This window comes from Budorcas taxicolor, chromosome 1 (assembly GCF_023091745.1).
Source record: "Budorcas taxicolor isolate Tak-1 chromosome 1, Takin1.1, whole genome shotgun sequence".
NCBI classification, from domain to species: domain Eukaryota; kingdom Metazoa; phylum Chordata; class Mammalia; order Artiodactyla; family Bovidae; genus Budorcas; species Budorcas taxicolor.
This window is the reverse complement of record NC_068910.1, coordinates 135288842-135432553: the sequence shown is the minus strand read 5'-3', so window position 1 is coordinate 135432553 and position 143712 is coordinate 135288842. Positions and strand designations below refer to the sequence as shown.

Genomic DNA, 143712 nt, shown 5'->3' with positions numbered 1-143712 from the left:
CGAATTATAAACAAATTTCCCTTCAGGAAGTCATGTGGTAATAATAACAATGATTCCTTGCATATATATTGAATGATACAATGCATTTTAAATCAATTACTGCAAGATGATATATTAATAGAAGAAATAGTTAAATCATTATTATTGTGTAGGAACTTATAGTCCATGAAATGTCCTCCAGCCATGATCTCATTTCAGCTTCTCAACAGCCCCGTAAAACTGGCCACGTTAGAAATGAAGTTGAGGCTCCTAGAGGATAATGGACGTGCCGCCCAAAAGCACTTAATTAAGTTCAGGAAAAGTCAGTACTGGAGCCCCTATCTTCCAAATTCAAGTTCACCAGCTTATTAATAAGGCTGAATTTTGTGGCTCCCAAATTCATAAGTTAAAGCTATAGCATTCAATGTGACTTTGGAGATAGGACCTTTAAGAAGCTAACTAAGGCTGAATGAGTGAAAGATGCTCAGTTATGTCTGACTCTCTGTGACCCCATGGACTGTAGCCTTCCAGGTTCCTCTGTCCATGGGGATTCTCCAGGCAAGAATACTGGAGTGGATTGCCATGCCCTCCTCCAGAGGATCTTCCCAAGGGATCAACCCAAGTCTCCAGCACTGCAGGAGAATTCTTTACCAAATGAGCCACCAGGGAAGCCCTAAGCCTTAACTTAGGTTAGACGGGGTCATAAGAGTGGGACCCTAATCCAGTAAGACTGGCATCCTTATAAAAAGAGGATGAGACAACAAGTACATGAAAAGATGCTTAATATTACTAATCATCAGGGAAATGCAAGTACAAACCATAATGAGATATCACCTTATACCTGTTAGAATGGCTATTATCAAAAAGGAAAGAAAGAACAAATGTTAGTGAGGATGTGGAGAAAAAAGAACTCGTGCCCTGTTGATGTGAATGTGAACTGGTGTAACCACTATGGAAAACAGTATGGAAATTCCTCAAAAAACTAAAAAAAAGAACTACCACATGATCCAGCAATACCACTTTGGGGTATCTATCTGAAGCAAACAGTAACACTAATTCAGAAAGGTAGCTGCACCCTCATGTTTGTTGCAGCATTATTTTCAATAGCCAAAACATGGAAACAATTTAAGTGTCTATCAACAGGTGAATGGAGGGCTTTCTTGGTGGCTCAGTGGTAAAGAATATGCTGGTAAATGCAGGAGACACAGGTTTGACCCCTGGTCCTGGAAGATCCCACATGCCCAGGAGCATCTAAGTTCATCGCCACAACTATTGAGCCTGTGCTCTAGAGCCTGGGAGCCCCAACTATTGAGCCCACGTGCTGCCGCTACTGAAGCCCAGGTGCCCTGGAGCCTGTGCTCTGCAATAAGAGAAGGACCACAATAAGAAGCCAGCACACTGCAATTAAAGAGTAGCCCCTGCTCACCGCAACTAGAGAAAAGCCCATGCAGCATCAAAGACCCAGCACAACCAAAAAATAAATAAATAGATGAATGGATAAAGAAGTTATACTACACACACACAATGGAATATTCTTCAGACCAAAAAAAGAAAGAAATACTGCCATTTGTGACAACATGGATGGACCTAAGTGAAATAAGTCACACAAAGACAGATACCATATGATCTCATTTATATATGGAATTTAAAACAATAGCCACTGGAGGAATCAACCTGCCTGACTTCAGGCTCTACTACAAAGCAACAGTCATCAAGACAGTATGGTACTGGCACAAAGACAGAAATATAGATTAATAGAATAAAATAGAAAGCCCAGAGATAAATCCATACACCTATGGACACCTTATCTTCGACAAAGGAGGCAAGAATATACAACGGATTAAAGACAATCGCTTTAACAAGTGGTGCTGGGAAAACTGGTCAACCACTTGTAAAAGAATGAAACTAGAACACTTTCTAACACCATTCACAAAAATAAATTCAAAATGGATTAAAGATCTAAATGTAAGACCAGAAACTATAAAACTCCTAGAGGAGAACATAGGCAAAACACTCTCTGACATAAATCACAGCAGAATCTATGATCCACCTCCCAGAATACTGGAAATAAAAGCAAAAATAAACAAACGGGACCTAATTAAAATTAAAAGCTTCTGCACAACAAAGGAAACTATAAGCAAGGTGAAAAGACAGCCTTCGAAATGGGAGAAAATAATAGCAAATGAGGCAACTGACAAACAACTAATCTCAAAAATATACAAGCAACTTATGCAGCTCAATTCCGGAAAAATAAATGACCCAATCAAAAAATGGGCCAAAGAACTAAATAGACATTTCTCCAAAGAAGACATACAGATGGCTAACAAACAACTGAAAAGATGCTCAACATCACTCATTATCAGAGAAATGCAAATCAAAACCACAGTGAGGTACCATTTCACACCAGTCAGAATGGCTGCGATCCAAAAGTCTACAAGCAATAAATGCTGGAGAGGGTGTGGAGAAAAGGGAACCCTCTTACACTGTTGGTGGGAATGCAAACTAGTACAGCCACTATAGAGAACAGTGTGGCGATTCCTTAAAAAACTGCAAATAGAACTGCCTTATGACCCAGCAATCCCACTGCTGGGCATACACACCGAGGAAACCAGAATTGAAAGAGACATGTGTACCCTAATGTTCATCGCAGCACTGTTTATAATAGCCAGGACGTGGAAGCAACCTAGATGTCCATCAGCAGACAAATGGATAAGAAAGCTGTAGTACATATACACAATGGAGTATTACTCAGCCATTAAAAAGAATACATTTGAATCAGTTCTAATGAGGTGGATGAAACTGGAGCCGATTATACAGAGTGAAGTAAGCCAGAAAGAAAAACACCAATACAGTATACTAACATATATATATGGAATTTAGAAAGATGGTAATAATAACCTTGTATGCGAGACAGCAAAAGAGACACAGATGTAAAGAACAGACTTTTAGACTCTGTGGGAGAGGGCGAGGGTGGGATGATTTGGGAGAATGGCATTGAAACATGTATACTATCATGTAAGAAATGAATCGCCAGTCTAGGTTTGATACAGGATACAGGATGCTTGGGGCTGGTGCACTGGGACGACCCAACAGAGATGATATGGGGAGGGTGGTGGGAGAGGGGTTCAGGGTTGGGAACTCATGTACACCTGCTGGCGACGGAATGAAACACCAACACTGCAGAGTGGTTTAAATCTTTATATTTTAACACTTGCTTCTTACAGCTACTTTATTTTATATCCCTTGCACAACAACCTACAGGGCAAGCTGCCAAGCACTATGATTCAGAGACTATACAGTGCGCAGGCGCAGGGCGAGATAACCTTTACCTTGACTTATTTACTGCAGCTAAGACTGTGTTTTGGGGAACTTCCTTATCAACTTAGAATCCATTTTGTCCCAGGGTCTGTTCCTTTTGAGGAATCAGAGAAACATCCTTGTGTGCAAGAAATGTTCTTTTCCTACGGGAACAAACAGGATTCTTAGCTGAACATCTCGTTTGCAAGAATGTTCAGCCCTGGTTGAGAGTCTCGTTTGCAAGCACTTCTCAACCTTCTTTATACCTTGTTCCCTATATCTCCCCCTTTCTTTTCTTGTAGATGCTGAATAAGTGCTTGAATACGCAAAGCTTCTTCTTTTAATTGTTTCCCTTTTCGCCAGCGCCGGTAGACTATAAAAGCAATAAAACATAAAGCAACAATTAACAAAGTATTCACAAAGGATGTTGTTAACAATGTAGATACATGGCCTAAAGGATTAAGGTTATCTAATCCTTCTTGAAGACTCTTCAGTATATCAGAACCAAGAATATTAGGCAGCGTCTTACTAAAAGTTGACAATATAGTTTGTTCCAATTCCATAATTTTAGCAGTTAAATTTTGGTGTCCCACTAAAGACCTTATCACCTTTTCCCAACCCTCACTCATATTAAAGGGAACAGGGGTTACACATAGGTGAGATGAGTTCCAATCACATTTTAACACACTCTTTGTAGCTAACACAGTCACTTGATCTCCTAACCAGGAAACAGTATGTTGTAAATTCAATACATCAGTAGCCAATTGAGAGTCCAAATCATGCTGTTGTTGCCACAATAAATGAGCATCTTTATGCCATTCCCTGACAAAATCAGCAGTCTGTATGCCTTGATGCAAAGCAAGACCTGCTACAGTTGCTGTTGCTGTTACTGAAGCCACGGCGAGAATTGATGCGATGACAATGCCAAGCATTCTTCGAGATCGATGGAGAAGTTTGTACAGCATTCACAAGATGAGTGACAGCAAAAGAGTCCGACCAAGGTCGAGTAAGATTAACAGGCAACCAAAGTTCAGTCCGTGCTTTCACAATGACCAAAGAATAATTACTGGAATGGACCATCTTGTTTTCAACATTTTCCCACCAGGAACGATTTATACATTGAGTCAAGTTACAATCAGAACATGATATAACTCCCAAAATTTCATTCCAAATCCATTGCCCATACAGTAAAGAATAAGGAAATTTTACACATGCTATAGCAGAGTAAGATTTATTAATATGCAAATGAACTTGAAATGTCCCCTTAGGATCATTAATATTTAAAGTAAAGTTTCCCGTCCATATAGTAAAGTAAAGTTTCACCTGACACTGCCCATAATTTCCATATATCTCCTTGTAATTGAAGGTGCCCATCCATTTGTAATTGAGGTGGAACCAATGCAAAATGTTGCATTTTACAGTTTCATTTCCTTGAGATAATGGTCCGGGGAGAGAAGAATGAGCTCGAATATGAGTAAAAAAGACAGGGTTAGTTCGCCTAATTAATAATTGTTGAACCTGAAAAAATAATTTATCAATATTAGTTTTTAAAGTTACCGGTAGAGTGGCTTCAGGAAGATAAATACATGAAAAGACTGCATATTTAGATTCAGAAACAATATTAATAGGAATATCCAAAAAATCCTGTAATGCCAAACAAATGGCCCAAAGTTCAGCAGGCTGCACAGAAGAAAAGGAATGTGGAACAACTTTAGAAGTAGTATCAGTCCAATAACCAGCAGTATTTTTATTGGCATCTGTAAAAATAGTTTTTCCTTCAACTGGAATATTAGATATAGGAGATTTATAAACCATTGATGTATGTCGAAGAAAATCTATCATTTTAGATTGAGGATATTGATTAGAAAAAGTCCCTGAATAAGATGCAAGAGCTATCTGCCAATTTTCATTAAACTGTAAGCAATTAAAAATTTGGGTGGAAGTAAGTTGAGTAATAATTGTTTGAGGGTCACTTCCAAAACTGAGTAATACGGCCTCGACCTTTCAAAATAAGGAAAGCAATTCTATCCATATAAGTAGTAAGCTTTTTTGTATAGTTATTGGGTAAAAATACCCACTCAATCAACCCTGCAGATTGAGCAATAACTCCAGTAGGAGAATAGGGAGTATGGAACACTATGAAATATATAGGTTGATCCTGTTGTAGATAAGTAAGAAACCCTTCATTTAACCGTTGCTCTACAAAGTGTAATTCCTCTTTTGCTTGAGAAGTAAGAGACCGAGGACTGTTAAGAGCAGTATCACCCTCCAAAGTAGAAAATAAATGACGCAATTGATGTGTAGGAATCCCTAACATGGGACGTGACCAGTTAATATCACCCAAAGGCTTTTGAAAATCATTAAGAGTTTTTAAATTATCTCGTCTAATTTGGACTTTTTGAGGTTTTATTCTTTGTCGTTCCAAAATAGCACCTAAATATGAAATAGGAAATTCAGTTTGAATTTTTTCAGGAGCAATTTGAAGATTAAAATCACTTAAAGCCTTTTTTACATGAATAAAAAATTTATCTCGTTCCTCTTTACTAGGAGCTGCCAATAGAAGATCATCCATATAATGATAGAGAAGACAATTAGAAAATTGTTGTCTCACAGTAATAAGAGCACGATCAACAAACTCCTGACAAAGTGTAGGGCTATTAATCATTCCTTGAGGCAACACTGTCCATTGATAACGTTTTACGGGCTGCCCATGATTATACACTGGAATAGTAAAAGCAAATTTATTTTTATCTTTTATTTGCAAAGGAATATTAAAAAAACAATCCTTCAAATCTAAAACCATCAAAGACCAATCCTGTGGAATCAAAGCAGGAGAAGGGAGACCTAATTGCAAAGCTCCCATAGGTTCTATACATTTGTTAACTTCCCTTAAATCAGTCAACATTCTCCATTTACCAGATTTTTTCTTAATGACAAAAACAGGAGAATTCCAAGGAGACGTAGAAGGTTCAATATGGCCAGATTGAAGCTGTTCTTTTACTAATTGTTCTAAAGCCTCGAGCTTCACTTTTGGAAGCGGCCACTGCTCAACCCATTTAGGGACATCAGTTAACCATTTCAATGGGAGAGCTCGAGGAATTTGAGCAGTGGCTACAAGTTTTCCGACGAGATGGTAAGCGTTGTTCCTAAAGAAAATAAAAGATCTCTTCCCCAGATATTAATAGGTATATTAACAATGTAAAAAGAAATAAATACTTTCTTTCCATTAGACAATTGGCATGACAAAGGTTGAGCCCTTCTCTACACATCTGCTATTGATCTTAAGCCTGTTAAAACAAGAGGAATTTTTTCTTTTTTCCAGTCATTAGGCCATTGCTGGAGAGAAATAACCGAAACATCTGCTCCTGTATCCACTAATCCTTCAAACTGTTTACCTTTAATAATCAGTGACATTAAAGGACGAGAGTCATTAATAAGCATTTCCCAAAATATACTTTTTCCAGTACTTCCAAAACTATTGACTCTCTCTCCCTACCTCAGCCTTGTCGGCAGCTACCAGAAATAGGGATGCGTAAGGTGGTGCAGAAGGGTTAACAGCCTTGGAAGTTTGTTTTTTATTTAATAAAACCTTTTAAAAGGCAGCAGTCATTGCTTCTACAGAATCTGAATCTTCCCCAGAACTCACATCTCTATCTGGCTCAGTGGATGAATCTGTACTATCATCCGGAGGTTTAGGCGGAGGCCGAGGTGAAGCCCTCTCATCAAGATAACATGAGGCGGCCTCACTATTGGCAGCCATTAATTTTAAAGCCTGTGTTATAGCGCTACATAGAGTCCACAGCCTTAAAGGAATCACATTTCCTTTTTGATGCTGCCTTCTTAACTCTTTCTGCACCACTTTCCATTCCTTCAAATTCAGCTGTACTTCTGTTTGATATTGAAACCAATAACAATGCTGCTCTATAAGACAGAATAACTCACTCAAGCGGCGAGTAGACGTTTTAATTCCTATAGAATGCAGGAGCCCCTTAACCAGCTCCATATATTGTGACTTTAAAGACGGGGAATTCCCCATAGTTTTTTCTTTTTCTTTTCTCTTTTTTTCTGTTCTTTTTCTCTTATTTTTCTTATTTTCTCGAAAGTCCCCCTTTCAGCGTTTCGCTCCGGCGTGCTCTCCCTTTCGGATTTTTATTCTTTTTTCTTTTTTTCGAAAGTCCCCCTTTCAGCCTTTTGCTCCGGGGTGTTTACCCTTTCGGATTTTTATTCTTTTCTCTTTTTTTTTCTATTTCCCGAAAGTCCCCCTTTCAGCCTTTTGCCCCGGGGTGCTTACCCTTTCGGTTCCGTCGTGCCCCACGTTGGGCGCCAGATGCTGGCGACGGAATGAAACACCAACACTGCAGAGTGGTTTAAATCTTTATATTTTAACACTTGCTTCTTACAGCTACTTTATTTTATATCCCTTGCACAACAACCTACAGGGCAAGCTGCCAAGCACTATGATTCAGAGACTATACAGTGCGCAGGCGCAGGGTGAGATAACCTTTACCTTGACTTATTTACTGCAGCTAAGACTGTGTTTTGGGGAACTTCCTTATCAACTTAGAATCCGTTTTGTCCCAGGGTCTGTTCCTTTTGAGGAATCAGAGAAACATCCTTGTGTGCAAGAAATGTTCCTTTCCCACGGGAACAAACAGGATTCTTAGCTGAACATCTCGTTTGCAAGAATGTTCAGCCCTGGTTGAGAGTCTCGTTTGCAAGCACTTCTCAACCTTCTTTATACCTTGTTCCCTACAACACCTGTGGCGGATTCATGTCAATGTATGGCAAAACCAATACAGTATTGTAAAGTGAAAAAAAAAAAACCAATAGCCACCAAACCAAGTTTACAGATACAGTGACAGACAATTGGTTGCCAGACATAGGCTGGGGAGTGAGAGAAATGGATGAAGGGAGTCAAAAGGTACAAACTTCTAATTATAAAATAGTTAAGTCATGGGTATGTAATGTATAACATGTGACTACTAATATGTAGTGCATAAAGTTCCTAAGAGAATAATCTTTAAAAAAATTTTTGTAAACAAAACAAACCAAAACAAAAAATTTTTGTAACTAATATATAGTGCCAATGTTAACTAGAATTATTGTGATGATCATTTTGCAATATATACAAATATGAAATTATGTTGTACACTTGAAACAAATAGAATGTCATGTTAATTATACTATAAAAATGACAATGTAGTATATTTCCAGAATAAAAGCATGATTAAGCTTCAGAAAGTTTATTCACCTATAATAATAGATTTAAGGAGGAAAAAATCCTAATGATTTTCTTCATAAAATCTGAAAAGGCATTTGATAAAATTCAACATACATTCTTTACATCCTCTTTCAATTAAAAAAAAATTAGTTATTTGACTGCACTGAATCTTAGCTATAATCCGAGGATCTCTGTTGTGACATGCATATTCTTAATTGCGGCATGCAGGATGCAGTTTACTGACCAGGGATCGAACCCTGGCCCCCTGCATTGGGAACACAGAGTCTTAGCCACTGGACAATCATGGAAGCCCCTCAACATACATTCTTAATAAAACTCAAGGAAATGAGAAGACAGCTCCCTCTTTATCATAATACAACATAACTATCTCAACTTAAAAGTCAGCATCATGCTTAATGGAGGAATACTAGAAGCAATCTCACTAAAGTTCCAAATAGATGATACTCACTATCATCATTATCATTTAATATGGTTCTTGAGGTATTAGCCCAAGCAAGTATTCAAAGGGAAATTAACAAATATAAAATAGGAAAGATGGTGAAGTTCTCATTATATTTTGAGAATATGATTGCACATCTAGAGCACTCAAATTATATTACAAAGAATAAGAACTTCACATATCTAGGTACAAAATAAATATACAGAATGAAAAATCTTCATGTATACAAATAACAAACAGTTAACAGACATGGAGATGGGAAATTCAATCTATATTAAAAACAAAAAGAAAAAAAAAAACCTAGCTACCAACAAAACAAGAATGTGAAACACTTTTATCTTTTAGTTTCTCTTAATTTACTTACTTTTTGGCTGCACCATACCGTGTGGCTGTGAGAACCTCATTTCCTGTCCAGGGAGAAAACCAAGGCCCTTGACAGTGAAAGTGAGAAGTCCCAACCACTGGATCACCAGAGAAGTCCCGAGAAAGTGAAATATTTATTGAAGAAAACTTAAAAATATTACTGGACACAAACTTGCATATAAATGCATATCATGAACTTCAATAAGAAGACTTAACATCATAAAATATGAATGCCCTTTAATCTATAAATTTAACAAGATTAATAAAGTCACCAATGACATTTGGTGGAAAAGGATATGGAATTAGATAAGCTGGTTTTAAAGTTCACATGAAAAATGAACAATCTAGGATAGCCAGGAAACTTCTGAAGGAGAAGGCAATGAGGTGGGACTATACTAGATATTAAAAGCTAATGTAAAACTACAATAATTACAACAGTGTGTACACTAAATGGAGTCCAGAGATAGAAATAAATATTTTTGAGTATTTAGTATATGCTAAAAAAAGATGTGGGAAAAAAAGAAAGTAGATGATAAACCAGATCTGTCTCTCCATGGGAGCACAGAGGAAAAGGCCACGTGAGGACACAGCCAGAAGGTAACCATCTGCAAGACAAGGAGAAAGGTCTCAGTCGAAATCAACCTTGTTGGCACCTTGAGCTTGGATTTCTAGCCTCCAGAAAATAAATTTCCATTGTTTAAGTCACCCAGCCTGTAGTATTTTGTTATGGCAGCCTGAGCTGACTAATCCACCAGTGTTCAGTGCATTTCAGTAAGTGGTATATACTGAGTACCCACTGTGTGCTCTATGTCTGAGGCATGATCCTTGCCTTTGGGCCTGTCCCTGTCCTTGAAGAACTCATGGTCAGGTTAGGGAAACACATCGACTAATACTTTGAATGTCATACGGTAAGGACCATGTTAGAGGTCAACCCAGGAGTAATGAGAGATTGAGGCAATCTGTCAAGAGATGAAGGAAGGCTTCAGTCATGTCTGAACTGATTCTTGAAATGGTTAGCCCATTAAAGAGTGAAGGGAGCGTTTCCTCAGCTGAGGAAAGAGAAGGCTCAAAAGCATGGAGGTGAGACACACGATGGTGAGTGTGGAGACCTGTGATGCCACAGCTCCTTCAACGTGAAACGCAGAAAGCAGAAGACCTCCCTGTCTCCCATTTTGGGACCTTTGGTCAGTATGGCATTGGCCGAGTTTCTTCTCTTAGTTTTTGAAGCTGACAGGATAATGAAGCTTTCTAAAACAGGACCAGGACTGGTGCACTCATAAGCAGAAAATGCATCCTAAGTCTGCTCCTTCCTGACTTTTGCCCTGGAGCAGCAGTGTGGTGAGGCTGGGGGATCTGTAGGTCGACAGTTATGGATTAAAGCAGGACACTGCAAAAAATTTCTGTAAAGGCTCAGCTAATATTTCAGACTTTGAGAGCCATATGGTTTCTATTTGCAACTGCTTCCTTCTGCCAATACAGCACAATGCCAATCTACTGGCTGGGCTGTGGTGAAGGAAACTATAGCATTTACTGCAGAGTCACAATATTCATATTCCCCAATGGTTTTCAGGGCAACATTATGGGTGAGGGTCCCAGGGTAATTGATCAGCTCCTCAAACTTCTTCTGACTGGTTCTTGGTGAGGTAACAGGGCAAAGTTACAGGAATCTCAAACATCAAAACTCTGGCTCTAGGCAGTCTATGGTCTAGTGTTTGTGGTCAGCGGTTTCCATCTAGTAAGATCCTGATTTTTGTAAAAACAATTTAAGAACGTGCATCAGATGGTTATCTATATTCCTCAAGGAAAAAAAAATCCCTGTAACTTTTAATAGCTGACCTATTATTTATTATTACTTTCTCTTTAACTCGGAAAGGCCTAGGAGGCGAAAGATTTTTCCACAGGCAAAAAGTCAGGAATGCATGAGATGTGTCACTGAAACCGCTAACCCTTCCCTGCTCCAGCTCAGTTTCCCTTGCCGCATACTACCTGTGTATCCCTGGGCCTCTACGGGCCTCAGGCTCTGTGTCACTTCCTAAGATTGAGACGCCTCTGTAAGTGTTTTGTAAATCGGCCAAAAAGAGCCGAGTCTTCGCCAAAGTTATGCTCACTTTACCCCTACACACTTCTGGTCCAGCCTCCGATGCGCAGGCGCAAGGGGGAGGGCGGCGAGAGCACGCTAAGAAGGGCGGGTCCCACGGTGCAGAGCGCGGGTCCGCTGCACGCAGGGTCAAAGGCGGCGCTGTCGCCCTGGAGACGGCTTACCAGCTGCCCGCGGCCACCGACTCAGCTTTCTTTGCGGAAAACGCGGGGCCAAGAAGCTGAGGCTATGTCGGTTGCCGCCTCCTTCCCTAAGCGCGCGTCCTTTGCTGCAGCTGACGGCTTGCCTGAGACTGAGAACAACGCTGGGGAGCCGGAGAATACCTATATTCTTCGGCCCATTTTCCAGCAAAGGCGGGTAGAAGACGGGCTGTGGCGGAGGCGACCCTCGAGACTCCTGCCGGCTCCAGGCAGAGCTCGCCTAATAGCTAGGGTGTCTGGAAGGAGCGCGGCGGGTGGGGGGTGGGGTGGGATGGGGCGGGATGCGGCGGGATGCGGCGGGATGCGGCGGGATGCGGCGGGATGCGGCGGGATGGGGCGGGATGGGGCGGGATGGGGCGGGATGGGGCGGGATGGGGCGGGATGGGGCGGGATGGGGCGGGATGGGGCGGGATGGGGCGAAGCGGACTATGGAGGATGGGGCGGGGCTAGAGGCGGAGGGGCGGGCAGGGGAGGAGCCCGGGTGTTGGCGGAGGAACTTGAGAGGGAGGAAGGGACGTGACCGGGAAAGGAAGGACGGGGCGGGAGAGGATGCGGGGCTGTTGCGCTTGGCCTTCCAGCTGCAGGGAACAGCAGAGGACCGGACCACTGATTGCAGGGTTAGAGCGCTCGGAGGTAGTCCCTTAGAGTAGCGCAGTAGGGATAGTTGACTCTCGGAGTTTCAGAAAGTGGACACAGACGAATTGAGATGGTTAGATGGCAGAAAACAAACGGCTTGCTTTGAATGCCATTCAGTTTTGAGGGTTCATTTGTGCATAAGTGTGCCCAGAATGCGCTTACTCCTCTGCACGAGACCTGTATGTGTTCATATTATAGTCTTACTCAAGTAGTATCCAGAGGCTTTTGGCCTGCCACCCTGATACCTTCCCAGAATTAAGGCATAAAGTCTTGTGTAGAGGATGGTCAGGATTGTAGGATCCATCAATAACTTCATTTTCCCAAGATTAAAAAAAAAAATTTAGACTTTCCCAAGCCCCTCCTCTGTTACTTGAAATTACATTCCCAAATCAAGTGCCTGGTGAGTACTAGAAGCCAGGAACGTTAGTTATAATTTGATAAAAAGATTTCATGTAGCAATTTTCTGGTGGATAGCGCGTGTGTGTAGTCACCTCAGTTGTGTCCGAGTCTATGCAACCCTATGGACTGTAGCGTGCCAGGCTCCTCTGTCCATGGGATTCTCCAGGCAAGAATATTTGAGTGGGTTGCCATGCCCTGCCCCAGGGGATCTTCCCAACCCAGGGATCCAACACAAGTCTCTTATGTATCCTGCGTTGGCAGGTGGATTCTTCACCACAAGGGCACCTGGGAAGTCCCTGGTGGCTTAGAAGGGGCATTAAAAAAGTATGCTGTTATCTTGGTTAAACGTTCTGAATACATAGAATGCCCTTCACCTGTGTTTCTGTTGTAATACAGAGCAAGAGTAACAGCAAGTATATATTATGTAGAAATAACACTATAAGATTATTTGTGACTTGCTGAATGCCTTTGACATTTCCTGAGAGTGGAAAGGACTTAAAGAAAAAGCCGGATATAGTATGCTTGTTGATAGGAAAACCACATTTTGAACAGATCAAATCCTGTAAATTTATCCATTATTTAAAATTTGCTGTGAGAACAAGCAGCCAAGAGACCAAAGCAAATACTATTAAGAAGTAGTAAGGGGCTACTAGTACTACCAAATATTAAGCTGCATTATAAGCTCAAAACTTAAAACATTCTGGTAACTTGGCACATGATAAACAAATCAACTGAGAGACTATATAGCCCAGAAAAGGAACCTAGTGTTGTAACATGTAATAAATGCAACTAAAATGCTAATAATATTGTTAGGGTGGCTAAATTAGGGGAGACTTTTTTCTCTGTCTTCATTTATTCAGTAATTCATTTCTTCAGAAAATATTTGTCTGCTGTGTGCTGGATGCTGTTCTAGAAATGGGATATAACAATGAACAAAACAGATAAAAAATTCTGCCCTATGGAGCTTGTGTTGTAGTTGGGTCAGACCACAAACAAGATAATTACATAAGTGAACCATATAGTGTATCAGATAGTAATAAGTACTTGGAAGGGAGCTAGATAAAGTGATATAGTAGGAGGGTGGTTTGAAGTTTTAGAAAGGGTGGCTAGCGAAAGACTTTTGAATAAAGACTTGAAAGAGGTGAAGGAGCTAGATATGCATATAAAGAGAGGAACTGGACCTCTTACAGAGGTTAACATCAAGTGCAGAAGCACTGAAGTTTGCATGTCTGGTGTGGTCCAAGAACATACGGAAGGCTGGTGTGGCCTGAGTGGAGAGAACTAGGGGCAAAGTAGTAGAAAACAAGGTCAGAGAGTTTACTAGGGTAGATCAAATGGGACCTTGCAAGTCACAGAATGTTGCTTTTACTCTGAGTGAGGGGGAAAATATTTGGGTATTTTAAACAGAGGAATGTCATGATCTGGCACATATTTTAATAGCACCAGTCTAGTTACTGGTTGAGAACAGGTTTTGGGGGCAAAGGCAGACACAGAGACTTGTGAGGAGGTCATGGTAATCAGGAAAGAAGCAGTGGTAGCTTGGAGCAGGGTGGTGGTAGTTGACTGGTGAGTGATTGAATTTTAGGTTATTTTGAAGGTAGAATTGGTAAGATTTGGTCATGAATGGGATGAGGGCTCTGAGAAAGACAACCACACTGACTCCAGGGTGTTTGGCTTGAGCAACTGGAAGAATGGAGTTGCCATTGACTGAGATTACCGAGTTTTGGTGAGAAATGATCAGAAGCTCAGTATCGCGTGTACTAAATCTGAGTTGCCTCTGAGTGCCTGGATGGAGCACTGGTGGGAATATGTGGTCGGAAGTTTAGGGGAATGGTCCAGGCTGGAGATACAAGTTTGCAATATGACTTGTTTTCTTAATTTGTTTTTATTACTGTTATAAAAAGGATCAATTGATTGTAATGACAAAAAACTGCAGGAAGTTGAGCTGTGAAGTTCAACTTTAGGATTTTGGAGTTACCAATTAGATGTTTTGAACTGATTCATTTAGGTTCAGACCCTCTGTGGTTAAAGACTGTATCCATGCTGTACTCAAGGAGGAACTGGCCAATGCTGAATACTCTCCAGAAGAAATGCCTCAGCTCACAAAACACTTATCAGAAAATATTAAAGATAAATTAAAAGGTAATAGTGATGGTAATTGGAAAAGACTTGTCCCCTTCAAAATACAATTTTACCAATTTATCTCCTTTACTTTTATTTATTTTTATTTTTATTTTTTATTTTTTCCTTTACTTTTAAACAAGGGACATAGCTTAGCTGTGAATTCTGTTAAACACAAATTTTTCTTCGGTGTTGGTCTTCCCAATTATTTGGTAACTTTCACTCATGCAGGTTTTTGCATATGGTGGAAAGAGCAAAGGTGTGAAATACCTAGTTGTACTGAACGACTATCCAAGATATCCCAGTATACAGAAAGATCAGAAAGTACAGGGGCTCCTTTCCTCCATAACTTCTGATATCTGCTGAGCTATCAAGTCCTCAGCTTCTTATATCCTCCCAGATGGACCTCAGTCCATCTCTCTGGCCAAATACTTAACCACTTGCCCTACTCAAGCTCTCCACTCCTGCCTCACTCTGCACCTGCAGGGCTGATCTCATGCTTTTCCTCCTTGTTCTTTGTCTTTCTATCTCTCTTACTCTCTTTTGTTAATAATGTCATGCCATCTGAAAAGTCCTTTCTGTCTACCCTTTAAAAACTATTTATTTTGGCTGCACCTCATGGCTTGTGGAATCTTAGTTCCCCAGCTGGGGATTGAACACAGGCCATGTCAGTGAAAGCCTGGAATCATAACTAGGCCGCCAGGAAACTCACTACCTACCCTTTGGGGCTGGTGCACTGGGATGATCTGGAGGGATGGTACAGGGAGGGAGGTGGGAGGGGGATTCAGGATGGGGAACACATGTATGCCCGTGGTGGATTCATGTTGATGTGTGGCAGAACCAATACAATATTGTAAAGTAATTAGCCTCCAATTAAAATAAATTAAAAAATTATTTTGGAGAGAAGAATTTGTAATACATTTTCATTGTAGTAAACCTGGAAAATATACATAATGTGTTTTTTATTTTATTTTTTTAATAATGTGTTTTTTAAAGTTATATAGAAGCCTGTTAACCTTGATAGTTTCCATTTAATACTTTGATATATTTTCTTATTTTTAATAACATATCTTAATTTTTAGAAATATAAAAAAATATTGCAATTCTATTCCATCATCCAAATTAACTGTTAGTATATTAGCATTGTTTTCAGATTTTTAATGAAATTCTGTTAAAATTATTGTAAAAAACACATGCTTGCTATTAAAAAGTTAAAGTGTAGAAAGATAATAAAAATTAGAATAATCACTTCAAATGCCTATACCCATGAAGAATTATTAGTATTTCATGAATATCATACCAGACCTCTTTTCTATGTATGTATGCATGCATGCATGCTTAGTTGCTTCAGTCATGTCTGACTCTTTGTGACCCCATGAACTGTAGCCTGCCAGGCATCTCTGTCCATGAGACGCTCCAGGCAAGAATACTGGAGTAGGTTGCCGTTTCCTCCTCCAGGATATCTTCCTGACCCAGCTATCTAACCCTGGTCTCCTGCATTGCAGGCATATTCTTTACCTACTGAGCCACCTGGGAAGCCTCTTTGCTATGGATAAATACTTTAAAAACAATGATATACTATAGACTATTTCCCATAGCATTGTAGCATTTATTCTATATTTAAATAGTCCCTTCACCATGTTATTTCCATTTCTGGGTTCTTTTTTCTGGTTCATTTCTTACCTAATAAGATTTTGTTGTAAGGTTTTTCAGGAAAGGCTCAGGAATGCTTTATTCCCTAGATTCTTTCATGTTTGAGAATGTCTTTAAACCAAAATATATTTTGGATGAATATAATATTGAGTTACTTTTTTGGAGAATCTTATAAATAATTGCTTCACTGTCGTCTTGCATTAAATGTTATCATGGAGAAATCCAAGGCCAGTCTGATGTTCTCTGCAGAAAGAATCCTGTCCTTAACCTTGATGCTCAATAGCTTTTCTAGAGTATAGTTTGATATTGAGCATTTTATATCTGTTAATCTGTGGATTTTATTCTTTCTATATTGGAGAAATTTTCTTGTATCTTTTTTTTTCTTGTACATTTCCAGCTCCATTTGTTAGATTATCTTCTTCAGGACACCAGATATCGATGTGTTGAATCACCTCTGTCTACCACATTTATTATCTTTGCTGTAACCTGTTCCTTTTTCTTTGACATATACTTCTGATTATCTTAAGTCAGTAATTCAATTTTCATTTGTGTCTGTCCCATCTCTTGCCATTTGTAAGTGATTAGTTCTGCACTGATAGATATGGGTATTCATTTTATTTCCTAGGCCTATACTCTCCCTTTTCATCTTTCTGTTGTTTTGTAATCTGATTGAGTTCTTATTTTATTGAATTTGTAAGCTTATATTATGAATCAGCTGTGAGGAATTTCTCTTTGTTCCTTGATTTATGTTATCTCCTGGGTTGAGTTTTTTGGTCTTTTAAACAGTAAGTTTCTTTTCTTGCTAGTTCTTTGGCTTATTTTTGCTGTTTTCTTTATTACCATTCAGCTTCTTTTCATTTTTGCTCTGATGTGGTATTGGTGATTTTTTTTTTTTTTTTTTACTTTTTAGCTTTTTTTTTTTCCCTCCTCCCACTGTATCTAAGACTATATTATTTTTCCGTCAGAACTATATTTTAAGCTCTGGGCATTTAATATTCTAGCCACATTTCTAAAGCATGGGTATGAGAAAAGGAGGAAGAGGAATGGATAGAGAAGGAGGAAGGTCAGCTGAGCTGTGTGCAGTGTTTTTAAAAAATAACTTGGGCTCTGTCTCCTTCTGAGACTTTGTTAAGTATCCTGAATTCAAGTTCATGTCCCTCAATGGAAGGGTACCTGTAAATGTTCAGACTATTTGCCTAATTAACCGTATGATCCTGGAGCTTTTACTTTCATAAAAAAAAGAATTGGCTCTGTCTCAATTTTGCCTATTTAACTTTTCCTTTTAAAAAAATTTTTACTGTTTCCATTTTTCTTTGGTCAGAAAAGAGGGAAGATAAAGATGCCCATTCAGGTTTCTGTCCCCAAAATTTGGTGTTGGAGAGAATTTTCAGGATTTTGCTGTTTTAGCAGTATAGTTTTGGGGGAGGTAGCCAAGTTGTCCTTGGCCATTCCATGTAATCCAGAATCTTTTTGTTTCTTTTCTATCTTATTGAACAGCTTGTAGTTTTCTAAAGACCCCATGCACTATGTCTTTGCATGTGCTGTGCCCCTCCATAGAATGGAGAGACATTGTTCATTTGATGAAATCTCACTCGTCTTTCAGGACCCAGCTCACTTATCGCATCCTCCAAGAAGTCTTGTCATTCGTTCTCCATTGCCCAGTCAAAGGGAGGAGTCTCCCAGCCCTGTTCTCCTAACGTACCTTGTACATGCCACTCTTTGAATTACTACTCAATGGCATTTTCATTTTACTTTCTGTGTTTGCCTTCCCAACTACTATGAGTTCTTTAAGGCAAGAAGGATGTCTTATTTACTTCTGTGTCTCCAGGGCCTAGCTCAATATCCGACTTAGAGCAAGAGAGAAAGGAAGGAAGCAAAGACCTATTGAGAGACCGCTGTGGAAGAGAAATGGGTAGACACAGGAGGAGACTTGTCTCTTCTATCCTCACAACACTTCCAGGAGGAAGGTAGTGATACTCCCATTTAACAGTTGAGGGAGACTTAAACGGAAAAGTTAAATAACTTGTCTAAAGCTACACACTTATTAAGCTTACTGTTAGAATTTGTCCTCAAATCTCTCTGACTCCCAGACTTATAGTCATACTCACTAAGTGTATAGACCAAATGTTTGTGTTCGTTATCAGGCTGCCATATATTTGCTTCTATATAACTTTCTTTTTTGTTTTTCTTTCCAGAGATGGGATTTGACCGATATAAAATGGTGGTGCAAGTAGTGATTGGAGAACAAAGAGGAGAAGGTGTATTGTGAGTAGTTAGTTTTTCCTTTTGTTTTTATTTTTATAAATTTCTTACTGGGTATTCATCTTCTTGACAATTCAGTAAGTTCCTGTCTTTGCAAGGATGTGAGGAAAGGACAGTGTAATAAAATGCATGTGTGAACTGAAGAGATCCTGGTACTGAGCAGTGAGGTTGACAGTCTGGGTAAGTTCCATGGGGTAACTCACTTTTCATAGTATCTGTAGGCTAATAACCCTTTGAGAGTTTATATGCTCCTAAGATAGTATAGGATTATGTATATATGTTGCCTTGGTCTTACCATTCTCTTGAATTAATTTCTTTAAAATTGTCTGAGGAACAATTTTCATAGCTATTGCTATTGGCCTGGGCTTCTGTTTCTTAAAGTACACTCTGTTTTTGTTTTTTTGTTTTTTCCGGTCCCGATGTCAGTTACCTAACTTGTTTCTCTTATGTTTTTTGGATTATTCTCTCCTTCACTGGTTCCTCTTTCCTGGCTACACCCCCAGCTGTGAACTTTCTTCAAGGCTCAGGTTTTATTCCACTGCTCTTCTCTGTGCTTTTTCAATGAGGTCATTCATTTTCATGATATCAAACTGTCATTCCCATACTGACAAGTTCAAAATCTATACTTTTTGTTTTTTCCTGTGCCCAAGTATTAATCTCCTATTTTCCTTTATAAACAGTGCCTAGTTTAGCATTTTATAAGACAGTATGAAAATATTTGCTGGATGAATTAAAAAACCCTGTAGATACTATCACTGAGAATTTTCACTGTAGATTGTTAGATTGGGAAAGGACTACAGATTTTTTCCAGCGTCCAGTCCCCTTATTTTATGATGACACGAGGTTCAGCATGATTTGCCCCAAATTATGTATCTGGCTTGTGTCAGGGTCACTGTACTCTTTACCCTGGTGTCCTCTTCCATTTGGTCAAAAGGCTTCAGATTTCTTCACCACAGAGAAACTAGGAAATACTTCATTATTCTGTCGCCTCAGGTTCAGTGTGTTCAGATAGAGTTCCATATTTCTCTTTCCTTCCTCTTCCTGAATCAGTCAGACATTTCCGTTTCTCTGTCTACGCAGTATTACCCAGGTCCCCCTGCTTAAAGTGTGGCGTCTTCTTCTATGTAGCCCTGACTCTCTCTTTGCACACACTGTAACCTGGAGGCCAGGGTTGCTTAGCTTCCCCTTATCAACACTTCCAGACTCTGATCTTTCTCCTCTGCAATTCATACACAAGACTAGTGTCCCTGAAGTATGCCCTTACTTTTCTTAAACTCTGTAGAGTTTATTTCAAACCTTGTAAAGCAAAAACTCCTCAAACTTGTCCTGACTGACTGTTCAATGTGATCAGGGCAAACTCTAAAGTATGGTATATAAGGCCTCCTTTACCTCCTGTTAAAACTTTCATCATTTAAAATTTCAGGCATATACAACTGCAAACACCAAGGAACTTCCATGTGTCTGTTACTTAGCTTTAAGGTTATCAACCACACACTCATGTTGTTTCATTTATACCTCCACCTACTTTCCCTGCCTCCACCAGATTATTTTGAAGGAAATTCTAGTCATCATATCATTTCATCTGTAAATACAATATTTATCTCTAAAATATAAGGGCCTCTTTTTAACATAATAAAATAGCACATTTAAACATTGAAGGTCCTTAATATTATAAAATGTTCAGTTGGCTTTTTTTCTCTTCTTAAAACACCCCAGGTAAGAGTCCATGCCTGGTGAGGTGCCTTACTGGTGTCAAGGATGTGGGCTCTCCTGTCTTGCACTGATATGTCCTCATCTGTATCGTTGAAGGTAACTCAGTACTACATTTATCCACATTCCTTAAGAGAAAGAGATAGAAGGAAAACATAAATGCCTTTCCATTTTCAATACTTCAAACTTACGATTACACTCTCTTCTGATTTCAGTTGTTTCTGTTGAGAAATCAGCTCTTAGTCTTATTTTTGTTCCTTTGGAGGTGATGTGTCTTTTTTCCTAGCCACTTTAAAATGTTTTTCTCGTTGTCTTTTTAGTATGATATATATGGTTTTCTTTGTATTTATTCTACTTGAGGTTCTTAGGACTTCTTGAATTTGCGGGCTCTTGAATCTTGTCGTATCAGCTTAAGAAAAGTCTTAACCATTTTTTCTTTTTTTTAAACAAGTCTTTTATCTTAGAATAGTTTAGATTTATAGAAAGGTTTCAGAGATAGTACAGAGAATTCTTAAATATTTCACATCCAGTTTCTTCTGTTATTAACATCTTCTATTAGTTTGGTACATTTGCCATAATTAATGAACCAATATTTATGCATTATTATTAACTGAAGTACATACATTATTCCAGTTTCTTTAGTTTTTACCTAATGTTGTTTTTCTGGTCTAGGATCCTATCTAGGGTACCATATTACATGTCTCTTTTTAGTCTTCTCTTGGCTATGACAGTTTCTCAGATACTCTTTGGTTTTGATGACCTTTGACAGTTTTGAGAGGTATGGTAAGTATTTTGTAGAATGTCCTTCAAATGGGATTTGTCTGCTCGTAATAAGCCTGGAATTATAAATTTTGGGGAGGAAGATCACAGAGGTAAAGTGCTGTTCTCATTATATTATTTCAGGGTACATGTTGTTAGCATTACATATTACTATTGATGTTAACTTTGATACCTATCTGAGTAGTATTTGTCAGATTGTCCACTGTAAAGTTACTCTTTCTTTCCTTTTCCATACTGTACTCTTTACAAAGAAATCACTACGTGCCACCCACACTTCAGGCCGAGTGTCTACACAAATTATTTGGAATTTTTCAGCATAGAAGATTTGTTTCCTCTTTCCCATTTATTTGTTTATTCTTTCACTTATTTATTTCAGTTTGGACTATGGAAATTTATAATTTGGATTATAATCCAGTTCTACTTTATTTATTTCATTGCTCAAATTGTTCCAGCTTTGGCCATTGGGAATTCTTTCGGTTGACTCCTGGGTCCATTTTACATACCCTGCCATTGTGGGGTTTTTGAGCACATCCTTATTTACTGGCACTATAAAATGTCTCACCTTATCCATTCCCTGCCCCAGCCCTAGAATCAGCCACTTCTCTAAGGAGCCTTGATTCATTTTATTGGATAATGGCATTAGATACTAAGATCTGGGTGCTATATATGGCTATTATCCTTTAAAATATTGCCTCTGCTTCCTTGCTCGCTGCTGTCCTTTATGGATTCCAGTTACAAATATTTAGCTCTTTTTACAGTAATAGACATATCTCTTATGATGCTATTTTCTGATTTTTTTGTTCTCTGTACTTCAGTTTGGATATTTTTCTATTGACTTGTCCCTCAGTTCACTAATCCTCTTTTCTATTCTGTCTAATCTGATATTAATAAACCCACCAGCTGAATTCCTAACTTGTTATTATACTTTGCAAGTCTAGGATTTCCATTTAAAATCTTTTTTCATAGATTCTAATTGTCTAGTGAAATTATTTTTTAATCTATGTTCTCCATCCTCCTTCTCTCCTCTTTTTACATTTTGGTCTTAGCAGTGCTTACCCTTGTCTCTGAATTGTGTGTTAGCCTATTTTCTTTGACTATTTTTTTTTGTCTTATTAATCTTTCATATGGCTCTGTCTCTTGGCATGCCTACTTTGAGTCCTGGATATTGTGTTAAAAAATTGTAAAACTTGCAGATAATATTATTTTCCTCCAGAAAAGGTTTACCTTTCCTTTGTTATTCAGGTAGAATATGGTCTACTTACCTGAATCCAATCAGATACTGAGCTGAGTTGAGGTTGGCTTGTTGCTGTTTTGATAAGGCATTCTCCATCTTTACCTCACCCTTCTTTCTTGAATGTAGCCCTCCACACCTTTCAACCAAGAACCTGGAGTGTTCATTGGAACCCGATCTACTGACTTTTAGTCCTTTTCTTCTGAGTGTTAAACTCCTCTTCATTCCAAAGGCTTTTTCTGTAACGAATTAGTTTCCTAGAAAAGCAAAAATATGTTCTTTTACGGTTCTGGAGATCCTACATTCAGAATGGGTTTTGTTGAGCTAAAATCCGGTTCTGGAGATCCTACATTCAGAATGGGTTTTGTTGAGCTAAAATCAAGGTGTCGGCAGGCCTGTATTCCTCTTGGAAGCTCTGGGGGAGGGTTCACTCCCTTGCCTATTCCATCTTCTAGAGGCCATCTGCATTCCTCAGGTCAAAACCCTTCCTCCATCTTCAATGCCAATAGCATTGCGTCTCCAAATGTCTCTCTGACCCTGACCCTCCTGCCTCCCTCTTTCTTTTATAAAGACTCATGATTACATGGAACCCACCTGGATAATCTCCCCATCTTAATATCCTTAGTTATATATCTGTAAAACCATTTTTGCCATGTAATATCACATTCACAGGTTCTGGGGCTTAGGACATAGACATATTTGGCCATTATTTTGCCTACCATGTTTAGCTTTTTAGGTTCCTACATGCATAGTTTCAGAATTTAACACATGTCTTGAGGGGAAACCTACCACGTGACAGGCTCAGTTCTACTCTCTCCTTTTTTCACAGGGATCTTGGCCCTTTCACATCTCCAGTTTTATGCCACCCCCAACTCCCCAGCCCTGCAAGACTGCCAGCAGTCCTGCAGATTTTTTTTTTCCCCTCAGTAATTGGTCCTTTTCCTGGAGAAAGCCCAGGCTCTCAGCCTCTAGCTCTGTGCTTAGAGTTGGCAAGTGCCCCAGGGAGAACTTTGCCTCAGAGTTTCAGCTTACTTCATGTGGTTCACCTTTTCTCTGGAATTTTGGCTCTCCTAGTCTTTATTTCCTTCAGCAGCTCTCTGATTCATTTTATTTATTCTTTCTAATTGACTTGGTGGGAACATTTGGCCACCTACAAACTGTTCCATCATATTTCTTCCAAGTCTTTGGACATAATTTTATAAATATATAAAAATGTGTATATATATATATTTAAATGAATATAGCATTCTTTTGTATATAGCCAAGGGTTTTGAAATGACTCAAGTATCCCAAGTTTATCTTGTACATTTTCAGCCACAGTCTTAGAACTGGCCATTTTTCCAAGGAGCTCTGGTTCCTTTTTTTGGGAAATTGTGTAAAGAGACTACCATTCGAAAGTAAGGATTGTGTTTTGTGCATCTGTGTATCATTTACACCTAGCACTTTGCTTATATATAATACTGAACAAATACTGGTTAAATACATTTTTATATTCATGCTTTCACTTGGTTCTACTCAGCTTAAGTACTGCTTCCTTCATGAAATCTTCTTTGGCTTTTTGTCCTCTCTAAATTCTCTAAAATTCTTCAGCACTTCTACAGATTTAATTCAACTATTGTACAACTTGGACTTGGAGGCTTGGCCTAGATAGACAATATAATCCCTTTTAATCCTAAATAACCTATAAATCAGCACCAACAATACATTATCTTATTCTTTTGGTGAGTATTATTTTTTTTCACTAAATTAAGTTGAGAATTGTTTGAGGACAAAGCCAGGTTTTACTGATTCTGGACATATGATACTTGCTAAATAAATACTTGATTGATCTGTTAAGTATATTAATTTTATTTCATCCTGTTACAGTTTGGAAATAGGTGCAACTTTTTCGATATAAGAACGTGTGACATATTAGGCTGGGGGGAGCTATTGTATGTAAAACTCAGGGAAAAAAGGCTTTTAAAATTGAACGAATATAGTACGCTATGTGTATATCTTTCTCTACAGACTTGAAGCTTAACTGCCTAGGTTCAAAGCCAAGCTTTGCCACTATATATTATATACTATATATTATAAATGACTTTAGAAAATTTATTAATTTCTCAGTTTCCCTATTTATTAAATGGGTATATTAATAGTACCTATCTCATAGGATTAAGTAAGTTAATATAAAGCACTTAGACCAATGAGGCACAAAGTAGTGTTCAGTAAATGTTAATGATGAATCATATACATACATTTAATAAAAAATAGAACATTTAAAATTACTTTTTAAAACTTATTATATTGTGAATATCTTTTCATGTTCTTAAAAGTGTTTTTTTGTAAAAAATCTTTAATGGCTGCACAGAATTTCATTACTAAGAAATACCATAATTTCATTTAGTAATCTAAAACTTCTTCATATTTGTTTCCATTTTCAAATAGACTTTTATTTTGACTGACATTTGTTCTTATCCATTAACTGGGGAGAGGAGAATGGCTAATTTTAGAATTTAGAGGTAGCATAGCATCCTGTAGAGATAATACTGGATAGAATTAGTTAGAAGATTGAATTCTAGTTTAGAATTGTCCCTTTCTTCTCTAGGATCCTATACAGTGATCAGTTCAGTCACTCAGTCATGTCTGACTCTGCAACTCCAGCAGCACGCTAGGCCTCCCTGTCCATCACCAATTCCCGGAGTTTACTCAAACTCATGCCCATTGAGTTGGTGATGCCATCCAACCATCTCATCCTCTGTTGTCCCCTTCTCCTCCTGCCTTCAATCTTTGCCAGCAACAAGGTCTTTTCAAATGAGTCAGTTCTTCGCATCAGGGGACCAAAGTATTGGAGTTTCAGCTTCAGCATCAGTCTTTCCAATGAATATTCAGGACTGATTTCCTTTAGGATGGACTGGTCGGATCTTCTTGCAATCCAAGGGACTCTCAAGAGTCTTCTCCAGCACCACACTTCAAAAGCATCACTTCTTCGGTACTCAGCTTTCTTTATAGTCCAACTCTCACATCCATACATGACTGCTGGAAAAACCATAGCTTTGACTAGATGGACCTTTGTTGGCAAAGTAATGCCTCTGCTTTTGAATATGCTGTCTAGGTTGGTCATAACTTTTCTTCCAAGGAGCAAGCGTCTTATAATTTCATGGCTGCAGTCACCATCTGCAGTGATTTTCGAGCCCCCCAAAATAAAGTATGTCACTGTTTCCACTGTTTCCCCATCTATTTGCCATGAAGTGATGGGATCGGATGCCATGATCTTAGTTTTCTGAATGTTGAGCTTTAAGACAACTTTTTCACTCTCCTCTTTCACTTTCATCAAGAGGCTCTTTAGTTCTTCTTCACTTTCTGCCATAAGAGTGGTGTATCCGATCTGCATATCGGAAGTTATTGATATTTCTCCCGGCAATCTTGATTCCAGCTTGTGCTTCCTCCAGCCTAGTGTTTCTCATGATGTACTCTGCATATAAGTTAAATAAGTAGGGTGACAATATACAGCCTTGATGTACTCCTTTTCCTATTTGGAACCAGTGTGTTGTTCCATGTCCAGTTCTAGCTGTTGCTTCCTGACCTCCATACAGGTTTCTCAAGAGGCAGGTCAGGTGGTCTGGTATTCCCATCTCTTGAAGAATTTTCCACAGTTTATTGTGATCCACACAGTCAAAGGCTTTGGCATAGTCAATAAAGCAGAAATGTATGTTTTTCTGGAACTCTCTTGCTTTTTTGATCATCCAGTGGATGCTGGCAATTTGATCTCTGGTTCCTAGAACAGGTTGGACTAAATAATTTGTTTGGTCCTTTCCAGACCTACTTTCTCATATTATTGTTCAGAAATTGAACACATTTTATTAGCCAGAAGTCTAGGTATTATTTCCTCTAAAAGTCTGACCTGAAATAATCTTTAACAGAGCTTTCCACCCTGACTACCAAAGACTTCAAGGTATCTACCTCTTCAGCCATCAAGCAGCCAGTCAGAGTCTGAGGCTGCTAGACCCCTGGGCCTGTTACCTCCAGCTGCGAGCAGCCTCATCTGACTCCAGTCCCTTCTAGTGTACCCAGGATCTTCTGCTATACAAATATGATTTTCTATAGGTCATCTCATTCTGTGAAAAGGTTTGGAAACACTGATATATAAGAATGTATCGTGGAAGACTTTTGCTTATGGCAGATATATGTGGTTCAGATCCTTGTCATATTGTTGATAATTCTCTACTCTTTGACTTTTTAGCATGGCTGCTCGCTGTTTCTGGGATGCTGACACTGACAACTGTACTCATGATGTTTTCATGAATGTAAGTCTGTTGGAAACCTTTTTTGCCTATCTTAAGGACACATGGGCATTCCAGATCAAATCCCTTAATATTTGTTAAGATGTGGCGACACTTTATTTATTTATTTTGGCCTCACAGCATGTGGGATTTTAGTTCCCCAACCAGGGATTAAACCCATGCCTCCTGCATTGGCAGTGTGGAGTCCTAACAACCGAACTGCCAGAGAAGTTCCTGAGGCCACTTAAGTTTTAGACATTTGTCTGACACGACTTCTAGATAAGATGATTTTACTGTCCATTTGTATTATTAAAGCAGAAGCCTAGTGTGCTGATTATAGATAAGGACACTTTTATATCTACTGATGATGTAACTCTTCACAAATTTGAAGTAGAAATAGCATACTACTTATTTGGTGCTAACAGACAGCAGTTTGTTAAGCTGCAAAGAAATTTGGTGGCAGGGATTCCATGAGCAAAGGTGATTTTTCTTTCAATAATAAAATTAATTACTTTATCTTCAAGCTATTTAGTAAAACTAAGCAAAAGTACAGAGGAATTTTTATAAAGAAGTTTCATTTAAACATTGGGCCATTATTGACATGAATGTTTCATATATTTTAAACATATGTTGTTATTTGATGCTTATTTCCAGAAAGGATTCTGTCTTCTATCCAAATGCTCTCAGGTTGTGAGTTAGTAGAGTCAGACTTAAAGTAGAACAGAGTAGAAGAGAAGAACTAGATTGAGTGAATTGGGAGAGAGGCTCCATTTCTAGAGCTGTAACTTTCTAATTGAATGACTGTAGGTAAGTCATTGAGCCTTTCTCTGATTGTATCAGTAATATTAGAAAGCTGTATTAGATATTCCTAAAGACTGGCTGTGGGTGACTAAGAATAATTTGAGGAACTTGTTTAAAATATAGGTGCCAGGGCTGTGCTCAATAAATTCCGATCAAATAAGCCAGGGGTTGGATCAGGGAATCTGAATCTTTAAAAAGTTCTCCACATGATTATCTTACTGTCAGGTATAGAAGCTGCTGGTGCAGATGATCCTAAGGTACCTTTTAGCTCTAAAATTCTATGGTCCTACCAAAATTTTATTTTATGCTCAACTAACCTGAAGATCACAGGATGGACAGTAGGAAAGGATTAGTCGCTCAGTTGTGTCCAGCTCATATCGACTGTAGCCCTCCAGGCTTCTCGTCCATGGAATTCTCCAGGCAAAAATACTGGAGTGGGTATCCATTCCCTTCTACAGGGGCTCTTCCTGACCCAGGGATCGAACCCTGGAACCCAGGTCTCCCGCATTGCAGGTAGATTCTTTACCATCTGAGCTACCAGGGCAGTGGGAAGTACTATGCAAATCTTCAAATATCAGCTCTCTGGGAGAAGGGTCAAACTCAGGTGGTGGTTTTCCCTGCTCTTTGAAAACTGCATATTTCCCTGAGTCCTTATATGACATAGTTCATTCATTCAACAAATAATCCTGAGCTTCTATTATGTGCCTTATATTTTAATGTTTTGATTTTGTTATAATCTGTTATTACATTTAGAAAGTAGAGAATAAAGTAGGGGATAACCCATAACTCAATTCCTTTGTTGCTAGGAATAAAATGGTGAATTAGATAGTCATGATTTCAGCTGGTCAAGAGCTTATAAACCCATGGAGACTAGACAATACTCATATTAACCAATACGCAGTTTAAAATTTTAGGTATTATTACTTAGTAATGGAGAAGGCAATGGCACCCCCACTCCGGTACTCTTGCCTGGAAAATCCCATGGACGGAGGAGCCTGGTGGGCTGCAGTCCATGGGGTTGCTAAGAGTCGGACACGACTGAGCGACTTCACTTTCACTTTTCACTTTCATGCATTGGAGAAGGAAATGGCAATCCACTCCAGTGTTCTTGCCTGGAGAATCCCAGGGACGGGGAAGCCTGGTGGGCTGCCGTCTCTGGGGTCACACAGAGTCGGACACGACTGAAGCGACTTAGCAGCAGCACCAGTAGCAGCAGCATTGCTTAGTAAAGATGATCAGGATCTGGATTTAGAATATAGGATTAATGGGGCAAGTGTCTAAAAGTCATTTTTGAGAGCCTGGTCTAGGTTGCTGACTTAGTCTACTATATCTTTAGTTCAGTTTATTGAATGTTTATTTAGGCCTCATTTTTCAGTGCTTAAAGTATTTTGTTTATTTGGGAGAAAATCCCAGGAAGGGCCAATAGGAGTTGAGGAAATGAGAGAGGGGAGAGAAAAGCATATTATTGAACTGATTACTGTGGATAGCCAGGGCTCAATTCCTGTGAAGAACTCTAGGTGGCACTGGAAAAACAGTGCCAATCAAAGGTGGGGTCTATAAGACCAATGCCAGTCTACAAATTGTTTGGTATATGTGTTCAAAAAGATAAGTATATAAATTATGTATAAGGGTTTAGAAACTCTCATGGAATTTGACAGAGTAATTTTATGTTCATTGAATCAAATTAATAAGAAGTTTAGGTTGTATTTGTCTGTTTCTTTTTTCATTTCATTTTCTTAGTTAATAATTTTTATTTTATTTTATGAAGGTATCGTTCATAAGGGGTTGGAAATTTAAAACAAACAAAAAATGATGCTCCTCACCACAGACAGTACTATTTTATTTTATTTTAGCAATACATATTTTATTGAAGTATGGTTGACTTACAGTGTTTCAGATGCACAGCAAGGTGATTCAGTTATACATATACTCATATATTATTTTTTAAATTATTTGACATTATAGGTTATTACAAGATATTGACTATAGTTCCCTGTGCTATACAGTAAACCTTTGTTGCTTGTTGCATATCTATTTATTTAAATTAAGAATATGGCATTCCATTCATGCTAAGTCAAACAGGTGGAATCAAAATGTCATAATTTTTTAGTTAGGCAAAAATTCGTAAGTTTTCTAAAATATATATATTATACATATTATTTGTATATAAGTATACGAAAGCTTTTCTACTATGCTTGAGAAAGAACATCAAAAGGAAAAAGGAAATGGAGTAATTGGTAAACATAAACTAAATGAAATGGGAGTGCTGAATATGAAATAGAAAAAGTGAAACTAGATAGAAATAAAGATAATCATATAGTCCAATTGTTTTTAAACATGACTGCTCATTAGAAACATGTTTGGAGCTCTGGAGAAGGAAAAAGCAGTACCTGGACATTTGTATTTTTTAAAAATTTCCGAGATATTTCTGATATGCATCTGGATTTTAAAAAGTGATTACAGGATATAGAGTGCTATTATTTTCCTGTTGACCAATCATGATACAGTGGTATTAAGTGAATAATAGTTACATAAACACAATAGTAAAAGGTGTTTATCAGTTTTTACAGTCAGTAGCCAGACAAAAAATAAAAGCCAGCCATAATGGCAACATGATTAACCTAACAATATAAAATAATTACATACAATTTGGGGCGGTCAAGCAAAGTGATGTGGTAAGTAGAAGTACATCATCCATGCACATGTTTTCATCTGCCAAGCAAGTCTGTGTCTTTTGGTTAGTGCATTTAATCCTACTACCATTTTCTTAATTGTTTTAAGTTTCTTTTCTTTTAAGAAATTTATTTTTATTTTTTTAATATAAATTTATTTAGTTTAATTGGAGGTTAATTACTTTACAATACTGTATTGGTTTTGCCATACATCAACATGAATCCGCTGCGGGTGTACACGTGTTCCCCATCCTGAACCCTCCTCCCTCCTCCCTCCCCGTGCCATCCCTCTGGGTCATCCCAGTGCACCAGCCCCAAGCATCCTGTATCCTGCATCGAACCTGGGCTGGCGATTCATTTCTTATATGATATCATATATGTTTCAATTCCATTCTCCCAAATCATCCCACCCTGTCCCTCTCCCACAGAGTCCAACAGACTGGAGCCTATTATACAGAGTGAAGTAAGCCAGAAAGAAAAACACTAATACAGTATAATAACGCATATGTATGGAATTTAGAAAGATGGTAACAATAACCCTGTATGCTACACAGCAAAAGAGACACAGGTGTATAGGTTTATTTTCTGTAGGTCTTTGCCTTCTCTGTGTTTCCTACCTAGAGAAGTTCCTTTAGTGTTTGTTGTAAAGCCAGTTTGGTGGTGCTGAATTCTCTTAACTTTTGCTGGAAAGCTTTTGGTTTCTCCATCAAATCTGAATGAGAGGCTTGCTGGGTAGTCTTCTTGGTTGTAGGTTCTTTCCCTTCATCACTTTAAATATATCATGCCATTCCCTTCTGGCTTGTAGAGTTTTTACTGAGAAATCAGCTGCTAGCCTAATGGGAGTTCCCTTGTATGTTATTTGTCCTTTTTCTTTTGTTGCTTTTTTAATTTTATCTTTAATTTTTGTCAGTTTGATTACTATGTGTCTTGGTGTGTTCCTCCTTGGGCTTATCCTGCCTGGGACTCTGTGGTTTCTGGATCTGGTTGACTATTTCCTTTCCCATGTTATGGAAGTTTCCAGCTATTATCTCTTTGAATGTTTTCTCAGAGCCTTTTTCTCTCTCTTTTCCTTCTGGGACCCCTATAACGTGAATGTTGGTGAGTTTACTGTTGTCCCAGAGGCCTCTTAGACTCTCTTCATTTCTTTTCATTCTTTTTTCTATATTTTGTTCTGTGGCAGTGATTTCCACCATTCTGTCCTCCCAGTCTTTTATTTATTCTTCTGCCTCAGTTATTCTGCTGTTGGTTCCTTCTAGTATATTATTCATCTCTGTTTGTTTGTTCTTTAGTTCTTCTAGGTCTTTGGTAATGATTTCTTGCATTTTCTCCATTGTTTTCTTGAGATTCAGGATCATCTTGACTATCATTATTCTGAATTCTTTTTCTGGAATGTTGCCTATGTCCACTTCATTTAGTTGTTTTTCTGGGTTTTGATCTTGTCCCTTCATCTGGGACAAAACTTTCTGCTTTTTCATCCTGATTAACTTTATGTAATGTGGTTTTTGTTTTCACTGCTGTGTGTCTGTGGTTCTTCCTGCTTCTTCTGTCTGCCCTCTGATGGAGGAGGCAAAGAGGTTTGTGTAAACTTCCTGATGGGAGGGGCTGGCAGTGGGAAAAACTAGGTCTTGCTCTGGTGAGACAGTCTTGCTCGGTAAAGCTTTAATCCAATTGTCTGCTGATGGGTGAGATTGCCCTCCCACCCTAATAGTTGTTTGGCCTGAGGCAACCCAGCCTTAGGGTCTGTGGGCTCTATGGTAGGGTTAATGGTGAACTCCAAGAGGGTTTATGCCAAGGGGGACCTTCCAGGCCTGCTGCTTTCAGTGCCCCCATCCCTGTGGTGAGCTTCTTCCAACCCATGCCTCAACAGGAGACCCTCCAACACTAGCAGTCTCCTATGGGGTCACTGCTCCTTTCCTCTGGGTCTTGGTGCACACAAGATCTTGTTTGTGCCTTCCAAGACTGGTGTCTCTGTTTCCCCCCAGTCCTGTGGAAGTCCTATAATAAGATGCCACTGGCCTTGAGGTCAAATTCCCTGGGATTCCTAGTTCCTTTGTCGGATCTGAAAGCTGGTAAGCCTGACGTGGGGTTCAGAACCTTGACAACAATGGGAGAACTTTTTTGTTATTATTGTTCTCCAGTTTGTGAGTCACCTACCTGGTGAGTATGGGATTTGATTTTATAATGATTGTGCCCTTCCTACCATCTAGCTGAGGTAGAAATTGCTAGGCAGTGAGTGTAGGACTCTGAGATCTTAGTCTTGTTTTCATAAACATCTGGCTTCATTAGCCTAAAGTTATACCCTTTCTCCCAATTCCTAGAATGTGTGCTTGGTGTGATAAATTATCAGTACTCAGATCCAGGGAAGGGAAGTAACTAACTTCTGTTCCATATGCCTGAGGGAAAAACAACTGACGATCATTAATCTTAAGCCCATACATCAAAGTCAGTTCAGTCAGCTCAGTTGCTCAGTCGTGTCTGACTGTTTGCAACTCCATGGACTGCAGCATGCCGGGCCCCCCGTCCATCACCAACTCCCAGAGTTTACTCAGATTCATGTCCGTCGAGTTGGTGATGCCATCCAACCATCTCATCCTCTGTTCCCTTCTCCTCCTGCCTTCAATCTTTACCAGCTTCAAGGTCTTTTCAAATGAGTCAGCTCTTCGCATCAGGTGGTCAAAGTATTGGAGTTTCAGCTTCAGCATCAGTCCTTCCAATGAACACCCAGGACTAATCTCCTTTAGGATGGACTGGTTGGATCTCCTTGCAGTCCAAGGGACTCTCAAGAGTCTTTTCCAACACCACAGTTCAAAAGCATCAATTCTTTGGCGCTCAGCTTTCTATATAGTCCAACTCTCACATCCATACATGACTACTGGAAAAACCATAGCTTTGACTAGATGGACCTTTGTTGGCAAAGTAATGTCTCTGCTTTTGAATATGCTGTCTAGGATGGTCATAGCTTTTCTTCCAAGGAGCAAGCGTCTTTTAATTTCATGGCTGCAGTCACCATCATGGCTGCAGTCACCATCTGCAGTGTTTTGGAGCCACTCAAAATAAAGTCTCTCACTGTTTCCATTGTTTCCCCATCTATTTGCTGTGAAGTGATGGGATCGGATGCCATGATCTTAGTTTTCTGAATGTTGAGTTTTAAGCCAATGTTTTCACTTTTCTCTTTCACTTTCATGAAGAGGCTGTTTAGTTTTTCTTTACTTTCTGCCATAAGGGTGGTGTCATTTGCATATCTGATGTTATTGATATTTCTCCCAGCAGTCTTGATCCCAGCTTGTGCTTCATTCAGCCCAGCATTTCCCATGATGTACCTTGCATAGAAGTTAAATAAGCAGGGTGAAAATATACAGCCTTGACGTACCCCTTTCCCAGTTTAGAACCAGTCTGTTGTTCTAGGTCCAGTTCTAACTGTTGCTTCTTGACCTGCATACAGATTTCTCAGGAGGCAGGTAAGGTGGTCTGGTATTCCCATCTCTTTAATAATTTTCCACAGTTTGTTGTGATACACACAGTCAAAGGCTTTGGTGTAATCAATAAAGCAGAAATAGATATTTTATTTTTCTGGAATTCTCTTGCTTTTCCTATAATCCAACAGATGTTGGCGATTTGATCTCTGGTTCCTCTGCCTTTTCTAAAACCAGCTTGAACATCTGGAAGTTCATGGTTCGTGAACTATTGAAGCCTGGCCTGGATAATTTTGAGCATTACTTTCCTAGAATGCGAGATGAGTACCATTGTGTGGTAGTTTGAACATTCTTTGGCATTGCTCTTTTCTCTGATTGGAATGAAAACTGACCTTTTCCAGTACTGTGGCCACTGCTGAGTTTTCCAAATTTGCTGGCATATTGAGTGCAGCACTTTAACAGCATCATCTTTTAGGATTTGAAATAGCTCAACTGGAATTCCATCACCTCCACTAGCTTTGTTTGTTGTGAAACACAACTGATGATTATTAATCTTAAATCCATACATCTGGTCCAAAATGTGTGATAAATTATCAGTACTCAGATCCAGGGAAAATACTCAGATCCACATAAAATAAAATGGCCAAGGGGCATGAAAAAGGGTGGCAAATTAATCCAAGGATCAAGAGAAGCCATAAAGATGTTAAGTTAAGCATATTGACCTTTAAACTGATTAGTTAAAAATGATGTATTTTAAGGGCAGGAGCTAACCAAAAATGTACAGATTAAGGATATAAATACTGCTGTAAGTCCCACGTTTGGGTGACTCTCTACCCCCTCTCAGTGTCTATGCTGAGAGCTTTGTACTTTCCTGCTCTTTAATAGATCCTGTTTGCTTGCTACCCTGAGTGTTTAAGTGTTCATGCAGTTCAGTCTTCAGCTCCAGAAACTAGAACTCGGATTCCCATTTCATCCCTACAGCTTCTTCTTTGTTTTTGATGTGGGGTACCTTTTTTTCAATGGGTTCCAGTGTCCTTCTGTCTGTGGTTATTCAGCAGTTAGGTGCCAGATAGCATTATTTTAGAACACAATAATCCCATCCAAGAAGCCAGGGAACTGGGCTAACTGAAGAATTTGCTTTTGGTTAATAATCACATACTTGAACAATACTTGAACTCATGTGTTCTTGCATCATTGCCAGGCTAGAGGTGAGATTGATGGGTTAGGAGGTACTGAAGCATTCATAAAACGAAGATCATGGCATCTGGTCCCATCACTTCATGGCAAATAGATGGGGAAACAGTGGAAACAGTGTCAGACTTTATTTTTGGGGGCTCCCAAATCACTGCAGATGGTGATTGCCGCCATGAAATTAAAAGATGCTTACTCCTTGGAAGGGAAGTTATGGCAAACCTAGATAGCATGTTCAAAAGCAGAGACATTACTTTGCCAACAAAGTTCCGTCTGGTCAAGCTATGATTTTTCCAGTGGTCATGTATGGATGTGAGAGTTGGACTATATAGAAAGCTGAGTGCCAAAGAATTGATGCTTTTGAACTGTGGTGTTGGAGAAGACTCTTGAGAGTCTCTTGGACTGCAAGGAGATCCAACCAGTCCATCCTAAAGGAGATCAGTCCTGGGTGTTCATTGGAAGGACTGATGCTGAAACTGAAACTCCAATACTTTGGCCACCTCTTGCTTAGAGTTGACTCACTGGAAAAGACCCTGATGCTGGGAGGGATTGAGGGCAGGAGGAGAAGGGGATGACAGAGGATGAGATGGCTGGATGACATCACTGACTCGATGCACATGAGTTTGGGTAGACTCCGGGAGTTTGTGATGGACAGGGAGGCCTGGTGTGCTGTGATTCATGGGGTTGCAAAGAGTTAGACATGACTGAGCAACTGAACTGAAGCATGTTGAACACCTCTAATAAGTACCTAAAACATGTTTTAACACATTTATTAGGATATGGAGCACATTTTGAGATTCTGAGTTAAAAGGTGGACAAATACATTTTATCAATTAAGAACAAACAACCAGACATCATTTGTCCTTATCCAGAATTTATGACAAGGTGCTGTATTTTCATTATCTGTGATACTATAATGCCAGGAGCCAGCGTGGAGAATCCCGCCCATGGCAAAGGTCATGAGGAAGAGGCCTGACAGGCAAAGGCGAGATCAGGACTCAAGGGAACCCCTGGACCTGCTCGAGCATCTACCCCAAAACCAGAATCTGTCTGTCTTACTATTTTATGTCTTTCACCAACTCTTCTGACATTAACAGGGGGCTATCCCCGACCACCTTTCTCTGGAAAGAGTTAACTTAGGGCTCTAGTTGATAAATCTCCTGGGCATAAAAGGAGTGTTTCAAGACCCCTGTTAGCATTCTAGCTTACTTAGCAGGTTTATCCAGACTCTTGCAACATTGTTGAGCCAATACTTGCTGCCAAGTTCTCACATCCCTTATCCATTGTGTTCCTGGGAGTGCATATAGTCAGGATGTAGAAAAAACAAGCAGCAGCTTTAGCATTAGTAACATTAGACTTTGAATTAATAAGTTCTTTCTTTGCTGTAACCCACTGAATCTTTGCTCCATAAAAATGTAAGTCTGTACTTTAAGGGTGATGCAGGCTAGGAATTTAAGAAGAAACACTTTAAGAGAAAATTATTGTTCTGGCTGACCAAACTTTATCAAAAAGGGGTCACAAAATATCAACAGGCCTCCGGGCCAGAAGATAATGTACAAAAAATAAGACTCTTGCAGGAAAGAACCTGATACCAATAAAAGTTAATACTGATGGAGTGTTGAGTTGACTCTGCATTTTTCACCTTGCTGTATGTACAAACTCAGGGTATAAAAGCCCTCTCTGAAAATAAACAGGCCTCGCTCACTGAAGCTTGGTCACCCCATGTCATTCTTTCCTTATCTCTTTCTCTATCTTTATTTGCCGACGTCGTCCATCCTGAGGATATCTCTGGACTCTGCTGAGGCTGGACCTCGGCACTATAATATGCTTGGATTTGGTAATGCATATACTTTAAGAAACTCAAAGCATTTTAATTATATTATTTCTTTGATAAATCAGGAAAAATGGGAATACTTATGTTAAGAATAAACATTATGCCTCTTGAGAAATCTGTATGCAGGTCAGGAAGCAACAGTTAGAAATGGACATGGAACAACAGACTGGTTCCAAATAGGAAAAGGTGTACGTCAAGGCTGTATATTGTCACCCTGCTTATTTAACTTATATGCAGAGTACATCATGAGAAACGCTGGACTGGAAGAAACACAAGCTGGAATCAAGATTGCCAGGAGAAATATCAATAACCTCAGATATGCAGATGACACCACCCTTATGGCAGAAAGTGAAGAGGAGCTAAAAAGCCTCTTGATGAAAGTGAAAGAGGAGAGTGAAAAAGTTGGCTTAAAGCTCAACATTCAGAAAATGAAGATCATGGCATCTGGTCCCATCACTTCATGGGAAATAGATGGGGAAACAGTGGAAACAGTGTCAGACTTTATTTTTTTGGGCTCCAGAATCACTGCAGATGGTGACTGCAGCCATGAAATTAAAAGATGCTTACTCCTTGGAAGAAAAGTTATGACAAACCTAGATAGCATATTAAAAAGCAGAGACATTACTTTGCCAACTAAGGTCTGTCTAGTCAAGGTTATGGTTTTTCCAGTAGTCATGTATGTGTGAGTTGGACTGTGAAGAAGGCTGAGTGCCGAAGAATTGATGTTTTTGAACTGTGGTGTTGGAGAAGACTCTTGAGAGTCCCTTGGACTGCAAAGAGATCCAACCAGTCCATTCTGAAGGAGATCAGCCCTGGGATTTCTTTGGAAGGAATGATGCTAAAGGTGAAACTCCAGTACTTTGGCCACCTCATGCGAAGAGTTGATTCATTGGAAAAGACTCTGATGCTGGGAGGGATTGGGGGCAGGAGGAGAAGGGGATGACAGAGGATGAGATGGCTGGATGGCATCACTGACTTGATGGATGTGAGTCTGAGTGAACACCGGGAGTTGGTGATGGACAGGGAGGCCTGGCGTGCTGCAATTCATGGGGTTGCAAAGAGTCAGACACGACTGAGCGATTGAACTGAACTGAAAGTACATTAGCTTGCATTATATTTCTTCATTCAGAAAATCTATTATTTAACCATCCTACCCTTTTAGTTAGCAACTTTGTAGCTATCCTGAGGCAAGAAAATCTATAGCTATACTCTGGAAAACCTGTTTCTTGAAGAAAGGTAAGTCTTCATGATTGAAAACTGATAAAGATCTGAGATGATGTTAATTTCACATCTGTGCTGTCCTTTGGTACTAACTGAAATACTAACTATGGATTCATGTTTGCTTTCTGTTTTCTTTTCTTTTTTTTTTAGGACAGTTTATTCTGTGTTGTAGCGGCATTTGGCTGTTTCTACTATTGAATCTTGAAAGCTGGAAAAAGATATGACTATGAAGAAATATGAACTTTTTTACATTGTTAAATAAATATCTTGACAAAATAAAGTGGACAGTTTGGCAACTGAGTCTGTTGAGTTTTAGGTGTTAATGTTTCAATTTCATTATAACATTACTACATTTAGAAGTTACAGAAAAAAGTAGGGACAATCCATAATGCAGTTGTTCAAACATAACCAGTGTTTTTTTATTTACAGGGTTAAAAACATCATATATACAGTTTTGTAACCTGATTTTTCACTTATAATGTCATGTATAATTTTTATATCATTTTATTTGATTATAATTTTCAGCAGCCTACATTAATAGTTGCAATTCCATTAGGTTATACACGACTGGTTATTTTTGCCATGTTCTTATTGTGGGATTGATTATTTATAATTTTTCACTATAACTAACTCTGAGATCAGCTTACTTGTAAGTTTTTTTCCTGCATTTTAAATTATTGCCTTTATTTTTCACCTAGTATTTTTACTCAGCTCTTGCCACTCTCCACTCTCCACAGCTTGTTAGTTTAAACCTGTATTTGTTTTATCCAGGGTTTGCCCAGTGTCAACGATCGAAGAGTTTCTAGGCTGTATATGAAATTAGCTTCCCTTAAGACTCTCAAGAGGTTATGATGGTACTATCCCAATTTCCACTGTCTTTGTAGTAATCTTCCCTTTAGATGTCTGCTCCAGCTAGCTGTCCTTATTTCAAGCACCTTAATCTATCTGCCTCAGGCTGAAACTCCAATACTTTGGCCACCTCTTGCGAAGAATTGACTCATTGGAAAAGACCCTGATGCTGGGAGGGATTGGGGGCAGGAGGAGAAGGGGACGACAGAGGATGAGATATCTGGATGGCATCACCGACTTGATGCACATGAGTTTGGGTGAACTATGGGAGTTGGTGATGGACAGAGTCGGACATGACTGAGCGACTGAACTGAATCTATCTGCCCTGTTCAAATAACTGTTTGAAACTCAAAAGGGAAGGGTCACAATATAAATCCTTTATTTTTCCCTGTAGCTCTTCAGCAACTGCTTACCCACCATATTAAATACATGGAAAAGTTCTTCTACATGCTTATTCCGTTACATTGGCTATTTACTTGCCTTGTTGAAAGTGAAAGTGTTAGTCACTCAGTCCTGTCCATTCTGCGACCCCATGGAGAGTAGCCAACCAGGCTCCTCTGTCCATGGAATTGTCCAGGCAAGAATACTGGAGTGGGTTGCCATTCCCTTCTCCAGGGGATCTTCCCCACCCAGTGATGGAACCTGAGTCTCTCGCATTGCAGGCAGATTCTTTATTGTCTCAGCCACCAGGGAAGCCATCTACAAGGGACTCCTCCAAAGGGGTTTGCTAGTTTCTTTCTAGCAAAGGAAAACATTTCTTTTTACCAGTTACCCTGCTGTGTGATTTCCTACCAGTGGCCACCAATTCAAGAATTGTTCCTGCTCAGATGGCCCCCAGTTGATACCCAGGGATCATCTCTTGATGAGCCAACCTGGGTTAGAAACAACCAGAACACAGAGGGCTTTTCACAGGACTTGCTTGGCGGACGTGCATCTCTTCACGTCACGCAGTAGGGAAAGGGCACTGTGTGAAGCAGTTGCAGACCATGGTTTGGAGGTTGGAAGGTGTCGCGGCCATCTGCATTGTGAATGTGCTGGTATACGAGTGCCTGGCACCGCGTCAGCCGCTGGGGTAGAGCAGGAAAGACTAAACGGACAGGTCCGCCTGGGAGGGACTGAACCCGGAGCTGGGCAAAAGGCGAGCCACCACCTTAACGCTTCTTGACGGACTGGCAGCGAGCAAGAGTGACAAGTCACAGCCGTGTCTTATTACAAGGTACATCCGTTTCTTCACCGCATAGTCCAATTCCGCAAGGTAAGTGACCCTTTGCCATTTTATCTTCTCTCCTGGTGAGTTCTGCTCAGTCACTCCGCCCCACGGGGCCTCTATGGAGGCGGAACCACTGTGTCAGAGGTGGTTTTCGAAGAGAAGTCGTGGTCGGAGTGATAAGAGGGAGGGCAATAGGCGGGATTTCCGGTCCGCGCTTCCGTCAGCTGCCTTTCTCGGGCGTCTCCCCGCAACCTCCTCAATTTCCCTTGTCCGTGACGCGGCGCTCTGGAGAAATTCGACGGGACAGTCACCAGGGGCCAGGGAAACGTGAGCCGCAGGTAAGGACCGGGTGTGTGTATATTCTCGCGGCTCTGTTTGAGAGGAGAAACTGTGGTGGTGGGACTGCCTGGAGGAGTGACTGAAAGAAGAGTGGGTCAGCGACAGCGAGGGGAGTGTGAGGCTACGACTGCGAGGCTACTGTGACCCAGGGGCGTTGACAACGAGGGGACTGTGGCTGAGACGTAGCTGCTTGCGAGGGATCTGTGACCCAGCAGCAGTGAATACTAAGGGGCTCTGACCGCGGAGAACACGAGGCAGAGGCTGCGTGGGGACTATGACCGAGGAAGTATGAAGCAGTGACAGCGGGGAACTGTGACCAAGGGCCAACGACTCGGAGGAGACTGATTGATGGATAGGAACTGTGAGGGGACTTTGATCTAAGGGAGTATGAAGCAGCAGCTGCGAGGGGCCTCTAACCAAGGAGCAGTAACTTTGAGGGGGCTGAGTTGGAGAAGACAGTGGGATCAGTGACTGGACACGGTACTGTAGCGTTTTGTTTGAGTAGGGGTGTGGTGACTGGCTGGAGAAGGTTAGACCCGAGTTTAATTTGATGGACAGACTTCTTGTGGCTGGGAAGCTTACCTCACCATTGAGCTACAGTTTCTTCCGCCGTGAGTGGGAAGTTTGGATTAGATGAATGTTTCCTGAACTGTGGATTCTGTCCTGTTACTGGGTTCTGTAGTCCATTTAGTGGAGGGGACCTGAAATTTACCCAAAAAAAGGAAATAGACCTGAAATTTTCACATAATAGTATTTCATGAAACTTGTTTCAGTTATGTGTGTGTGAGGTTATGATGCAAAATGAATTTCATGTATCTTAAAATGTAGTTAAAAAGTTGGAAAAACATTGGACCAGATTATTTCTGAGTTTTCCTTCTGGTCTAAAATGCCGTGATTCTACAGTGAGGGGACTATTTGGAAATACCAAGATGCAATTAGGAAGATCTGGGGCTGGGGCACATCCTATACCAGACTTAACTGAAGAAGGCTTCTCAAATAAAATTGGAGTAGTTTTAACTGAAGACTGAAACTCAGGTCCTCAGTTGGGAGAACCAATGCTTACGTATTGAAATAGGGATAGTGATATTTAGAAAGGCAGTGAGGATATAGGGGTTTATGATGGGAAAAACTGTTAGGAATAGACACTGAGTAAGGGGGAAGCTTTGAAGAGGGTAGAAACAAGGCTTAGAAGGGGAACTGAAGATAGAGACAGAAAAGATTCTGCTGAGAATAAAGTGACCTTCAGGGTCCTTTTCAATCTTAATATTTAATGTTTCTGTAAATACAGGAAATTGCTAGTAAAAAGGTACTGGTTGAGAATGAAATTTGGTGCAGTAATCTGTGGTGAACAGATGATCATCATGGAGAAGACGGAATGACCTGGAGAGGCCAACAGTGGTGACTAGAATGCCACAGAGGAGAAGCGTAAATGTATTTGGCTATCCAGCTTAATGGTTTTTGTACATTGGAGGCCAAGACTGGCCTACTGGGGATGATACCATGCTGTGGATAATTCAGCTGATGTTTTAGCTTGGGTTTATTTCCTACTGATTCCCTTTCATGAGGTCTGTTAGTGATGCAGATGGAATTGAAGTGAGTTTCACTACTTCTTCCTCTTTTACAGCCCTTTGTAGAAGGTGCTACTTGTTGATTGCATCGCTTAGTGTTTTTTAAAAATATATGTAATAGAAGAAGCTTGAGACAGTCTTAACTTACCAGACACTGTATTTACCTGATAACCTGATAGTCACTCCCACCCTTTGTATACATATACACTGTGTCATAGCGGAAGAGATTTCAGAAAGATACTTAAATGGAAATCAGTTGGGAATGGTGAGGGATAGCCTTTTTTTGGCGGCACTAGTCTTAGTTGCAGCACAAGGGATCGTCAATCTTCCTTGTAATATGTAGGATCTTTAGTTTTGGCTTTTGTGATTTCGTGCCCTGATCCAGCCCCCTGCATTGGGAGTGTGAAGTCTTAGCCACTGGACCACCAGGGAGGTCCCAGGGAGAGCCTTGTTTAGCTAAAAAATGGCTGTTTCTAGAATATTATATGTTTACTAGGCTTACATTCTCGGAGAAGGCAATGGCACCCCACTCCATTACTCTTGCCTGGAAAATTCCATGGACGAAGGGCCTGGTGGGCTGCAGTCTATGGGGTCACTAAGAGTCGGACACGACTAAGCAACTTCACTTTCACTTTTCACTTCCATGCATTGGAGAAGGAAATGGCAACCCACTCCAGTGTTCTTGCCTGGAGAATCCCAGGGACGGGGAAGCCTGGTGGGCTGCCGTCTATGGGGTCACACAGAGTCAGACATGACTGAAGTGACTTAGCTGCAGCAGCAGGCTTACATTCTATATAACTAAAAGGAACTACTTAAGAATTTGTTCCTAGAACAGAATATACTGCTTAAAGGTTACTCATCACCCAAGGGAAGACGTTAGGCTTGGGGACTGCAGCACTGCCTCTGGGGTTATTTGTGTTTGCTGAATGAAATGATTCTTTTTGATTTGAGCTGCTTTGTAAATTCCTTTTGGAAACCAATATAATGGCCTAATTGATTAAGAAAGAACATTATTCCTTCCTCAGCCTATGATGTCTTCTCTCATAAACAGGTGAGGTTTTATTTTTTTGGGGGGGATCTCCTCTTTGGATATGTGACTCCATCTATGGGGTCGCACAGAGTTGGACACGACTGAAGTGACTTGGCAAGCAAGCAAGCAAGGAGAATCTAGTCAGAGCCTTGGATTCCTGGTGACTTTATCTGATGTTAGCACTGACTTACTCTGTGACTGTGGGAAGAATTATTGCTTTCTCTTGCTTTAGATTTCCTTACTGTGGCAGAGAAAGCTGTTCTGGTTAAATAGCCTTTAATAATCTGAAAAATATGCATACTAACCACATTTAGTATACAATCTCATGGAGTTTGTTAACCATCTGCCCTCATTCATGATTTTCCTGTGAAGCTATCTAATCTGTAGGTTAGACATTATTCCCCTTGGGAGACGAATAGCCTCTTCATGTTATAAACTGTGATTAATTTATGAAATATTCATAGAAAAAGCAAGCATAATAATGATGGATAAGGACAAAATATCTAATAATAATTGTAATTTTCTTATGTTTTTCTTTCACAGTATTTGCATAACTCTCATCTGAAGCCAGATCTTCTGACTTTCCTAATAGAGATAATTCCTCCTACTGAATCAAACAGAAGTTCTTACACTAACATTTATGTTCTCCTGAAATAGATTAGAAAGAATAAATTTTTCTAAAAGTCATGATTTAGAGGGAGTTTTTCAGTTAGAGAAATCCTAAAGTCAGGCTACTTCCCAATCATCACTGGAATGTGAGAGCTCCTTTTTTATTCAAGATTGTGGCTGATTCTACATCTTTTACTTAGGTCTACATAAGTCACATTAGAAAATAATAGGAAGAAGAGAGTGAGAACAGGGCTCAACTTTCTTGCTTATCTGCCTAGAGAGTAACTTCTAGCACTTTCTCTTTCCTAAGCTTAAACCTGTTTCTAGTCCTAAACTTCTCTTTTCACAATATTCCTGTCAAATGGGTACCTGAACACATGTATAACATATGATTTGTTAATTGTTTATGAATGGTTTGTGACAAAACTTAAATCCTCCCTTTCTCTATAATTTAATCAGTAAATTCAGGGAATATACATTTTTACATACTTTATTTTGCAGTATATGCCAGGGCACTATTCTAGAAGGGGGGGGAAAAAAAAAGCAACAGTGAGTCTCTAGTATATATTTGACACTGTGTTAGGTTTGTTTACATACTTTATTAATATAAAAAAGTTAATTTCCTGTATTTTCCTGTTTGCATATCACATAAGTAGATAGATATATAGCAGGATTGGAGGGAGATTTGTTTGTTTTTCTGTCTTTTTCCTCGCTTTCTGTTGGTAACTCTCTTGTTGAAAGTTTAGTTTGAAGCTTTCTGCATTTGGACTAGAATGTCTGTCAGGGGAACCCATGGATTTGCTAGGCTGTTACATCACATTCACAACTATTTGCAAACCAGTTTGAAGTGAAGGCTGCTAAAAATAGTGATTTATAATCTTTGCTCTATATTAGAGAACAGAGTGAGTGTATGGCAGTTAATAGAAACTGGGTGATTCTGGTTTGTTTTTTTGGCCCCTAGTCTTAATCTTTTTTGTTCCATGGAACACTTTGGCATTATGGTGAAACCTTGTGGACTCCTTTTTTTGATTAATATTTGTATATGCAAAAAAGTACATAAACTATAAAGAAAACAAATTGTGTTGATATGTAGTTATCAAAATGTCTTTAAATGTGTGAAATAGCACATGTAGTTTTTATTAACATAGTAAATAAAGCTTTCTGTCTATCAGTGGGTCTTATAACTATGATAACTTTTAAATGATCATGTGTTTAAATTATTTCAAGATATTTGTAACAAGTGTAATATTATGTGAAAATATCTATGATTTCTACTGGTGACAAAGTCTATTTTACTAAGTCTGCTATTAGTGTTGTGGCTTACATTCATAATTGAAGGATGGTGGATTTGCCAGAGGCTGGTGAAAATAAAGCGAGAAGGCAATGGCAGCCCACGCCAGTACTCTTGCCTGGAAAATCCCATGGACGGAGGAGTCTGGTGGGCTGCAGTCCATGGGGTCGCTAAGAGTCGGATACGACTGAGCATCTTCACTTTCACTTTTACTTCCATGCATTGGAGAAGGAAATGGCAACCCACTCCAGTGTTCTTGCCTGGAGAATCCCAGGGACGGGGGAGCCTGGTGGGCTGCCGTCTATGGAGTCACACAGAGTCGGACATGACTGAAGTGACTTAGCAGCAGCAGCAGCAGTGAAAATAAAGATACACTTTTTTTAGTCTAAATCCCAGATTCCCTGAATCTGTCATAGACCCTGCCTTAGAGATATAACCCAGTCTAGGGAGAACAAAATCTAAACACAGAGTTTACACACTGATTCTTCCAGTGGGATAGTAGCAGAGCACATTATTCAACTGTAAGAACTGTAACAAGTTTCTGGTTTTTAGGATAATCTCTGTCCTGAAATCCAACCCTCTGTGGTCAGGCCCAAGCACAAACTTTATTTTTGTCCGTGACTAACCCAGAGTCTGACACAGAGTAAGTGCCCACTCAGTGTTTGTTGAATAAGTGTTTCTCTGGAGAAATTAGAGGGAAGAGATCAAGTTCAAAGCTTAGATCTTAGATGTGGCCATTTACGGATCCTAAATACTGAGGAGTAACATTGAGCCCTGACTTAAAACTAATCGGTTTGTGCAGATAATGTTGTGAAATCACCTTTACATTTAGAATTTCCCAAAGCAGGCATTCTTTTGACTTATTCTATACGGTGTAGTGATATATATTGGTTAGTGACATTGTTACTGTTGTAGTTGCTAAGTGATATCCAGCTCTTTGCAATCCCATGGACTTTTTAGCATGCCAGGCTCCTTTGTCTTCCACTGTCTCCTGGAGTTTCCTCAAATTTATGACTGTTGAGTCAGTGATGCTGTCTAACCATCTCATCCACTATTGCTCCCTTCTGCCCCTGCCTTCAGTCTTTCTCAGCATCAGGGTCTTTTCCAGTGAGTCAGCTCCTAATGTCAGGTGGCCAAAGTATTGGAGCTTCAGCTTCATCGTCAGTCCTTCCAATGACTATTCAGGGTTGATTTCCTTTAGGATTGACTGGTTTGATCTCCCTGCAGTCTAAAGGGATTCTCAAGAGTCTTCTCCAGCACCACAATTCAAAAGCATGCATTTTTCAATGCTCAGCCTTCTTTATGATCCAATTCTCACATCCGTACAGGATTACTGGAAAAACCATAGCTTTGACTAGACAGACCTATTTGACAAAGTGATGTCTCTGTCAACACTTTTAATACTTTAAGTTAGCTTTTCTTCCAAGGAGCATGCATCTGTTAATTTTATGGTTAGTGACATAAATTGCAGTAATCCTGCATCAGAAAGTTATGGTACATGAGGACTTCCCTGGCTAAGACTCCAAGCTCCCTAATTCAGGGGTCCCAGGTTTGATCCCTGGTCAGGGAACTAGATCCCACATGCTGCAACTAAGATCTGGTGCAGCCAAATAAATAGTTGTGTTGTTTTTTTTTTTTTTTAAGAAAGTTATGGTACAGTTTCTTGAAAAAATTGTATTTCTAGCACGGTCCTCCACATTAGAACTGTTTACATAATCTAGGTAGAGTTTGCTACCAAATTATTAATAAAACTGATTCTTGTTTTCATTTAGAATAGAGTTGGCAGACTTCTTAGGTAAAGGGCCTAATAGTAAATATTCAGCTCTGTGGGTCATACAGTTTCTGTTGCAACTATTCAACTCTGCAGTTGTAGCACAAAAATGGCCATAGGCGGTACATAAGTGAATGAGCATGGCTGTGTTTCAGTAAAACTTTAATTATAAAAACAGACTGTGGGCCGTTTTTGACTTGTAAGCTGTAGTTTGCTGACCCTTGCTATAGGAATTCTGCTAGTTCTTGAATCCAGCCCTTCCTCCCACTGTGGGCTAGATATATCCTCCCTCAAGCTTCAAAGGTCTTTACACAAAGGGTGATGTGGCTGCACTGTTATCTGTGGGAAGGCCTGAATGTACAGCAGATGACATGATTAATGCCAGCAGTATTTGATTCACTTTAACCTAGAAGTTCATAGAGCTTGCCTCTTAGAGCACTACTTTATTAAATTCCACAGTGGTAGAAGCAGATAAAGATAACAAATATGAAGTATGCTTGCTCATTTAGCTTTGGAACTGGGCATTGGTATGCCAGTAGAAAATTGCTGTTATTGTTCAGTCACTCAGTTGTGTCTGACTCTGTGACCACATGGGCTGCAGTGTGCCAGCCTTCCCTGTCCTTCACTATTTCCCAGAGTTTGCTCAAACTCATGTCCATTTAAGTCGATGATGCCATCCAACCATCTAATCCTGAGTATAGGGTTGTATTGAGGGAAGTTATTGTAGGCCCATGGATGAGGGGAAGCAGGAATAGAAGGCAAAGGAAAATTTCTTGTCTCCTTTTTTTTTTTTTCTTTTAACTCAGATAGTTCCTATAGTACTCAGTCAAATTTGAGTTAGATTTTTGAAATTTGATGAGTATATATGATTGCAGCTTCTACTATTAGGTTGTTGCATAGCTTAAGAAGCAGTGTCCATCTCCTCTTTCACCCTGGGATGCTTAGTAAATCTACCAGCAATAAGGAAGTAGAATAGAAGGGGATTGAGTAGGAGTTTCTAAAACTGCACTTCCAGGAGACTTTCATCTTTAAAACACTAGCACATGCACACCAGCATGCAGATATTGTCTCCTTCAAGACATTCACGTTGGAAAAACACTTGATTAGATTTATCCTCCATATCTCTGTCCTGCCACCCCTTCCCGCTGACACTCATTTCCACTTCTTTTGTGTGCTTCCTTAATAGCAGAGTTGATCTGTCCAAGCAGGCATCTACTGAAACACTGAAGAACAAGGCTAGCAGTGTGTACTGGGAGGTGAGTCAGCAGAAATGGAGCCAGATTTTGTGAATCTGGGTAAAAATCACAGGAGCAGCTACTACATTCTGTATCTTGAAAGCAGTTTGGAGACCCTAAGGCACTTACTAGCCATGGTGGTGGTAGTGTGGGTATTTATGTCCATATTTAGATTTTGTGTTTGAATGGGGAATTTGAGTGACTAAGATGAAGTGACTTATCTAGGGACTGAATATGTAGCAGTGTTGGAAAAATTACAAATGCTGCATTTTAAATGCCAGCTCTATTTTACTCTTTTTTGTTACAGCTTCTTTTGACATAGAAACTTTTGGGAAGGATAAACAGCTAAGGAAATAGGTTTTGGCCTACCCTGATGGGCTCAAGAGGGAGGCACTGTATTTTATCTCCAGCTGTTTTCATTCTGACTCAGCTTAATTAATACGGGTGCTGTGGCTGGAAACCAGGGCCTGTCTGCAAATTATTAGGCAATCTCCTGCTGCCCATCCTCATTTTGCTCTTGTACTGTATTGGCTCTGAGGCGGTGCCATCTTTCCCCAGCTCTACTCCCACTGTCAGGTAGATATTAAGGCAGCCACTGTGTGTGTTTTCACTCTGGAATGTAGATATTTAAAGTCTCCTCCTTTTCTGGGGACATCACTCATTTTTACTTGAATAGCATTGCTGCTGCTAAGTCACTTCAGTCATGTCCGACTCTGTGTGACCCCATAGACGGCAGCCCACCAGGCTCCCCCGTCCCTGAGATTCTCCAGGCAAGAACACTGGAGTGGGTTGCCATTTCCTTCTCCAGTGCATGGAAGTAAAAGTGAAAGGGAAGTCGCTCAGTCGTGTCTGACTCTTAGCGACCCCATGGACTGCAGCCTACCAGGCTCCTCTGTCTGTGGGATTTTCCAGGCAAGAGTACTGGAGTGGGGTGCCATTTGATTACAAAGGGACAGTTATCATAAACAGAAAGTTTGGGAAGTATTGTTCCTCGTTATTAGAGATATTCAGTGATTACTGGGCAGTTGTGAGTATAATAAAGGTGGTATAGTTTTAGGTAAAGCTTAGTTTCAGTATAATGAACTGAAAAGCCAGCATGTATTTGCTACCCTCAGTACACTCTCATCTTCTCACATACCTTTTCTCGATATATTCTGGCAAATTCGATATGTTCTGGCAGCCGTCTATTGGAACTTTAGGGAAACGGGGGGTAATTTTTTTCATCAGGCACTAGTTATTAAATTTTTCTATATACTTTCAAGGTGTGTAAGTTAGTAGATATGAGGAACATGGAGATGGTCTAAGAGAGCCAGTGAAAAATGAAAAACATGGCAACCTATGAAGTCAAAGTTTAAAATAGTTTTAGTCATGGTTCTAGAGGAAAGGCATGAGAGTTAATCTCTTTGTAATTTCTAAATTCTTTTAGGCTTATTGTTATGGAATGTCTGGGGTCTTGGTGCTTTCTACCTCCTAAAAAAGTGGAAAGATATAGAAGTATTTTACATTATAAAACAAAAAATATTAGCTGTATTTGTTCTAAATCCAAAGGATCTTTAGCCTTCGGTTTGTCTGATGCATAATCTTCAGTTTAAAGTATAGTGTAAAATACAGGATAGGACATAAAAGTCATCTTTGGGAAATAAAAGAATTATATGTAAGCAGATAAGGAAAAATACTTTTGACAGGATGAGAGCTTTATTTTACCATCTTTGATACACTTCTAAATTGACAAGTATTTGACATCTTTCCATCAAAACAAAATACTAAGATGTGTAGTGTTTTTCAGAATTTCAAAGGAGTTTTTTTTTTAATTTATTCAAATAGTTATTGAGCATCTGCTGTGTGCTAGGGCTCATTGCCAGGTATTGGATGCATCAATTATGATTTTGTGGTTCTAAGTGATAAGAAACCCAACCTACCTGAGTTTCAGCAAAAAGGGAAGTTCACTGGATGGCAGAACTAGGCAATTCAGAATCTGGCTTCTCTCCATCATCATCATTGCTTTCTCTGTGTTGTCTACTTTGAGAAAGACTCTTCCTGGTTATAGGTTGACCACTAGATTGTCATAGATGGTTCCTAGAGTTGTATCTCCAGGTTTAAATTCACAAATCTTTGTCCAAGCATTCCCATCTGACAAGTCCTGGGATTCACGCTGATTGGACTATCTTAGGTCACCTATCGCTGCCTTTCCCACAGACCTCTTCCCCAGTCTGTGGCCTGGGAGAGTGATGTGCTAATTGGTTCAAGTTAGGCCTGTGATATCTGATGGCATGTGGTATGAAGGGTGAAGATCACACAGGTCAAATGATACTGACTCTCCAAATGAAAACGGTCCCTGTCCAGAGCAGGAGATTGCACAGTGGAAAGACAAACAACATTTGGGAGTTTGTTTTCTAATCTCTCATTTGATCCTTACCATAACTTAGACATTAAGTACGTTTTATTAGAAAGTTCCTTAATCTCATGAAGAATCTCTTAGGGTCAATGCATTCACCTTAACTTAGAGTTAAGGTACAAGGAGGAGCTAAAAAATATTTTTTTGACTAAAGTTTTTTTAGAGGGGGGCGGCTAGGCCACACGATTTGTGGGATTTTAGTTCCTTGACCAGGGATCGAACCTGTGCCCCCCGCAGCAGAAGCATGAATCCAGTGAACCGCCAGGAAGTGCCTGGGAGCAGCTAGAATTAACTCCCCCATACGTGATGTGATTCGTGGTCTAGTGCATCCTCTACTGTTCTACTCTAGCCCAAACCAAAACCTAAGTAGTCTGTCAGTGATACGCCCAGTAAGGAGTTCAGTCTTTATGAAAGATGCAATTAAACTCCTGCCTGGCACAGTGTAGTGCGTGGCGAGGGTGGAAGAAGTGTTTTTGTTTCAATTCAGGTATGACTATTTTATACACTAGGTAACATAATGTTGTCATTAAGTGCACAGATCTAGAGCCAGAATGCCTTGGTTCAAATCCTGTTTTTGCCCTGTCCCAGACGTGTCATCTCAGTCAAGTCATTTAACCCAGCTGTGCCTCAATTTCTTCATCTGCAAAATAGAGTTAATAATATTATCTACCTCATAAGATTGTTGTTATTTAATATATACAAAATTATTTAATATATACAAAAGGTTTAGGGACTTCCCTAGTGGTCCAGTGGCTTAAACTTCATGCTTCTAGTGGAGGGGGCCCGGGTTCGATCCATGGTCAAGGAACTAGATCCCACGTGCTGCAAGAGTTCATATGCCACAACTAAGAGATCCCACATGCTGCAGTGGAAATCAAAGATTCTGTGTACTGCAACGAAATAAATAAAAAATGTTTTAAAAATATATAATGTATGCAAAAGGTTTATAACTTTCTGGCACATAGAAAGTACTCTGTGTTAGTTTTGAATACATGCATGCTAAGTCACTTCAGTCATATCCTACTCTTTGTTACCTATGGACTGTATCCCTCCAGGCTCCTCGGTCCAAGGGATTCTCCAAGCAAGAATACTGGAGTGTGTTGCCATTCCCTTCTCCAGGGGATCTTCCCAAACCAGGGATCAAACCCGTGTCTCTTAGGTCTCCTGCATTGGCAGGCGAGTTCTTTACAACTAGCGCCATCTGGGAAGTCCACATTAGCTATAATTTTTATCATCACTGTTATCATAATCTTTGGGGCAGTGATAGAGAAATGTGAATTATGTGATAGTACAATGAAACAGGTTTATGTCTGAATACTGTAATCATTATTGTAATCATTACAGTCTAATACTATAATCACTAAGAATTCTAAATATATTTTTTATTCTGTTTTCTTAAGATAAACTCTCATGTGTTTTATATTGTCCTAATGTAGAGTATTATGAGTGGATCTCAATGAGGAGAAAGGGTTCTAGTGGTATGTTACATTGGTATATGGTGACATCTATTCTGATCAGTATTTTCGGTACTAATGTGGATAGAGACATAAAAACCATGCTTTTCAAGTTTATAGGTTACATAAAATTGTGACTGCAAAATGATACATGGCAGTCACAATTTGAAGTTATTTTAACAGATTAGAACAAACAGATCAATCAAGATGGACTTTTGTAAAGCAATTATCCTTCAATAAAAAAATTTTTTTAAAGATAGACTTTAACAGGATTATGACCAATAAAATGAATAAGTATATTTCTATACATTCTTTGCTTGAATGACCTGGTATGCTAAAATGAAATGCCTCCTAAGGTCACCTAGTCCCTTTTCAGATACTCTCATTTCTCATAAGTATTTTATTATGTTTAGTTAAAATTTGTGTCTCTGCATCCTCCAACTAGTGATTCATTTTCTGTTATCTAGAGTGTCTCAGAGTAAGTGTCTGCCCTATTCAACATGACAGGCATTCAGATATTTAGAGATAGGTATTAGGTACCTTCTTGTATAGTAAGTACAGTGTCATATTTTACCATATACTGTAGTGGTTAAGAATATGCAGTCTGCAGCCAGGCTGACTGAATTTGCTTCCTAGCACCACTTACTAGTTGTGTGACTTTTATTTTCTGCACCTCAGTTTCAGTAGTGATAAAAATAATACATGTATGTCAGAGAGTTGTGAATGTTAAGAGAGTTTTAATACTAAAAAAAAATTTTGACATACAGGTGTTCTATAAATACTGAAAGTAATAGTAGTAATATTTTTTTCTTCATCATTGCTTTACATCAGACTCTAGAAGAGTTCTTGCTACAACAATGATTCTTTAATGGGGTAGGGATAGAATGGGGAAGATGCAGCGAGCATACCTCATTTTATCATAATTTTACATGAAAAGTACACTTTTCACAGTTGTAATCATGGAGGAAAACTTGACAAAATCTTTTGACTATAGAGGATACATAGGAAATAGACAAAGGCAGATGATGGCAACTACTACTATGAAATAATAATAGTAGCTGATGTTTACAAAGTAATGCTCAAAATTCTCTAAGCCAGGCTTCAGCAATACGTGAACTGTGAACTTCCAAATGTTCACACTGGTTTTAGAAAAGGCATAGGAACCAGAGATCAAATTGCCAACATCTGCTGGATTATGGAAAAAGCAAGAGAGTTCCAGAAAAACATCTATTTTTGCTGACTGTGTGGATCACAATAAACTGTGGAAAATACTGAAAGAGATGGGAATACCAGACCACCTGACCAGCCTCTTGAGAAACCTATATGCAGGTCAGGAAGCAACAGTTAGAACTGGACGTGGAACAGCAGACTGGTCCCAAATAGGAAAAGGAGTACATCAAAGCTGTATATTGTCACCCTGCTTATTTAACTTATGCAGAGTACATCATGAGCAACACTGGATTAGAAGAAACACAAGCTGGAATCCAGATTGCCGGGAGAAATATCAATAACCTCAGATATGCAGATGACACCACCCTTATGGCGGAAAGTGAAGAAGAACTAAAGAGCCTCTTGATGAAAGTGAAAGAGGAGAGTGAAAAAGTTGTCTTAAAGCTCAACATTCAGAAAATGAAGATCATGGCATCTGGTCCCACCACTTCATCGCAAATGGATGGGGAAACAGTGGCTGACTGTATTTTTGGGGGGCTCCAAAATCACTGCAGATGGTGATTACAGCTATGAAATTAAAAGATGCTTACTCCTTGAAGGAAAGTTATGACCAACCTAGACAGTATATTCAAAAGCAGAGACATTACTTTGCCGACTAAGGTCCGTCTAGTCAAGGCTATGGTTTTTCCAGTGTTCATGTATGGATGAGAGCTGGACTATAAAGAAGGCTGACACCGAAGAATTGATGCTTTTAAACTGTGGTGTTAGAGAAGACTCTTGAGAGTCCCTTTGACTCCAAGGAGATCCAACCAGTCCATCCTAAAGGAGATCAGTCCTGGGTGTTCATTGGAGGGACTGATGTTGAAGCTGAAACTCCAATACTTTGGCCACCTGATGCAAAGAACTGACTTGTTGGAGAAGACCCTGATGCTGGGAAAGATTGAGGGCAGGAGGAGAAGGGGACGACAGAGGATGAGATGGCTGGTTGGCATCACTGACTTGATGGACGTGAGTCTGAATGAACTCTGGGAATTGGTGATGGACAGGGAGACCTGGGGTGCTGCAGTTCATGGGGTCGCAAAGAGTCGGACATGACTGAGCGACTGAACTGAACTTACGTTTACAGGCACATACTGTGTACACAGACATTGAGCTAAGGCTTTACATAGATAATTCCTTTTAAACCTAATTTGTTAGATGATGAAACTAAGACTTGGAGAGATAAAGAATTTTCCAAAATTTTCATGGCTAGTAAGTGGTAGAAATGGACTTAATACTTACATAATATGATTTTAGGGTCTCATCTCTTTTTATCACTGCAGTATGCAGTGTAACGTTAAAGATTTTTGCTTTTCTCAAAATGGAACATGAATAAAAAAACTATTGAGAAATGCTGCCTTAGACATTTGGTTAGAGGTGTTTATACAAGTCAGACAGACAGATTTTATTGAAGAATGTATTTGCTCAACTGAAATACAGGTAAAATATGTTAGTATTACTATTACTTACCAATGGGCTTTATAATGTGTCAATACTAATGCTAATGGTTGCCGTGATTCTTACTTTGTTCATAAATTTTACATTAGCTTTAAATAGCTAGTCAGATATTCTTTCTCCTGCTTCAAGTTCTCTCTCTGATATGTGTGGTTTTTTTAATCTAGTGGAATAGATTCAGTGTCACAGTATGTAGGGACCCCACATATCAGTTTGACTTTAGAATATCTTTAGAACTTCCCTTGTGGTCCATTGGTTATGAATCCACCTGCCAGTGCAGGGGACATGGGTTCGATCCCTGGTCCAGGAAGATACTGCTGAGCCCACACGCTCTAGAGCTCTTGCTCTGCAACAAGAGAAGCCACCACAATGAGAAGCCTGCGTACCACAACTAGAGAAAGCCCTTGCACAGCAACAAAAACCCAGCACACACAAAAGGAAACCAAAAAAAGACTGGATGTCTTAAACAAAAGAAATTTTAAAAAACTTTGAAATCACAATGGCAGTATTTACCTACTTTGCTTCTTTCTAATATGATGATATCTACCATGTGTTTGGCTGGTTAAGTTGAATCATACAACTTAAACATACAACATGATTCAGTACTTCAAGAATTAAGCAGTTAAAACCAGAGCAGAATTTGTTATGTATATTTTACCACAATGTAAACAAAACAAATAAATAAAAAGCAAAGCAAAATCAGAGTGGAGAAGGAGAGATGGATTATAAAGTGGTATGAGGAAACGAGAGTGAATGGTATGTTTATCTTAATTTTGATGATTTCACAAGGGTATCATGTTAAAACTCATTAAATTATGCACTTTATACATTTATTGTATGTCAATTATATGTCATTCAGTAAAGCTGAAAAAATATAGCCCACGTATCTCCTCTGCCCCCAACCCTTGTACACATGGAGCAAAGACTTCTGAGAAGTTCCTATAAAGATGTCTTTGGATGTGTTAAGTATTATTCTATTAAACTTTAAGAAATTTTAACTTGAAGTCATGGAAAGTAACTGGTGAGAATATGGCATGACATTTATCCCCTTGATTTATTATGGCATCCTTAAAACTCTACTTTGTAACATGAAGGAAATGTACAGGTGACTTAAACGCCACCTATTTGTAATGTCAGAAGAGGAACAGAGAAATAAAGAATTTTTTTATTGCTTAAGTTGAAAGCTTGTCAGGAAATCCTAGTAAAACTTTTCTGACAGGAAGGATCTGTACAGCTTGCAAATCAGGCAGCTTTGGAATAAGGCCAATAACCATGTCAGTTCTATTTGATTGGTCCTTGGACCTTGCTACTTTCAGTATCTGACCTTTTTATTTCACAGTTCATTTAGGCTGGTCTGACTTAAGCTTGCAAAAACTTAAGGAACCTATGCTATGGAAAGAATGTTCTTAATTGAAGGAAGCAGCAGCAGTAATGATGAGACAGTTTCTTTTACTAAAAATTCGTGGATTTCTGGGAGACAGCATTCTGGTTTTCCCACTTAATAGCTGTGTGACCTCTGAATAGGTTGCTTAACCTCCCTGATCCTTAGTTTTCTCACTTGTATATTGGAACTAAAAATACCTGCTTCTCAGATTATATGGGCTAAATGAGAATAATGTATATAAAGTAACCAGCACAGTGTCTGTCACTGGTAATATTGAAGAAAAATAGTCATTATTATGATTGTTGCTGTTACTATCTTACCTCCTTGCAACACATTTAGATTGCTAACACATACTTCTTAGAATATATGTATCATCTACACTGATTCAGAGTTAGGAAGGAGAGAGGATCTATTTTTAGAGATCCCAAAAGACAACCTTTGATGAGGGCCTGTCTGTAGAAAATGATTATTGGACATTAAAAAAAATACATTTATTAGGCTTGTATTGGTCTTAGTTGAGGCATGCGGGGTCTTCATTGCAGTACGTGGGCTTCTCTTGTTGAGGCCCTTGGCCCTAGTAGTTGGCTGCTCCAGCTCAGTTGCCCCGTGGCATGTGCGATCTTAGTTCCCCAACCAGGGATCAAACACTCTTCCCCTCCATTGGAAGGCAGATTATTAAGCACTGGACCACCAGGCAAGTCCCCACGCATGTTTAAAAGTAAACTTTTTACCTTGAAAAAAAAAAAAAAGTTTCAAAAAAGGAATATTAAAATGAATCCCTTTATGACCCACTCAGTTTCATTTGGGCTTCCCTGGTGGCTCAGCGGTAAAGAATCCACCTGCAGTGCAGGAGATGCAGGACACATGGGGAAGATCCCTGGGTGGGAAGATCCCCTGGAGGGGGGCATGGCAGCCCACTCCAGTATTCTTGCCTGGAGAATCCCATGGACAGAGGAGCCTGGTGGGCTACAGTCCATAGGATTGCAGAGCCAGACACAACTGAAGCAACTGAGCATGCACTCACACAGCTTCATACACTGATGAAATTTTGCCATATTTGCTTTACCTTTTTGTATGTAATATAAATTTTTTTTTCTTTTTTTGCTAAGGATAAGTTGCAGTGATCAGAGATCATAACCCTTTGTCCCTGGATACTTCAGCATTAAAAAAAAGGACAGTCTTTTGCGTAACACTGTAGTTATCAACTTCAGGAAGTTAATTTTAACATTGATGCATACTGTTATCTGATACAACCCATATTTTAATTTTACTGGTTGTCCTAATAACTATCTTTTATAACGATTTCTCCCCCAGTCTAGAATTATGCATTACATTTAGTTGTCATTTCTTTGACATTTTTTTTGAAGAATACAGGCTTGTTTTGTAGAACGTCTTTTAGTTGAAGTTTGTCTAATTGTTCCTCATAAATACATACAGGTTATGTGTTTTTGGCAGATAATATGACCCCAGTGCCTTGTATCAGGAAGCATTATTGGTGATGTTAATTAGCTTTAATTATTTAGGTAAGAGGTTTTTTTTTTTCACTTTAAAAGGTAACTTGCTTTACTGTGTAATTAATAAGTCATTGATGGAGAGAGAGTTTGAAACTGTGTAAACTCCTGTTCCCAAACAAAATTTCCCCCGGTGGTTTTAGAATCTTAAGGAGCATTTTTAGATCATAAATGCGGTTTCCTTACCTTGATTGAAGAAGTCTGCTTGAGGAAATAGCTTTTACTGTAAAAATTATAATACCTTGTATACAATACATACTTAATATTATTGACTGCCTGATCTTTGAGCTACTTGACACCATTTGCTGATTATATTTCTCATAATGGATTTTGTCTGCCTACTCTGAGAATTTAACAGATATTTGCAGCAAAATCTTATTGTTTGCAAATTAGAAACTGTCATTAATTGGACTGATTAGGCATTCTTAGCAGGCCACTCAGATCAGGAAGATGAGAGTAGTAAATCTGAATTCTCGGTATTTGAAAAGAATAATTACTAACAATCATGAAAATCACTTATCATCATCACTGGAAAAACTTATTAAATATATAATTTGCTCCTTCCTTTTTATTTTAATTTGTGATGAAAGGACATTTGAATTTGAATATGTGATGAAAGGAAGTTTCTGGGTGGTATTCATCTTTCACTTTAGACTCTGACATTTTTTTCATATCAGGCTAAGACTAGCCATGACTCATGAGGTGTCTCCTTCAATCTCTAAGAATTAGGTCAGGTTTCTTGTAGATCTTGTCATATTGCTCTTTGGAATTCAGCCAGAGGAAAGAAAATAAGGCATGATTGCAATTCTTTAAATAAATATCTTATTCAGGAGGGCTTATTAGAGGCAGAGTAGAAAGTCCTCATTCTGTCTAGTATTTTGTTTTGTTTACCACTTGTGTTCTGAGGATCTTTTTTCCTCTGTCATTATATCTTGGACAGAGGTGGCAGTTGATCATTGAAGTTCCTCCCTCTCCAATTCCTGGCTGATTCCTAAAATTTTATCATTATCAAGAAATCAATTTATTTGTGAAAATTATGTCACCTAAACATAAAACATCAAATATTCAGAACTTTTCTGTAATAGTTAGTTGCTAAATGTTTTCTTCTAAATGAGACAATTAATAAATTTTCCTTGGGGGAAGAAGCCTGGGTGAGATTTTAGTAGTTGGGGATTGTGAACAAGTTTAAGGTGCTAAGACTCTAAAAGAGGAAGGGAAAATGAGTATTGAAAAAGGAAAAGGAAAGACATTTAAAAGATAGAAGTATGTTTGTTGTTTAGTTTCTAAGTTGTGTCTGACTCTGAGACCCCCTGGGCTGTAACAGCTTGCCAAGCTCCGCTATCTGTGGGATTTCCCAGTCAGGAATATTGGGGTGGGTTGCCATTTCCTTCTCTAGGCATCTTCCCAAATCAAGGATCAAACCCGAGTCTCCTGCATTAGCAGGCAGATTATTTACTGCTGAGCTACCAGAGAGGCTCACAAGTATACTTCCTCTACAATTTTCATACCTCCAACTCTGGACAAGTAGTCTTTGAAATATACAGAGCATTTAGAGTTAAGAAATCCAGACTTTGTTAACCAGTAAATGCTAATGGCCATCTTTTTTTCTTTTTTAAAAAAGACTCTTCTCCATCTGTACCAAAGACATACCTTTCACATTTCCTTGCACCTGTCGGACCTCTAGGTCTTCTAGGGATGTGATGTAAGAGTAGTGAAAGTCTGTATAACTAACTTTCTCAGCCAAGTTCTTCCAGTGTTTTGCATGCAGTCAGGGTATGAGATAAATAGTATTGTTTGTGCAGTAATTTCCAAGGTCCAGGTGATTAATTGTGGCCATTGTTCCACAGAGAGGCATTTCAGTGTTTCTACTAGAGCCTGGTTTTTGTGACACTTTGCTCTTTTTTATCAGATGCATTTGGTTCATCTTTGTGAAGTGTGTGCTTTGCCCTGTCATTGAGAAATTTTTCTCCCCAGTGAGAAAAAAATTCTTTTCACTTTCTATGACCAGCTAAAAGAAGATGGATGCACAGAATTCAGCCAAAGTCAACACAAGGAAGAGGAGGAAAGAGACACTTGGACCCAATGGGGCAACAGAAGAAGATGGAATTCCTTCAAAAATGCCACGCTGTGCAATTGTAAGTAAGGAAGAGATTTCTTTGTTGAACTCTTAACCTTGCAGGGGGAAGGTAGAAAGTGATATAACACTGATGATATCAATATTACTTCTTATCAAGTCTTCTTAAATAATGAAGGAGTAGTAAGTGTGAATAGTGACTTTCCAACAGTTGTTGGAAATCTTATGCAGATTATAATTCAGAGTTCAGTTGTAAGAACTTTACACTGGAATTGAAAAAAAGAATGTTAGGAAAACTTGGAGTTTGTATGTATATTAGGCCAAAAATGGTAAAATTCAAACTAATGAAATAGAGAAATTGTAGCTCCAGGCAGTGATCTGATCTTGGTATCATCTCTTGTTTAGTTTTCTGTGTCTCACTGTCTATTCTATCACTGCTCCACTCCATTACTAATTATATCTTAGATGAGAAACTTTTTCTACTACTGCCTACCTTATGTTCCTTTATCTCTGAAGTGTTATCTTTGTATTTCCTAACCACTTAAAAACATTTGATGAAAGACTGCTTTCCAAACTCTTCATCCTGCCTCAGGTTGGTACCCTTCCCCTGGAAAGCATATCAAAGAATATTTATAGATAATTGGAGTTATTATTGGTACACAGTGTTATTATGAAATCCATGTTTTAAAATCCCAGTAACAGAATTACATGTTTCTGTACTTTTGTACCTATATTAACCACTAGCCATTGATCAAACTGCAGTTTCCACTGGTTACTTTTGGAGCTTCATAACCCAGAAGGAAAAAATTTCTACTCTGACATAAGTAACAGTTGTTCCAAGCCAATATACTATCTTGAGCAGTAAAAGCAACTGGACTTCACAAATGGGAGGTTTCTGCTCCAGGACTGATGTTAATGATGATGCTGAGGGCAAGTGTGTTCATTTCCTGTTTCTCTGTAACAAATTACCACAAATTTAATGAATGGCCTAGAACAATACAGATATATTATCTTATAGTTTTGGGGATTAGAAGTCTGAAATGGGTCTCAGAAAGCCAAAGTCAAGTGTTGGTAGGGCTGGAGGTTCTAGGGGAGAACTGTTTCCTTATATTTTCCAGCTTCTAGAGGGTGCCCATATTGCTTTGCTCGGGGCACCAACTAGCAGTCACTACACTCTGACCACTGCTTCTGTCATCACATCTCCTTCTGAATCTCTTGCCTCATTCTTTCGCTTGTAAAGATTTGTGATTACATTGGATAGACATACTTAGCTATTCCAGGACAATCTATCTCAAAATCCTTAAATCACATTTGCAAAGCCTATGTTGCCATGTAAGATAGCATAGTCACAGGTTCGAGAACATAACACGTACACATCCTTAGGAGAACGTTATTCTTTATACCACAGCAGGTAAACTCAGAAAATGACTCAGCAGTCAACAAAACAGGGCATTGTTAATTTCTGAATGTTTCTTAGAGAATTCAGGTTAAGGAGATGGTGGTAGGCACAAATTCAGCATTCTCACTTATAGTAGGAACAAGCTATAACCAAGAAGGTAATACTCTGAGCTGATCACCATAGCCAGGAATAGACCTAAGAAGATGAATCTTAGTGAGTTAAATCTTAGAAGAGTTAAATCTCTTGGTTTTTAGAATCTGAGGAATCTCAGTGTTTTTAGTTACTCTGCTTCATATATTCATGTCACAAATCAGTAATGGCTTGCTACCTATTTCACGTTCCTCTCTGGTATACACTGGCTATTTATCAAGGGTTAATGAGCAAAGATTCACTCACCCAACAGGCTGGACTGACTCTAATGAGGAGTATCTGCTAAATAAACTTGTGTGTAGTCTCTGCTGTACACATATGCTTTCTGTCTCTGAATCTCTTTCAACTCTGTAGAAAAAACAAGATTTTTTTCTTTTTTTCTTTACTGAGATCATAAATCTACCCATTTAAACTGTACAACTCAGTGGTTTTTAATATATTCATAGAGTTGTGCTACCATCACCACAACCAATTTTAGAATATTCTTATCCCTGAAATAAGCCCCATACCCATTAACAGTCACTTCCTATTTCCTCCCAAGCTCTTACCTCTAGAAGCCACTAATCTATATTATTCCTATAGATTTGCCTATTCTGGACATTGCAGGCAAATGGCAATACACAATAGCTGATCTTTTGTGGCTGGCTTCTTTTACTGAATGTGTTTTCATGATTCGTTAATGTGGCATATTCAGTACTTAATTTGTTTTTATTGACAAGTAACATTCCATTGTATATCACACACCACATTTTATTTATCCTCTCATTAGTTGATATTTGGGTTGAACAAACAAGATTTTATGACTTACATTGTGCCTGCATGGCAGTGGTTACTGGTAGTGTTAAATAAGACCTTCCCTTTGAGAGATGTGAACATATTATAGAGCTCTGTAACTCAGATCTCAACTAGCCTTAAAAAAAAGTGCTTTCCTTGAGAGCAGGGCAAGGAATAGGATGTGTCACCAAGTATTTGGTAGCTGGGTTTGTAGGTCATGATAGAATGGATATAAAGGAGAGAAAAGAATTAAGGAGGAAAAATTAAAGGATAACTTCATGGCTAGTTTGTCTTTAAGTATAAAGAATTTGTGCTTCCTGGGTGGCTCAGTGATAAAGAATCTGCCTGCCAAGCAGGAGACATGGGTTTGATCCCTGAGTCAGAGGATTCCCTGGAGAAGGAAATGGCAACCCGCTCCAATATTCTTGCCTGGGAAATCCATGGACAAAGGAGCCTGGTGGGCTATAGTCCGTGGGATTGCAAAAGAGTTGGACATGACTTAGCCACTAAACAACAACAGTCAGGAGAAAGTTTTTATGAAAGCAATATTGCATTTAGAAGTTCTTTCATAATTTGGAGGATAATGATCATTGTAAGTTTTAATTTTTAGTTATAATACTCTTAGTTATAGTATTATACTATAGTAGTATATACTGTTGGGCTTCCCAGGTGGCACTAGTGGCAAAGAATCCGCTTGACAATGCAGGAGACATGAGACGCGGGTTTGATCCCTGAGTTGGGAAGATACCTTGGAGGAGAAAATGGGAACCCCCTCCAGTATTCTTGCTTGGAGAATCCCTTAGACAGAGGAGCCTGGTGGGCTATGGTCCATAGGGTTGAAAAGAGTCGGACACAACTGAAGTGACTCAGCATGCATGCATGCAGTATATACTATTAGTTATGGACTTCCCAGGTGGGGCTAGTGGTTAAGAACCCATCTCCCAGTGCAGAAGACATAAGAGACACGGGTTTGATTCCTGGGTCAGGAAGATCCCGTGGAAGAGGGCATGCAACTCACTCCAGTATTCTTGCCTGGAGAATCCCATGGACAGAGGAGCCTGATGGGCTACAGTCCATAGAGTCACAAAGAGTTAGACACAACTGAAGAGAATTAGCATGCACTGTTAGTTATAATGTGCATAAACTTAGAAATTTTATATAACATTTAGAAGCTAACCTCTTAGATTAATACAAATTAGTTAATTTTGTTGGCATAAAGAAACCTGTGTTCCATAACATGGAAGAGAGAATGAGCTAATGTTGTAGATTTGTTGAGTGACTACTTGTATGTGAAACACTCTACTAGTTAATTTGCATATGCTATTTTATTTAATCCTCATAACAAACGAATGGAGCAGGTTTTACTATCTTCCATTTTATAGAAGATGAAAGCTTTAGAAGCTTGCCATGATTTCACTGCTATTAAGTAATAGGGCTGGAATTTAGATCTAACAATTTTCAGGTCCTGAAGGCTTGCCCTTTCATTTGTACTTTGCTACCAGAGAATCAGAAGACTTGAAAGCTATAATATTCCATAGGATTCATTTGAGGTTAAAATAAAGGGGATTTGTTTTAGGAGAACATAGGTAGAAAGAAATACTTGGTCCTACTTTTATAAACTTCAGCTTTTAGTGACACTTTTTTCTGAGAAGAGAATAATAGGGTGGTTTTTTGGTTTTGTTTTGTGTTTTTAAGTACTACTCATTCTAACTGGAGGCAGCTTTAGACAGTTAAAGGTTTTGCTGATCTGCCGTAGCTGAAGAACCTTAGGTTTCATTCTCTATACTTAGCAGGAATCGATTCAGCACAAACTCTAGCCAGAAGGGACAGCTGCATTTGCCTTCTACAAGGAAGATTGAAGAAAAAGAGTTATGAAAGATAGAATACTTAATGTATCTTTTAAAATTAAGGTAAAATTCACATAGCATAAAGTTCACAATTTTGTGCTGTGCTTAGTTGCTCAGTTGTGTCCAACTCTTTGCCATCCTTTGGATTGTAGCCCGCCAGGCTCCTCTGTCCGTGGGATTTTCCAGGCAAGAATACTGGAGTGGGTTGCTATTTTCTTCTTCGGGGATCTTCCCAACCCAGGGATCAAACCCATGTCTCCTGATTGTAGGCAGATTCTTTACCCTCTGAGACATCAGGGAAGCCCAAAGTTCACCGTTTAATCATTTTAAAGTGTACAATTCAGTGGTTTTTAACACCAAAAATTCACAGTGGTTTTTAACACTAAATCACCACTGTCTAATTCCAGAATATTTTTATTAACACGGTAAGAAGTCCCATACCCATTAGCAGTCATTCCCTCATTCTCCCCTCCCTCTATACCCTGGCAACCGCTAATCCACTTTCTCTCTCTAGGGATTTGCCTGTTATAGACATTTGGTATAATCACACAATATGTGGCCTTTTTTATGTCTGGCTTCTTTTATTTAGCACAATATTTTCAAGGTCTATCCAGGTGATAGTGCTTATCAGTACTTCATTCCTTTTTAAAAGTGAATCCATATAGACATACTACTCTGCTTATCCATTAATCAGTTGTTGGACATTTGAATTATTTCAGAGAACACAGTAAGGCTGTCTTTCATCTACATGTACTAATGTTAATAAGCATAACTTTTTCTATTTTATATATAAGCATTTATTTATATAAACAACTTCATTGTGATAATTCTTATACCATTATAATTCACACACACATTCTGAGTGTGCAATTCAAAGTTTTTAAAAATGTTCACAGAGCTGTATAGCCATCATCATAATACATTTTAGTACGTTTTCATTACTCCAGAGAGAAACCCTGTACCTGTTAGCAGTCACTCTCCATTTCTCCCCAACCCTTCCAGCCCATTGTAACCAGTAATCTATTTTCTGTCTATGAATTTTCCAATTCTGAACGTTGCAGATAAATGGAATCATATAGTAAGTGGTCTTTTGTGGCTGGTTCTTTCACTTAGCATAATTTTTTCAAAGTTCATCCATGCTGTAGCAGGTATCAGTATTGCATTCCTTTTTATGTCTGAATGGCATTTGTTTTTTGAGTTATACTTTCATACAATAGAATGCATAAACCTTAGGTGTACAGCTCAATGTTTATGTGTGTACAATCCATGTAATAACTAGTACATTCAGAAGACCCCCCTCACATCCCTGCTAGTCAATATCCGCTTTTCCCAGATTTTTTTTTTGTTCTGTGGTTTCTATTCACCATAGATTAGTTTTGCCTGTTTTTGACTTTATATAGGTGGAATCATAGAATATGTCTTACTTTGTGACTAGCATATACTTTTAGAAACACAAATTACTGTCAGGTATCTCTTTGAGTACTAACTTTTAGAAGATAAATTGTTTTTTTCAATTTAATCTGTAAGTAAATCTCTAATTACTTCAGAAAATCACACATTTTGGGTCCTTGGTCTGTTCTTTTTTTTTTTTTCTTATGATCTTTGTCTTTTTACTCTTTTTTAAACATTTTATTTTATTTTTGGCTGTGCTGGGTCTTTGTTGCTGTGTGTAGGCCTTGTTGTGTTTAGTGGGGGCTCACTCTCTAGTTGTGGTGCTTGGGCTTTTCATTGTGGTGGCTTCTCTTGTTGTGGAGCACAGGCTTGAGGTGCGTGGGCTTCCGTAGTTGTGACGCATGGGCTTAGTTGCCCCACAGCATGTGGTATCTTCTAGGACCAGGGATTGAACTGGTGTCCCCTGCATTGCAAGGCAGATTCTTAACCATTGGACCACCAGAGAAGCCCTCCCTGGTCTTTTCTTAACCTCTTTTTAAAAACATCTATATTATGCAAATAGCATTTCATTCTTTTTTGTGGTTGAGTAAGAAAGCTGAGCACCGAAGAATTGATGCTTTTGAACTGTGGTATTGGAGAAGACTCCTGGGAGTCCCTTGGACTGCAGGGAGATCCAATCAGTCCATTCTAAAGAAGCTCAGCCCTGGGTGTTCTTTGGAAGGAACGATGCTAAAGCTGAAACTCCAATACTTTGGCTACCTCATGTGAAGAGTTGACTCATTGGAAAAAGACTCTGATGCTGGGAGGGATTGGGGGCAGGAGGAGAAAGGGACAACAGAGGATGAGATGGCTGGATGGCATCACCGACTTGATGGACGTGAGTTTGAGTGAACTCCGGGAGTTGGTGATGGACAGGGAGGCCTGGCGTGCTGCGATTCATGGGGTCACAAAGAGTCGGACACTACTGAGCATCTGAACTGAACTCAAAAAAAGATAACACACACAAATTTCCTAAAAATGACTGTTTTTCTTATAGCTTTAGCATATTTTAAACTAAGCTTATATAAGTGATCTTTAAAAGAAATATATTTTCATTTTAAAACCTTATTTAAAAAATATATCCTTATCTGAACTTAAAAGTGTCTTCCCAGTTTCTAAATTTAGTCTAGTCATGATGTGATCTGTGTAGAATTTAAAATTCTTAGTGACCGTCACTATAGCCCAACAGAAATTTTAAAAATTGTAAGGGAATATTATGAACAACTCCATGCCAACAAATGTGACAATTCAGGTGAAACAGACTTATTCCTAGAAAGAGCCAAATTGCCAAAACTGACCCAAGAAAAAAATAAAATGTGAATAGACCTGTCCCAATTGAAAATGTTACATTGTGTTTAAGAAAATCTTCCCACAAAAACAAAGCTGGACACAGATGACTTCACTGGTGAATTCTATCAAACATTTGAGGAAGAAGTAATACCAACCCTATACACTTTCAGAGAATAGAGGAGATAACATTTCCTAATCCATTTTATGAGACCAGATATCAAAGCTAGGCAAAAACAGAACAAGAAAAGAAAATTACAGTTCAAAATCCCTCATAAGCTTAGATGCAAAGATTCCTAATAATATATTAACAAATTGAATCCCAGAACATATGAAAAGATTTATACAGTGTGATCAAGAAGAAACTCAAGAATGAAAGGTTGGCTTAGTATTCTAAAATCAGTGCATCTAATACACCATAATTAATTTTAAAAGACAAAATATGATTGTCCCAATATTGTATAAAAGGCATGTGACAAAATCCAACATTCGTTCATTAAAAAACTTTCAACAAGGAATTAATTCACTGGTTGCCCAGTGATTAGGACTCAGTGCTTTTATTGCTGTGTCCCTGGTTCTGTCCCTTGTTAGCAAACTAAAATCCTGCAAACTGCTTGACATGGTCAAAAAAACAAAACCCAAAACACCTCTTAACAAACTACAAAAGGAAGAGAGATTGCTCAATCTGGTAAAGGACATCTAAGAAAAACCTACAACTAACTTAATACTTGATGTTGAAAGATTGCATGCTTCTCCCCTAAGACTGGGAGTAAGGCAAGAATGTTTGTCCTTACAATCTCTATTCACCATTGTACTAGAGGTTTCAACTACTGCAATAAGGGATAATGAATGGAAATTAAAGACATTCAGGTTGGAAAGGAATAAGTAAAACTTTGTTCACATACAACATGGTCTCATATGTAGACAGTCCTAAGGAATCTATTAAACAAACTGCTCGAACTGATAATTGAGTTTAACTAAGTCACAGATGAGAACCAACTGAAATTACTCATACTGATACACATACACACTTACAAATCAATTGCATTTCTCTATACTGGCAAGGAACAGCCCCAAAATAAAATTAAGAAAACAGTTACAAAAGCATCAAATAGAACAAAATACTGAGAAATAAATGTAACAAATACTCCTAAGTAAGACTTTCCTCCAAAGAGGAAAAGAGCATACCTGTATTCATATTTCAGCTTTGCCTCTGAGTAATTACATGCAATTCATATAACTTCTCTGAACCTCATTTTCCTCATCTTTAAGTTGAGGAAATTAACTGTCATACTACTTGCCTTACAGGGCTGTAAATGAGAATTAGAACATATTTACAGTGTAAAACATTACACAGTGATGATTCTACTTAAAGAATATGGCAGCTGTTTACCTTCCCAGTTCCATACCACTTCAACTAAGTGGTAAGAAAATGGACTTGTGAACTTTGGCAATTTCATCACATAGTTCAGGTTTGGCTCTTCTACCATCTGGTAGAGGAGCTGTCATTCTGGACCCAGTTGGTTGGGACTATGTGTAGCTTCCCAGCCACCGTCCACCATGGTGGCCAAAATCACCATCAAGACATTTATCTTTTGTGCCATGATTTGCCCATCTGGTAAAAGGTTGTACTTTGACTTGTCATTTTGGAATGCTTATATCTTTTTCATTTTTAAAGTTATGAAGATTTAGGAAAAATTTTAATCTTAGCATGTTTAATAACTGATTGTTCTGTCAAGCTACCATTTCTTTTGAGCATTTTATTGAATTTATCTTCTCCCTCATTTTCCTCTTCTTAAGGGTTTACGGCAGCCAGCGCCTTTTTCTGATGAAATTGAAGTAGACTTTAGTAAGCCCTATGTCAGGGTAACTATGGAAGAAGCCAGCAGAGGAACTCCTTGTAAGTAAATGATGAATTATGTTTTTGTTTGACTATTGTTTTTAACATTCAGTTATATTTATGAAATATACACCTACCTTATATTCTTCCCTCAGTTTACCTGGAAAAGCTAGTTGAGAGAGGTGTTCCTCCCATCTCTCTTGCTATTCTATTTAACAGGATAATGTACCCCATAAAATTTAATATGTTTTTTCTTCAGTTCAGTTCAGTTCAGTTGCTCAGTCGTGTCTGACTCTGTGACCCCATGAATCTCAGCACGCCAGGCCTCCCTGTCCCATCACCAACTCCTGGAGTTCACTCAGACTCACATCCATCGAGTCAGTGATGCCATCCAGCCATCTCATCCTCTGTCGTCCCCTTCTCCTCCTGCCCCCAATCCCTCCCCAGCATCAGAGTCTTTTCCAATGAGTCAACTCTTTGCATGAGGTGGCCAAAGTACTGGAGTTTCAGCTTTAAGCATCATTCCTTCCAAAGAAATCCCAGGGCTGATCTCCTTCAGAATGGACTGGTTGGATCTCCTTGCAGTCCAAGGGACTCTCAAGAGTCTTCTCCAGCACCACAGTTCAGAAGCATCAATTCTTTGGTGCTCAGCTTTCTTGACAGTCCAACTCTCACATCCATACATGACCACTGGAAAAACCATAGCCTTGACTAGACGGCACTTTGTTGGCAAAGTAATGTCTCTGCTTTTCAGTACACTATCTAGGTAGGTCATAACTTTTCTTCCAAGGAGTAAGCATCTTTTAATTTCATGGCTGCAGTCACCATCTGCAGTGATTTTAGAGCCCAAAAACAGAAAGTCTGACACTGTTTCCACTGTTTTCCCCATCTATTTCCCAGTATTTTTGTCATAGCTAGGAGAAATAGTGATACACATTTTGGGCTGTTATCATCATAGCTAGAGATACAGAGGAACAAAGAGGATAAAATATTAACTTGAGCTGGTTTATAATCCTGTCTTATCAGAGGCCCAGATAATGTCAGACTGTCACATTTTTAATAGTCTTCAGAATTTCCCCCAAGTTTTCCTTTCTATCAGTCTGTACACTAGCTATGATACTACTGATTGATATAGAACAAAAATATCCCAAGTTGGGAGATGCTCTTCACTTAGTTTTATCTTTATTGACGTTGAAAGTTTTCCAAGTTTTTCAAAGAAGATTTTCCTTTATTATTTTCAAAGCCCATACTCTTTATTTGTATACTTAGTTTACATCATTAATTAGCAGGTTTTGGCCTCATAAATTATTAATATGTATCCTAGACACTTTCCCTGTTTTGGGCAGTTGGTGTTGGAGATCATCAAATCCTAGTTTTCATTGCATCACTGTTTACAATAGTAGGACTTGGAGGCAATTTAAATGTCCATCAGCAGAGGAATGGATGAAGAAGATGTGGTACATCAATGCAGTGGAGTATTACTCAGCCATAAAAAGGAATGAAATGGTACCATTTGCAGAGACATGGATATAGACCTAGAGATGGTCATACAGTATGAAGTAAATCAGAAAGAGAAAAACAAACATCGTATACTATTGCTTATATGTGGAACCAAGAAAAATGTTACAGGTGAACTTATTTGTAAAGCAGAAATAGAGACACAGATGTAGAGAACAAACTTTCTGAATACCTGGTGGGGAGGAGAGAGAGGAATGAATTGGGAGATTGGGATTGATTTATATACACTGCTATGTATAAAATAGATAATTCATGAGAACCTGTTGTATAGTACAGAAAACCCTACTCAGTGCTCTGTGGTGACCTAAATGGGAAGGAAATCTTAAAAAAAAGAGGGGATATATGTATAACTGATTCACTTTGCTATATAGCAGAAACTAACAACATTCTAAAGCAACTGTCCTTCAATAAAAATTAAAAAGAATAAAACAGAAACTGCATGAGCATTTGTTATGAATACGAAGTCCTGTTGGTATTTGTTCTTACTTCTCTTTAAGTTCTCCAGTTCTCCTTTTTTCCCCAATCCTTTTTCATTTCTTTCTTGATTACTATGGTTTTTATTCTGTAAATGTAGGGCTGGACTCAACCTAGGCAAGCTCTCAGGAATAAGAGGTAGTTACAGCCACAAATCTATATACATTTTCAGTATATAGAAGATATTTATAGTTACTTCTTAATTGTGTTAGTATGTTTACTCTCTGTTGTAACTTAGAAGTAGTGAAATGAATGCTGGACAGTGTCAAGCTAGGATCATAATACCCTTTGGCTGAATCTTATCCATATAAACTATGGTTTTGAGGCCCTCAAAATTCCAGAGAATGTGGTCCTTTTGGAAGAATGTTTAGATATAGCTCATGTTGATCACAACCCTTCTGATTCATGACGTGATTTCTTTTGGGTTTGGCTCCTCTTACTTCAGTAATAACTAGGCTGATGAGGCAGAGTAAGATGACACCAAGAAAAGACAGGCTGTATGTGACAGAGTAGTGGTGGCAGGTTAGACTAAAGAATGTTGCTGGACAGTTCACGGATCACATTCAGATGTGATAGTAGAGCCTGTTGAAGGCAAGGACTTTTCATATCCTAATGATACACATTGAGAATGCAGTACCTCACCAGATCTGATCATATTAGTTATATTACCTACCTTGTTGCTAAATCTAGCCACATACCATTTGTGGAAGATAAAAATGTATGTGTGTGTGTGTGTATATATATATATATATATATATATACTGTTTCCAAGTTTTGACACTTGGTGTTTTTTTTTTTACACTTGTAATTAACAAATGCTAAATAGTAAATCTAATTTCGAAAAATTTTATAACAGTAGAATTTTACAGGTAAGTCATTTTTGAGATTATATACTTTATAGTCTCTTCATTATATACATGAATAAAGGTCCATAGAAATTAAGAAGTGAAGTTTCCCCTACAGTATCACAAATAATTAGTGATAGAATTGGAGCTAAAACCTAAGTTTTTCCATCTTTGTGTTGTTTTCACCCTGGAGTGTTGTTATTCTTTGTAGACATCAGTTATAAATAATAGAAGACCATCAGCAAACTGATTATATCTTGGGTGGAACAAATAGTCCCAAATTGGCCTATAAAGTTTGCCAATTTGACCTCTGGTTTTTCCTTTATCTTATTCTCTCTGCTCAGTATTATGTTAAATAATCAAGTAATTGATTGTCTTCATGCAGGTACCAGATAAGGAATAAACCAATAAAGAATCTACACATGCCATCATTAGTGAATTTTAAACCAATAACTGGTTCAAGAGTCATCCCTCCCCTGCCCCCAGGTTTTCATTTAGGGAGGTTAAGGGAGAGTACAAGAGGGAAGTTTGTGTAATCTTGGAGTAAATGCACTACTTAGAAATAAAGGAGTATGGCTTGAGAGATGAGAAGATTGTCTCTTTTCAGTTCAGTTCTGTTGCTCAGTTGTGTCTGACTCTTTGAGACCCCATGGACTACAGCACACCAGGCTTCTCCATCCATCACCAACTCCTGAAGCTAGCTCAGACCTCATGTCCATCGAGTCAGTGATGCCATCCAACCATCTCATCCTTTGTCATACTCTTCTCCTGCCTTCAATCTTTCCCAGCATCAGGGTCTTTTCTAATGAGTCAGTTCTTCACATCGAGTGGCCAGAGTATTGGAGCTTCAGCTTCAGCATCAGTCCTTCCAATGAATATTCAGGACTAATTTCCTTTAGGATCGACTGGCTGGATCTCCTTGCAGTCCAAGGGACTCTCGAGTCTTCTCCAACACCACAGTTCAAAAGCATCAATTCTTCGGCACTCAGCTTTCTTTATGGTCCTACTCTCACATCCATACATGACTACTGGAAAAAACATAGCTTTGACTAGATGGACCTTGGCTGGCAAAGTAATGTCTCTGCTTTTTAATATGCTGTCTAGGTTGGTCATAGCTTTTCTTCCAAGGAGCAAGCGTCTTTTAATTTCATGGCTGCAGTCACCATCTGCGGTGATTTTGGAGCCAAAGAAAATAAAATCTCTCACTGTTTCCATTGTTTTTCATCTATTTGCCATGAAGTGATGGGACTGGATGCCTTGATCTTAGTTTTCTGAATGTTGAGTTTTAAGCCAGCTTTTTCACTCTCCTCTTTCACTTTCATCAAGAGGCTCTTTAGTTCCTCTTTGCTTTCTGCCATAACGGAGATGTCTTCTGCATATCTGAGGTTATTGATATTTCTTCCGGCAATCTTGATTCCAGCTTGTGCTTCATCCAGCTCGGCATTTCCCATGATGTAGTCTTGCGTATAAGTTAAATAAGCAGGGTGACAATATACAGCCTTGACATACTCCTTTCCTAATTTGGAACCAGTCCATTCCATGTCCAGTGCTAACTGTTGCTTCTTTTTTTTCTTTTTTTTTTTTTTTATAGTTTTTTGTTTTTTTAATTTTAAAATCTTTAATTCTTACATGTGTTCCCAAACATGAACCCCCCTCCCACCTCCCTCCCCATAACATCTCTGTGGGTCATCCCCATGCACCAGCCCCAAGCTAACTGTTGCTTCTTGACCTGCATACAGATTTCTCAGGAGGCAGGTCACATCTGGTATTCCCATCTCTTTCAGAATTTCCCACAGTCTGTTGTGATCCATACAGTCAAAGGCTTTGGCATCATCAATAAAGCAGAAGTAGATGTTTTTCTGGAATTTTCTTGCTTTTTGGATGATCCAACGGATATTGGCAATTTGATCTCTGGTTCCTCTGCCTTTTCTAAATCCAATTTGAACATCTGGAAGTTCATGTACTGTTGAAGCCTGGCTTGGAGAATTTTGAGCATTACTTTGCTAGTGTGTGAGATGAGTGCAGTTGTGTGGTTGTTTGAACATTCTTTGGCATTGCCTTTCTTTGGGATTGGAATGAAAACTGACCTTTTCTAGTCCTGCAGCCTCTGCTAGTTTTCCAAATTTGCTGGCATATTGAGTGCAGCACTTTCACAGCATCATCTTTTAGGATTTGAAATAGCTCAGCTGGAATTCCATCACCTCCACTAGCTTTCTAAGTCCCACTTGACTTTGCATTCCAGGATGTCTGGCTGTAGGTGAGTGATCACACCATTTTGTGGTTATCTAGGTCATTAAAATCTTTTTCTGTATAGTGCCTCTGTGTATTCTTGCCACCTCTTCTTAATATCTTCTGCTTCTGTTAGGTCCATATCGTTTCTGTCCTTTATTGTGCCCATCTTTGCACAAAATGTTCCCTTGGTATCTCTAATTTTCTTGAAGAGATCTCTAGTCTTTCCCATTCTTTTGTTTTCCTCTATTTCTTTGCATTGATCACTTAGGAAGGCTTTCTTATCTCTCCTTGCTGTTCTCTGGAACTCTGCATTCAGATGGGTATCTCTTTCCTTTTCTCTTTCCTTTTTGCTTCTCTTCTTTTCTCAGCTATTTGTAAGGCCTCCTCAGACAACCATTTTGCCTTTTTGCGTTTCTTTTTCTTGGGGATGGTTTTGACCACCTCCTCCTGTACAGTGTCACAAACCTTCATCCACAGTTCTTCCACAGACAGGCACTCTGTCTGTCAGATCTAATCCCTTGAATCTATTTGTCACTTGCACTGTATAATCGTAAAGGATTTGATTTAGGTCTACCTGCATGGTCTAGGGTTTTTCCTACTTTCTTCAGTTTAAGCCTGAATTTTCAGTAAGAAGTCACAGTCAGCTCCTGATCTTGTTTTTGCTGATGGTATAGAACTTTTCCATCTTTGACTGCAAAGAATATAATCATTCTGATAGCGGTATTGACCGTTTGATGATGTCCATATGTAGAGTCATCTGTTTTGTTGCTGGAAAAGGGTGTTTACTATGACCAGTGCGTTCTCTTGGCAAAATTCTGTTAGCCTTTGTCCTGCTTCATTTTGTATTCCAAGGCCAAATTTGCCTGTTGCTCTACATATCTCTTGACTTCCTATTCTTGTCTCTCTTAGAAGACGAAAGGACTTTTTTCTGTTATAGAAAAGAAGAAAAAGGCAAGAGTCTGAAGGGCAATGGAAATCTGTTAAAGATGGAATATTTCAATGGTAGCTATTTGAGAGAATATGTCAAAAGAAATAATAAATTGAAACCCAGGTCTTTTCCGTTTAAAGGAGAACATCTAGTTACTTAGTCTAGAAGTAGTGCAAAGACTATAATTTATAATCCAAATCAAGACCATTTTTGAAAGTGAAAGCAGTTGCTCTTGATAATGTGCTGGAACAGCAGATGTAGGTCAAAGGGTATAGTCATCCTGGCCCTTAGCCACTTGATAAAAGAATGCAAAACGCATTCTTTCTCCCTAGATTTTTAGTTCAACAGTGGCCCCTTCTGGGCAGTTGATTAATACACCAGCCTGGATTTTCCAAAGACTTGGGGTTAAGACATAGAGAGTTGAGAGGTTGGAGTGCTGGGGAAATGCTGAAGAGAGCAAGAGGCACATCTGGGGCTGATCCAAGAAAGTTCAGAGTGATTTGGTCTAATATGGATGTTTAACTGCTGGCAAATAGCCACTCAGTTAACAGCATTCTGTCCTACTGCCACTATCCAGGAAATGCGTTTACTGAGCTAAATCTCCCTCATCTCACTTTGCCCTTGTTATATGCTAATGGCAAAGAAACACCAGTACAGTATTCTCAAGTTTTATATTCTGTCTGTTGTCTTTTAGGATCAAATAAAGTGAGATCATAACTACTCTGGACTTATTTAGGAAAGATAGAAGTGTGTTAGTTGCTTCATGGTCATGATTTCTAGGATGTTGAAGAGAGATTATACTACTCAGATTGGGCGGGAGTTGCTTTGTTTTGTAGGTGAGGAAACTGATACTTAAAGAGATTGAGATTACATAGGAATGTAGCTTGTTAGCAAGCTTAAGCTTTAATTTTTTCTGATTCCTAAATCCATCATATTATTTCTCCATTTTTTGTTGTATTGGTGTATTTATTTTATTTAAAAACTTTACTTCCTATAAAATCAATGCATTCCCATGACCTAACATTAAAGGACACAGAGTGAAATGTCTTCCTCTCACTACTATCTCAGATCCACCTAGTATCCCTTTTGCAGGCAACCAGTATTGCCAATTTCCTATGGATATCTAAGCAAATAATATAAGCAAACTCTTCCCACAGTTTTAGTGAGTGGATCATGTCATAGTCAGTATAACAATGAAGTTTAGGTTGTTTCCAAATTTTTGCTATTACAAACAGTGCTGCAATGAATAATGCAATTTGCATACATATTTACAAACATATCCGTGAGATAAATTCCTAGAATTGGAATAGCTGGGCTAACGGGTATAAACATTTGTCCTTTGTCTTTTGACAGATATTACCTGATTTCCTTTCTTAAAAGTTATACCAGTTTATATTTCTATCAGCAGTGTGTATGGTTTCTCAGTTTAAAAACTATTCATTTATGGATAAAGCTGTCTATAAAGAAAAGTCCATAAGCCTCCTGAGAACCACTTTCCTCTCTCTTGATTCATTGTCCTCAAGGCAGAAAGGAGATGTATCTTATCCCTACCTTCAGTATGGTGTATTTGATAAGGCTTTGACCCTTCTTTCCAAAAATAATACAGATGCTCCTACTGTTCTTTTTTGCTGCTACAGTGAAACAGCTCTTCTTTTATTCATGTAGTAGAAATAGGACTCATTAGATTTATCATTTGAAGCATGATGAACCACTGTATCAATTTCTTTCTCAATGTGTTTACTTGACTTTAGAATTAGTCTTGTACCCCAGGATATCATTTCCTGCCTTTTCTTTCACAGTCCACTACCACTAACAATAAGTTGACAGTCATTTATTATTTTCACTAATGGACAGGAGAAGAGGAAAAGCTCTAATATAAAGTCCTAAAGTATTTATATATGATTTTCAAGTATTTTCTCTATCACCCTATACTGAGAAGGTGTAACATATTCACTCTCAGGGAGAAATGCTTGAAGAAATTCCATGTGTTACCATAGAGCAGATAGTGAGGGTGAATCTGGGACTGAGAAGCATGGATTGACAACTGGTGCTTGCCTTCCCTCTTTTTCAGTCTCACTCCTCTGGATCACTCTACTTTCAAAGCAAAGTATTTTATTTTCAAAGCAAAATGTTAGTCATTAGTAATCACAGCAGCTTGAAAATGAGAGAGCAGGCAGCCAGAGAATAGTTTAATTATAGTCTTTTTAAACATAACTGAAGTTTAAATATAAACCAAAAATGATGATTTTAAAGTTTCAGATATAGCTCTTGTATAACTCTTCCCTTTACTTCTTAAATAACTTTAAGAAAAAATAATCAAGAAACCCAATTACCTGATCAATTTGGTAAACCCAGGCTAACGACAAGAGTTAGTGGCTATAATGCCAACAGAGTCTGTGGAATTCTGTGATGTTATTCCTTACAATCCCAAAACACCCCAAATTAAGGTGAACAGCCAGAGAATACCTTAAAAGGGAGTTGTGCAAGAATTGAACAGTCACACAGTGCCATTTCCATTTGTTAAATATGAGGTATTGAGTCAGTTTGTTTGTCTGATAAATTCTTTCCTTTGGATTTAGGTGAACGGCCTGTGAGAGTTTATGCAGATGGAATATTTGACTTATTTCATTCTGGTCATGCCCGGGCTCTGATGCAAGCAAAGAACCTTTTCCCTAATACATACCTCATTGTGGGAGGTAAGAAAACACCTACTGACTTAGGTGCTGTCCAGAAAGAAATTATAGTAGCCTTTTTTCTCCTGTCTTTATAACCTGAGTACATTGACTCTTACTTTGGTTTTTAAATGAGGGATATAGTGTAGCCTCTTTAAGATGTGAAGCATATGAAGAACATGAAGTATCTAAAACCTGAACTGTATAAACCTGGAGAGAGACGCTGTAAGCTCATTGACTTGAGATGTCCAGGATTTATCTCGCTGGTTTTGGCTGGTTTCTGCAGTCTGATCCCCTATTGCCTACTTTAAAACAGCATTTACTTTAGATTTCAGTTTATCATCCTAACATGACTCTATGTTTGTATGTGTACTGTGCAGGCTCAGTTGTGTGACTTTGTGACCCCGTGGACTCTAGCCCACCAGGTTCCTCTGTCCATTCTGTTTTTCAGGCAAGAGTACTGGAATGGGTTGCCTTGCCCTTCTCCAGGGCATCTTCCCAACCCAGGGATTGAACCCACATCTCTTGCATCTCTTGACATTAGCAGACAGATTCTTTACCACTGTATCACCTGGGAAGCCCCTCAGTTTATCATTCTGAATCAGCTAAAGTACAAAAGTTTGCTAAGCAAATGTTATGTGGTCCAGTCCAGGCTAATAGGGCTTCACTGGTGGCTCAGATAGTAAAGAAGCTGCCCTCAGTGTGGGAGACCCAGCTTTGCTCCCTGGATCGGGGAGATCCCTTGGAGAAGGGAATGACAACTCATGCCAGTATTCTTGTTTAGAGAATCCCATGGACAGAGGAGCAGCCTGGTGGGCTACAGTCCATGGGGTCACAATGAGTCAGACATGATTGAGCAACTGATACTTGCCAGTCTAATAGGAAAACATTTTTTTAAACTGTTCATTGATGCAAAAAGGTACAGTAGGTTCATTTCAAAGCCAAAGATCTTATTCTTCTGTTGTATCCTCTCCTTTCCAAAGTGTGAACATAGTGAGTGTTGCTCCCGAAGGTGTATCTTGGATTAGGGAAAGCATTGTTATCCAGACTGAGCTACATTTAGAATACTGTTATCCAAGTGGGATGATTGGTTACAATCCTAGGAAATGGTAGAGGTTGGTGACCGAGGTGTGGTTAAGCAGAGGGGACTTTGACTTATAACCTTATGATGTGGTGAACTCAGTTTGCAGTGATGAGCTAACACACAACTTCAAAGGCTTCACCGTGATGAATGAAAATGAGCGCTATGATGCAGTGCAGCACTGCCGCTATGTGGATGAGGTGGTGAGGAATGCCCCCTGGACCCTGACACCAGAGTTCCTGGCAGAACACCGGGTAAGAAACTGAGTACATGTTCCCATTCCCTGTTTTGTAATTCCCTCAACTTTGAAGGCTTCTGGTCCTTGGGCTAGTTTTCCACTAGCTTTATTTTACTTCTACCTTCTCTGTAAATTTAATATAGAAGAGATGATGATGTTATTACTTCTAATAATAGTCATCCTTGACATTTTTATTGGATTTGATGGTTTAGAGGCGCTTTTACATCCATTATATTTCATTTGTTTCCCACAAAAGTCCTGTTGGGTAGTTGTTAGTTATTTCCACTTTACATATAAGAACAGGGCCAGAGAGGCCAAATAACCAGGTTACACACTAGCAAGGCTAGAAATTTAACCTCTTCAGTTATGGAGTCTATGCACCCCCACCCCTTCTCCCATAGATGTGTCCATCCTCATAGTGTACCAGCCTCTTTAGAGTATACCTAGCCCCAGCCATGCTCTCAGTTCAGTTCAGTTGCTCAGTTGTGTCTGACTTTTCGCCACTCCATGGACTGAAACATGCCAGGCTTCCCTGTCCATCACCAACTCTCAGAGTTTACTCAGACTCATGTCCACTGAGTCGGTGATGCCATCCAACCATCTCATCTGTCATACCCTTTTCCTCCCGCCTTCAATCTTTCCCAGCATCAGGGTCTTTTCAAATGAGTCAGTTCTTCCCATCAGGTAGCCAAAGTATTGGAGTTTCAGCTTCAGCATCAGTCCTTTCAATGAATACTCAGGACTGACTCCCTTTAGGATGGACTGGTTTGATCTCCTTGTAGTCCAAGGGACTTTGAAGAGTCTTTTCCAACACCACAGTTCAAAAGCATCAATTCTTTGCGCTCAGCTTTCTTTATAGTCCAACTCTCGCATCCATACACGACCACTGGAAAAACCATAGCCTTGACTAGATGGACCTTTGTTGGCAAAGTAATGTCTCTGCTTTTTAATATGCTGTCTAGGTTGGTCATAACTTTTTTTCCATACTCTCAAGGAGCTCACATTCCAGGAAGTATAATATAGAAACATGGACTTACCTTGTATTGGCTTAAATTTAGTTTTAAGACTTTTAATTTCAGGCTAGAAACTATGTGGGGTCAGAAACCAGGGAGTTTCTCACTTTGTCTCAGTGAGTTGGTATTATAAAAATCCTTATCTCTTTATTTTCCCACATTAAAAAAGCAGATTTCCTACAAAAGATGGGTTTATAGCTGAGAAGAACTTACCAGATCAGGTTGGAGGCCCTTAAGCTTGAGAAACCAGCAAGCATGTTGTCAGTTCTCTACAGTGGTGTGTAGAATGTTGAAAGTAAATTGTCCAGTGAGACAGGAAAGAACAAAAGTAGCCAAAGTGCTTCAAAAGCAGTATTTGGGTAAGCCTGAAGCTAAGGGATATTTGTTACAACTATTTAGGATTAGGACAGACCTTTTATAGTTCTGTAGCTTTTGTGCATCAACATTTAGCAGCCAGTGGTACCAAAGGTGAAGAGCAAGATTATTCTCAGCAACATAGCCAGGCAGGCCCAGGCAGAAGAGGTTAGAGGGACTCCCAGATTCCCTTTTCTCTCCTTGTTAGTAGTATATCGTCAGTCACGAGTCTGGCTTGCTCACTGTTCTTATTTTCATTTTGCTGCCTTTCTGTCCCTGACAAATTGTCCATGGGTAATTGATATGTTAGTTGAGAGTTCCTGACATAGTCCTGATGAGTGTAACATTACAATGGCTTCTGGGAGCTGGGTATGGTGGCATTAGCAATTTCATTAACAAAGGAGATACGGCCTATTCAGGAAGGAGTAAATAAATGAGGTTTAGAAAGATTGTTGATCCCAGTGCAAGAGATATTGACAGTAGTAAAGTGATAGATCTGAGACCTAAAGGTCTTTTATGGGGCTCTTGGTTGCTGTTTTTATATTCCCACTTACCTCACAGACTTAGAGAGAAACCAGTTAACAAAGAAGTGACTTCTTTCTCATATTTTTAGAAACCGTGTTTGACCAGTTCTTGTAGAGCCAGGAGGATAGGGAGGTTTCTTTTCTTCTTTTCTTGACTCCATCCACTAGCTAGCATAGCAGAAAATCCTCCAGGCCTATTTCCCACACCATGATGACTGGTATTCAGTGTGAGGGTAGCACTTCCAGGAACCAGGAGGAGCAACTAGAAGAGAAACTGGCTAGCTTCATGTTTATGATCCATAAACAGCTAGGTTGGATCACTTGTAAAAGAATCGTGAAATTTATGAGCCGAGCAAGGAGAGACAAAGAGAAAAGTTGATTTGAGCCCTGTCTTCACCTTGTGGCCCTTTTTCTGGGCCACAGATTGTTGCCTGGTTCTTTCTAAGTAGCAGTTATCCTGAGTTTTAATGATGTTTCCTTATTTTCAGATTGATTTTGTGGCTCATGATGACATCCCTTATTCTTCTGCTGGGAGTGATGATGTTTATAAGCACATCAAGGAAGCAGGTGAGTACGCTGATGTGCATCCTCATTTTATGGAGTCTCAGGAACAATGACATAGTCAATCACATCACTACAGAGGAAAATTTATACAGTGAGAAATTGAACATCCACTTTTAGGTCACACTTTGGATAAGAGGTTAAAGTGAGCATAGCATAATATCCCGGAGAAGGCAATGGCACCCCACTCCAGTACTCTTGCCTGGAAAATCCCATGGACGGAGGAGCCTGGTAGGCTGCAGTCCATGGGGTTTCAAAGAGTCAGACATGACTGAGCAACTTCACTTTCACTTTTCACTTTCATGCATTGGAGAAGGAAATGGCAACCCACTCCAGTGTTCTTGCCTGGAGAATCCCAGGGACGGGAGCCTGGTGGGCTGCCGTCTCTGGGGTCGCACAGAGTCAGACACGACTGAAGCGACTTAGCAGCAGCAGTAGCAGCATCATAATATCCATCAGTTCTCAGTCTAAACATCTACTTTTGTTATCTCTTTTAATTTCAAGTAACCTTTCTCCAGCCCCATTCTTTTCTTAATATTAGGACCTTTCCTTACTCCTAACCCTTCATTCAGTCTTTCTTCTGTATGTTAGTATCTCAGACTGTACTTAGTAATAGCAGACTCTGCTTTTTGAGGATAGGAAAGGACTGTGGCTCCCAGTTTCCATCTAGTCCTACTGCCTGAGCTATTCAGAGTATCACAGTATTTGTGTTTTGGGGTTAGGCATGTTTGCTCCAACACAGAGGACAGAAGGTATCTCCACATCAGACATCATCACTCGAATTGTCCGTGACTATGATGTGTATGCCAGGCGGAACCTCCAGAGGGGCTACACAGCAAAGGAACTCAATGTCAGCTTTATCAATGTAAGTTCTAACCTCATCCCAGAGTTCCCTGGCCCTATAGGACATGTTGCCTCTCACTTTGTCTAAGTTAAACTTGCTCTTCAATCTGCTCTTATTATCACCTCCAAAAGCTCAGTGGATACCTCTTTGCACATAGTACTACTATGCCAGGCTTTTTACAAAGAGCATTTGGATGTATCTGTTCTATAAAAAGAAGCATTATCTGCCTTTATAGTCTAGTATCACAACATTGATATAAGGACATACAGCCAATTAAATAAGAATGTGTAACTTACAAAGTACAGTGTTTATATCGAATACATTTAAAACAGTGGTTCTTAACCTTTTTTTTGGTATGGTCTTTATAAATCTGATGAAAACTATGGATCTTCTCCCTGTGTGGTTAGTAACACACAACATTTTGCATGCAACTTCTCAAGGCACATGGAACTAACTTTTAAAATTTGATTTATGAAAGCAAGTTTATCTTAGCTTAATATTGCCCTTAGAAACAAACTGCTATACATTTTGTATATAAATTATACCTCAGTAAAATTGATTTAAAAAGAAGAAAGCTGCTGTGTCTTCTATACGTGAGTAATTTACCATGCTCCCTCATTTGTTCCCAGCTCTGTGAATTATGAATGGGTAAAATGTTTTCATCTAAATTGATTTATCTGTGCAGATAAATGCTGGCTACTGTTAACAACCTAGCTGTTGTTACACTGCAGAATTTATTTTCAGGTGTTTAAGAATCCTAAACATATTCCCCTTCCCCTTTATGATCTGAAAATGAGAACACTTTTCATTTGGCTAAAGACTCCTTCCCTCCCTTTGGGAGGGTTCATACCATTTTCCCTTATTTTTAGGGACCAATGAGTATCATCCTTACTTTGCCAGTGAGCAAACAGACCTCCAGATGTTTAAAAAAAAAAACTTCTCTGTAGTCATAGAATAAGCCAGTGATGGAGGGAAAATTTTAGCACAATAAATAAATTAAGTAAAAGGTCTACTGCTTTCTTTTTCAGCCTGTTAGAGTTGACTTGTTGTTGGCAATACTGTACAGTGATCTTGTTGCTCCCTCCCTATACATATACATCTCCGTCTAGAATGGGGTTTTGGGTTTTGTTGGGCATGTTTATCTTCCAAGTTAATGTTTTGTCTTAAAAATCTGAGTTTGTTTTGTATATGCCAATCTGTTACTGGGCTTACCTTGTGCATTTAGTTTAGTCCTGGACTCTACAATCTTAGAATTATTACACTTTTACATAGGATGACCATCCAGAGCATATCTTTTCTGTTACCATGGTACGGAAGTATGGGATATATTAGAGTAAAGTGAAATTCTCAAGACCGAAAGGAATGTCTAAATAGAGTACCAAACCAAGTCTTTTCCTTCCTCTTGGTATGGAAGGTCAGAGTGAGTCTTACTTCTCAAAACGGTTATTTCTTTATCCAGGAGAAGAAATACCACTTGCAGGAGCGAGTTGACAAAGTAAAGAAGAAAGTGAAAGATGTGGAGGAAAAGTCAAAAGAATTTGTTCAGAAGGTGGAAGAAAAAAGCATTGACCTCATTCAGAAATGGGAAGAGAAATCCCGAGAATTCATTGGAAGTTTCCTGGAAATGTTTGGTCCAGAAGGAGCGCTGGTATGTTTCTTCCTGCTGGGCAATTTAGGGAAATTCAGGAAAATCTAGGGAATTCTTATGCTGTGAAAGAACTATAAAATCCTTGAGCAGAAAGGGACATTGACAATAAAAAGTTATCTAATATGGTCCCTTTATTGGGCAGAACTATATTTCAACTATCCCCGGAAAGGTTTTAAAAATCTTTACAGAAAGTGGTTATACATTCTCCTAATTTTGCCAGCTGTCTATAAACCTCCAAATATGGTGACAAGTGAGTAACCTTGCCTAGCTTGCTTCTACATTACAATTTTGGATAGAAGGAAAGGAAAGAGCAAAGAACGGTTTAAAAAAAAAAAGAAACAACTGCCTCCACTACAAGCAGCCACTGCAGGTTTGCTGGGTATGGTGGGAATTCTGTCCTTGAGGACTAGGCAAGGTCTTTTTGAGCCAGATAAAAGGTGCATGTGTAGCTATTAGCAGATGAGCCCTAGGATATCAGAAATGATCTGGCTGTGGGGGTGCTTGGATGCCAGAATAGATTATTCATGGAGAATATAGAATTTTCGGAGAACCCCCAAAACTAAGGTAGGTACCCTTTTGTCTGAGTTAATTCCTCTGTTTTTGCCTAGAACCTAGACTACAGACCAAGTAGCCTTTTAAGAATTCCTTTTAAGATTGGTTGACAGTGGATAACAGGTGGGACCCCTTAGACATGTAGTATAGCATAACCACTTTGAGAAATTGCTTAGAATTGTGTCTGTGGCTTACTTGGTCACTTTTGACATTACAGAGGGCACTCACGATAATTTCAAGTCTCAGATCTCCTCCGTTGGTTAGTAGGGTCCATAGGTTTCTTCTGACTCTTCCTTTTGGTCTCCCCAGAAACATATGCTGAAAGAGGGGAAAGGCCGGATGCTGCAGGCCATCAGTCCAAGGCAGAGTCCCAGCAACAGCCCCACTCGTGAACGTTCCCCCTCTCCCTCTTTCCGATGGCCCTTCTCTGGCAAGACTTCCCCGCCTTCCTCCCCAACAAACCTCTCCAGACACAAGTCTGCGGCCTATGATATCAGTGAGGATGAAGAAGACTAAATTTTCATCTCTCCTTTCTCCTCCCTTCCCTCTGTCCCAACCTTCAGAAGCTCTCTGTTGAATTCCAGATTGTGATCCCAACACTAATCCTAAGGACAGCTACAAAGGAAAGACAGTTGGGGCAAGAGGACTTAGGATGGGGGGACCAGACAGCCTATCCTCGGAGAGACATCACCCATCCCCACCAAGAAGGAGGCTAACTACATCTTAGAAGTCTGTTCTGCATTCATATACCCTCCCCATGGACTTTGCTTTACTGTTTATGTTCATGTGCTCTTGACAGGGAAATTGTCATTTTTATTAATTTTTTAAAAATTAGTCTTTCAAATGTAGTAAGTAGAACTAATTTTTTGCCCCCGAGGAGTGGGCAGAAGGAAGTGGTGTAATACCCAGAGGCCTTTTCTTCCTGATACACCATAGTGTTTGCCTTCTATTCTCAGGCAAACTGTCTTGCCAACTCCTTCAGGCAGTGAGCCATGCTGATGGGTGATTTGGAGGGGAAATACCATAATCTTGGTTTCCTTTTTTTAAAAAAGCTAAAAGCTGAGTAACAGCCACAAATCCCCAGTGTATACTGCTGGCACGTGTGTCCGTTTGGCTGTGGGAAGAAGGAGATCTGAGTCTGACTTTTCTTACTCCCTGAGGAGTTTCTTGTTGGACCCAATGGGGTCCATGAAGACACTGATGGGGATGGAACCAGACCACATGGCATCAGCTGCGGTTTCTATGCTGTGTTCATCTCTCAGAAAATTCTGTTGCCCAGTTATTTGGGAGCTCTCGTCAATCTCTTTTTTGTAATCTTTAAATTCTTCCTGCCTTTAAAGGGAGGAACACTTTCAGGTTTACTCTGATTGAGGAGGGGAGTTGTACAATACTCAAACCTATACAAAATCAGTTTAATTTTCCTCTGGGAGTAAGTCCCTAGCCCTACTACTCCTATCTTAATACTCATTTCCTAGCTTTTTACGAAGGATACTTTGTAAATGTCTGCAGTTTGAACATGATCTGTTAATCCATGTTGCTCATAACCATATTGAATATTGAGAGAGGTTTGCAGAGAACATAGGTGCAAAAGCATAAGGAAACATACCCCTTTTTAAAGCCTTATCTTGACCTCTTCCCCTTGTAATAGTATCCTTGACTGGAACCAGTGCCCCATAAGGTGTTTCTTTTCCCCACGGAGTTGGCATCTGGCAGAGACTCCCATCACTGCCCCTCTAGCAAGTCACCAGTGGCTCACATTACAAGAGTGTGGTAGATTCCCTCCTTCTCCCTCTGCCTGCCCCCATTTCCCCTGTTACGCTGCCCAGGGGATTCCACTTAAATTTCACATCAGAGAATGCTGAAGCTTAAGCACTTGCTGTTGAGCATGAGCTCCTTTTCAATGTGTAGTATCCTACAGCACATGACCTAGCAGATCATTATCTATCATAATCCTAATCCTTATCATATCATAAGGTTCAGGGGAAATTTGCTTCTGTCTAGGGCCCATCTCATCACTCATAAATACCCCTTGTAGGGGTGGAGTTTTAGTGTTTTCAGCTAAGAAAACCACATTTTATCTTTCCTTGCCCCTCTGCTAAGGTTGTGAGCATCTCATAGTCCCTTTCCTGAACACTTTCTGGTAAAACTTGCTCTTATGCCTGAGGGCCAGTGGCTAGAGTTACTGCCTGCCTGCACAGCAGGACTACCTAGGTTCTTAAAACTTACATCATCCAGAGAAGCAAAACGCAGCAGAGTAGAGGAATAAACAGGGTGAACCTCTTGTTGTCCTGATGGCCCATGAAAGTTACATTTCTGACTCTTCTCATGAAGGGCTATTTTTACTATCAAATCTAGTTTACACAGGCTTTGGCTTGAAACCCTTTTTTTTTGGAACTGTTGAAGTTAATGTTTTCCTATAATACCAGCTTCGTAGGATCACATATTTAACTTTTCTGCTTCAGTCTTCCCCTTTTGGGAATTCTACCCATTTCTGTTGATAGAAAAACAGTGAAATCACCACTGAAACCCACCACCTACATTTTCTCTCAAAATACATGTTGTCCAAGTATATTTGGAAAGGGAGGCAATCAGAATGTGATTTTCCTCCCTGTAGTCACTCCTCACAGGTATTGTCTGGGTCCCAAATGTTTGGCCTTCCTTCTCTGCTCTGTAGATGGGCTGCTTTTGGCATATCCTGTCCTTGGAGTATGACCTCTAGGCTAACAAGCTCCATGAGACTGCTAGCACCGGCATGTGCACGTGTTGTCGGAAAACTCTCACCCCTTCTGGTGAGCCTGTATAGCCTCAGTCTCCTAACACAGTATATCTCTGTGAAATTTTGACTAAAAGCAAAAAACTTGATGGCATGGCATGCTAGGTACTTTGGGATAAACGTGATCCTACATGCTGGACAATGGTGGGTGGGTGGAGGAAGTTGTTGGGATGATGCATTATTTGATCATTTGTGCCTAATTAAATGAGGTTAGAGGTTCACATTCCACAACTGTGTGTGTGATGTGTAAATCTTTAAATACTGTTGTTAATATTAATTTTTAACATTAATTTTAATATTACTTAAGCCCTAAATCTCACAAGCAAAGCTGTCAGCCTGAATAGGCCAAATGTGGCAGAAATGGGAGAGCCTTAAAAGTTGGTTGGCCTTATAGCCTCTCTCTGTAATAGAAGGAGAAGGGAGACAGAAGCCTTGTAGCCAGTGCTGAGGAGGTGCCATTTCATCAGTTACCTTGAGATGAGCTGGGCAGAAAGTTTGCTTTTTTCATACACTAGATTCCATAGCACTGAAGGGTAGAGGTTGAAATTTTAGAGGTGTAGAAATGGATCATTTGTACTGCTCCAGCTGCTTCTGATCGCTAGAGCCAAAGACCATTATTTCGATGAGGCTTGGGTAAGAAGGTTGGGGATGTGAGGAGGTTGAAAGTCCTGAATAAGAGAAAAAATTTGAGGGAGGTCAAGAGAGCTTTTGACCTTTTCTGATCACTGATAACATCGCAGGCAGCACCTGAGTTACATTTTTCTTATTTGTGACCACACAGCTGTCCAGGAAGTCTTTGAATATTCCATCCTCAATGATTTCTTCACAGTGCTTTGTATTCTGTCTTGATTTATGGGCAGTTTTTGTTTTTCTGGAGCTCATTGCCTTATTAATCCTGTTTTAAACCCTATATCTAAAATCTTTCCAAATCAAGTCTATTTTGCTGCTTTTGTTTAATTTCCTAAAAGCCATAGCTTTTACATGTTCTGTCAGCAGACTATCACCAGAAGTTGAGCCAATGCAGGTAGGAGAAAAGCTCCCTTAACAATGTTTTTAACTAATGGTATTTTTTTCAAGCTTATCAATATAAGTATTTTTAAAGGTATATTTTTCAAGGTCATACAATGATTGTTCTTGTTTTCTCTCATAGAATAGATTGTCATGGGATAAAGACTGGTCCCTAGCTATTATTTTTGCAAATAAATAGAACATGTTTTGGGGATTATACTGTTAAATGTTAATTTTCTTTAAAAGAAAGAAGAAAGATATTCTGTCTGCCAAAGTTTAATGTTAGTACTTAGATTTGGGTAGAAAACAAAAGTAGTTGGTTTAACATTAAAATGACTGCAGTTCTGTTTACTTAGCTTTCAAGTGGGCTTTCTCACCATTCTTAGGGAGACACTGACTGTTTTGAACACAGAGATTTGATTGGTTGAGTTGTTTTGTATTGTGGATCCTGAGAAGAGTGTTGGAAAGAAATACTGGCCTTGGCATGAATGTTGGCCCCATCACCAGTGCTGGTGTCCACAAGGACGTTTTCCTCAATCGGTGTTCAGTATATTTTTTTCCTGTCTGAGTGTTACTAAATTGTTATTGTTCAGTTATTTTGGCTTTTGTCATTAGCCAAATAAAGGCAAAGTGATTTTACCTAATGTTTCACATGTGTATTATATATTTCATGTATTTGAGACTTTTCCTGTATGATCAATTCCTTTACTTTTGCATCCTAATTTGTCTCCTCAGAATCATTGCATGACCATATCATTGCAGTTCCTTTTGCAGCTTGGTACAGAAGACTCAGAAAGCCATTGGCCCACAAAGGGAGGCTGATGTAGATCTCCCGGGTCTAATGTCATCAGTGCCCTACTGACACATCTGTAAGGGAACAACTTCCTTCTGTTCTTCAGAAGCCTCGTTTCTTTGAGACTTTGGGATCATACCGTTTTGCCTGGCTGAGTTCTGTTCCTGTTATTATACCAAGAAAACTATCATACACTCTTCCCCCTTTCATTTGCTTTGGGAAAGCTCAGAATAACCTTTCAATATACAATCTTGATGGGCTAATAGTGGCACCCACGGAGGCAATGTGCCCAGTTGTAGAAAATCAAACTCCATCCTGTTTATTAAGCTTAAAATACCTTCCTCAGGCAAGATCCAAAACAATTTCATCCTATTGCATAGTTCTGATTCATCTCTACAGTCAAGCATACATCATTAGCCAGCTTGCACTGACAATAGAATTGATCCCCATTTGGTCAAGGTTGAACAGTAAAGAAATCTTGTGCCCATCTAATGAATACAGTGTCTCTTTCATTGTCCAAGCCATTCACCTCAGGCTTTGAGGTTTAAGTCCTGGTCTGGAGAAGAGAAAGGTTCATATCCAAGCTTGTCATCTTTCCTTCGGTAGTATATTCGTGTCAGCACAGTGATCAGAAAACTCTCGAGGATGAGGAGGTGGCAGTTCATCACTGCAGCATGGGACAAAATATAGGTTATTCTAACTTACAGAGGTGGTATCCCATAGCAGCCCTGGCATATGAGTTGGACAGCAGTTTCTCTTAATTTATCCTCAAACCAGGACCTAGAGATACTAAGTTGTCACCAGTAACATGGCAAGTTGACAGTAGAGCCAGAACCAGAACTTGGCTCTCTACCTCCTGAACTTTGAGGCTAACATTAAACATTTCTTTTGCATGTTTATCATCATGACCCTCTGCTTCCTACCCACCTATTCCTCTTTCAGGAGCTGAGGATTGAACCCATGGCTTCCTGGGTTGATCATCAGGGCTGGGCCTCAAGCTGCAGGATCACAGCTGTCTATATGATCAGAGAGGTCACAGACTCAGAGCCTCTGCTAGATTTCTTGGAGATCTCTTTCTCAGTACGCTAAGCAGAACACTGAATATTATGAGAGTGGCTAGCCCTACTTCCAATCTAAGATCCTCTCTTCTGAGACGTCCCCCTCCTGCTCATCCTGGAATAGACTAGGAAACCCCATGTGCTTACCTTGAGACCTGATTTTAGAAGAAAAGGGAGGCGAACAAGCAATCTGCCCGCCATTGGCCAAGACTGAGAAGATGGATGGCTGCAGAGCAGACAGAATAAGGAGTACCTGCAGAACAGAAAAGAGGAGTGAGCGCAGGGGCTCAGCATCCTTGGCGCTGAGGCTGGCCGGCCCACTGCTGTGTTTGAAATGTGTCTTAGTGCTTGCCCTCTCTGAGTACACTTTTCTGACGTAGACTTGGCTTGTCCAGGGTTCCCTGCGATAATCATAGGCAGGTTCATTAATCACAAGGCTTTTATTCTGTGGCCTGACCCTAAGTGCTTCTGGAGCCCAGATCCTTTCTGTGCCCTGTCAGTCCCTTATTCCATGGTAGGCTCTTCTGTCCTCTGTCTTCTTATAGACCCTCCATTTCTGCCTGCCATATGCCTGTAAGCAGCACCTGCTTAGGTCAAATGAGAATTTATGTGAAATCAATCTGTTAACTCTAAAGGAATCATTATGCCTTGGGAATAGGAGAAGGCCCCAGCAAGAAGACAAAGAATGGAGAGAGAAGAGAAACAGTAAAGGGCTAGAAGTCATTGCATTTGGTGGAAGGGTTATCTCTGGGCTTAGAGAATGGAAAGTGTAAAAAGTGAACAAATGTGCCTTTGAGAAAATTCTCAGGGAAGAGGTGATGATGCAGAGTCAGTGAGATGAGAAGAAGGGATGTGGGTTTGGGAGTAGATAGACAGTTCTATGTTTAAATTCCAGTTCCATTCCTTATGTACCTTTGAGCAAACCCCCAAACACCTCAGTTTCTCATTTGTAAAATAGAAAAAACAATGATTCTGAAGATTATAGTGAACTTAAATGTAATTAATATATGAAAAGCGCCTAATATGTAGTACTGCTCATTTATAGTTGTAACTGATAATGCTGATGTTTCTAGTGGTGATGAATTGCAAGATTTTTAGAAGTAATGGGTAGTGAAGAAAACAGCAAAGGTATAAGAATTTAAGGTTTAAAAATACATGTGTTATGGGCTTCATTGTGTCCCCCTAAAAGATGCATTGAAGTTCCTAACTCCCGGGACCTCAGAATGTGACCATCATTGTCTTGGTAACTGATAAGATGTAATTAGTTAAGACGAGGTCATACTGAAGTAGGGTGGGTCCTTATTCCAATATGACCGACGTCCTTATCAGAAAAGGAGACACAGACGTGAGGGGAGAATGCCCTGTGATGAGCCAAGGATGCCAAAGATTGTTGCAAGCAATCAGATGCCAGCAATAGTCAAGGGTTCGCCCCAACAAGTGTTCAGTGGGCATGTGGGCCGCTGACAGCTTGGTTTTGGACTTCCAACCTCCAGAACTGTGAGGCAATGCATTTCTGTTGTTTTAAGCCACCTGGTTTGTACTGTTTTGCTCCAGCAACCTTAGGAAACTGTTACAGCACAGAAAAGCAACAACTGGGGAAGGGCAGGGATTCTTTTCCAAATCTCACAGGAACCTAAGGCTTAAGAAGATTCCCAGACCCACTTCTAGCCTTTATTAGTCTCAGCTTCTAACCCCTACGATTTGTGGCTCATTATTAGCCATCTTTTCTCTCCCAGGGTATAGTTACCTGGAACAGAACAAATTTGGCTCCTATGTTCTGCTCGCCCAGGTGCAGCCTGGCTTGACGAAAAATGATGCCTATGCTCCACAGAGCCAACAGGGTGGACACACCGAGGAAAGTGTTGATCCATAGAGCTGTGCTCCTCTCAGAAATCTGGTGGCAGGCCAGAAAGCAGTCAGTGAGGAAGCAAGCCCCTTTCTCCTTTTTTTTCCCTTCTCCCAATGGTGGGGAAAATAAAAAAGCTTCTTCTCTCCCCGTTAGAGTCCCTGCGCCTCTGCTTTTCCACAGTCGCCCTGTACCTGGGGCTATCCCAATCCTGGAGCCTTGAATCAGGGGATATTGGCTCCAGCTATTCTTTCTAGAGCTCAAAGGAATTAAGCTCATCTTGGCCTCTGCTGCCCCTTACTCTGGACTTACGTCTGATGGGTCAAAGATGCCATCAGGGATGAGAAACAGGCCCACCAGGCTCAGTGATATCTTGAAGAAGGCATACTGGATGGGGCCCAGCAGCAACAGCTGAAGTCTCTTCCTGAAGTGGGAAGAGGATTAGGAACATAGACCTGCAAATCACCCACCCCAACCAGAACTTTCAGTTCTCTCACTGGGTTCCTGGCAAGGCTTGGCCACCATCATAGACACCAACATAGTCAAGTGGGTGGGGACTTAGGAAGAGCATTGGGAACCATCTTTATTGCCTCCCATTCACCCTCAGATCAGAATGATGCCTTTTGAGCAAGAACTATCTGAGGATTGACCCCAACCTCATTAACTGAAATGGATGGAAGGGGAAAGTAAATAGCCCAAAGTGCAGTTTGTTCTCTGTGATAAAGTTTGTAGGGGACAGTGAGTGTAAGTGATGGGAACTCTGGAGTTCTCCTTCCTCTGTTCCTCCTACCCCTGTGTGGGTGCCCAGTGTGTGGGTCCTGGCTGTGGGATGCCCACCCTTTCATCACTGGCTTTGTTCTATACAAGCCAAATTCCATGAGGCTTGAAGCAGGACTGAGAGAGCCAGCAGAGGCTCTTGAGAGAGTGCAGAAGAGGCCAGTCTGCTCTCCAGGCAGCCTCTCCCTCCCACCTCACCTGGTGATCTTGATTCGGGGGCAGCAGGGGCAGCAGCAGCAGCAGGGGCCTGTATGGATCATCACCGGGGTGTCCTTCAGTGTCCTCAACACTGCCTCCTTCCCACCAAAGCCTTCTACCATGGCCTGCATCACCAGGTAAAAGCACATCGCGTAAAACCTGGAGTTGGGGAGAGGTGGGAGGTGGGCCTGAGCACACCGAGGAGCAGGTGGAAGCAGCTGGCAGGATACCACCTGCTGCCAAAGGAAAACAGACTGCAAAAGGACAGGGAGAGGGGGGCTTCCTGAAGGGATCAGGTAGGGTCTAGGCATTTTGAGAAGTGAGAGTGGACAGGTGGAAGAGGGCAGGCTGTGAGAACAAAATGGTGCCTGAGATGCACTAGAACTTCAAGAGACACGTTGGAAAGGGCTCAATTTGTGGTCAGTTTGTTTGCATGGACTTATGGAAGGGACAGGGGATAAAAAAGACACAAACTCTGGATTCCCAGGGTTGAGAGGAGCAGAAGGGGGACCTCAGAGGGATATCAGGTTCAGCTGGGGGCAGGGCAGGACACTCACGTAGTTATGGCCATTTCCACAAGTGTGAGGGCACGAGGAATCCAGAGACCAAAGCAGGAGAATGCGGACACTATCTGCTTGGAGAAGAACCAGGAGCTGGTTAGGGTAGGGAAGGAGACTGCATGCTCACCTTTTGCGGCAAGAGCTCAAGGAAGCAAAAGCTAAACATCTAAGGCACCATTACTTAAAAGTGACCAACTGAGGACTTTCCTCGTGGTCCAGTGGCTAAGACTGAGCTCCCAATGCAAGTGGCCTGGGTTCATTCCCTGGTCAGGGAACTAGATCCCACATGCCACAACTAACACTTGGCACAGCCAAAAAAAAAAAAGTGACCAGTTGGAAAAAGAGCTAGTTAAATCAACTAATTTAAAAAACATTAATTTTTAAATTCAGCTGTCAGTTTATTCCTTGTCTAGTGTTAGAGACAGCAGGTCACCTTGAGTCAGAGGCTCTTTTGAAGACTATCATCTCTCAACATACGTCACTGGAGTAGGAATAGGTCAGTTCATCTTTAAGAGTACGTAGATCAAGATCCAACCCTTCCTTTCAACATCCCATGTTATTAGAGCACCTCTGATGTCTTGAGATGGCCCAGGCAGGTGTCATCTGGCAGAAAAGGACCTCAAGGGCTTTGTTCTTCACCCGAAACAGACACAGAGCTCACCACACAGAAAGAGAAACCCCATCTTGTGGCCTGTGAGCATGCCAAAGAGCTATCAAATGGCTGTAAGAGTGAGTTAGAAGGACTTACAATGTAACGGTAGAGTGAACATGACCCCATGGGAAAAAATTACTCTCCTCCTACCCTCTGAGGAACCACTGCTGCTCTGTGCAGGAAACAGGTTTATTTTAACAGCAACACAGTAGCAGGGGAGTAGTGAGTGGGATAGCTGGTGGGCTCAGACCATTCTTCAGCTGTTCTTAGAGCTGTTTCTGTGGCTCTAAGATTTCAAACACTCCATCTCACTGCCTGTGACCTTCCAAGCATGGGATCCTGACTGCAGATAGCAGATGAAAACCCCCACCCTAAAGCAGTAGAGGAAGGCAACTTGAATTATTGAGTTGAAAGGAATCCTCCTCTTCAGCCCCTCCCCAAAGGCAGCGGCAGGACCCTCACCGTGGGTGAAGAGCTGCACCAGATCAGGGTCTTCCTCTTGATAGGGCAGCGAGTGTTCTTGTGCAGGTAGACAGCAGCCTCCAGGAAGATGGCTATTGAGGCCAGGACAAGCAAGGTCATGATGACCATGAGGGAAATATCCATAGGGCCCAATGCTAGAGTGGAAAGAGAGGACAGGCTCCAGTGAGCTGAAGACCAGGGCTGAGGAGCAGAAGATGTGGGCTTCCTCACATGCATCTAATTGCTTTACCACATCTAGAATGACCGGGTCTAGGCTTCCTATCATGCAGAAGAGGGGCTTTTTCTTAGACCTAGAATTTCTAACGTGACAAAGAAAAAGTCATTCTTCTGCATGCATGGGAGACTAGACCAGATCAAAGTATGATAAGGCTTACTTGAATCAGGATATAGACACCTAACAAGTTTGTACATAATGAACAAAAATTCGAAGTTCGGAGGTCAACAGGGCCTATTCACTTTTCTCAGTGTCAGGGGTTATGCTAGCAGACAGGGACCAGTTAACATTATAATTAAAGCAGAATATATACTTCTGATATATATCAGAACATATACTGATATACTTCAGTCGCTCAGTTGTGTCTGACTTTTTGTGACCCCATGGACTGCAGCATGCCAGGCTTCCCTGTCCATCACCAACTCTCGAAGCTTGCTCAGACTCATGTCCATTGAGTTGGTGATACCATCCAATCATCTCATCCTCTGTCATCCGCTTCTCCTGTCTTCAATCTTTCCCAGCATCAGGGTCTTTTCAAATGAGTCAGCTCTTTGCATCAGGTAGCCAAAGTATTGGCGTTTCAGCTTTGGCACCAGTCCTTCCAATGGAGAAGGCAATGGCAAACCAGTATTCTTGCCTTGAGAACCCCATGAACAGTATGAACTTGATATACTTCAGTTCAGTTCAGTTCAGTTGCTCAGTCGTGTCCAACTCTTTGCGACAATGAGTCGACTCTTCGCATGAAGTGGCCAAAGTGCTGAGTTTCAGCTTTAGCATCATTCCTTCCAAAGAACACCCAGGGCTGATCTCCTTCAGAATGGACTGGTTGGATCTCCTTGCAGTCCAAGGGACTCTCAAGAGTATTCTCCAACACCACAGTTCAAAAGCATCAATTCTTCGGCGCTCAGCTTTCTTCACAGTCCAACTCTCGCATCCATACATCACCACTGGAAAAACCATAACCTTGACTAGACGGCCCTTTGTTGGCAAATTAATGTCTCTGCTTTTCAATATGCTGTCTAGGTTGGTCATAACTTTTCTTCCAAAGAGTAAGCGTCTTTTAATTTCATGGCTGCAGTCACCATCTGCAGTGATTTTGGAGCCTAGAGATGTTTAAATTTGATTTCAAAAATTTTGTCACTTTACTGGGACACATAACAGGACTTTAACAAAAGAAGTGGACCCAAGTAAAGACTCCAAGGATATTTGACCTATGCTGGCCCCAAGTACACTTATTCTCACATTAAATGTAATCCAGTAGCTGTCTTTAGTATTTATTGAAATCATTTAAGGAGTTGTTAAAAAGTAGCTTTTTAACAGACCCCCACTCCCTCTACTCGCTGCCACGATAGATGTTGTTCCCATAGATCTGGGATGTAATCTACATTTTAAACAAGCTCACCTGATAATAGAAGATAACAAACATTTTAACAAACACCGATGAAGCTCCTCTGGCCTCATCCTTGCTAACAGGAAAACACTAATATAGTCACAATATTTGTTTCTGAGCATGTTCTAATCAGTGCAACAATGTTTTAAACAAAAGAGTTAGTTCCATGTCCTCGGTGACTAAGCCTGGACCCTCATTTATCTAAGTCTCTTCCCTCCTTGGCAGACTTTGTTTTTAGTCTCCCAACTGGCTAGATGACAGAAGAAGGGGAAGACTGGCAGAGTCCAGCCACTGTCGTATTGCATTGGGAGTAAAGGAAATCAACCCTGAATACTTATTGGAAGGATTGATGCTGACGCTCAAATACTTTGGTCACCTGATGCAATCAGCTGACTCATTGGAAGAGACCCTGAAGCTGGGAAAGATTGAAGGCAGAAGAAAAGGGTGACAGAGGACGAGACAGCTGGATGGTATCACTGATGCAGTGGACATGAACTTGGACAAACTCCAGGAGATGCTGAGGGACAGGGAGGCCTGGTATGCTGCAGTCCATGGGGTCGCAAAGAGTCTGACATGACTGGGTGACTGAACAATGAATGAGAGGATATTGGCTGGTCTGCTCTATGTTTTGGTGACTGAGGGCAGCTCAGAGCTGCTGACACCAAAACAAGGAAGAAGGAGACCACATCCCAGTGAAGACTTGAGTTGTCATCTGAGTCAGTCATACTTGGTGACATCACAAGGAGCAACCAGGACAAAGGTGAATTTGTCAAAAACTACTTTGATGCTTTTGAACTGTGGTGTTGGAGAAGACTCTTGAGAGTCCCTTGGACTGCAAGCAGATCCAACCAGCTCATCCTAAAGGAAATCAGTCCTGAATATTCATTGGAAAGACTGATGCTGAAGCTGAAACTCCAATACTTTGGCTACCTGATGCAAAGAACTGACTCATTTGAAAAGACTGATGCTGGGAAAGATTAAAGGTGGGAGGAGAAAGGGATGACAGAGGATGAGATGGTTGGATGGCATCACTAACTTGATGGACATGAGTTTGAGTAAGCTCCCGGAGCTGGTGATGGACAGGGAAGCCTGGTGTGCTGCAGTTCATGGGTTGCAGTCCATGGAATTGGACATGACTGAGCGACTGAACTGAACTGAACTTTGATCCTGGTTGTTCTTATTTCAGGGTACATGTTTTTCTTTTTGTTTGCTTTCTCCAAGAGGCCCTTTACCTCTGACCACAGTTAGGTCTGTGATCAATCCAGAGGACCTGCTGCAGGGAAGCAGTCCTTGGACAATCTCCCAGCCTACACTTCTGAAGTCAGTGGTAAGCTTTTCTTTTCTGTTACAGGCCTCAAAAGATAGGACTGTGTTGTTCTTCCTTCCTCCCCATTCCTGTCTCCACCTGCTTCCACTTAATTAGGGCGCAGCCCACTGTGTGACCAAATTACTGGCTTAGTGTTGCTGTTTAGCTCGGTTGTCTCATTCTCAATTACCTCTACAGACCCTGCAGGTTTTAAACATTAACAAAATAAAACAAGCAAAAATCCACCTGGTTGCAATCCTTAATTAAAAAGAGACTACCTCCCTTGAAATTTTAAAGATATAACAGAGGATCTTTTTTCTGACACAATTTTATCCTTATACAATAAACATGTGGATTTAAAACAGTTGGTATTGTTTTATCATGATATACACATAAAACCTTCCATGTATCAAAATAATTCCAGATAAACAACAAGGATCTACTGTATAGCCAATGGAACTCTGTTCCATATTATATGCAAGCCTGGATGGGAGTGGGTAGGAGCTTGGGGGAGAATGGATTCATGTGTATGTATGGCTGAGTCCCCTCTTTGTTCACCTGAATTATCACAACATTGTTAATCGGCTATACCTCAAAACAACAAAAAAAAAAGTGTTTTAAAAAAGAGATTTTTAAAAAGTGGTATTTATTTAAAATTAAAACAGGGAAAATTGAGAGAAGGGAAAAAAAGAGAGAATTATATTTTCATCAAAACTTGAGGGAAGACCTTCGTAAGCTTAGGTGTAATCCAAGAAATCACAAAGAGAAGGATGGTCAAATTTGGTACAAAGAGTTTAAAGTTCTGAATGTTAAAAAAAAATATAGGCAGTAAAGTGGTGATTTCACAGAAGCACGCTTGGGTAAAAATCCATCAAATTATATTCATAAAATCATTGCCCTTTACTGAATGTAATTTATAACTGAAAGAAACACACCTTAATATGAACAAAGCAGAAAGTAAAATTACCACAGGAAATTCCCTGGCTCTCTGGTGGTTAGGCGAAGAAGGCAATGGCAACCCACTCCAGTACTCTTGCCTGGAAAATCCCATGGACGGAGGAGTCTGGTGGGCTGCAGTCCATGGGGTCGGACATGACTGAGCGACTTCACTTTCACTTTTCACTTTCATGCATTGGAGAAGGAAATGGCAACCCACTCCAGTGTTCTTGCTTGGAGAATCCCAGGGAAGGGGCAGCCTGGTGGGCTGCTGTCTATGGGGTCGCACAGAGTCGGACACAACTGAAGCAACTTAGCAGCAGCAGCAGCAGCTGGTGGTTAGGACCTGGTATGTTCACTCCTAACAGCCAGGGTTTGATCCCTGGGTGGGGAACTAAGATCCCAAAAGCCACGTGGCGTGACCAGAAAGAAATAAAAATAAATAGCATAGTAAAACTATAGCCATGTAAAGGATTTGGCTGACGAGAAGGATAGAAAAGAGTTGAAGGAAAGAGTGGGGCCCTAATATCTTTAAGTGAATTAAATCTTTATGTATTATAGAGGCAGCCACAGATAATATACAAAACTGATACCACATGAAATAATGGTAATTTGAAGGTAACTATTAAAAATCATCAGCTAAAAGAGTAGATTAAAAATGAGAATAAATAGGGCAGGGGAGTGTTAATTTTCATTAGTAGCCTTTTTGTACTATTTAAAATTTTATACCATGTTCATGTGGGTTAAGATAAAAACATTAAAAACAATTGCCTAGGAATAAATTAGCAATGCCATCTTTGGGTGATGAGACTGTGGGTGGTCTTTGTCTTCTTTTTTTCCCAATTATTCTATAACAAATGTGCATTTTACAACAAATAAGTTCTTTTAAGACATACTTTGCCAAATATGTAGTAATGTGAAAAAATTCATATGATGTCATGCTTATAAAAACAGTATATAAAATTATAGTATAGTTAGATTTCCACTACTGTTAAATAAAAGCACAGAAAACAGCTTATACTATATTTGCAGTGCGGGTCTTGAGTGGTGGGACCATACGCAATTTTTCTTCCTCATAATTTTCTCTATTTTCATACTGACTTTACTGAATTATTTTTTTACAATAGAAATGTTTAGTTAAAAAAAAACAGATAAAATATAAAGTCCAGGTAGGCAGAAAGCAAAATTAATTCAGTAGATTTCTAAAAACCAATGTCCTTTGTTGGGAAGGGGAATACCTCTGGAGGCCCCTCCTTGAGGGACTCCCCCAGCCCCTGCTTGACTCTTGTCCTCATCAGCTCACTGAGAGACAAGAGTGGAAACAGCCCCTCCAGAAGCAATCACGTCAAAGCCTTTCTCCATCTTCACTGTCCTTGACTATTCCCTCCTCCTTGAAAGTCTCTCCCATCCCGCTTGACTCCAGTAACCACGGTTCTGGCTCCTCTCCTGGAGACCCTGGGTCTCCGATACTGATTCCTCATCCCCTCCCACACCCTGTGTTCCAGACTCAACCATTGCATCTCACCTCTTCTGTTTATCGAGGTTTAGGATTTCCCTGGAGAAGGCAATGGCACCCCACTCCAGTGTTCTTGCCTGGAGAATCCCAGGGACGGGGGAGCCTGGTGGGCTGCTGTCTATGGGGTCACACAGAGTCGGGCACGACTGAAGTGACTTAGCAGCAGCAGCAACAGGATTTCCCTACCACCCCTCAGCCACCTAACAACCACCTGAGCCATTTCTACCTCCAGGACCTTATAGTGCTTGGCAGCTGCCTGTTCAGTTTTTCTCCCTGAGCTCCCCGTGTCTGGCTTATTCTCCTTACTGAGCTCTCTGATCAAATGCCCCTCCTCAGTCAGCAACCCTTGAGTGTCCAGTGTGGTATAATCTCTCCCTCCCAAGTTGCCCTCACAGTGAGGTTATTTACATATTTGTTGCTTGTCCCCATAGAGTGATGGTAGTGTGAACTCTACAAAGGCAGGGACTTTGTCAGGCTTGTTTTCTGTTCTATCTCCCAAGTGCATGCAACAGTAACTGTGACTATTTGTTCAATGAAAGAAATGACCACACGAGGATTCTTCCTGTCATCTCCATTTACATGCTTTTCCAGGAAACTAGGCTTAGAGTTGAGCACCTCACCCATGATCACACAGCCTGAAAGTTACAGAGCTGGGATTTAAACCCAAGGGTTCCTGATCCTAACTAAGCCCATTCTCTTCACCATGACATATGCTGACTCTTGGTGTATGTTCACATAACTATAGGGAGAAATGTGGAATAATATTAACCATCAAAAGTCGCTTAAGTGAATGAAGGTGGAGGTGAGGCATATTCCAGCTATTCAGTATGGAAGTGCTTTTGCAGTTTCTTGTATCTGCTGCCTTTTGTGCTCTATTCTTTCTCATCTTTGCAGTGTCTACAGGCTCTCACATTCACTCCCACAGGGCAGAAGCTAGGGGAGAGAACTTCCTTAGCATCCACAGCCAACACCAGTACTCTACCTCAAACTCATTTACCTCCTGAGAAGATCGTCCTCTATCTTATTTTTCTGTATCTTAATAGATACTATGAAACAAAAGTTTCTGATAGCTTAAGGATTTTTGGAAACACTTTAGACAAGGTTAAACATGTTTCTTTCCTGCAGAGTATAAATTTTAAATCTGATTTATATTGTTAATTTCCAAAAGGAAGCTACAGAATATAGCTTTTACAGAAGTGATTTTTCTACAGGCTCTGTTTTCATGGAGCACTCCTTGGGATTAGCATTCCAAGGAACACACTTTGGGAAATACTTGTCTAACTGACCGGTTGAATACAACTATACTTGAGCAACTAGCAAATTCCTATTGTATCTGTAACAGTGCAGATTACTCTTTTAAATAATAAAACAATATAAGAACATTAAAACTTTGAAAGAAAAAGTTTTACCCATAATCCAAGCTAGTTCCTAACCAAAAATTATTCTCCTTTTTGCACGTATTTCCATGGAGGTGAAGAGCATAGGCTCTAAGCTCAAAGTAAAATTCCATTTACTGCTTGCTCTATAATCATGGGTAGATTATTACCCTCCAATTAAACCTCTTAGCATGACTCAATGGTAGTATTTGCTCAATAAAAAGTAGCTTTAAAAAACATCCTGGTTAAAGTGTATACATATTGTATTACTGCAATCATACTGTAAAATTATGCATTCTGTTTTTTCCACCTAACATTTCATCACAGCCTGTCAAAAATTATTTTTATAATTATTTTACAATTATAGAAGTTTTTAAAATAAAGAGAATAATAGAACTGCATTAATATATCCATAATCCATTTCAAAGAGTTATGATATGCCAGTTTTGATTCAAAAGTTATTCTTAGATAAAACATTACAGGTGTACTTGAAGACCCTGTATATATCTCCAGGGTCCTTTTCCCTTCAATTACTTCACCTCCCAGGGATAACTACTATTCTGAAGTTGGTGTGTATCTTTTCCTGTATGTTTTAATTTTTTTACAACATATGTACATGCTCAACATAATTATATTGCTTTGCATTAAAAAAAATCTATATAAACGTTTTCCATTCAACATTGTTTTCATGGTTGTTATTATTTTCTTTGTGACAAACAAATGCTACTGTAAGCATTCTTAGACGTGTCTCCTTGGCACATATAGGAGAGTTCTCTATTCCTCCCAGTCTAAGATCCTGCAAGCCACGTGGTATGGCCAAAAAGAAAAAAAAAATCAACACACAAACAGTGGGTTTAAGTCCTAGTCTGGGTTGTGTGGTTGCAGTTATTATATTATTGCTTCAATTACTCTAGTCTTATAATATATAACCTTTACTATTTGGTAGGGCACATATCCTCCTTACTCTTTTTCAAAACTGTCTTGGCTTTTCTTGGCCCTTCACTCTCCCCAAATAAAAGTTTGGATCAGTCCATTAATAAGAAAATCCTCTAGGGATTATAATTGCAGTCATATCATAGGCATTTCAAAAACAAATTATTGAAAGTTTCAATAGTTCTTCCAGAATAGTTCTTCCTTAAATAGCATTTAAGAACAAAGAGTTTATAAATGAAGGAGGAAAGGGTTTCACCACGTGTCCAATGGACACCTCTTCCTGACTCCTCTCCTATTTCTGTCAGTGTCATCACCACTGTTCAGATTCTCAGAGTCATCATTAGAGTTTCTTTTTCTTTCACTTAGCTTGTCTAAATATTTACCAGATTGCCTGCTCTTTCTTTGGATTGCCTGTATTTTCCAATCTGCCCTTCCTTTCCCTGACACTGCTCTGGCGCAGGTTCTTGCCCTTCCTGTTAGGCTGGGGCACTGACCTCCAATTTATACCCCTTCTTCTTAAGGCCCTTACTCCCCAAAGTCTATCTTGATTACTAATTAATGGTCCTGGAATACTATCCAGCTCCTCCCAGTCTCAGAGCCCTCATCTACTCCTGCCTGCAGGATAAAGTACAACTCCTCTGTCTGACACTCAGCAGGCCCCACCTTACCTGCCCAGCCCTCTCAACTGTCCCCTGCTTCCTCACCAGTAACCTTGAATCTCCCCAGTGCCTGGAGAACCTGCCTACTCATTCTTTCTCCACTCCAGCTCCCTACTTTCCAACTGTTACTCACTCCAACAGTTCAATGGGGAAACAAGGTAGCTCCTCAGACTACCAGACCCAGAATAGTCTACCTACTTTGAATATCCTCGGTGCTTCTATGTGCACATTTTGCAGCAAAGCAATGTGCGATCCATTTTCACTGTGTAAGACAGGGTTTCTCAGTCTCAGCACTATTGACCCCTTGCCCCAGATAATTCCTTGGTTGTTGGGACTTTCTTTTGTTTCCAGGGCTAACTCCCTGACCTCTACCCGACTAGATGCCAGTAGCACCCTCTACTTGTGGTGACTGGAATTGCCTCCAGACATTGCCAAAAGTATCCTGTGAGACAAAGTTGCCTCTGGTTGACAACACTGGTGTGTGAGAAGACTTATGTCACCATCTGCACTCTCTGAACAAGAAATCCCTGGAGTTGGATGTAACATCTGCCTACTTGCATAAACCACAGAGCAGCTGCAAGGCACCCCTGGACCTCCTCTGGCAGTTGGTATTCACTCCAGTTCAGAGCATCTGAAACGAAGACATGCCCATATCTGCCTCCTAGTACACACTGACTACACCATACTGTTTAGGAAGAGTCTCCTCCTTGAGGTAACAACATTAGGAAGGAGAATGGAAAAAACATTAAGGATAGAGACACAGATTCCTACTCATCAACATCTAAGAGGTGGCTGATCATGCAGTGAGAAAACAAAATACAGTGTGGATGGGAGCCACATTGGCTATCAAGATGCTAGGGTCATTTGATTGTCATGTTTTAGGTGTCCAGGGAATAAACAGAGTCCCATCCTAGGCCTTTCACTTTCAAAACCAATTCGGTAATAGGAGCTAGCTAGCCAGCACTGTCAGAATACTTTTACAGGTTCACCAAAGTTTTAAGAATATTATTCATAATAACCACTCTCCAGAGTGGTATAGACTCCCTTTAAGAAGGATGTTATGCAGGCCTCAAAGGGATTCTGTGGGGCTTCGGGCCCTGGGGTCTGAAAAATGCTCCAGATCAGTGTCCCCTGTATGAATTGGGCAGTCCCAACATGCAGGTTAACCCACTCCAGTGTTCTTGCCTGGAGAACCCCAGGGACGGGGGAGCCTGGTGAGCTGCCGTCTACAGGGTCACACAGAGTCGGACACGACTGAAGTGACTTGGCAGCAACATGCAGGTTTTTCTCCAAGCCACATAGCCGTGCCCCTCTTTTGACTTTTTGGCTCCTCCAGAGTTGTACTTTCCCCAGCTTTTTAAAATTTTTAAAATTTTTTTACTGTACTACCCAGCATGTAGGATCTTACTTCCCTAACCAGGGATCAAATCTTCACCCCCTGAATAACCTCTGTACCACTAGGGAATTTCCCTAAAAGGTTTTTACCAAGATTGACACTGGGTCAGCCATCCTCCCAGGCACTCCCTCTGTGCTGGCCAGCTCAGGACCACCTCCCCTCAGCTCCTCTCAGCTGTTTTCACTTCCTCCTTGGGATGCTCATTTTTCCTTCTTTCAGTTCCTCTGGGGAGGGTCTCTGACTCACCTCTCAAAAGCTGGGGTGCAGTGGGAGGGTAAGAGAAGCAGGAAGAGGGAATGCTGTAATTGGTTTTCAGTATCTCCAGAAGATCTGTCGTGTACCTGGAAAGACACCAACCTGTGTTCAGAATATGGGGACTTAGGGCAGGCAGTTGGGTAGCAGAAGGGACTCCAGCAACTTGACACTCCCTCGAACACTCCTAGGTTCATGGAGCATCTCCATTTCACCTCAAGGCCCAGGTGACAGTCTGCAAGTCTGGCTGCAGTGCTCAAAAAGCCCACAGTCCATTCCCTCCACTTCACAGGGGCAGCAGCTCAGGGGTTGGCTGGAAGAAAAAGCTGAGTCCCAGAGAAAGAATGGACCCTTAGCACCAGGAATGGGTCCCCAGCTGGTCAGAGCTCTATGCATGTCTCTCATACCCGCTCCACCCCTGGGATCTTCCTCTACTTGGTTGGGGGTCAAAGCTAAGGCTCTGAGGGGTCATACACTCACCCTTCCCCAGTGTCCCTGAGGACATTCCAGAATGACCAGACCATTGTCAGTCCTGTCTCATTCTTGTGCTCAGAGGGAGGTAGGGACAGGCCAGAGTGAGAGGGCCCCCTGCTGCTTAGCAACTGGCTCCCGGCTTGGGGCCTGCCTCCCATACTCACCTGGGATCGAGCCTTATCTGAGTCCTGCCTGGCTCCATCGTCTTCTTGCTCTATCCGGCTTTCCTTCTGGCAGGCACTGGGGGCCAAGGAGAGACAGGCAAGTCGGGACCCTGAGGGGAGGCGGCTTCAGCTGACTGCGGCTTCCAAGACTGGCCGTGGGTTGGCAGAATGGCTGGGTCTTCCCTTCTGGCTCTCTCCCTCCTCAGGCCTCCTGTGCCCACAGGTTCTTTTCTCAGAGTTCACCTCAGAGGAATTTGAACCCCTCAGCTGGCTGAGTTCCCTGGTTCCTGACTCCTCCTTGCCTGTAGGTGTGGTCCCTCCTTCTTCCCTCCCATGAATGCCTCTGGCCACCCCTTAACCCCAGTCCACCTTCACTCTCCATCCCTCCTGAGGAGACTCCCAGGGCCCTCTAGAGACAAAATCCTTGACCCGCCCCACAATCCCCCCTGCTGAGCGACCCCCTCCCCCTCAGTACCCAGCAGGAACTCAGGCTCTGTCCCCCTGAAGACGGAAGTCAGGGACGAGGCTTTGACTGTATTGGTGCTATTGGCTGGGCATGCAGAAGGGAGGGCAGCTGGGAAATACAGATGAGGTCCAGCCTAGAGCATCCTGACGACAGGCTCATCCAACCAAACAGCCCTGAAGTTGCAGCAAATGGGCAGAGGGAGGTATTTAAGAGGCAGTTACAGAGTGGAATCTCTGGGCATTTTAACAGATTTTGAAAAACTGCCAAATGGTATGCTTATAACTATTTTATTGATTGGTGATGTCTCTTCTTGCTCTCTCCTTAAACCTATTTAAGGCCAAACATAGTACCCCTAAGTTCCCAGCACAGGGCCTCACACATACTTAAGTGCTCCTTAAAATCAGTTGCATGACAGATAAAATAATGAAATCACAGCAACAGTAGCTAACGTCTGTGGAGTGTTTATGCAACAGGTGGTACAGGAATTGCTGCATATTCCTTATCTCATTTAAACTTTACAAGTACTCATAAGGTAACTGCCTTTTTAAAATTTGTTTTTTAGTTGGAGGATAATTGCTCTGCAATGTTGTGTTGGTTTCTGCTGTACAACAAAGAGAATCAGCCATTGTTATATATACATATATATATCTCCACTCCCTCTTGAGCCTCCCTTCCCCTCCCATCCCACCCCTCTAGGTCCTCAGAGCACCAGGCTGGGCTCCCTGTGTTATATAGAAGCTTCCAGTAGCTAGCTGTTTTACACATGGTAGTGTATATATGTCAATGCTACTTTCTCAGTTCATTAAAGGTAAACGTTATCTTTATTCTCATGTTACAGATAAAGAAACTGAGGATCAGAGGGGTTATGACACTACTCTAAGCTGGATACATGGTGATATGGAGAGAGGCCAAAGGGACCTGGGTTACGGGCTCTGTTGAGGCTTAGATTAAGTTCTTGATAGTAAAACACCAACAGCAACAAAAGCCCAGTAGGAGGTCAAGAGAGTCAGTTTTGGGAAGGGAGAAAAGCCCCCCTGCTCTGGGTGGGTGGGTAGATGTTGTCAGAGGAAGCAGTTACTGAGGCAGTACCAAGAAGACTCCCTACTCCTGTCCCGAAGTAGCGCCTCAAAATATCTCCTGAGGATCAAAAAGAGTCCTCTCTCTTCGTTACCCTTTTCCTAAAGTACAATTCTCTGGACAGGACAATGCAGTGATCCAAGAGTCTTAGGGGCCAATGACCTCCTGAAGTGGACATAAGGGCACAACCCATAAGACAAGGGCACTGACCTCCAGAGAGTCAGTCGCCTGGGCCCCGCCCTAGCAAAGACGCAGGCTGACTCAGCTTCTCAAACCATTTCCACAGGAATGCTCCCCGCTCCCTGGGTCATTCATCTCTACCCTGGTGAGAAGCCTTGAGCTTAATCATCCAAAGCCCTGAACTTTAGACTTCCTGAGAGCAGAACACAGGGCTTCCCTGGTGGCTCGGTAGTAAAGAATCCACCGGCCAATGCAGAAGACACAGTTTGATCCCGGGGTCAAGGAGATCCCCTGGAGAAGGAAGTGGCTACCCACTCCAATATTCTTGCCTAGAAAATCACATGGACAGAGGAGCCTGGCGTGCTGTAATCCATGGGGTGGCAAATGGTCAAACATGACTGAAGCAACTGAACAACAAAACAGATCAGAACACAGGATGCTGAGGATGTTCTCTGAAACTTCTTTGGGACAGAATTGTGGGGCAGAGGTGGGGGAGGCAGGAGAGGAGGTCTGAAGAGCAGGAGGGAAGGCCGCTGAGCAGGGGCTGGGAGGCCCAGGGGAGACTGGCTAATCCTCAGGATGGATGGTGACGCAGGAAGAAGGGCAGGTGGTTGGGGAGAGGGAAGGCTTTAGCTCTCAAGTGGTGCTTCTGCCTCACCCAGAGTCCCTAAGTGACTATCTTTATACAATGGGACCCACAGATTAGTTAAGGCCAGTCTGTCCATAGCTAAGGTGTGGCTAGAAGATGAGGTGGGCCAGCCAATCAGATTCTTCTCTTGCTAATTTAGGACTGCTACCTGTGGAATCTTGATTTTTAGAATCAAGAAGAATGAAGTCTTTATTTATTTATTTATTTTTGTTTAATTAATCATAGGATAACATAAGACATCTATTACTTCAGTTCTGGCTTTCTCAGTGTAAGGGTCATTTTTGAAAAATACAAACTGATCATAAATTTTATCAGTTATTCCCTAGGTCTCTTAAATCATTTGATAGTCAAAGGCCAGTCTTTCTCTTTTAAAATACTTCTTAATGAGATAAAATTCACATAATATTCACTACCTCAGTCATTTTAAAGTAATTCAGTGCATTGTAGTATATTCATTTGTGTACCCATCACCATTAATCTAACTGCAGAATATTTTTATTCCCCAAAGAAACCTCATGCTTCTCAATTATTCTTTTCTCTCACCCCTTGGCAACCATTAGTCTACTTTCTATGAATTTGCCAGTTCTGGACATTTCATCTAAATAAAATTGTGCAATATGTGGCTTTCTGTATTTGAATTCTTTCATCTAACATAATGTTTCCATGGTTTATCCATCTTGTAGCACGTATCAGTGCTCACTCCTTTTAATGGCTGAATAGTATTCCATTGTTGGAGAAGGCAATGGCACCCCACTCCAGTGCTCTCCCCTGGAAAATCCCATGGGCGGAGGAGCCCGGTGGGCTGCAGTCCATGGGGTCGCGAAGAGTCAGACGCGACTGAGCGACTTCACTTTCACTTTTCCTTTCATGCACTGGAGAAGGAAATGGCAACCCACTCCAGTATTCTTGCCTGGAGAATCCCAGGGACGGGGGAGCCTGGTGTGCTGCCGTCTCTGGGGTCGCACAGAGTCGGACACGACTGAAGCAACTTAGCAGTAGCAGCAATATTCCATTGTATGGATATATACCAGATTTTAAAAATCAGGTAATGGCATTTATTCATCAGCTAATGGACATTTGGTTTGTTTCCATATTTGGCTATTATGAAAATTGCTGCTCCTTTACTAAACTCTTTTATTAGCGCTAATTGAATGTGTGTGTGTATGTGTATGTGTTCTTCAGGGATTTCCATATGCAATATTGTGTCATCTGCAAATGGAGATAGTTTTACTTCTTTTTTTCTGACATAGATGCTTTTATTTCTTTTTCTCGCCTAATAGCTCTATAGAACTTCCAGTACAGGGTTAAACAGAAGTGGCAAAAGCAGGTGTGCTTGTCTTCTTCCTAATCTGACAGAGAAAAGTTTTCAGTCTTTCACTATTATGATGCTGTGCTTAGTCTCTCAGTCATGTCCAACTCTTTGCGACCCCATGGAATATAGCCCACCAGGCTCCTCTGTCCATGGGGATTCTCCAGGCAAGAATACTGGAGTGGGATTATGACACTAGCTGTGGGTTTTTCAACAATGTCCTTCCTCCGATTGACGAAGTTCCCTGCTATTCCTAGTCTGTCAAGGAACCATGGATGGATTTTGCCAAATGCTTTTTCTTTTTAAAATTAGTATATTTTTATTGGAGTATGCTGCTGCTGCTGCTAAGTCGCTTCAGTTGTGTCCTACTCTGTGTGACCCTACTAGGCTCCTCTGTCTCTGGGATTCTTCAGGCAAGAATACTGGAGTGGGGTGCCATTGCCTTCTCCAATGCATGCAAGTGAAAAGTGAGAGTGAAGTTGCTCAGTCATGACAACTCTTAGCGACCCCATGGACTTCAGCCTACCAGGCTCCTCTGTCCATGGCATTTCCCAGGCAAAAATACTGGAGTGGGTTGCCATTTCCTTCTCCAGGGAATCTTCCCGACCCAGGGATTGAACTCATGTCTCCTGTATTGGCAGGTGGATTCTTTACCACTGAGGCACCTGGGAAACCTGTTGTAGTGTATACAGAAGTGGAAATACAATGTCCTACGCATGAAACCTATATATTGTTAAAACCAATGTTACTGCAATGAAATAAATTTAATTAAAAATTTAAAAGTTGTATTCTAATGTAACTTCAATCAACGTCATAAAATGCTACTTCTTTTGCAAGATTTTAAATGTCACTTTGCAATAAGTTATCATTGTACTTGAACTTGGCATTGTTTTGTGTTACAATTGAGATGGAAAAGGAAGATGCTAGTATTAAATGAAAGATGATGTTTGAGTGGGGCCTCATTTCTCATTCATTAGTGAATATTTCTGTGTTCTGATGTTTTCATTTACTATACAACTTACAAGTTTAGAGAGTCAAATGATGACAACTAAAAATGCAAAAAGTCTCCCGGATCCTAAAACTACAAACATCAAAATACATGGTGCTGAATTCAGTAAATCAATGAAACAAAAAGTCCACAAACTCTAAAGATTAGACATAGAGTGTTTATTAGGGAGTGATTTGGGGACCAACACCTGTGAAAGGAGAGGGAAAGAAGGAAAGGAAGGAAGCAAGGCTGAGCAGAGGGAGATGCTGATCTGTGGTAAGGGCCTCAGCCTCCTCCAAGGTCACATGGGGGCTAGGATGGCTCCTCAGAATTGTCTTCCGCTGGAAAAGCATCTGGACCTTTATATCCTCATGTTGGACCACTCCTTGGATGCAAGCTGTCCCTGAAAAGAGGTGGGACCCTGGGTGAGACAATTTTCTTTAGGGGAGGCAATCTCCAAAGCTGAGGAAGTTTTCTAGTGTTGGGGGAGTAAGCTCTTCATTCCTGAGAGGGTTCTGGGAGGCACCTCAGAGAGTTACCTGCACATCTTAGTATGTATGAAGAACTTAGTATCTGTCATAAGAGGGAAAGGAACGTTTATTCCATAAATGATGCTGGAACAATTGATTATAATGATGTGGGGAAAAAACACGATTAGACCTTCACCTAGAATCTTACCCTGACATTACTTTCAGATGGGCTTAAGAGTTAAATGAAAAAGAAAACAAGAAATATAAATATCAGGTAGAAGAAGGGAAAATAAGGTAAGATAATGCTAAGGAAATGATCCATAGATTTGATTACATAAAAACAACAAAAACTTTACACTAAACATTGCATGCAAAAATAAAAGACAAACAATAAATTGGGAACATATTTGTAATAAACACAGCTAGAATTTTTAAGATAAAAGAGCTCCTGCAAATCTGAAAGAAAAACCCAACACTTCCATCAAAATCACAGTGAGATATCATTTTATACCTATTAGGATAGATATTATAAAAGACAAACGGAAATAGAAGAAAACAAAAAGCGTTAGCATGGATGTGAAGAAATTGGAGTCCTTGTCCATTGTTAGCAGGAATGTAAAACAATGCAGCTGTAATAGAAAATACTACAGCAGTTCCTCAAAACACTAAACATAGAATTACCGTATGACCCGGAAATTCCACTTCTGGATATATACCCAAAAGACTGAAAAGCAGGAACTTGAGTAAACACTTGTGCACCCATGTTCATAGCAACATCATTCACAATGGCCAGAAGGTGGAAACAGTCTAAATGTCTATCAGCAGATGAATGAATAAACAAAATGCGGCATATGCATACAATTAAATATTGTTCAGTCTTAAAAAGCAAAAAAATTCCAATACATGTTACAACATACCAACTTCTAGGACTGCTAAAGCTCAAGGATGAATCTTGAGGACCTTATGCTAAGCGGAATAAGGAAGAGTCAAAAGGACAGATGTATGATTCCACTTTTGTGAGAAATAGTCGAATTCATAGAGACAGAAGTAAAACAGTGGTTACCGTGAACTGGGGGGAGGTGGAGTGAGGAGTTATCGTTTAATGGTATACAGTTTCCTCTTGGGATGATGAAAAAGTTCTGGAGTGGATAGTACTGATGGTTTATAATAACATATGTATATTTACCACAATAAAAAACAGATAAAAATACTCCACATTTGAAATATGAACAAGAAAAAGGTATACAAAGGCAATTCACAAAGCTGCAATAAAATGATCTATGGATATAAAAAATATTTAATTTCATAAGTAATTTAAGGAGATACAAAAGATCAAGTTATGGAGCAAAGAACACAATGAAGTGTGGGAGCAAGCCCTGGGAATATATGTGGCAGAGAATTCCAGGGAAAGAGAAGAGTTAGTGTGAAGAACCCAGGACTGGAATATACCAGGTGTGTTTGAGGAACAGCAAGGAGTGCTGCGTGCCTGGCTGGTGTGGAGTGAGTAAGGGGCTGAGTGTTGAGAAACGAGGTCAGAGTCAGTGGGGAAAGACCAGAAACGGCCTTGGAAGCCTTGGCAAGAACTTTGGACTTTACTCTGAGGGGGCTGGGAACAATTGGAGGGTTCTAAACAGAGGCCATGGTCTAAATTTTAAAAAGACAGTGACTTCATCTCAGTGGCCTCCTCAGTTGGTTGGTGGTAGCCCAGGGACGGCGGAGCCTGGTGGGCTGCTGTCTATGGGGTCGCACAGAGTCGGACATGACTGAAGCGACTTAGCAGTAGCAGCAGCCTCGGTTCTGAAGCTAATCTGAGGCACCCAAGCCGCAGGCCTGTGTGCTAGCTGCAAGAGAGGTTTTGAATGTGGGTGTCTGGCATTTTCAGGTCCAGCTGGGCTGGAGAAACAGTCTTTGCCTTCATGAAGACTTACAGCTCAGGGAATCCTCCAAACACAGGCAGGTTCTGATGCTCAGTGGCTAAAGCAAATGGCAAGTATCACTTGTATGTAATAGAAAACCCAGTCATTTCCTCACATAATAAGCAGCTAGGAGGGAGGTAGTTCAAGGCTTGGGGCAGTGACTCAATGTCATTACTATCACTCTGTCTGTGCCCCGTGTTGACTTATTGCCTTATGGGTTGAGGTGGACCCAGCCAGCACATCTAGGTTCAAAACAGGAAGAAAGGGGCAAAACTGCACCGTGTCTTTTCCCCCCTTTAATCAGGAAACCAAAAGCCTTTCCAGAAACCCTGCAACATCTACTCTGTCTCATTGACCAGAATTGTGTCATGAAGCCAACCCTGGAAACAAGGGAAGATTTAGCTGCCTCCTCTCCCAAAGTGAGATTTTGTAATAACAAAAAAGGAACAGATGGAGACAGAACGATGAACACTGTTTCCTCTGATGAGCACTGATCCTGAAAGGGTGAGCAGCATCACCCATCTTCTCCCCACGTTTCTCTAATCTCACGTGGTCTTGAAGCCAACCTTGCAAGGACAGGACCCTTCAGTCCCCAGCACAAGCAGGGATGTGGTTTGTTGTCAGGAGTGATGCTCACTGGCTGCAGACAGTTGCGCTGGAGAGCCGCTAGCCCCATTCTCCTCAGCCTCTGTGATGTCACACTGGGACTCCTTTCCTTCCACACTGGGCTGTGGCTTCCAAGGCTGCTGTGGCCATGGAGCTCCCAGAGCCAGCAGCGGGAAGGGAGCCTGCTGACTCTCACCTCCCCTGGGGGCACAGGAGGTCCAGCCATGCCGCTCTTGAAGGATGACATGCCGCTCATGAAGGAGCCCCACCCCTCACCTCAGGCCCCGCTCCCCTGGGTCCTCCCAAGCTTATTCGCCGCCTTCAACGTGGTGCTGCTGGTCATTTTCAGTGGCCTCTTCTTCGCATTTCCGTAAGTCTCCCACACAAGCTATCTGGTTTCTTACAGATCAACAGAAAGGAAAGCAGATAATGATAGTACGGAGGCCGGGGGAGTGCAGAAGAGGGGTCAGGAAGGCAGGATGTTCTAGGCAAAGGGAACTGAATGCTATTAGAGGTATAGAGGGCTTGGTGCATTTGGGAGCTGCAGGTGGTTGGTAATACAGGGTGACTGGTGGAGTCTCTATGGATCTGTCACAAGCCTGGATATTTAGAGCAGGGTTCATGGTCTGTGGGTTCTGACTAGGTGAACTGGAGCTTCAGGGCTGAGTCCTGCTCTTGTTTCAGCTGCAGGTGGCTGGCCCAGAATGGGCAATGGGCCTTTCCCATCATCGCAGGCCTCCTCTTTATCCTCACCTTCTTCAGTCTCATTTCACTCAACTTCTCAGACCCGGGCATCTTGCATCAAGGTGAGACATTGGCTCCCTGGGGCGCCTGCCTGCAGGGGTGATCCTTAAAGTGCTCCTCCCATCTCCCCCCACCACCACTGGGGCCGTAGGGCTCCTTCACCCCACGTCCTCATTTGCTCAGGCCCCGCATCTGCCACTTCATTTCTTGAGCCATGGAGGTGTGAAAAACACAGAATCTTGGAGGTTTTCCAGTTTCCTTGGAGGGTAGGGCCAGGGCAGAAGTTTCTTGGGAGAGAAGCCAGCTGTTCACAACCACTGATTTTTCTCTTCCTCCTCCCTACCACACAAATTCTGTAAAGCGTCGGTGATAGTACCGAAGGCCTGAGTTCACGAAGAACTCCTTGGGCTGGAAACCCACTTTCCCTGTGACTACCAGCCTCTCTAAGCTTGGCCAGCTTGCTCAGTGGGGACTAAGGATTCCCCTGCCACCTGGTCCCCACGCTTCCTGAGCCCAGGGATGTCGTGGGGCTGCCCGCCTCCACCCTTCTGCTGCAGCAGACTGATGGAAGGGCCTCGGGCTGCTGCTCAATCCTCTTCCCATGCCAGGATCCAATGAACAGGGGCCCCTGATGGTACATGTGGTATGGGTGAACCACAGGGCCTTCCGCCTGCAGTGGTGCCAAAAGTGCTGCTTCCACCGCCCGCCCCGGACCTACCACTGTCCCTGGTGCAACATCTGTGTGGAGGTAAGTGCCCCTCTCTCCTGCCCACCTACTCTCCCGGCACCTGTCTGGGACCAGGAAGCCTACTCACATGGGGGCCAGTGGTGGGCGTGAAATGACTTCTGGGACTGCTAAAGACCAAAGGTGGCAGTAATTCCCAGCCACTCTTGATCACTCAGGCAGGTCACTGCCTCTGTGCCTGCACCTTTTCTGGGAGACTGGCCCCTTTCTGCACTGGTGCTAACATTGTAGAGGGGCATCCACATCTATGCTGGGCCTGGTCAGACACTGCTGTTCTTCCCAGGCTCAATGACACTGGATGTCCAAATGCCCTTGGCAGGCTGCAGGACCAGCCAGGGGAACATCCTGCCTCTTCTGAATGTCTAGGCCAGAGGGTCTCCTGGTCTCCTGGGTTCTGAGTGCACAGTCTGCAACAGTTCAGCAATGTGCTGTCTTAACTGGTCCTTACAACCCTGGGAGACTGGCTGGGCAAGCGTGTTGTTATTAGGCCCACCCAGTGGATGAGAAAACAGATGCCCAGAGATATTCTATGTCCTGTCTGAAGTTACACCAGGATTTGTCCCAGAGAAGACCAGGCAGGTCCTGTCTCCAAAGCCTCTTGACAAGACGTGCAGCTCTGTGAGCCCTGCGGTGCTCTAACGGGGGAATGCCAGCAGGGTTAAGGACTTTGAGACTTAGATTTTCCCTAGGAATGGGAGCCACTTCATGAGGTCAAGGGCGGGTGGTTTAGAGGGAGCGCATAAGATTTGGGGGCGATGGAGCCTGGATCAGAGATTGGGTCAAGGCCTGAGCCTTCTCCCTCTTGCCTAGGACTTTGACCACCACTGCAAGTGGGTCAATAACTGCATCGGTCACCGCAACTTCCGCTTCTTCATGCTGCTTGTCCTGTCCTTATGCCTCTACTCGGGTGCCATGCTGGTCACCTGCCTGATCTTCCTGGTGCGTACGACCCACCTATCCTTCTCCATGGACAAGGCCATCGCGTATCCGCTGGGCTGTGGGGACCCACGACCAAACAGTGAGGGTGGCGAGGAGCTGTCAACAGAGGGGCGGGGTCACGGGGCGGGTAGAGCTAATGGTGAGCAGGGTTAGACGGTGAAGCCGCCTGACAGGACTGATTTGAGACGAGGTGAGGACAGGTAGGGTCAGAGAGATGGGTGGGGATAGGAGGAACTGTGAAGGGGTGAGCTGGCAGAGTCAAGGATGGAGAATGCTAGAGGTGGCACGGGCCCTAGGCAGCAGGGTGGGCAGGGAGCTGGTGGGCGGGGCTTCGTGTGGGCGGGGCTTCGTGTGGGCGGGGTTATGCGAGGGCCGGGGCCCAGGAGGTCTGCCCCGAGGCGCTGCTCCTTAGCTGCTGTGCAGCATCTTGGTTGCTGTACCCGCCGCCGGCTTCCTGGTGCCCCTCTTCCTGTTGCTGCTGATCCAAGTCATGTCGGTGAGCGCGGCGGAGCGGTCCTACGAGGGCAAGGTACGTGGGGACGAGCGGGGCGCCATGATGGTATCGGGCTGTGGGTGGTCACCTTACCCCTCCGGGCTTCCGCACCTTCCGCTTTCTCCTTCGCCCTGGTCTTTGATGGCCTGAGCTCTCTCGAAGGTGCCTCTTGAGCCCTTCCAGACGCAGATTCAGCTCAGATCTCACCTCCTTCCGGAGCTCGGCAGTCACTCTTCTTGCGTCGAAGGTGCACTAGTGAGGGCTAGGCCCCGTGCGCATTATTTTGAGCCATGGGCGTGGAGGAGAGTGAGGCTGCATCCTGAGAGTGTGCTGACAAGGAAACGGAAATCAGAGTAACTCATCAGACACCAGCGAACGCGCTGAGAGAGGCGCCTCCCGACATTGTGTAGCACAAACTCAGAGCACTGAGAGTTCAGTGAGGACCGCGGTGTTGAGTCGGACGTGCCACTTAGCGGGTTTGGACGGCAGAAGGCGAGGCATTGCTGTGAGGGGCAAAGAGTGCAAAAAAAGCACGGAAGCCTAAAAGTCTGTGGAATGTTGGTAGGAGGGTGAGGGAACACTGCTAATCGCAGCAGGTGTGGCATGCGCAATCAAGTGATCTGCCTGGGATTGACCAGATTTAAAAGGCAAAGAAGTCAGTTGGATAATTTAATCTTGGTGCAGTGGAAACTTGGAAACCTTGATAGGACTTTTTTCTTTACACACAGTAAAATTCACCCTTTTTAGTGTACAGTTGTATGAGTTTTGACAAACATACAGTTCTGTAATCACTGCCATAACCAAGATTTAGAATAGCTCCATCCACCCTCCCCTCACTCCCCAAATTCCCTCATGGACTTTTGTAGTCCATTTCTCTCCCAACTTGCAGCCCCTGGCAAATACAGAATTGTTTTCTAGCCCAACAGTTTCTCCTTTTTCAGAATTTCATATAAATATAATCATAGCCTTCTGAGTCTGGTTTCATTCACTGGATGTAATCCATTTGAGATTCATCCAGGTTGTTTCCTGTATCAGGAGTTTCCCTCTCTTTACTTCGGTAGTATCTCATCATACAGGTGTGTCACAGCTTCTTTACTCTTTTTTGCCAGTTGAAGGATATCTGCCTTGTTTTTGGATTTTGGTGATTATAAATGAGGCAGGACAGGAGAATGTTGGATCCCACCAAAAAAAGATAACCCATGTCCAAGGGCAAGGGAGAAGCCCCAGCAAGATGGTAGGAGGGGCAAAATCACTTTTAGAATCAAACCCAATACTAGCCAGAGAAACTTGGAGGGCTCAAACAAACCTTGTGTGAACCAGGACCCAGAGACCTCACAGAGGCTGAGCCAGAACTGTGTTTGAGTGTCTCCTGCCGAGGTATGGGTCAGCAGTGGCCTGCCGCAAGGGCAGGGGCTCTGGGTGCAGTAGACCTGGGTATGGCATAAACCCTCTTGGAGGAGGTTTCCATTAACCCCAGCATAGAGTCGCCAGAACTTACACAGGACTGGGGAAACAGACTCTTGGAGGACACAGACAAAACCTTGTGCAGACCAGGACCCAGGAGAAAGGAGCAGTGACCCCACAAGAGACTGACCCAGACTTGCCTGTGAGTGTCCAGGAGCCTCTGGCAGAGGCGTGGGTCAATGGTGGCCTGCTGCAGGGTTGGGGGCACTCAGTGCCACAGTGCATGCATGGGACCTTTTAAAGGAGGTTGCCATTATCCTCATTCAGTTCATTTCAGTTCAGTTGCCCAGTCATGTCTGACTCTTTATGACCCCATGGACTGCAGCACGCCAGGCATCTCTGTCCATCACCAACTCCTGGAGTTTACTCAAACTCATGTCCATTGAGTCAGTGATGCCATCCAACCATCTCACCCTCTGTTGTACCCTTCTCCTCCTACCTTCAGTCTTTCCCAGCATCAGGGTCTTTTCCAGTGAGTCAGTTCTTTGCATCGGGTGGCCAAAGTACTGGAGTTTTAGCTTCAGCATCAGTCTTTCCAATGAATATTCAGGACTGATTTCCTTTAGGATGGACTGGTTGGATCTCTCTGCAGTCCAACGGACTCTCAAGAGTCTTCTCCAACACCACAGTTAAAAAGCATCACTTCTTCGGCACTCAGCTTTCTTTATAGTCCAGCTCTCATCCATACATGACTGCTGGAAAACCCATAGCTTTGACTAGATGGAACTTTGTTGGCAAAATAATGTCTCTGCTTTTTAATATGCTACCTAGGTTGGTCATAACTTTTCTTCCAAGGAGCAAGCATCTTTTAATTTCATGGCTGCAGTCACCATCTGCAGTGATTTCTGAGCCCCCCCAAATAAAGTATGTCACTGTTTGCACTGTTTCCCCACCTATTTTTCATGAAGTATGGGACCAGATGCCATGATCTTAGTTTTCTGAATGTTAAGTTTTAAGCCAACTTTTTCACTCTCCTCTTTCACTTTCATCAAGAGGCTCTTTAGTTCTTCTTCACTTTCTGCCATAAGGGTGGTGTCATCTGCATATCTGAGGTTATTGACAATCTTAAGTGATCTGTCTGGGACTGACCAGATTTAAAAGGCAAAGAAGTCAGGTGGATAATTTAATCTTGGTGCAGTGGAAACTTGGCAATCTTAATTCTAGCTTGTGCTTCATCCAGCTCAGCGTTTCTCATGATGTACTCTGCATATCAGTTAAATAAGCAGGGTGACAATATACAGCTCTATACAGTCAGCAAAAACAAGACCGGGAGCTGACTGTGGCTCAGATCATGAACTCCTTATTGCCAAATTCAGACTTAAATTGAAGAAACCACTAGACCGTTCAGGTATGACCTAAATAAATTCCCTTACAAATAGACAGTGGAAGTGACAAATAGATTCAAGGGATTAGATCTGATAGACAGAGTGCCTGAAGAACAATGGATGGAGGTTCGTGACATTGTACCGGAGGCAGGGATCAAGACCATCCTCAAGAAAAAGAAATGCAAAAAGGCAAAATGATTGTCTGAGAAGGCTTTACAAATAGCTGAGAAAAGAAGAGAAGGAAAAGGCAAAGGAGAAAAGGAAAGATATACCTTTTTGAATGCAGAGTTCCAAAGAATAGCAAGGAGAGATAAGGAAGCCTTCCTCAGTGACCAATGCAAAGAAATAGAGGAAGACAATAGAATGGGAGAGACTAGAGATCTCTTCAAGAAAATTAGAGATCTTTTCAAGAAAATCAGAGATACCAAGGGAACATTTCATGCAAAGATAGGCACAATAAAAGACAGAAATGGTATGGACCTAACAGAAGCAGAAGATATTAAGAAGAGGTGGCAAGAATACACAGAAGAACTGTACAAAAAAGATCTTCATTACTCAGATAACCATGGTGGTGTGATCACTCACCTAGAGCCAGACATCTTGGAATGCAAAGTCAAGTAGGCCTAAGGAAGCATCACTACAAACAAAGCTAGTGGAGGTGATAGAATTCCAGTTGAACTATTTCAAATCCTGAAAGATGATGCTGTGAAAGTGCTGCACTCAATATGCCAGCAAATTTGGAAAACTCAGTAGTGGCCACAGGAGTAGAAAAGGTCAGTTTTCATTCCAATCCCAAAGAAAGGCAATGCCAAAGAATGTTCAAACTACCACACAGTTGCACTCATCTCACATGCTAGCAAAGTAATGCTCAAAATTCTCCAAACCAGGCTTCAACAGTACATGAACCATGAACTTCCAAATGATCAAGCTGGATTTAGAAAAGGCAGAGGAACCAGAGATCAAATTGCCAACATCTGTTGGATCATTGAAAAAGCGTAAGAGTTCCAGAAAAACATCTACTTTATTGACTATGCCAAGGCCTTTGACTGTGTGGATCACAACAAACTATGGAAAATTCTTAAAGAGATGGGAATACCAGACCACCTTACCTGCCTCCTGAGAAATCTGTATGCAGGTCAAGAAGCAACAGTTAGAACTGGATGTGGAACAACAGACTGGTTCCAAATAGGAAAAGGAGTATGTCAAGGCGGTATACTGTCACCCTGCTTATTTTAACTTGTATGCAGAGTACATCATGAGAAACACTGGGCTGGATGAAGCACAAGCTGGAATTAAGATTGCTGGGAGAAATATCAATAAACTCAGATATGCAGATGACACCACCTTTACAGCAGAAAGCGAAGAAGAACCAAGGAGCCTCTTGATGAAAGTGAACGAGGAGAGTGAAAAAGTTGGCTTAAAACTCAACATTCAGAAAACTAAGATCAAGGCATCCAGTCCCATCACTTCATGGCAAATAGATGGGAAATAATGGAAACAGTGAGAGCCTTTATTTTCTTTGGCTCCAAAATCACTGCAGATGATGACTGCAGCTATGAAATTTAGACACTTGCTCCTTGGAAGAAAATCTATGACCAACCTAGACAGTATATTAAAAAGCAGAGACATTACCTTGCCAACAAAAGTCCGTCTAGTCAAAGCTATGGTTTTTCCAGCAGTCATGTATGGATGTGAGAGTTGGACTATAAAGGAAGCTGAGTGCCAAAGAAGTGATGCTTTTGAACTGTGGTGTTGGAGAAGACTCTTGAGAGTCCGTTGGACTGCAGAGAGATCCAACGAGTCCATCCTAAAGGAAATCAGTCCTGAATATTCATTGGAAAGACTGATGCTGAAGCTGAAACTCCAGTACTTTGGCCACCTGATGCAAAGAACTGACTCATTGGAAAAGATCCTGATGCTGGGAAAGATTGAAGGCAGGAGGAGAAGGGGACCACAGAGGGTGAGATGGTTGGATGGCATCACTGACTCAATGGACATGAGTTTGAGTAAACTCCAGGAGTTGATAAAGGACAGGGAGGCCTGGTGTGCTGCAGTCCATGGGGTCACAAAGAGTCGGACACGATTGAGCGACTGAAGTGAACTGAAATGAAGCCATTATAAATGTTGGTGGACAGGCATGTGAATACAAGTTTTCATTTTGGGGGGGGAGGGATATGTACTTAAGAGTGGTGTTGCTGTGTATATAGTAACTGTATGTTTACCTTTATAAGAAACTGCCACACTGTGTTCCCACATGGCTGTGCCACTGCAGTTTCCACGAGCAGTGTATAGGGATTCCAGTTGCTCTGCATCGCTAACACTTGGCATTTTCATTTTTCGAAAAATTGAGCCGATCTAAGAAATGCACAGTGATGTCTCATTGTGGTCTTAATTTGCATTCTCCTAATGACTGATGATTTTGAGCATCTTTTCATGTTCTTGTTTGTCATCAGTTCATCTTTTTAAGAAAGTATTCATTTATGTAACTGCACCGGGTTTTAATTGCAGTTTGTGAGACGTTTGATCTTCCTTTTGGCTTGTGGGATCTTTTAGTTGCATGGCATTCAAACTCTTGGTTGTGGCGTGTGGGATCCAGTTCCCTGACCAGGGATGAGTCTGTGTAATGTTGGTAGGGCCCTCTGCATTGGGAGTGCAGAGTCTTAGCACTGGACCACCAAGGAAGTCCTGCCATCATTTTATCTTTGATTAGAAGTCTTTTCCAGTCATTTGACCATTAAAAGTTGGTTTGCCTTCTTAACATTGAGTGTTAAGATTTCTATGGGTCAGGTGGTAAAGGATCTGCCTGCAATGTGGGAAACCTAGGTTCAATCCCTGGGTTGGGAAGATTCCTTGGAGAATGGAATGGTTACCTACTCCAATATTCCATGGACTGTATAGTCCATGGGGTCGCAAAGAGCTGGACTTGACTGAGTGACTTTCACTTCACGATTTCTATATTCAAGATTCAGATATGTGTTTTGCAAATATTTTCTCCATATCTGTGGCTTGTCATCTCATTTTCTCAACAGTATCTTCCAAAGATCGGAAGTTTTAAGTTTTGATGAATTACGTTACCAGTTTTTTCTTTTATGGATTGTGCTTTTGGTATGTAACTAAGAAATCTTTGCCTAACCCAAAGTCATAAAGATTTTCTCATATATTTTCTTCTAGATATTTTATTTTTAGGTTTTATATTTAGGACTATGATTCATTTGGGGTTAAATTGTGTATATGATATAAGGTATGGGTCAAGATTTATTTTTTTTGCTTATGGGTTATTTTGGCACCATTTTTGGAAAAGATTATCCTTCCATTGAGTTGCCTTTGAATATCTGTCAAAAAACAATGGACTGTACAGGTGAAGATGTATTTCTGGACCTTTTTTTTTTTTTAATCAATACCACCCTGTCTTGCTTAGCAGCTTTATGTTGTCTTGAAATCATGCAATGTGAGTTCTCCTACTTTATTATTTTACAAAGTTTTGTTGGTTATTCTATTTACCTTGACTTATCTTATCTAAATTTATATAAATTTTAGAATCAAGTTGTCGATTTCTATAAGAGTATTTGCTGAGATTTTCATTTGGATTTTGTTTAAACCTGTAGATCAGTTTTGAAAATTGACATTTTAATAATACTGAGTTTTTGAATCCATGAACATGGTATATCTCTCCATTTATTCAGAGTTTCTTTGTTTTATTTCATTAGTGTCAATTTTCAGCATATAGATCTTGACTCCATTGTGTTAGACCTTTTTCTAAATGTTTCATTTTTGTGTTAAAATTTTTAAAATTTCATTTTCACTTGTATTTTAAAATAATTAAGCTGTACTGGGTCTTAGTTGCAGCATATGGGATCCTTGGTATCGACATGCAAACTCTTAGTTTGGGCATGTGGGATCTAGTTCCCTGACAAGGAATTGAACCTGGGTCCCCTGCATTGGGAATGCAGAGTCTTAGCCACTAGCCCAAGGGAAATCCCTCCATTTGTTTATTACTATAAGAAAATACAATGGATTTTTGTGTATTAGTCTTGAGTCTGACAATTTTTCTAGACTTATTTATTAGTTCTAATAGCTTTTTTGTTGATTTTACATAGAAAATCACGTCATGATTCATTTCTTTCTTTCCACAATGTATGGCTTTATTTCTTTTTCTTTTCCTGCATTACCTTGGACTTTCAGTACTGTGTTTACTCAGAGTGGTAAAGTGAACATCCCTTACCATGGGATTCCTTCCACGTGGCAATACTTTTTTTATTAAAGCCTGTTTTAGGAAGCCTGTAGTTGGCTGCATCACTGAGGGGGAGTAGGTGGAGACACTGAGACAGCTGAAAGCACAGAGGCGACCTCTTTACCCACCATTTCCTATCCTTCCAGTCAAGACTTAATCACCCCACCCCACTCATTTTTGGTTCTCAGCTCCTGTGTGACTCCTCTGCACAGCCCTTACTCATCAGCCCCCTGTGGTCTTCATGTCTTCTCTCTCTAGCCTCAGTCCCTCATTTCAGCCTCTCCTGGGCAGCCTTCTCCCTTCCCACATCCTGTGGTTCTTACAGTGCAAGTCAGGCCATAGGCCTGCCCTCCCTGCACTACTCAGATGGGGCTGTCTCAATCCATATCTCCAGCCTTAAGAAACCTAAATGTGGTCTGCACCCTGATTCGCCAGACAGGGCTCTTTCTCATGTGCATGTGTGCTAAGCCACTTCAGTCATGTGCGACTCTGTGTGACACCATGGACTGTAGCCTGCCAGGCTCCTCTGTTCATGGGATTCTCCAGGCAAGAACACTGGAGTGGATTGCCATTTTCTCCTCCACGGGATCTTCCTGACCCAGGGATCGAACCTGAGTCTCTCACATCTCCTGCATTGGCAGGCAGGTTCTTTACCACTAGTGACACCTGAAGCCCTCTTTCCCAATACCAGAACCCATTTCAGGCATTCTTCACACACCTCAACTTCATTCCCTCTCTATCTCCAACTTCTGCTTGGCACTTGCCTATATCACAAGGGCTCTAGAGCCAGACTGCATAAATTCAAATCACAGTTCTACAACACACCAGCAAGGAGATCTTGGCTGCGTTACTTAGCCGTCTGGTGCCTCAATATCCCCATCTGTGAAAGGGAGCAGTCTGGATTATAAACCACCCTTCCAGATAGTGAAATTCAGTGAAGGCACAATTTTAGGGAAAAAAAAAAAAGCAAAAAATGAGACGTGGGAAAGTAGAGAAGTTGAAGGAGCAAGGATGGAACTGTCTTTGGAGCAGTTTAACAGCAAAAGGAAGATCCAAGTTATCTGGAAGGAGATAGCAGAAGGAAGTGTGTGGCCAGGGGAGACAGAAGGGGAGCAGACTGCAAAAGTGGCTACAGCTGATGGGGGAGGACCCCTGGGCCGGCAGGAGATGTGGGTGTGGTGCCAGAGCTACTCACCAGTGGGTTGTGGGACGTTTTACTTGATCCTCCGGCTCCTTTGTCCTTGGAGTCTGGCCGCAGCCCCAGGCTGGGCTGAGCTGACCAGCACTCAGAGGGCTGGTATGGGTGGCCTGCCCCGTCCTGCTGGATCTGAGCTCTTCTTTCTGTCCTCACCCACTCCAGTGCCGATACCTGCAGGGATACAACCCCTTCGACCATGGCTGTGCCAGCAACTGGTATTTAACAATTTGTGCACCGCTGGGACCCAAGTGAGTTGGCAAAGCAGAGGCCTGGTGGTGGCCCCTGGGGCTGGTGGGGTGGGGTGAAGCTGGATGGTTTCCCCTGGCCCCTGAGCATAGCTCCTGGCCCCTAATGCTCACTGTTCCTCATCTTTGGGAGTTTTCTCCAGGGCCTAGTGGGAGCCCCTGAAGCCTCCCCTTCCTTGCCTCTGTGGGTTCTGGCCCCAAGAAGAGGGGTTAGAAGGGGCACTGCAGGCTGGAGGAGACAGGTGCCAGCTCCCTGCAGGGCCAGGCCCAGGCTGTGTGCCCCCCAGACTGAGAGGGACCAGGCCAGGAGGCAATGACCACCTGCATCTGGCTTGTTGCTCCCCAGGTACATGGCCGAAGCTGTCTGGCTGCAGAGAGTGGTGGGGTCTGACTGGGTGCCCATACAGACCCCGCGCTTCCCAACGTGCCCCTCCGTACTCAGTCCCCCCACCTTCCCTGGGCCTGGGTCTGCCCCCCAGCCTCAACCTCTGGGTCTCTACAAACCAGGGAAGGGTCCCCCAGGGAGCGGTGAGGCTGCAGTCCTCCAGGAGGTGAGTGTGTGTGTGTGTGTGTGTGTGTGTGCATGTGTGTGTGTTGGGAGAGGGCGTCTGCAGATTGTGGGTGTGGGGAGAAGCCCCCCGGTGCTGGGCTGGCCCTGAAGCTGGAACACTCAGCTGGAGAGAGGGGGATTTTAGGCCTGAAGAGCGTTGGCAGTAGAGTCACAGACCTCCAGAATACCCCAGGGGTCCCTGGACTCACAAAGAAAAAGGCCATACTGCTCACTTGCTGGGTGGCCTTGGGCCAGTCACTTCTCCTTTCTGGGCCTCAGTTTCCTCAGCTCTTCAAGAGAATTGAGACTAGTCCAGTGGTTTACCATTGGCGGAGGTGGGGGTGGGGGATGGTGGGTGTGGGATTCCATTATTTAAAGGCATCTTCTACTGTGAAACCGGGTCTATGAATCATGTGGAAGTGGAGCATTAGGGAAGAAGTGGGGGTGGGTAACCCACAGCCCCCCAGGGACCCTGCTGGCCCCTCCTTTTGCTCTGCCTGTCAGTGGCCTGGGCAGTGTTTTGCTCCGCAGTGGGTGGTCTGTGGGGCGGGGCTCAAGGACAGCCCCCATCCGCCCCGCTCTGTGTTCAGCTCCACGCCAGCCCAGTGCTGCCCCGGCTGCGGGAGGCTCCCAGACAAGGCTCCATCTACTTCTTGCCTTTTCGCCCCGGGAGATGCCAGGAGTCCCTGCCCCCGAACCTCACCTCTTGAGCCTCTCGGGAAGACCCTGTGCCCTGCCGCCTGCCCTTGCCCACTCCCCTGGCGGGAGTACTGAGACCCCAAGCGCATTAAATACCCTTTGCCTATCGTTTACAACTGCCTGCTGCACTGTCTGTGCGAGGGAGTGTGAAGGGGCGGGCTCTGAAGGGCTGGGACAAAGCCCCACGGAGGGAAGAGCCGAGGTCCAGTACTGACCGGCTCTGCGACCTTGGGCAAGACGCTCAACATTGCTGTCATACTTCAAATGGGGCAACCATAGCAACTACGGAGAAGGCTGAAGATGAGGGGAGAGATGCAGGAGTGGCCGCCCAAGTCCCAGCCTCTGCCCTGTTGCACCCCTGTCTGACTGCAGGGGGCGCCCGTCGCCTGGGAATTCGCCAAGCTGGACCTGATTCAGCCGGCACGCTGGAGCCTACTGTGAGGGCTGGGCTGGCCCTCCGACTGGGAGTGGGCCCTCCCCCTGCCTCATCTTGGGAGGTAAAGGGGTGAGAGGGTTCTCTGTTACCCTCAGCATGGGCACTAACCACGCTGCTTCCTACCACCCGTGTATCCGGGGAGGGGGGTGTGGTGAAGATGCGAGGGAAGGGTTGGCTGAGCATCCCAGGGCCCGGTGAAGGTATGCGCCTGTGTGTGCGTGCCTGTTTGTGTGTTGGGGCCCAGCCTGGGGAGGTGGGTGACCTACGATACAGGACTTGGCTCCAGTTCTCTCTAAGCTGGGTCCCCTTTGAGGCTGCCCTTCCCTCTTCCTGCGCCCCAGGCCCAGCCTCACCCACCCCTCTGGCTCTAGCTCTTGGGCTCCTGGCCAGCCTCGTTCAACCCAGAGACTCCAGTTCTATCTCACCCCACTTGCCTTGGTCCCAGGGTCTCCCCTGTCCTAAGCCCTCTTGTTTTCTCAGCTTTCAGAATTAATCTTAGGTTCTGGGGAGGGATGCAAGGTACTCACCACCTTACAAAAAGGCAGCCCAGTTTTAACCTTGTAAAAGGCCTCAGCGGCCACATTAAAAATCCTCAGGGGACATGTTTACAAGTAAAGCTGAAGCAGCTGTCCCTGTCTGGGAAGCCCACAGCGCATGGTCGCATGTGTGGGGACGAGGACAGGACTCTTTGAGACCCGGACTCCAGGTGTGTATGTGACGCACAGATCTGTGTGAGGGGCCTGTTTGTGTGCGTTCTGAGAGCACAGCTCTGCCCAGGCTGTTGAGCAGTGAGGAGAGGCTCTCAGTCCTCCTCCCAAATGGGAGTCCTCAGGGTGGTCCAAGCCTCCATCAGAGAGGAAGAGGATTCAGGAACCTGGGCCAAGGCCTGGATGGGGGGTGTTCATGGAGCTGTCTCACCCCTTTCTCTGACTCCCTTACACTCTCTCCCTCCAGCCTTGGGCACCCTCAAAAATTCTTTCCTACCAGGCTGGGGGCTTCCATTGAACTGTGCCCACCTTTCCTTCCTGCCTTCTCCACATTTCTGCTGAGCCTGCCCTTGACTCCCAGACACACCCCTCGCAGTCTTTGGCCAACTGATATGGGGAGGGGTGTTATCAGGTCTGAAAACAGGGCCAGCTCTCCACACACAACCCAGAAGCCCTGCAGTCCCTACCACCCCTTGGACAGGAACCAAGGAGTGACCCCCACCCTGTGGGGCTATCAGGTGCCCACATGTCTGGAGCCACTCTGTGGGGTCCCCAGGCCACTCCTGGAACAAAAGGAAGGAGGGGGAACCTGGAAGCAGACACCCCCTTTTCATCTTTACACCTTTCCTCCATGACTTTCTAGAAGGTCAGGGCATGTGGGGTGGGAAGAGCCCTGGGCCAGCAGTTGGGAGACCTGGGTGTCACTCAGCTCTGCTACCAACTAGTGTGCTATGGGAGTGAGCCTCTGTCGTCTGCTTGGCCTCGGGGCCCTCATCTGTAAACATGGAGGACCATCACGGCTAGCTCACAGTGGTCAGAGTCCTAACTCGTTAGAGCTGGAAGGGCTTTAGGGGTTACTTCATCCAACTGCCCCTGCACCCTCAGTTTCACACATTTTCACTAGAGAGAGAAGGGATGGGATGACTCAGTGTCCAAACGTGTTCTCCATTTCATGGGCTGCCCCTCCTGTTCCTGCTCCGGGCACCACTTTGGAGGAGGAGGGACTTGGGCAGCCCTGCAGAGACAGCAGGACATGTCAGCACAGGGCCTGGGGACCGGATAAGAAGGCAGGCTTAACTCTGACTTCAGTTCTGCTTGGAGTGATAATGACACCCTGCTGCCTTGCCTTCGCCCTGCCCTGCCCGCCCCACCCAAGGGGGCCCTGCCAGTGGCTGAGGGTGAGGCAGGGCAGGGAGAGACAGGGCAGAAGAGGTGGCCGAAGCCTGGAATTGGGGAGCCAGAGTCCTCATACCTCCCAGAGAGCGTGCCCCTTGCTGGCTGAGTCTCCTGGGCTCCTGGGCACCCAGGTGACACTCCAGCCATGCCCACATCCTCCTCCAGCTCCTGCACGCGGAGCGCAGTGGAGGGAAGGGGCTGGGCTGACGCTTTGCCAGACGTGTCCTGGAAAACAAGCCTTTGCTGAGCCTCACTGGGCCAGGACCTGGGCGAGCTGGTTCACATGATCTCCTTTAATCCTCACAACAACCCTCTGGAGTTGTTATTCTCACCATGAAGTTGAAGCAACCAGAACTGATTCAGCAAACAAATCACTTCCCCGAGGTCACACAGCTGCTAAGTGGCGGGGCCAAAGCTGCTTATTTAGTCTTTGTCATGACACTGTGCTTCCTAGGCAGTTATATTTTATTTCAGTTCAGAGTAGTGGCTAAGGCATGGGCTCTGAAGCTGGGCGGCCCACCGTATAATGGGATGAATTATTGCCGCTATTGTGCCTTTATGAGGATTCATTATGCAGTGCACGTGGAGAGCTTGAACCTGGCGCTGGTACGTGGGAGGTGCTTAATCAGGGTAGTGATCGTCCCCACAATAGGATCCAGGTGATGCCCGAGTTAGGACTTTATGATCTGCTGGGGCCTTGGGGATACCAACACTGGGGCTGCCGTTGGGTGTGGGTTTCCTGGTGGCCAGGCAGCAAAAGAGAAGGGTGTCGGGAGAGGAGGTTTGTGGTCTTGTGTTACAGAAAGTCAAGGCATGTTTCTATCCCCCAGCCAAAGGGGAATGGAGGTGTGGGCTGACATGTTCAAGGGAACAGCAAGATCACCCCCCACCCCCACTCCCCAACGGCTGTGCTCTCCCACAGGCTGAGGGGTTTCCTGTTAAGAAAGCACTTGTTGCATCTATTTCGAGGCCAGGGGGTGTCTTGGGTTGAAGGAAGTCAAGGCTGTAGTCCTCTGAACCCTATTCCCCTGGCCTCACTCAGAGCCGCTGCCTGCCGCTCCCGCTGGCTCTCCCTGTAGCCTCCTGGTCTGTCCGTCCGTGTCTGTCTTTGCCTCACCTCCTCTCACCTTTCCACTCTGTCCTGTCTCTCTGCCCTCTTCCTCCTTTCACTGTCTTCCGCGCACTCTCTACGATGACTCTGCCTGTCTCTCTCCACCCCTCACCACCTTTTTTGGACGACCGTTTCTGGGAACAGAAAGCAAACTGTCTGACGGCTTTCAAGTAATAATTTTCAAATGTGATTCTTGGAAGCCCTTGGGCCTGGGTATGGAAATCTCTAGAACTCTGGGCCAGGCCAGAGACAGGGCCTGCACAGGGCGCCTTTGTCTCTGACCGGGGCTTCCTCTTCCAAGCCAGGCACATGCTACCCCAGCTGCTGCTGCTGCTTCTGGGACTGTTTTGCTGCTGAAATTGGAGATTCCCATACTAGGAGGGATATCCCCACACTGAATATCCAGCTTATTTCTCAGTGAAAAGAAAACTAAGACACTGGCACTCAGAGAGGCTCAGCAGGGCTTGTCCTGGGATGATAGAACTAAGTAGAGGCCAGGCAAGACTGGGCCCCTGTCTCCTGCTTCCCACCACTCCCCGTGGATCAGAGGCCTGGACTGTAAACAGGAAGGGCACTGATCTTCTGGAGGTCTGGTATAATAACTTGGCTCCCACAGGCAAAATTCACAAAAGTGACGACAGTGATAACTATCAGTTTGATGCTAACCGTAGGCTTAGTGCTTGGCTTGTATTATCTCATTTAATCCTCAAAATGATTTGTGGGGAAGATGCTGCAGTTACTTCTATGGGTGTGACCCTGGACAGTCCTCGGGCCTCCCTCTCCCTATCTACAAGGATAGAGCTTTCTGGAGGATCCCTGGGGCTATTCCTGCACTGCCCTCCTGGGAGTCTATGACTTAGTGGCCAGGCACGAGTGTCGTGGGTCTGGGTACAAGCCCTGAGGCCGACTGGGCCCTAGGCAGGGCTTCTTCGATGACCCATTAGGGTCCTTTGCCTGAACCTCCTCTGTCCCCTAGTCGGGGGAAGGGGGGAGCATTAGGTCACCAAACAGGAGTACCGATCCCTGGGCAGGACCCTTGGCTATCTGGGCTGGAAAGTCTTCTGCCCAGTTGTCCCTAGGTATCTGTTCTGCAGCCCCTGCAGACACAGCATGGAAAGAACACTCTCCCGCCTGCTCATTGCCTGGCCAGGCAGTGGGATGCCAGGATGGGACGGCAGGAGAGCGTGGTTGGAAGGCAGGCCCTGTGCTGCCTGGTGATAAGGCCTCAGGAAAGCCGCTGGCCTCTCGTCACCGCTGTTATAGCATCTGCAGAAGCCCGGCTGCCTCCAGCTCTTGGAAGACGCTCTGAGCTTTCACTTCTTCACACCCACCACAGCCCCGCGGGTGTGGGGCTACAGTCAAGGGAGCCTTGTGAGGGCTAGGCCTGGGCTTGGGGAGCCCCGGCCCTCGGTCTCTACTTCCTCTGCTGGTTCTGCAGGCTCTGGGTTTGGATCATTTGGAAGTGGCCAGGACTGAGGATGGGCCACCTCTTTCAATCCCAGACAGACCCAGCCTGGGTCACGTTCCCTGGGTGACTTCTCAGCTCGCTGTCTTCCCCACCAAGTTTCTTCCCTAGGGAAGAACTGGCCAGATTTGGGTTTAGGGCAGGGATGCAGCCCTTTCTGCTCCTAGCTGGCACCCCCAACTGCCAGCCTTGCTGAGCCCCTGGCGAGGAAGCCTCTGGAAGGCCGAAAAGTCTGGTTGTTTGAACCCTCGGCAGGGACGTGGGCTGGCCCCGCCTTGGTCCAGGGACTCCATCTGCCTTGGATACAATCCAGACCAAAGAGTAAAGGAGGTTTGTTCCTGAAGCGGAGACCAGAAGTAGGCACACAGAGGGCTCTGAGCTTTGGAGCTGAAGCCTTTAAAGATTTGTTTTGTTTAAATATCCTGCTGCAGGAAAGAGAAGCCCCAGATCAAACATTCCTGAAACCTGAATTTCAGGCGGCTTTAAAGGAGCAGTTTGTTTGGGTTCCGTCCCACCCTGTTTGTGCTCAGTGGGGTCTCGGGCACTGGGCCCTGGGGTCTGGTGGAGGGTCCACGCCCTTCCAGGCTCACCGTCCAGTCTCACTGGGAGCTGCTCAGCACCAGCTCCAGCCAGAGGGCCTCTGGTCACAGCCAGGCCCCCAGGGTGCTCCCTGGGGATGGCACACACCCGTCTCAGGGAGAGAAGGCGCCGCCCGTCTGTCTTTAGCTGTCTTTCCCCTGCTGGCCACACACTCATTCTTGAGTTCTCTCTACCCTTGATCTGGGGGGGGTCAGACACTCCAGACTCTCCTCCTAGTCAGGGGTACTCTGCCCATGACTCTCTCCCACCTCCTGTCAGAGTATCTCCCAGGTCCTATGCCTGGGGTGTGCCCCACTGTGGAGAACTCACTCATTCCCTGGCCTCAGCAGTGCTGGGCCTGGCTGAGCCTCTGTCTCCTCAGGTCCTGCCCGTTTCCCAGACTCTGGCCTTAATATTATTTTAATGTTTTATTGAGGCATAATTGACAAGTAAAATTGTAAGGCTTTTAAAGTATACAACATGATGATTTGTTATCTGCATACATTATGAAAGGGTTCCCCTATCAAACTAGCCTTAATTTTATTTTCTTTTTAAAAAATTAATTTGGCTGTACTGGGTCTTAGTTGCAGCATGTGGGATCTTTAGTTGCGGCACGTGGGATCTGCTTCCCTGACAAGGGATCAAACCTGGGATTGATCTGCCCCCCTGCACTGGGAGCACAGATTCGTAGCCACTGGGCCACCAGGGAAGTCCCTAGCCCTAATTGTCTAGATTGAGTTATTCCCCTGAAGTCCCACCAGAGGCTCAAGGTCTTTCTGAGTCCCAGAACCAGGGGGAAAGGAGAGTAAAAGCAAAGGCAGACCCAGCTGTTGAGCGAGAGGAGCACCAGCTGGGGGTGCTGGGGGGTGGATCCAGGGGAGAGGGTGTCTGGAGGTCCCAGACCTGTTTCAAGACTAGTCCAAAGGGTGTCCCAAGGTCAGCCTTGACATTGAGAGGAGCAGGATTAGGGGGCTTCTCTGAGCAGCCTCGTTTGCCCTCCTTGCCCCTGGGGCCCCTTCTGTGGAGGCCATGGTAGGACTGAGTGGGTACGGGGAGGAAGGGCTCTGGGTGAAGGGGTATCCAGAGGAAGGGACCAATTGAAGGCCTATTCCTGTCATTCAGGAAGAAGTTAATAAAAAGGCTGAGGCTTGGACTGGGATAGTGGAGATAAAAATCCATCCATTCGTTCAATAAACACTGAATAATCACAGCATACCCAGGAGGCAACGAAATTAATTAAAAAAACATTTTTTTTCATGTATAATTTAAAATGATACTATTGTATATCATGCTATATTTAAATATCTTAAATTATGTTTATGTATTTTTAAAAGGAGCTTTCCTGGTGGCTCAGTGGTAAAGAACCTGCCTCCCAATGCCGGAAATGCAGGTTTAATCCCTGCATCAGGAAGATCCCCAGAGAAGAAAATGGCAACCCACTCCTGTATTCTTGCCTGGGAAATGCCATGGACAGAGGAACCTGGCCAGCTATAGTCCATGGTGTTGCAGAGTCGGACATGACTTAGCAACTGAGCACAGATGTATTTTTAAAAGACTGGAAGCAAATTCATCAGATGCTTGTGGTAAATGAGCAAGTGTTTCCTAACAAAGGGGATTCTGGCTGCCACTCTGGGTTTTGGCACGTCTGATTCCTAAGCCCAGCACTTCCTCTGCTGGGCTGTGTGACTGGGAAAAGCCCTTCCCGTCTCTGGGCCTGTTCCCTCATCTGTGCAACGAGAATGTGGAACCAGATATGTGGCTCTTTCCAGCTCTGACGTTACCTGAGAACACTGGGGACTAGGGGGCTATAGATGCTTTCATTGGCTTGGCCGGCTGCTCTGCTTTGACCTGGGAGCTGGGTGCATGCCCACTACAAACCCCTTTGCTGTAGGGCTCCCCGAATGGGAGGTGGTGGCCTCCACAGCCTGATGAGCTGTCAGCCTCTGATCTCAAATTAGAATCACGCCTCTTATCTCTTTATACCCGCTTTGAATCATGAAAGACCTCTTCCACCCTTCAGTTGCTGGGAAAGATTGAAGGCAGAAGGAGAAGGGGGCAACCAGAGGATCAGATGGTTGGATGGCATCATCGACTCAATGGATGTGAGTTTGAGCAAACTCTTAGGAGATAGTGAAGGACAGGGAAGCCCGGCAAGCTGTAGTCCATGGGGTCGCAACGAGTTGCACACAACTGAGCAACTGAACAACAAGAACCCTTGAGATGCAGCCTCATGACCTGGCTCAAAGTAGGCTCGGAAGGAAGTGAGGGAGCCAGCCAGGGTGGGAGGTGACATGTGTTGATTACATGTGTGCGCCCCTGCCGCTGTGTTCCTGACTCTGTGTGTGAGTTGTTCTGTAGGTGTTATTCTCTGAAGTGGCCTGGGTGGCAAGTTTATTGCCTATGCAGGAGGAGGTGAGGCTCAGAGAAGTAACACACCTGCTGGGTCACACAGCTGGTGAGTGTGGCTCCAAGACTGGAACCTGCTGCCTCAGCTTCAGAGCTGAGAGCAGTCGGAGCCCTGGGCTACACTTCCCAGGACAGAAGGGGTTATCTAGCTGCTGCTAGACGCCACACCTGCCCCTACTTCCAGACTTTTGTATGTGGTGGCAGGCGTTTAAATCCAGTTCTGGTTCTACCCATTGGAAACACATTCCTCTTCCCTAGAAGACAGAACTGCTCTCGCGCTTTGTTTTCAGGCTTCTGAATCCCTGGCTCCCTAGCAGTTGGCAGATCCTCTGTCATATTTCTGCGGAGGCCGGACGTCTGGTTCCCGTGGGAAGCAGCCTCTTGAACAGGAGAGAATTCAGGGTCCCTGGCCATCCTGCCAGCCCCTTCCTGTGGAGCCAGCTCCCGGGCACCCACTTCTTCCTTTCATAACATCCCTACTGGGTCCGCTGACTCTGTCCTTTTTGCTCCAGCCTGCTCCCCACGGGCTGCTGTGTGCCCCCTGCCCCACTCCCACATGTTGTCGTTCAGTCGCTCAGTCGTGTCCAACTCTTTGTGACCCTGTGGACTGCGGCAAGCCAGGCCTCCCTGTCCTTCACAATCTCACGGAGTTTGCTCAGATTCATGTCCATTGAGTCCTGGTTTTTTCTTCTTTTTAAGTTCTAAAATAGGAGGGCAGGGGAAATTATGTCCACTCTTCTATCTGGCCTCAAATTTTTAGGCAAACATTCAAGATAAAGAATAATTGTGTGTGTGGTTTTTTTTAATCAAATGCTTTTCTGTTTCAATTACTGGTGTTACAGTAATGTTTTTCTAGTGTTCACTGTACATGTTCAAGAATTCTGGAGTATTGTGGGTTAACTGGCCCTCCTTGGACTAGCCTGAGTACCTAAATACCATAAAAGCCCTATTTCTGCTGCTGAGTCGCTTCAGTCGTGTCCGACTCTGTGCCACCCCATAGACGGCAGCCCACCAGGCTCCCCCGTCCCTGGGATTCTCCAGGCAAGAACACTGGAGTGGGTTGCCATTTCCTTCTCCAATGCATGAAAGTGGAAAGTGAAAATGAAAGTGAAGTTGCTCTATCGTATCCGACTCAGCGACCCCATGGACTGTAGCCTATTTCACTGGGAGAATATCTCTTGACCACACTTAGATAAAGTTGGGGGCTGCCTGTAATTAACAAATTCAAACCTGCCACATCTTGGGTAGGATTCTTTTTTTTTTTAATTGGAGGCTAATTACTTTATAATATTGTGGTGGTTTTTGCCATACATTGACATGAATCAGCCATGGGTGTACAAGTGTCCCCCTGTCCCAAACCCCCCTCCCACCCCCCGCCCCATCCCATCCTTCTGGGTTGACCCAGTGCAACGGGTTTGAGAGCCCTGTTTCATGCATCACACTTGGACTGGTCCTCTATTTCACATATGGTAATATACTTGTTTCAATGCTATTCTCTCAAATCATCCCACCCTTGCCTTCTCCCACAGAGTCCAAAAGTCTGTTCTCTGTATCTGTGTCTCTTTTGATGTCTTGCATATAGAGTCGTTACCATCTTTCTATTGGGTAGGATTCTTAACTTTGCTCATTTGGCTTCTAGCTCATACCTCCAGCACCATCCCAGAGGTTAGATGAGGTCAGATATGGGAACGTAAGAGGTGCCAGTAAATATCCCACATTGCCTTCCCCTTTTTACTGTCTTGAGAGTTCACATCTCAGCCTCTCTGAACCCTCATTTCCACATCTGTGGAGTAACAGTCCTGGAGTTGTCCTGACTGCCTCACTGGGTGACGTACCAAGAAAAGCAGGTGAAAGTGCTTTCGAAACCGATGGCGCAGGGCATAGTCACAGGGCTGTTATATGCGGGCCCTGTGCACCACTTAATTGGCTTGTTTTTGAAGTCCCCACACTCTTGACTCCTCATTGGGACAGGTCACCGTGAGCTCATGGAGTCAGGCCCTGCCTGCCCACACAGCTCAAGAGACCTGAGCTTAATAAGGCCAGATCTGCCCTCGTCCTCTTGCCTGGTCTCTGCCATCCTGGCACTTGGTCCTCAGGCACCGATTGGCAGGAGGCACGCACTCTGACAGCGGCCTGCAGGTGGGACTGCCAGGATGGCTCCTTGTCCCCTGTGCCCCTCTGACTGCCCACCTGGGGCATGGAGGGCCCTGGTCCTGGTTCTCCAGGTGGCTGGGAACTTCCCCAGGCAGAAGTTTCCCCATGCCCACAGTTGCTGCACCCCGCCTTGGGTATGGACTCGGGGCTGCCGTGTGTTACCTTGGGGTCTCTTAAAGTATGCTGGAGCAGCCTACATGTGCCTTCCCCAGGGGACTTTGTATATTAATAAGCATTGTGCTCACTTCAGCAGCATTAGAAACTGGAACTATACAGGACTCGGTTTGGTGGTTAAGAATTCGCCTTGCAGTGCAGGAAACATGGGTTGGATCCTTGGTTCAGGAGGATCCTATGTGCTGAGGGGCAGCTAAGCCCATGAGCCCCAGCTACTGAACACCACATGCTTAGAGCCTGTGCGCTGCAGCAAGAGAAGCCGCTGCAATTAGAAGCCCGCACACCGCCACTAGAGCAAGCCTCTGTTAGAAAGCCGCCAACTGGCAGGAGGCAGAGCAGCCAAAACCCAGCCCAGTCAAAAATAACACATAAATAAAACCTTTAAAGGGACAGCGAATATTAGAAAAGAATACAGCTAGCTCAAAAGCTGACCAATAATTGAAGGATTGGAGATAGGAGTTTTTATAATGGATCGAAAGAACAAGAGAGGCTGCATTTATTAACATACTGCATGGGTTCTGTGTTCTTTAGCAAAGTGTAATTTTTACAAAGTGAGATGATTTAAAGTTGGTTTAGTGACAAGCACCAAGTAAAGAATAGAGCAGGTGATGGGCACGTATGGCAAAAGTTGTGGCTGGAAGTTGAATGACTGAAGTTTGGGAAACACTGTTTTCCCATTCAGTGCTCCCGGCAATCCTGTGAGTAGGTGTTATTGTCTTGTTTTCCTTAGGGCGGAAACAGTCAGAGAGGTGAGGCGAGTTGCCCGAGGTCACTCAGTGAGGGAGTGGAGGAGCTAAACAACGGCCTTGGCCGATCCTCAATGGGGAGGTGGGGCCTGGAGAGAGGGCTCCCCACCAGACCACTGAGGCAGGGGGCAGTGGAGCCCTGGGAAGGCGATTCAGAGCTCACCTCTCCTCTCCGATGGTGAACTGTGCCAGGAAGGGGCCTGTCCTCGGACCAGAGACGGTTGCTTCAGACTGGCTGACCTCACGCCTGTGGCGGGGCAGATAGTGAGACTGATTGGGGGTCAGGGAGAGGATATTGAGAAGGAGAGCTGAGCAGAGACAAAAGGCAGGCAGAGGCATGCCAGGCTGGGCCCCAGAGGGACCCAGCACATGGAGGAGGAGCTAAGTGACTCACCTCCTGAAGCTCTCTTAACCACTGCTCAGGCTGGAATTGCCCTCCAGGAGGCCCATAACGCACGACCCGGTGGTAGGGTTTAAGGCAGAGGAAAGGTGGAAACTCTGTAAGTGCATCCCCACCCACGCAGACACACAGAAACGGTCTCTGCAACAGCCGTCCCCCTTCTCTACTACACACACACACACACACACTCCATGAGTGAGACACAGACACACAGACCCTGTCCCTACCAGTCACCCCATCTTCTCCAACAAACACACCCCTGCCACAGTCACCCCTGTTCTCCAACACACACACACATCCACCATGAGTGAGGTCAGGGGCCCTTCCTGTTGGAACCTGATAGCAGGCCTTTTGTCCTGGTGACTTCTGTGAAACTCCTAAGGTGTATTTTCCCCTTTGGAATGATGATTGCTGATCTGTCTCTCTCTGCCTTTGTTCTGTTGTCCCCATAGAGTTTAATGGCTTAAAAGTCTCTGGCTGTGATTCTGAGAGATGCAAACAGTGGTTCAAATAGAACTAGCTCACCTTGTGAGCTCTATGCAAGGGGTGGATTTCTTGGGTGAAAAGGAAAGGTGGGGAGGTGAAAGGTGAATGAGGTGGTCTTGGCCTGAAGGGACTTTGAGACCCCAAGGGGGAAAAGAATGCAGATTGCTTGAACCTTAAATGACCAGCCAGCAGAAGATTCCAGTAAGACTTGTCAACTGAAGAAGAACACACAACCTAAAAGTTATGAGTTGTGTTTTATGCAGGGACCTTGCTGAAGGCTATAGCCCAGGACACAGCCTCTCAGATCACTCTGAGGAACTTCTCCAAAGAGGTAAAGAAGGTGCCAGGATATATAAGCGTCTGCCTACGATGCAGGAGACCCGGGTTCGATCCCTGGGTCGGGAAGATCCCCTGGAGAAGGAAATGGCAACCCACTCCAGTATTCTTGCCTGGAAAATCCCATGGACAGAGGAGCCTGGTAGGCTACAGTCCAGGGAGTCACAAAGAGTCAGACACGACTGAGCGACTTCACTTTCTTTTCACTTTTTGCTGGGAAATAAAAAGTATATATAGTCAAACATCAAATAATTGCTGCTAATCATAAAAAGCAGACACCTTGAGTTAATGATTTTAGTGTGTTTCTGTGTGTAGGAAGATGCAAGAATCTGGGCTCGTTGAAATTATTCCTTTGATATGTATCTTATCTATCTAGGGCCTGTGTTCTTTTGTCTCCATGCTAAATTTTCCTCGGAGCATACTGGTGGAGAGGCTGCCGTGACTGATGGGTTCATGGTGGGCAGCACTGGTTGTTAGCTGAAATGGCAGGCAACGCTTTTGTCAGCCACTTGAAGATGACTGACCATAAAAGGGTGGTCACAGTGAAGCATGTGACGTCCTCAAGGGCTGGAGCCCACCCTTGGGAGGAGGGTGGGATGTCAGAGGGGGTTTCCTCTTCCCTGGGACTGGTGGCGACCGAAGAAAATTTGCTCTCATGTGTGCTGTGTGAGGCTTCATGCCCGAGTCACAAAACACGTTCCCTCGCAAGCCAGGTGAGGGAGGAATAAGCAGTGCCAGTAGACAGATGAGGAAACGGAGGTTCAGGGAAGCGGCGTCAGCTGCCCAGGGAACCAGACTAAGGCAGTTAAGGACACATCCAGACCACCGAAGGGAAGGCCAAGTCAAAACTTGGGCTGGGCATGGGGGATGGGGTGGGGGCACAGGTGCCTGCCCCCAGGTCTGCAGAAAAAGGACACATAAGAGAAGGGCAAAGTGTGTTCTCTGCCCACCAAGAGCAGCCGCTGGAGAAGCAGGCTCAGGTGATTGACCGTCGAGCATCGGGAAGGAGAGGGAGGCGGGCTGCAGAGACATCGGGAGGGTGCTCACTTGTTGGGGTCATGGGAGGCGGGCACAAGTGGTGGTTACCGTTGGTGGAGAGAAATACCTCTGGTACCAGCTAAGAGAAACCTCAAAAAGCTTTGAATTCCAGAACTGAATATCTGTTTCAGAGATTACTCAATTCTCTTTCAATTTTTTAAAATAAACCTTTTCTTAAGTCAATTCTGTTTAATACCTTGAGCTAAGACAGGGAGGGAACAGCAGCTACTTGTTGCCTAGTCTCTACCGTCCTGTAGGAACACGGCTATGACCTCACTGAGCCTCTCAACCGCCTTCAGAGGCTTCTACAATCACCCCCATGTTGTAATTGGGGAAACTGAGGCACCAAACGTTGAGGTACCTAGCTCAAGGCCACTCACCCAACAAGTGGCAGAGCTGAGATATGACCCAAGGTTGGCTTGTTCTGTCCGAAGCTAGTTCCCTCCAGTACTGCAGCTTCAGTGCTCGGAGTACCTGATACCCTGGCTCCACTGCGGCCTGTCTTCACAAGATCCCAGTGACTTAGAGACTGCTGGTTGTTTTTCTTTTTTTTTTTTTTTTTTAATATATTCATTTATTTACTTGGCTGTGCTGGGTCTTAGTTGCAGCATGCGGGATCTTTCCGTTGTGACATAAGACCTCTTAGTTGCAGCATGTGGGATCTAGTTCCCTGACCAGGGATCGAACCTGGGCCCCCTTCATCAGGAGCTCAGTCTCAGCTACTGGACCACTAGGGAAGTCCCAAAGATTGTCCTTATTTTGAAGTAAACACTTTTTTCCCCCTGACTACAAAAGTAAAACATATCTAGTTTGGATATTTTTTTTAACATATACAAAAACATAAAGAAGAAAATTGAAATTATCTCTCATCCTGGAACCCTGTTAACATATGGGGGAAACATCATTCCAGTCTTTCTTTTATCAGCATACCAATGTAATAAAAATCTCCAGCATGCTCTTTGGTAATTTTTAACAGCTTTATGGAGATATACATGACTAACCGGGACATAGCTTCCCCTATGGTTCAGCAGGTAAAGAATCTGCCTGAAATGCAGGAGGCACCTGAGGCACAGGTTTGATCCCTGGGTTGGGAATATCCCCTGGAGAAGGAAATGGCAACCCACTCCAGTATTCTTGTCTGGGAAAGCTGATGGACGGAGGAACGTGGTGGGCTACAGTCCAAAGGGTCGCAAAGAGTTGGACAAGACTGAGGGACTAAGCACGCACAAACTGGACGTATTTAAAGTGTACAGTCTGATGAGTTTTGACACGTGTGCATCTGTGAAATGCCACCACAATCAAGATACTAAACACGCTTGTCACCCCAAACCATTCCCCGAGGCCTATTTATATCTCTCCTTTCTTCAGTCCCCTCCCTGTGAGGCTATTACTTTGTCAAAGCTGTACTTCTCGCCGCACAGCAAGCCAATAAACAGATGAGTTGCTGGGGCAAGGAACAGCAACTTTATTCGAAAAGCCAGCAGACAGAGGAGACGGTAGACTAGTGTCTCAGAGAAGCATCCTCCATGAGTTAGAATTCAGGCCTCCTGTTTTTACTAAAAAGCAGACGGAGTGTGACTGGTTGTTGCAAACTTCTTGGTGAAGGAATCCTTTGTTCTTGCAGCTGTCCAGGTAGGTCTGGTCACAGTGTTCCTATAAACCTTCAACAAGGCAGAAGTTATCCTCTGTTCTCCATCTTTTGATCTCTATAAGAATGGAAAAGTGTTATACTTTTAAAAATCAGAGCCTTGAGAATGGGCTTTTCTGTATCTTTTAGGCTGTAGGTAACATTCTCTTAACTTGTAGCAAAAGCAGACAAATACAAAGATTAAAGGATCCGCTATGGAGTCAGATTTTTTCTTCCCTGTTGCAAGGCCAGTGTCACAGGCCTGGGTAGCAGGCGCCTGGCACAGGTTTGCCTAAACCCTGGCTCTCAGTCCTGGTGTGCTTCAAGGAGCACGAACAATGCCACCTTCTGAGGTCAAAGGGTGCTTTTGATTTTGCCAGCTTCCTCTAGCAGCGTGGCCTCCTACTGGGTCTACTCCCCTCCTCCCTGGGCTCTTAGCCCTCCACCTCTGACCAGCCCTGCAGACCTGCCTCCTTGGAACTGAATCTCCCAGTTCCCTGAATTTGGCCCACCTCCTCCTGGAGCGCAATTATCTCCTGTCCGGGAAAGTTGCTGGGGTCCCTGGTCTCGGATGTCACAGGTGCTTTCTTAGCAATTTTTGCCGTTCAAAGTGGAGCAGGAACTCTGATGGAGTCATCTTTGAGGGGGTACAGCAAGCTCTCCGGAAAGCACCCACACTTTTTTTGCTGCTTTAGATAGACATCTTTCTGAATCTCATTACTCATGCACTTTGTTGAGCAGGTTTGTGGTATAATTTAATCTTCTCTCTCTGACTCAGGGCTGCCTTGGCAATCACATTTGTTAATGTCAGGTGACTGAGGGAGTGTGCAGTGTGGGTGGGGGGATGAGGGGAGACCAACCTCAGCGGTTTTACTGGAACTTACTTTCTTGGAAAGCCCACACATGGCCTTTAGCCTCAGAAGAGGAGAGGAGGTTTTGTTTCTGCCTGGTCTATTGGCAGCCTAACATGCAACCAAATTTATGAGCAAATCGAGAGCTGAAACAATCTTCTCTTAAATGGCTTTCTCATCCTGTATCAAAACAAGCATCCAAGGCACCCAGATCTGTACCTTGTTGGACAGTTCTCCGTGCCCTTTCGCACACATTTTCTCCTCTGACCTTCACAATAACCCTGTGAGAGTAGCTGGGCAGGTGCTGCCCACTCTAGATTCCTGCTACACAGCAGCCTCAAAGATCAATTCCAGGTCCAGTCACGACATGACAGGCAGAGTATACACCTTTAAGAAGGATATAGCAGAGTCTGTCTCTGTGACCTTGAAGAAGGCTGAGCGCCGAAAAATTGATGCTTTTGAACTGTGATGTTGGAGAAGACTCTTGAGAGTCCCTTGGACTGCAAGGAGATCCAATCAGTCCATTCTGAAGGAGATCAGCCCTGGGATTTCTTTGGAAGGAATGATGCTAAAGCTGAAACTCCAGTACTTTGGCCACCTCATGCGAAGAGTTGACTCATTGGAAAAGACTCTGATGCTGGGAGGGATTGGGGGCAGGAGAAGGGGACGATAGAGGATGAGATGGCTGGATGGCATCACTGACTCGATGGACGTGAGTCTGAGTGAACTCCGGGAGTTGGTGATAGACGGGAGGCCTGGCGTGCTGCAATTCATGGGGTCACAAAGAGTCGGACACGACTGAGCGACTGAACTGAACTGAACTGAACTGAACTGAAGAAGGAAAAAAAAGGAAAGTTTCTCTTCCTTAAAAGATGCTGTAAATAAAGGGAAAAAGTGCAAAACAGAAGACACTGGGAACACACAGCCGATACAGTATGGGGTTAGAGTCAAGAGTACATCAAAAGCTCCTAGAAATAAATAAGAAAAAGACAAAGTACTACCAGGTGTTTTACAAGAGACATTGTCAGTAAACACAGAAAGATGCCCAACTTTGTTAGGAATCAGGAAAATGCAAATTGAAGACACCAGGAAGTACCATTTTACATCTACCCTACTGACACAGGGGATAGCAGTTAGGATTATCTTGCTGAGTAGATTGTTGCTCTGATTGTTGCTGCCCAGTCAAGACTTGCATCTGCCCTCTAGACCCACACAGCACTTCCCTGAAGGGTCCAACATGCAGGAGCTTCAGGGCAGCAGCATTTGTCGAATCAAAAAACCTGTAAGTGAACCACGTGTGTGCGTGCTAAGTCACTTCAGTCAGTCGTGTCTGACTCTGTGCAACCCTGTGGACTGTAGCCTGCCAGTTGTCCATGGGATCTCCAGGCAAGAATACTGGAGTGGGCTGCCAGTATTTTAGCTGTTCAAAGTAAAATGGGTAAATGGTATTATGTCACGTAGCAGAACATGACAGAGAAATGAATAAACCTCAGCTTCATCCATTAACAAGTAAATTTCAAAAATATATTGTTGAATGACATATTCGTTTCCTGGGGCTGCCATAACAAAGTACCACAGACAGGGTGGCTTAAACAACAAATAAATTCTTTCACAGTTTGGAGGCTAGAAGTTCAAGATCAAGGTGTTGGCAGGCCCATGCTCCCTGTGAAGCTGCTGGGGGATGGATCTGTTCCAGGTCTTTCTCTGAGCATCTGGTTGTTCTTTGACTGACCTGAGTGAGGGCAACAGTCTTCCTACAGTCTCCATGTGCGTGTGGCTCTGTGTCCAAATTTCCCCCTTTTTATAACTACACCAGTCATTATATTAAGAGCCCACTCTCCCACTCTAATAAGGCTTTTTGATTTGCCATGCCTTGCAGTTTGCAGGATCTTAGTTCTTCAACCAGGGATTGAGGTATATATTATCACTATTTGACAATGGAGGAAACTCAGGGACACAGAGGTTTACATGAAGATCACGTAAGTGGCAGAACTGAAATTTGGTTTCATGTCTGTCTGACTCCAAGCACCAGGCTCTGCTCTCAAAACCACTGTATTTGGGAGTCACCTGGTGGTCCAGTGGCTAAGACTCCGTGCTCCCAATGCAGGGGGCTTGTGTTTCATTCTTGATTAGGGGACTAGATTCCACATGCCACAAGTAAGAGTCCGCATGCCGCAACTAAAGATCCTGCATACTGCAGCGCAGTGAAAAAAACAAAGCAAAACCCACTATATTTTGCTTCTTTCCCAGCAAAGATACAGTCGCTTTTAGTTCCGAGAGTATTGATAAGAGCCAGGGTTAGAGTAGACATTGCATTGAAAAGAAAGAGATTACAATTAAAAAATTTTCTTAAATATTGGAATATTGTTGATTTACAATGTTGTATTAGTTTCAGATGTACAGCAGGGTGATTCAATTTTATATATATATATGTATTCATTTTTAATTTTTATTTTATTTATTTATTTTATTGTGTTTTTTTTTTGGGGGGGGTGGTTTATGTCTTGTGGACTCTCTGCTGCAGTGCAGGGCTTTTCTCTGGTTGCGGCATGCAGGCTTAGTTGCCCCAAGGTGTGTGAAATCTTAGTTCCCTGACCAGGGTTTGAACCCGTGTCCCCTGCATCGGGAGGTGAATTCTTAACCACTGGACCACCAGGGAAATCCCTGTTCATTCTTTTTTAGATTCTTTTCTCATATAGGTTATCACAGAATATTGAGTCGAGTTCCCTGTGCTATGCTGTAGGTCCTTGTTGGTTATTGATCTTATACACAGTAGTGTGTGTATGTTCATCTCAAGCTCCCCTCCTGATTTATCCCTCCTCACTACCTTTCCTCTTTGATAACAATACGTTTGTTTTCAACATTTGTGTCTGTTTCTATTTTGTAAAGTTCGTTTGTGTCTATTAAAAAATAGATTAAAATCTATTAAAAATAGATTCCACATACAAGTGACATTATATGATATTTGTCTTTCTCTGCCTGACTTACTTCACCCAGTAGGACAATCTCTAGGTCCATCCGTGTTGCTGCAGATGGCATCATTTCATCCTTTTTTGTGTCCTTTTTTATGTCCCAGTCTAATGACCTTATTACCTCTGTGAAGATCCTCTATCCAAAAGAGGTCACATTCTGTAATGCTGAAGCTTAAGGCTCATGAGACCATCTTCTCTGAGGGGGACACAATTCAATCCATAACACATTTAAAAAGTGGCAGAATGCGTTTAATGAGGTACCATTTACATAAAGCTTCATTTCAGTTCAGTCGCTCAGTCATGTCCGACTCTTTGCAACCCCATGAATCGCAGCACGCCAGGCCTCCCTGTCCATCACCAACTCTTGGAGTTCACTCAAACTCACGTCCATCGAGTCGGTGATGCCATCCAGCCATCTCATCCTCTGTCGTCCCCTTCTTCTCCTGCCCCCAATCCCTCCCACCATCAGAGTCTTTTCCAATGAGTCAACTCTTCGCATGAGGTGGCCAAAGTATTGGAGTTTCAGCTTCAGCATCAGTCCTTCCAATGAACACCCGGGGCTGATCTCCTTCAGAATGGACTGGTTGGAT

At 42.4% G+C, this 143712-nt stretch overlaps 4 protein-coding genes across 5 annotated transcripts; 3 read left to right on the top strand and 1 right to left on the bottom strand.

Annotated features, from left to right (window-relative positions):
- The first annotated feature begins 11631 nt into the window (after nt 1-11631).
- On the top strand, nt 11632-38080 carry DYNLT2B (dynein light chain Tctex-type 2B). Its single transcript, XM_052648439.1, has 5 exons — nt 11632-11771; nt 14662-14795; nt 18623-18692; nt 26633-26696; nt 37955-38080. Exons 1-5 carry the CDS (start codon nt 11647-11649, stop codon nt 38000-38002), a joined length of 441 nt encoding a protein of 146 aa, XP_052504399.1. The 5' UTR covers nt 11632-11646; the 3' UTR covers nt 38003-38080.
- Nucleotides 38081-40082: 2002 nt separating this feature from the next.
- PCYT1A (phosphate cytidylyltransferase 1A, choline) lies at nt 40083-87813 on the top strand. Of its 2 annotated transcripts, XM_052638396.1 has the most exons (9): nt 40083-40201; nt 59123-59249; nt 67877-67976; nt 76493-76609; nt 77769-77920; nt 80284-80362; nt 81079-81221; nt 82660-82848; nt 83710-87813. In XM_052638396.1, exons 2-9 carry the CDS (start codon nt 59133-59135, stop codon nt 83914-83916), a joined length of 1104 nt encoding a protein of 367 aa, XP_052494356.1. In that variant the 5' UTR covers nt 40083-40201; nt 59123-59132; the 3' UTR covers nt 83917-87813. The 2 variants fall into 2 exon arrangements, with proteins under 2 accessions (XP_052494356.1, XP_052494360.1); XM_052638400.1 differs by lacking the exon at nt 76493-76609.
- Nucleotides 87814-88504: 691 nt separating this feature from the next.
- On the bottom strand, nt 88505-104202 carry SLC51A (solute carrier family 51 subunit alpha). The gene is made up of 9 exons (XM_052638407.1): nt 104165-104202; nt 103521-103615; nt 93528-93682; nt 92411-92484; nt 91854-92012; nt 91191-91302; nt 90780-90926; nt 89180-89285; nt 88505-88641 (listed from the first exon to the last, which is right to left on the bottom strand). The coding sequence occupies exons 1-9, from the start codon at nt 104200-104202 to the stop codon at nt 88505-88507; spliced, it is 1023 nt and encodes a 340-aa protein (XP_052494367.1).
- A 7847-nt stretch (nt 104203-112049) lies between these two features.
- On the top strand, nt 112050-124469 carry ZDHHC19 (zinc finger DHHC-type palmitoyltransferase 19). The gene is made up of 8 exons (XM_052649662.1): nt 112050-112195; nt 112510-112631; nt 113178-113317; nt 114125-114297; nt 114677-114782; nt 123127-123212; nt 123556-123760; nt 124350-124469. The coding sequence occupies exons 1-8, from the start codon at nt 112050-112052 to the stop codon at nt 124467-124469; spliced, it is 1098 nt and encodes a 365-aa protein (XP_052505622.1).
- Nucleotides 124470-143712: the final 19243 nt, after the last annotated feature.

Excerpts from the sequence above, each read along its gene's own strand:
- DYNLT2B (XM_052648439.1), top strand. The coding sequence starts at position 11,647 with ATGTCGGTTGCCGCCTCCTTCCCTAAGCGCGCGTCCTTTGCTGCAGCT. Across the intron at positions 14,796-18,622 it reads TATTAAAGATAAATTAAAAG|AGATGGGATTTGACCGATAT; the intron begins GTAATAGTGATG and ends TTTTCTTTCCAG. Across the intron at positions 18,693-26,632 it reads CAAAGAGGAGAAGGTGTATT|CATGGCTGCTCGCTGTTTCT; the intron begins GTGAGTAGTTAG and ends TTGACTTTTTAG.
- PCYT1A (XM_052638396.1), top strand. The coding sequence starts at position 59,133 with ATGGATGCACAGAATTCAGCCAAAGTCAACACAAGGAAGAGGAGGAAA. Across the intron at positions 77,921-80,283 it reads AGTTCCTGGCAGAACACCGG|ATTGATTTTGTGGCTCATGA; the intron begins GTAAGAAACTGA and ends CCTTATTTTCAG. Across the intron at positions 82,849-83,709 it reads TTGGTCCAGAAGGAGCGCTG|AAACATATGCTGAAAGAGGG; the intron begins GTATGTTTCTTC and ends TGGTCTCCCCAG.
- SLC51A (XM_052638407.1), bottom strand. The coding sequence starts at position 104,202 with ATGGAGCCAGGCAGGACTCAGATAAGGCTCGATCCCAG. Across the intron at positions 93,683-103,520 it reads TGCACCCCAGCTTTTGAGAG|CATTGGGCCCTATGGATATT; the intron begins GTGAGTCAGAGA and ends TTTCCACTCTAG. Across the intron at positions 90,927-91,190 it reads GCATCTTTGACCCATCAGAC|ATTTCTGAGAGGAGCACAGC; the intron begins GTAAGTCCAGAG and ends GCCTGCCACCAG.
- ZDHHC19 (XM_052649662.1), top strand. The coding sequence starts at position 112,050 with ATGCCGCTCTTGAAGGATGACATGCCGCTCATGAAGGAGCCCCACCCC. Across the intron at positions 113,318-114,124 it reads GGTGCAACATCTGTGTGGAG|GACTTTGACCACCACTGCAA; the intron begins GTAAGTGCCCCT and ends CCTCTTGCCTAG. Across the intron at positions 123,761-124,349 it reads AGGCTGCAGTCCTCCAGGAG|CTCCACGCCAGCCCAGTGCT; the intron begins GTGAGTGTGTGT and ends CTCTGTGTTCAG.